Here is a 123,731-nt window from a genome sequence, read left to right as displayed (position 1 = left end):
CACACAGGCTTTTGCACTCACAGAAACATAATGCTTTCATTAAGGAGGACAAACATTTTAATATTTTCCTGCCACCACGACTCATGTGTCTTTGGATCATATTGTGTTAAAATGTTTTCAGTCTCGGCTGGTGAGATGGCTCGGCAGTCAAGAGTACTGACTGCTCTTCCAGAGGTCATGAGTTCAATCCTAGCAACTACATGGTGGCTCACAGCCATCTGTAATGAGAAACAAATAAAAGAAAAAAAAAGCCTATGGGCCAGAGCAAGCAGGGCTCCGGAGCATAAGGGAGAAAGGGAAGAGGGGGAAAATGATTTAAAAAACAAAACAAAACAAAACAAAACATGTTTTCAGCCTGATGTGGTAATGGCACAGGAGTGGAACTCAATGTGTAGACCAGTCTGACTGTGTTGGGATAAAGGCATGGACACACAGTCAGCTAAAGTGAATTTCTTGACTATTCATAATCAGTAACTGAATTGTATACCTCTTTTATAGAGCTACATGTCTAGGGTCACAAAAATTTCCGAGGTAGAGAGAGGAGGCTCAAATAGGAAGCTAAGGAAGGCCTGGCTGAAGGTCTGATGGCCTTTGTCACCACGTCACACATGGCCTCTGTTCTTCAAGAGACAAAGTTAACATGAAAGGACAACAATGGGGACATCAGCAGCCACCGGGCTCCAAGGCCAGGCCGATCATACCCGTGTGTAACAGCCTCGTGTGAGGCCATCAGAGGTTGGCCATACATGCAATACATGCTTGGGGGTGGGGTGGAGGCAGGAAGAGTGGGAATTCAGGTCCTTCTCAGCTGCATAGTGTGTTTGGGGCCAACTGGGTTACCAGGTACCCTGCCTAATAAAACAAAGCCAAAGGCAGCAGGCTCAGGACCCCAAATGATCTCAAAGCTGAAGGCTTCAGTCTTGTTGGGAAGGCTTCCCAGATAAGGAACATGCCCTGCAGAGAGTGCCGGGTGGGAGTGGTACTGTTTGGGGTTTGGATTTATATTTCTTTTGTGTTTTTCAGAAGCACCTAGAAGCCGGAGGTGGGGAAATGAACCCAAAAGCCAACAAATGACATTTAGAATCCGACAAGGTGGCACAGTGTTTGTGGATCCCTTAAAGAGAGAAGGGGGCTGCCTGTGTCAGAGGGAGCATGTTATACATTAAGGATTAAGAAAATTCACCTGGACTGGAGAGATGGCTCAGAGGTTAAAAGCACTGAGTTCAATTCCCAGCAATCACATGGTGACTCACAACCATCTGTAATGGGATCCAATGCCCTCTTCTGGTGTATCTGGAGATGGCTACAATGTATACATAAAATAAATAAGGGCTGGAGAGATGGCTCAGTGGTTAGGAGTGCCGACTGGTCTTCCGAAGGTCCTGAGTTCAAATACCAGCAACCACATAGTGGCTCACAACCACCCATAACAAGATCTGATTCCCTCTTCTGGAGTGTCTGAAGACAGCTACAGCGTACTTACAGATAATAAATAAATAAATCTTAAAAATAAAACATAAAATAAATAAAATCTTTAAAAAAAGAAAAAGAAAGAAGGGTCATGGGGTAAAGTATACAACGGAAAGAACAAGCCACATGTGGTAAAAACATGTTACTCTATAGAGGCATATGGATAGCAACATTGGAGCAAACTCACTCCTTTCTGCTACATGGGGAGGAGCACAAAAGTACATTCCAAGAACAATTCTGCATTTTACAGAAACTGAGGTCACAGGAGTTCTTGTCCTGTTTTCTTGGAGTGTTCTCACAAACACTCAGAATTCTCACATGACTCCATTTTGGGACTGTGTTCTGACACTAACGAAGATCTGTCTTTGTTTTTGTTTTTAAGACAGTCTCTTGTATCCCAGCTCCACTGTACTAAGTATCTGAGGATGGCCTTGAACTCCTGATCCTCCAGCTTCCACTGCCCCAGTGCCACGCCCTATGCTGTTTTGGGTTTGTTTGTTTGCTTGCTTGCTTGCTTGCTTTGTTTTGCTTGAGGCAAAGATTTGACTGGCTGACCGGAACTCATAGAGATCCACCTGCCTCTACCTCCAAGTGCTGGAATTAAAGGCATGTTTAGTTCTTTAACTTAAGAATAAAATGTTTTTAACAATTCCAAATGAGTTGAAAGCACTTAGAGAATAATTATAATAATTTAAAATTCATCTTAGAGATGAATATAAACTTGAAGAGAAATGACAAGAAGAGGGGAAGGAGACAAGCACTTTGCTTGCTTTGTTTTTCCTGCGGTGTTGGTGATAGAACCCAGGGTCTCACCTGCAGCTGCTAGACATGTAAGCGAAGACAGAAACACACCTCTGCCTGCGCACACCAGCAGTACCCAGCATTCTCATGTCGATATATACTGCCTTTGACTCTCCATTTAAAAATGCCTCCCACAAATAAAAAAGAATCCCAGTGGGCAAACGGGCACGTTTACCCTTGATTTCAGTGGAGGCAGGAGAATCTCCAGCTTGAAACCAGACTAACGTATATGGCAAGAATCTGTCATTAAATTTTTTTTTCCAAGATCTGATGTGGTGATTTGAATATGCTTGGCCCAGGAAGTGGCACTATTAGGAGGTATGGCCTTGTTGGAGAAGGTGAGGCCTTGTTGGAGGAAGTGTGTCACTGTGGGAGGTGGGCTTTGAGGCCTTCTTCCTAGTTTCCTGGGAGACAGTCTTTTCCTAGCTGCCTTCAGATGAAGATTTAGAACTCTTGGCTCCTTCAGCAACATGTCTGCCTGGATGCTGCCATGCTTCCTGCCATGATGATAATGGACTGAACCTCTGAAACTGTAAGCCAGCCCCAATTAAATGTTGTCCTTTATAAGAGTGTCTTGGTCATAGTGTCTCTTCACAGCAATGGAAACCCTAAAACAGCTGGTGCAGATGTGGGCCCAATAGTTTTCCTCATTTTGCTGTGAAAAACAGCACAACCAAAGGTAACTGGGGGTGGAAGAGTTTACTTCAGCTCACAGTCCTCCATGAAGAGAAGTCAGGGCAGGAACCTGGAGGCAGGAACTGAAGCAGAGGTCATAGAGGAGCACTGCTAACTAACTTGCTCAGCCTGTTTTCTCATACCACCCAGGACCACCAGCCTCACAACAATCACTTATCAAGGAAATGTCCTGCATACGAGCCAAAGGACAGTCCAATGGAACCAAATTCCCTCTTCCCAGGTGACTCTAGTTTGACAAATCCAGCCAGTACACAGAGCCTATGCCCTGGCCAGAGCATGCAATGATTCAGCCAGCGGGATGGGAATTCGTTAGTGGAGGGTGTCTTAGTTCTGCTGTGTAGGCAGCATGACCAAGGCAACTCTTATAAGGACAACTGGCTGTAAGGGGCTGGCTTACAGCTTCACAGGTTCAGTACAATATCTTCAAGGTGGTAGCATGGCAATGTCCAAGCAGGCACGGTGTAGGAGGAGCTGAGGGTTCTACATCTTGTTCATAAGGCAAACAGGAAAAGACTAGTTTTCAGGCAGCTAGGATGAGGGTCTTAAAGCCTATGCCCACACTTTCTCCAAAAAGGCCACACCTCCTAATAGTGCCACTCCCTGGGTCAAGGGTATTCAAACCACCTCATCCAGGAAGAGATGCTCTCCTCCCCTGCCTCACCCCCATCACCTATGGCAGGTGGGAGAGCTGGTTCCAGATGTCAGGAGATCAGGAGACTTAGTGGGCTGACCCTGGATCTTACCAGCTGCAACATTCGGGAAATCGGGCCCTGCCCCTCACCCAGACAGCACAGTAAGCTGACTCTAAATTCAGGGGGACAGGGTTTGGGTAAGCCAGCCTCCTGCAGCACTCAGGAGATCTGGGCTCTGTACCTCACCTGGGCAGCACAATAGATCTGGCCTTGCCGTTGTGGGCATGGGTGAGCCTGATCCCAGTACATGAGAGCTACATGTGGGTCTGAGAAAGCTGGTGGGCTGACCAGCTCAGCTACCACCCAGGTACACACACACACACACACACACACACAGAGAGAGAGAGAGAGAGAGAGAGAGAGAGAGAGAGAGAGAGAGAGAGAGAGAATGAGAGAGAGAGAATGAGAGAGAGAGAATGAGAGAGAGAGAGACTCACTATAGCACAGATATATCTCGAGGACACTGTGTGTAATGACATGATCCAGCTACAGAAGATAAGCATTGTGTGACTCCACTTGTCTAAGCTCTCTGAAGTGGGCGAATGGTGGGCATGGAGGAGGGGGGAATGGGCACAGACTGAGCTTCACACCGGACAAAGGCCTAGAGGCTGATGAATCAATCACCAGTGAAATGAACAACAAAAGAACCAAAACAAAACAAAACAAATCAAAACCCCAAAACCAAACAAACAAACAAAAAAAGAAATGAACTGAAGATAAACCAGTTCTGTCAGAATGGTGCTGCCAGGCTTCTAGATCACGAGTTCAAGGCCAACCTGAGCGTCCTAGCAAGATTCAGTCTCTAAGCAAGCATGTGAGAACTGCTTTTCTCCCTTGTCTTCTAAACAGTTACTGTGATCCTCCACGGCCCATCCCACAGCCTAAGAACTTACTGCGCAGGCCACAGAGAAAATGTCTGCAAACAGACCCTCGGAAGTGGGAGCTTCAAACTTACAGAGGCAGAAAAACTGCTCACAGGGAAACACAACCAAGCTTCCTGCCTGTCCCTGCGTGGACCATCTAGTTGTGCAGACCCCTTTCACTGCCTCTGGGGCCAGACTCACCCCAGATTCTTACTCTGTCCCCTTGTCCTGGCAGCTGTAACCACCCTCTCATCCATAGAGTGATTCAAATCTCCAAGCCTCAAAAAGGGTCCTTCAGCCATGGCCCTACCCACCCATGGCCCCACCCACCCATGGCTCCACCAAGTCATGGCCAAACTCAGCCATGGTCCCACTTAGCTATGGCCCTATCCAGTCATGGCCCCACCCAGCCATGCCCCCCCCCCCCCACCTAGCTATGGTCCTGCTCAGCCACGGCCTCAGTCAACCCTCTGTCCACACATGGTCAAATCCAACAGCTCTGTGCCTGTCTCCATCTATGTGTTATGTAACCTGTGACCCTGCATCTCATCAATAAGCAATGGCTGCCCACAACAGATGCTGTGTCTGACTTTTGCCTTTGATCAACCTGGAGCAGGTGAGTCTCTAAGGTCTTTGGCTCCAGAGAGCCAGCCAGGCCACCCCCCTGTTCCCACCTGAAACTACATCCCTGTATAACCTTTCTAAGTGCTTTATACATCTCACAGGACAGGAAGTGCAAGGTCAAATAGGAAGAAGTTCCTGGCTCAGTCACTTACCCTCATTTGGTTTCCCTCCTTATAACAACATGGCTGCTGCAGTTCCAAGCACAATATCCAGTCCCATGTACCCCAAGAAGAGGCTAATTTATCCCTTAGCTATCTGCTTGGATGCCTTTCCAGCATACACAGCTTAGAGTTAGGGCAAAGGCCAACAGGAAGCTCTCTGGTCAGAGAACAGGTGTCATGAAACCTGCCAATTCACAAGTGAAAGCAGACACCCACAGGGCCATGAGTGCATATGTACCAAGGCACTGGAGCATCCTCACAGAGCAGATCCTGGCATCTACAGACCGTGTCAGCCCACAGTGCCTCCTGTGTGTTCTGGAAGAGCTATAATGCTGTTTGGGTTTTTTTCTTCACAAAGCCCCCTTAGTTCCAGTGAAAGTGCCAAAGCTTCAAGGTCCTTGGCACTTTCTCCTCAACACAGGACACACAACCCTGGCTCCCAGGCCTGCCAGACCCTTCCTGTTTATGCTCTGGGGGATGAAGTTGCAGCAGGGCAGGTGAGTGGGGCTCCAGCACAGCCTTTGTTCTTGACAGCTTGAAGTGAAGAGACCTAAGCTCACAGGAACAAATGCCGCACAGGAGGAACACACATGGCTGAGAGTCCCTTGAACTTGGCTTAGAAGGGAGAGTGTGGGGCATTCAGCTAGCCAAAACTCAGTAAACCTACCAAGCAATATGCAGGGCAAGAGAGAGTATAGCATCTCCTGTGTCCAGTGGCCTCTTCATCCTGGGATGCTCACCCCTGGATGAGGTGCTTGGAGCTGCAACCTCAGCTGGGGGTCAATATTTATTTGTTTGTTTGTTTATGATGTGTGCACAGCAGACAGAGAGAGAGAGAGAGACAGAGAGAGAGAGAGAGAGAGAGAGAGAGAGAGAAGCAGGCGGTGTACACATATGTGGGAGGCAGAGGACAACCTCATTTGCTCTCTACTTACTGAGATAAGGTGAGATAAGGTCTCTCACTGAACCTGGAGCTTGACCAATCAGCTGGGTGGATTGGTCAATAAGTTCCAGGGACCTATCCTATTTCCTTCCCCAGCTCTGGGGCTAGGTACAGGTACAGGTACAGGTACAGGTACAGGTACAGGTACAGGTACAGGTACAGGTACAGGTACAGGTACAGGTACAGGTACAGGTACAGGTACAGGTAGACACAGGCCCTGGTGCTTGCATAGCAAGCACTTCATCCAGTGAGCCATTTCCCAGCCCTTCAGTTACTTTTTAAGATGGTGTTCCTGAAGTCTGACTTGCATAACCTAAAATGTGTGCAATCCACTAGGACATGCACTCAGGCCATCCCAGAGCATCCCAGCACTCCAGCAAGGGGTGGGTGCCCTGCTCCTTGCAGTCTTCAGGTACAGGTTCCCTCTACTTTGCCCTCCAGCCATACACATAACTTAATAATATTTAGAGAAAATAACATGGCTGTGCACTGCTGGAAAGTACTTTAGGTAAAGGAAGCAGAGGTGAGGCAGAGAGCATGTTACTGAGTACACGAGTCCCACACAGCAGTGTCTCCCATCATGCACAGAGCACAGGAGTCCCACACAGCAGTGTCTCCCACCATGCACAGAGCACACGAGTCCCACCCAATCTCTCCCATCATCTCTAGTGTCAACTCGACACACACTTGACACTCTTATCGGGGTTGACCCGAACCCAACCAACCACATGCTGGAAAATGTTTAATTTTTTTCAAATAACACTTATAGGCAGATTTGCAGTTTCCATCCAGCAGGTGCGTCATAGAGATCCAGCCATGACATTTACTTATAATCACAGAAATTGGAAGTCTGAAACAGGAGGATGGCAAGCAAGCATATCTATGAAGGGTGCCAGGGAACGGGAGTTGTATACATTTGTGAGCTGCGATGTGGGTGCTGAGAATTGAACCAGAGTCCTCTGACAGCAGACAGTGCTCTTAACCACTGAGCCACCTCTCCAACTCCCAATTTTTAATTCTTAGAGCAAAAATAAATAAGTACATTTATTTCATTAGCATGCAAATTTGGGGATTTTTAAAAAGTAAATAAATGGTAAATTACAGGTACACCAAAGACATTTTAAAACAAAATTCTTTATGGTTTGTTATGGTTGTTTATCACATAAAAATTTGATTTTGTAGGGGCTGGAGAGATGGCTCAGCGGTTAAGAGCACTGATTGCTCTTCCAGAGGTCCTGAGTTCAAATCCCACAACCACATGGTGGCTCACAGCCATCTGTAATGGGATCTGACTCCCTCTTCTGGAGTGTCTGAAGACAGCTACAGTGTACTTATATACATAATAAATAAATAAATCTTTTTAAAATTTTTTATTTTGTCGATCTATTTCATATGCCTATGTACCCAAGGCTGTACAAAAAATCCACAGGGAGAAGGGATCAGTAAGGGGAAGTTTCAGGAATGTTGGTTTTGAGAGTCAGGGAACACTGGGTCAGTCTCTGAATTACCTGGTTGATTGTGCCTGGGATATGGGCAGCTTCAGAACTTAGGGTCTATGGATGCTATGTAAGCAATCTCTCCAAGGTACTCATCATGCGCGCGCGCGTGCGCGCGCGCGCGCGCGTGTGTGTGTGTGTGTGTGTGTGTGTGTGTGTGTGTGTGTGTGTGTGTGTCTGTCTGTCTTTGTACATGTATCTGTCAGTGTTTATAGGAGTGTTCATGTGTTTCTGTGAATGTCTGTCTGCATGTGTCTCTGTACTGTACATGTCTGTCTCTGTGTATGTGTCTGTGAGTGTGTCTGCGTGTATGTTTATGTGTGTCTGTGTGTGTCTCTCTGAGTGAGTCCTCTGTCTGTGTGTGGTGTGTTTCCATTGACCCTGTTGGGTGGAAGCACCGCAGGTTTTTCTCCAGCTTCCTCCCTCCCTTCTCTACATGCTCACCTTTGCTGAAGCAGAGCCTTGCCCTTAGGGAGTCAGAGCCGTGAGATATCTCCTCTCTTGGCGACTAAGACCAACGTCAACTAAAACCACACCAGAAAAAGCAGCTTCTGTCCAGCACGTGCCCTACAGAGATCCAACCATGACATTTACTGCCCATCTGCCTGATAGCTGGGATCTGAGGCCCCCTGTCGGTGGAAACTGGCCAAATCACTCAGATTGCCCTGCCATGATTTGAGTCACCTTCTGCCTTGGGCTCCGAAGATCTGGGCTGAGTGAGCACTCTGGAATGAAGGCGGGCCTGAGCTTAGATATAAACACCGTTTCTCCCTGTGTGTCTCCTTCTCTCTGGGTCTCTCTCTGTGTGTTTTTCACCCTTCTTCCCACCCCTCCTTCTTTCCCTCTCTCTGTTCTTCCCCGTTCTTCCACTCTTCTCAGTTTTATTGAGACATTCTCCAAGCCCAGAACGCAGGGTTCTGATTTGTCAGAGGTGAGTGCAGGCCAGCTCTGGGAAGAGTAGGATTCTCATGTTCCAGGAGAGGCTGACCAGCGCTGCAGACTGAACTGGGGCCCAGCCGTCTGCTGACCTCTCAGCTCAGCTCAGCGCAGCGCAGGGCAGGCCCTCCCTCCTGCCCTTCTGCAAACCGCACCGCCCTGGAGACTGGAGTGTTTGTGGCAGCCTGGTCCCGCCCTCCCCCTCTCCTGGCGCCTCCCGGGTCCCACGCTCCGCCCAGGCTGAAGCAATGACTTATTTGTGTATTGAGGTCACGGCAGCCCCTGGGGACAGAGTTGTCAGCCTGTGCCGCGGCCACAGGGTAGGCACTCACCAAGTCAATAATCGGTCTGAGGACTAGCGACTAGCCTTTTATTCCTTAGGTCTTTGAATTTTAAATTTTTTTATAAGAAAGGCATTTTATGCTAAAATTATAATAAATGTTTCTTTTCTGTCCTATTCACATTAAAATTTTTTTAGCTATATAGTTTATTTCTAGGTTCTCTTCATTTTCTCTCACTCACTTTACATCTCTATCTCAGTACCCCTCTCCTCCCTTTCCATAACACGCCCCTCTTTCCAACCTGAAAAGGGGAATCCCCCCCCCCCCCACCAGTGTTTCTTTGAAATGAGAATGTGCCTGCGGGTTCAGGAGGTGAGATCTGGAGGATCCTGAATTACAGGCCAGCTTGAGCCGCATAGGGAGACCAAGTCAGAGAAAGAGCCGGGTGGGAGGGAGAGGTGGAGAGATGGGGAGAGGAAAAACAGGCTTGGCTGAAGGCTTGTGCTTGTTATACTAGTGTTTAGGAAGAGGAGGCAGGATAATCAGAAGTTCAGCCTCAGCTACATAGTCCATTTGAGGCCAGCCTGAGAAACATGAGAACCTGTCCCCAAAACTAGTGAGCCCCCTCCCACCGAATAAGTAAAATAAGCACATGCAAGTTTCAGAGAGACCGAGCTGGGAAGCTCAAGGCATCACTAGGCCACCCAGCAGAGAGAAGTCACCACCTCCTTTGCCTGGGGGTGGGGGTGGGGAGTGTGGATGTGTGGATGAACAAGCAGTCCCTGATTGTCCTTGTGCTCTGACAGGTCACCTTGCTGCCCTTTCAAGCACAGGACCCTGGCCTGGGGGTCACACAGATGCCTCCTTCTCACTATGCAGAAGCCTGCTGCTTTGTAAGCTCCTTTGGAGGCAGGGCAGTTTGCAGCTTGCTGAGAAGAGCATGGGTAGCAAGGCCTCCACACACAGGCAGCTCTGCTGCAGCCTCAGTGATGAGAGGCAGTGAAGCCTCTGAGCATGGTGGGCACAGTCTGAGGGTCCAAGATGCTGCCAGGGTCCTTCCTTCTACCCTGTAGAAGCTGTACATCTGCCCAGTTGACAACAATGGGGTTCTCCACTATGAAGGATGGACTACGGGGCACCCTTGAGTACGTGAGAGTTTCTGTGTAAGCACCACACCTAAGAGAAAAAATGATCTGCATTTCTCTTAGGTTGACTTATTTCACTTAACACAGTGCTCTCCGATTGCAATCATTTTTCTGCAAATGACGTCATTTCATTCTTTTTGGATGAATAAAAATCCATTGACTATATACACCATAACTTTTTTACCCTTCTATCTGGTGATAGGTACCAAAACTGATTCAATGCCCTGGCTGTTGTGAATAGTGCTACAAAATTGGGGGGAGGGGCTATTTTAAATATGCACATCTATATGACATGAAGATGAAAGAGCAATAGAGAGCAAGAGAGGGAGAGACTCAAGAGGTGCACATGACCACATTAAATAAGCACAGGGATGCACACGAGCACAGTGATGCACATGGACACAGGGATGCACATGGACACAGTGATGCACATGGACACAGTGATGCACATGGGCACAGGGATGCACATGATCACAGTGATGCACATGGACACAGGGAGTGTACCTGGTCACAATTAAAATGCATGATTCTAAAAATGATATCTAGCCCCACAATGTCCACATTTCCTGTCCCTCCCATTCCCCTTTGTGTTGATTAGCCAATTGCATAAGATGAGATGCAAGTGCAACAGCGTGAGATGCAGCCAACACCTGTGTTCAGCCACGCCTGCTTCCTGCTCACTAACCCAGTTTGCATTAGACACTTTCCTTTGCAATAAAACACTTTCCATTTATTCATGGTTATTTTTCAATGCCATTAGACTTGTTATTTTTTTACCCTATCAAAAGAATTAATTTGATTTTTTGTTTTTGTTTTTTTTTGTTTGTTTGTTTGTTTTATTTTATGTATATGTGTACACTGTAGCTGTCTTCAGACACACCAGAAAAGGGCATTGGATCCCATTACAGATGGTTGTGAGCCACCAGGTGGTTGCTGGGAATTGAACTCAGGATCTTTGTAAAGAGCAGTCATTGCTCTTAAACTTTGAGCCATCTCTCAAACCCTAATTTCTTTTTAATTTATACATTTTATTTTATGTTTTGTCTGCATATATTCATGTGCACTACATGTGTGCTTGGTGCCTGAGAGGTCAGAAGAAGACATTAGATTCTCTACAACTGGAGTTACAGAATGTTATGAACTGCCATGTGGGTGCTGGGAACTGAATTCAGGTGCTCTGCAAGAATTCCTAACCATAAAGCCATCTCTCCAGCTCTAATTACTTTATTTGTTTGTTTGTTTGTTTCTTTTGTTTTTTCAAGACAGGGTTTCTCTGTGTAGCTCTGGCTGTCCTGGAACTCACTCTATAGACCAGGCTGGCCTCAAACTCAGAAATCCACCTGCCTCTTAATTACTTTATTTTTAAAGGTGTTTTATTTCATTTTGTTTTTGGTTTGGTTTGTTTTTTTCTAGACAGGGTTTCTCTGTGTAGCCCTGGCTGTCCTGGAACTCACTCTGTAGACCAGGCTGGCCTCGAACACAGAAATCCACCTGCCTCTGCTTCCCAAGTGCTGGGATTAAAGGTGTGTTCCACCATGCCTGGCTTAAAGGTGTTTTATTTCATGTTTCCCCATTAGCATTTTTTTTTTTTTTGGAGACAGGATCTTGCTCTGTAGCCCAGGCTAGCCTGGGAGTGGGGAAACTTGATCTGTTCTCCCTGCCTCCGGCTACTCTTCCCAAAGCTGGAATTACAGACCTGCCTGGTTACACAGGGCCATTTTAGTAAACCTTTACTAGACAACTTAGTGTTAACTAAAACACAAGGAAGAGGCTTACCCGGCTGACCATGCCCTGGCCTGCAGGACCATAGGATTCCCTGACTGAGGCTGAGAGCACCTGGCCTCTCTCCAGATAAATTGGGCCTTCTCTGGGTACAAGACCAAAAGGCACACCCCTCATATTGATGGCCGTTCCTGCCCCAGCCAGGGTCCATCTAGGAAGAGAAGCATCCATATGAACTGGAGTTCAGGGACTGTTGGGCTGTAGCAACTCTGGAGGTGGTGAGTATGGAACCACCAAGCCTGAGGCAGTCAAGCCTGGCACAGCTCCGCCCACTTTCCACAAAAGGAGAGAGGAGCCGGCCAGCTGCCCAGTGCACTGAGCAGCCTGACAGAGGGCACTGGCCCCAGCTGGGGCCACTGATGCTCCCCCTCACTGGGACTCTCTCTCTGGTGGCCATACATTGTTTGACGGGAGTTTGTTTTTCTTGGCTCTAGGTAGCAAGATTAGTTACACACTTTGTAATTTTTGGTATTGACGGTATTTTTAACCAGTACACACAGCATCGTGGGAACATCCTGGAGTTCCCGGCATGTCTGTAGTCTAAAATCAGCCCTGTTCCCACCCCAGCCTTCCTCTTTCCCCCACAGAATGGCGCAGTAGGATGTCTAACTTGTTCATTTAGCATTTTAGCCTAAACCTGGGTAGATGTGGGGAACTCAGAATTCCCACATTGTAATGGTTCATCTTCACTGTCAGCCAGATTTACAATTACAATGGACACATCCTCTGGGTGTGTCTATGACTCTGTTTTCCGAAAGGTAAAGACTAACCTTGAACACAGGCACCGCCATTGTTATGATATGATATGATATGATATGATATGATATGTTATGATATGATATGATTCAGTGTGTGTGTATGTGTGGTGGGGGTACATGGTAAGCCCAGGCCAAGGCATCCCCTGAGAAATCACGTTATGCTACAGATCTGGTATAAAGGAGGTTTAGTTGGAGTGAGGTCCTGGAGAAGGGGTAGAGGCAGGCAGACAGGAACAGAGGCATGAGGGCAGAGAAGGAAGACAGAGAAGGACAGAAAGAAGAACTGAAAGGGAAAAGAAGAGACCAGCTGAGAAGAAAGGAAGAGGGGAAGGAAAGGAAAGGAAAGGAAAGGAAAGGAAAGGAAAGGAAAGGAAAGGAAAGGAAGAAAGGAGATACTGGGAGGCTGGCCTCTCCTCTCTCTTTGCTTCTGGACCATGAAGTGAATGGCTTCCTTCATTATACATCCTGCTGTGACACTCTTGCTTTGATGCAGGCACAGAGCAACAGGGTCAAATGAACATGGACTGGGACCTCAGAAGCTACAAGTCAAAAGGAAAGGAAGAAAGAAAGAAAGAAAGAAAGAAAGGAAGGAAGGAAGGAAGGAAGGAAGGAAGGAAGGAAGAAAGAAAGAAAGAAAGAAAGAAAGAAAGAAAGAAAGAAAGAAAGAAAGAAAGAAAGAAAGAAAGGAAGGAAGGTTGCCACCATTTCCTGTCAGGTGCTCACTACCTGACAGGTAACGGTAGCAGGGCAATTAAGCCCTTGCTAGGTCCCTGGGAGGAGCCTAGTGGAATCACTGTAAACTAACAACCAGCACCCATCGCTCTCGGCCTCCTCACAGTGAGTAAGATGTGACCGGCTGCCTCACATTCCTGCGGTCATACTTCCCTGTCAAGATGGACTGAGCCCTTGCACCACACGGTGGGAATATAGACCTTCCTCGCCGAGGTTGTGTCTGTTGGGTATTTTGTCATAGCAACAGAAAAACTAACTGATACGGCTCTCACCTACGATTGAGTCTCCATTCTCCAGCCTCTAATATGTGATGACAGAAGGGAACATTAAAAGGACCATGTGGGCTTCTTCTTCTTCGGGAAAACACCAAATGGCGGATGACGCAGGTGCAGCGGGAGGGCCCGGAGGACCCGTAGGCCCAGGATTAGGAGGCCGCGGCGGCTTCCGCGGAGGATTCGGCAGCGGTCTAGGGGCCGCGGTCGTGGCCCGAGGCCGTGGCCGTGGTCGAGGCCGCGGGGCTCGTGGAGGTAAAGCTGAAGACAAGGAGTGGATCCCCGTTACCAAGCTGGGCCGCCTTGTTAAGGACATGAAGATCAAGTCCTTGGAGGAGATCTACCTGTTCTCCCTGCCTATTAAGGAGTCTGAGATCATTGACTTCTTCCTGGGTGCGTCCCTAAAGGATGAGGTTCTGAAAATCATGCCAGTGCAGAAGCAGACTAGGACTGGCCAGCGGACCAGGTTCAAGGCTTTCGTCGCTATTGGGGACTACAATGGTCACATTGGTCTTGGTGTTAAGTGCTCCAAGGAGGTTGCCACTGCCATCCGAGGGGCCATCATCTTGGCCAAGCTTTCCATCGTCCCTGTGCGGAGAGGCTACTGGGGGAACAAGATTGGCAAGCCCCCACACTGTTCCATGCAAGGTGACAGGCCGCTGTGGCTCTGTGCTGGTGCGTCTCATCCCTGTCCCCAGAGGCACTGGCATTGTCTCTGCTCCTGTGCCCAAGAAGCTCCTGATGATGGCTGGTATAGATGACTGCTACACTTCAGCCAGAGGCTGCACTGCCACCCTGGGCAACTTTGCTAAGGCCACGTTTGATGCCATCTCCAAGACTTACAGCTACCTGACCCCCGACCTCTGGAAAGAGACTATGTTCACCAAGTCTCCTTATCAGGAATTCACTGATCATCTTGTGAAAACCCACACCAGAGTCTCTGTTCAGAGGACCCAGGCTCCAGCTGTGGCTACCACATAAGGGTTTTTATACAAGAAAAATAAAAGAATTAAGTCTGCTTTAAAAAAAAAAAAAAAGGACCATGTGGCAGTGAGTAGTTAGTTCACTCTGGTCTCCCGGTGGGTCACACGTGCTCTGCACCTGCCCAAAAGCTATAGATTCACGAATGAAACACACACATACACACACACACACACCCTTTATATTTTGATATGCCTTGACTAGCTCAATGGCAGGGCACTTCCAAACCTCCCTGCAGCTCACACACATTCCCCTCCAGTATTCTTGAAAGTAATACTTGTTAAATCTATACTTTATCTCTGCTGCTCCAGACTTAATCAGGGGAGTGGCCCCTGGGACACTGAAAATGTTTTTTGTTTTTTGTTCTTGTTGTTGTTTTTGTTTGTTTGTTTGTTTGTTTTGTTTTTTGTTTTTTGAGTAACACAATTAGCATTAGAACACAAGCCATTACAGGACCAAGTTACACAGCATGTTCCAGGTTGAACAGCATGTTCCAGAATTCATAGCATGTTCAGGCAGGAAGAACCAGGGACCAGAAACCTTCCCCTCCCAATGAGAGGGAGAGACCCTGTGTGTTGAGCTCATTCTCCAGTGGAGGCCAAGAAAAGCAAAAGTGAAAGATACTTGTGATCTTAGGAAGTGTATTGGTTTTCCACTGCTGTGTAACAAACAGAACAACGTACTGCAGCATGAATGTAAAATGTCCCTTCAGGATCTGTTGCTGAGGAATTGGGAGATGGTGGAACCTTTTGGAGGTGGGGCCTAGTTGGAGGACCTTAGGGCTTTGGGGCATGCCTTTTGAGGAGATACTGGGAGGCTGGCCTCTCCTCTCTCTTTGCTTCTGGACCATGAAGTGAATGGCTTCCTTCATTATACATCCTGCTGTGACACTCTGCTTTGATGCAGGCACAGAGCAACAGGGTCAAATGAACATGGACTGGGACCTCAGAAGCTACAAGTCAAAACAAACCTTTAAACTGGTCCTCTTAAGTATTTTGTCACAGAACACACACACACACAGAGACAGACAGACACACCCCACAATGATCTCATTGTTTCAGGAGATCAAGAGTTCATGAGTGAATAACTTCTGCTTTCTTATACAGCACAGAAGGGAAACTATGGTTGACAGCAGCAAGTCATTTGAATGGTATAGTAGAAAGGGTTCTTGAATGTTCCCAACACAAGAAGATGATAATCGTTTGAGGAGTTGAAGGTGCTGGCTACCCTCATCTGATGGGGGTAATTGTGTGTGGAAGCATCACGTTGCATCACAAATACATAAAATTATTGAGTAAAAATTCACATGGGGTTGGAGAGGTGACTCCACGGGTTTCATGGTGCTTGCTGTGAAAGCAAGAGGACATGAGTTCAAATCCCCGGCACCCAAATAAACCAGGGCAGGACCCCATGAGATTTTCTTGGATCGTGGAAGCTTGATGATCAGTCAACCTAGTCAAAACAGCAAGCTTCAGGCTAAGTGAGAGACATACCAACCAACCAACCAACCAACCAATCAAACAAACAAACAAACAAAACAAACAAAGTGGAAAGTGTCAGAGAAAGACACACAGCATCTTTTTCCAGTCTCTGTGTGCAGGTGCAGGCACATGCGTACCATCTCCCAAACACAATAATTCTGAGCCAGGCATGGTAGCACACACCTGTAATCCCAACACTTGGAAGGCCAAGGAGGGAGGATTGCCATGAACTTAAGGTATACTTGGGCTACATGATGATATCTGTCTAAAAATAAAGCAGTTTAAAAAAATTTTAATTGGATGATAATTGAGTTGAATCCTATAGGTAAGTGCTCTACTACCGAGCTATAGCTCCAGCCATCCGTCCCTGTGTCCCAAAAGCCTACAAACCTGTGACCAAGCCTGTGATCTCATCAGCAGGCTCATCTGGCTGAAAATACACCCCCATGTTCTCTGTGCAACACCTGGCAGGGTGTACTTCTTTGGGAAGTTCACGACTTTTGTAACTGCATTCTGGGGATCTGACGCCCTCTTTTGGCCTCTGCAGGCACTGCATCTATGGTGTACATAAGTACATATATCCCAAAACACTCAGGCAAAACACTCATACACGTGACATGAAAATATCTATTTATCTGCTTATCTACCTACCTACCTATCTATCTATCTCTCCTTTTGATTTTTGAGACAGGGTCTCACTCTGTAACTTTGGCTGTCCTGGAAATCACTACATAGACCAAGCTGGCTTTTCCTATAAGATCTCTCTGAGGAGAACATACAGGGGACCTTCACTCAGTCTTAGAGTTTGTCTGTCTGGGTGATAGTGTCTTGAGCAGATTAGTTTTATCCACTGAATAAAGAAGTAAAAGTCAGGAAGAAAATATCAACACTGTGACCCTTCTATCAGGTCAGGTGGGTAAGGACTATTCCAGAAGTTTGTTGTTGTCGTTATCTGTCTCGTCTGTCAGCCAGTCATGGATCTTTCTTGATCTGAGCCCCTCAATAGGATTCCAGATGCTGAGAACCCTGTCTTCCTTTCCTTCGTTTGTGTTGTTTGTTTGTTTGTTTGTTTGTTTGGATAAAGTCCTATGTAGCCCAGGCAGCTGGGACTTAGAGCCTCACACCACTTCCCAACGAAGTACATCTTGCCAGGTGTGGGTCTGGGAACTGAACTCTGGTCCTTCGAGTGCAGCACGTGCTCTTACCCACTGAGCTCCAGCCCACAACATGATATAATTTTTGAAAATTTATGCATCGTTAGTTACAGGAATTTTTGAGCTATGGGTGTCTGAAACTGAAGGTCGCTAGACTCTTGCACTCCAGTCTTCTCTGAAAGCGGCCTTGGGGCGTGCCCAAGCCTGCTTGGCAACTAGGCTCTGCCACCAGGGGGCACTGCTTGCTACCGATCATAGACAAAAATAGCCAAGAAACATTTGTCAAACCAAAGGGCCAGGAGGGAGAGACTTTAACATCACAAAAGACCTCTAATTCAGGTAACACCACAGACCCCTCCATCTGTCCAACTAATGGTCCCGGGAACACCCAGGTGCCTACCCTTCGGAAGCTTTAAGAGGTAACCCAAACCCTCTACTGTGAGCACCAGGAGGCTGTCAACTCTACAAACAGGGCAGTATGCTGTCCTAGAAAGCTGTGGGGAGACCAGACTCATTCGCTGCTGTGGTTTGGGTGTGGTCTGTCCTCTAAAAAGTTACATGTTGACAACTTGATTCCCAATGTGGAGATGTGGAACAAAAAATTCAACCACTAAATAGAAACTATTAACCCCCTGAATCAATACAGTTCTCGAGTGAGCCCAGTCAGCCCAGTGATTTCACCTTCCACATGCTGCTCCGGGATGTAATGTGGCAGGGAGGCTCTCACCAGGCCCAGAATCGTGCTGTGTAGACGTTCAGCCTCCTAGTGGTGAGCTACATTAGCCTCTTTTGACGTCGGTCCAGGCATGGTGGAGCGAGCACTCCTTAAATCCAGAACTGGTCAAGGCAGAGGCAGCAGATCTCTGTGAGTTTGAGGCCAGCTTGGCCTACAAAGTGAATCCAGAATAGCCAAGGTTCTGTTACACAGAAAAACCCTGACTCAAAAAACAAAACCAAAAGAATTTATTTATTATTGTTGTGTTTATATGAGTATGGACACATGTGTGCGATGCCAAAGTACCTTGTATGGCATAGAAGCCAACTTTCTTTTTTTTTTAATTTTTATTAGGTATTTTCTTCATTTACATTTCCAGTGCTATCCCAAAAGTCCCCCATAACCCCCCCCCCCACTCCCCTACCCACCCACTCCCACTTCTTGACCCTGGCGTTCCCCTGTACTGAAGGAGCCAACTTTCAAGATCTGGTTTTCTCTTTACACTGTGGGTTACAGAGCTCAAACTTGAGTCTCCATGCTTGCACAGAAAACATTTGTATCCATTGAGTCTGCTAAATATGTATATATGTAATTTTTTTCTGTGAGTGCTTCATTATGGTACCAAGACCCAGACTAGAAGCTGGGAAAGTAGAGTAGTACAGAAGGTGCTTACCTTATGAGCATGCAGACTTGAGTTTGAATGACTCCAAACCAAAGTAAAAAGCCAGGCGTGGGGACACACATCTATAAAGGAGCGTTAGGGCAGGGACAGGAGCAGAATCCCTGAACTTACTGGCAAGATACTCTGTCTCAAAAGCAGTAGATCTCCTGAGGACAGTACCAAAGGTTGATCTCTGTCCTCCACTTGCACCCACACATACACTTGCATGTGCATTCCCACACGTTCATACACATGTGCACACACATACATGTATTTTTAAGACTGACATTACAACTTGATATGCCCTGTTTCTGGGGTGAGAAATGTCAGAGAGGTCAGAGTGAGTCTTGTGGCAAGAAGCCACTCCAGCGAGGAAGTAGTCATCAGAAGCCACGGTTGAGTTACCTTACCCCAATAAATGTGGGGGCTCTCCTATGGGGTATAAATGGAGACTCTGGGAATCTGGACTTTACTTTGAAGTTGCAGTACCAGAAACACACATACACACACAAATACACATACACACACACATACACATATATACAGACACTCATACACACATACACATACATACACTCACACATATGCACACACATGCACACATACATGCATACATACACACTTACAATTTTTTAATGGAGCAGAAAGAAGTATTTGAAGTGATAACTGGTTTTTTTAATATTTATTTATTATTATACATAAGTACACTGTAGCTATATTCAGATGTGTCAGAAGAGGGCGTCAGATCTCATTACGGATGGTTGTGAGCCACCATGTGGTTGCTAGGATTTGAACTCAGGACCTTCAGAAGAGCAGGCAGTGCTTTTACCCACTGAGCCATCTCACCAGCCCCAATAACTGTGTTTTGACCTTGACTATGGTAGTGGCTCATGGGCACACACAGTCAGTCCTTGCTATCCTCTGGGGACTGGAGTGAGAAATGATTTTTTTTCTATCAAAGCTGGTTAGCCCAACAGGGGCCCCTATTTCCTGAACCTATGTTCCTTTCCTTTTGTGCCAAGTATCCAATCTTATTAGCTTATGGAATCAACCTCCCATGAGTGAGATGAGATATGTCAGGGATAAAAGACAGAGGTCATTTTGGCAGGTATATTCGCTAACCTGGTTTGGATAATGGGGCATCCTTTCTGGAAAAAAGTAATTTGCTTTGCCAAATTATTTTTGCTTGGTTTGTGTATTCCTTTGTGTGATATCAAGATTTTTCTCAACAGTTGAGTCAGGACTCCTTGAAAATACCCAACCCCACAGATGTTGCACTTTCTTTGAAATGACAGTGTTTGCAGAGAAACCTCCACATCTACCCTCTGGTGTCTTTGGACCCTTTTTTTCCCACTTAGAACAACTGACACTGTGTGTCTACAGTGGCTGGATTGTTAATGGAACAGCAGGAAAATGTCTGCAAGGTTCAGTATAGAAACAGTCCTATAAATCTCAATGCAGAACTGTGTATATGAGGGCCAACTATATGCACACATGTTGAAACTATGCAAGTCTGACAATGTGAGTTCAAACCCCACATCTGCAAAGGAAGACGAGAACTAGCTTCTGAAAGTTGTCCTCTGGCCTCTCTACGTGCACATAAAGTACACACCTCGGTGTCTGTCTCTGCATCTGTCTCTCTCAATAATAAATAAACAAAAGGAAGTTCATATAAGAACTAGAGTTTTAGATCATTAAATTTTCTTGGGTCTTGCCCAGTGAAATAGCACATGTCTGTCAACCCAGAGTTTAGGTGGCAAAGCCATTGGTCAGTGAACCTCTGGGAGTTCTAGGCCAATTAGGACTTCATGGTGAGACCATGTCTCAAAAGTCAATAAGAATAATTCCCGGGTCTGAAATTGAAGTTTCTGTGGGGAACAGGCCTGACACCTAAGCCGGCAGTGAGGCAGCAGAAGTGGTGGAATGCTCCCTCACATTAAAACAGACGTCGTGCCGGGTGTGGTGGCGCACGCCTTTAATCCCAGCACTCGGGAGGCAGAGGCAGGCAGATTTCTGGGTTAGAGGACAGCCTGGTCTACAGAGTGAGTTCCAGGACAGCCAAGGCTATATAGAGAAACCCTGTCTCGAAAAACCAAAAAAAAAAAAAAAAAAAAAAAAAAAAAAAAGACGTCATTAAAATGCTGCAAGAGATAAAAAGGCAACATCACAAAGAGAACATGCAACAGCAAAGAGACATAATGGAAGGCTTTCCGAAATCAAGAGATGAAACGGAAACTCATAGGTGGACTCAAACAGAAGGGAGAGGAGAGGAGATAGGAATCCATGAACATGGGAGCAAGAGGAATTAGCCAGGGAGGCAAGATGAGGAAGAGAGGAAGTAGAAGAGGAAGGGATCGAGGAGGAGGAAGAACAGGGAGAGGCTCGGGGATGCTTGTATCCTTGGCAACTTGGAAGAAAAGACAGCAGACCCAGCTTAGAAAGTCAAAACAGAGATGATGGTTTCAAAACTCTCCAATATGGCAACAGTCATAAACCTACAGAGGAAATTCACAGAATCTGAAACAAAATAAAGAGAAATCTGCACTAATGCACAGCACACTTAAACTTCTAAAAACTAAAGACAGGGTCTGGAGAGATGACCCAGTGGTTAAGAGCACTTGATGCTCCTGCAGAGGACCACACTTCCACTCCCAGCCCACACAGAGGCTCACAACCATGCATAATTCTAGTTCCAGGGGATCCAACGGCCTCTTCTGGTCTCCATAGACACCAGGCACACACATGATGCACAGACAGGCAAAATACTAACACCCCTAAAATAAAATAAACAAAAAAAAAAATAAAATAACTAAAGACAAAGAGGAAAAGAATCCTTTAAACACCCAGAGTAGACAGTCAATTTGCATCACGGCAGCTTCCTGAGAAACAAAGATCACAATAGCTTTCAAGGAAAAAAAAATCAAAACCTATGGACTCAGGTGACTACTCAAGGGCAATGTCCTTCAGGAATAAGGGAACCAGAGCATTCTCAAAGGAAGGAATATGTTACCAGACGACCATTTCAGGTAGGAAAGGCTGAAGGAAGGAAACAATAAGATAAGGAAAGCAAGAAGACACCATACCCTCCTGTGGTGAATTGGATAGGTATGGCCCAAAAGACTCATGTATTTGATGCTTAGCCATAGGGGGTGGCAGGCACTATTAGGAGGTGTGTCTTGCTGGAGGAAGTGGGGCCAGCTTTGAGGTCTGCTATGTTCAAGCTGCACCCAGTGTGACACACAGTCTCCTTCTGTTGCCCTTGGATCAAGATGATCTCAGCTTCTCCAGCACTACATCTGCCTGCTTGCTGCCATGCTTCTCGCCGTAACAATAATGGGGTGACCTTCTGAAACTGTAAGGCAGCCCCAATTACGTGTTTTCCTTCCTAAGACTTGCCTTGGTCATGGTGTCTCTTCACAGTAAGAAACCCAAACTAAAACACCTTCTCCTGCCGCAGTGTCCAGTGACATCATACCCTCCTAGTGCTGCAGTGTCTAGTGACATTACACCGTTCCTAAGGCTGAAGGAAAGTCACTCTACTGTAATTTGGGTCTTTGTCCTCCTAAGGTGCATTACTAAAGGACAGCCCTGGCCTATGGCACTACTGGAAGCTGGCAGAAACTTTAAGAAGTAAGACTCACTTGGAGGTATTTAGTCCACTCGTGGTGTGCCCTTGAAGGGGAAATTGAGGCCTTTCCCCCCTCCTGACTCTTTTCACTTCCCAGATACCAGTCATAAGGTGAGTGGTCTTGCAATAGCATATACTTTGACCGTGATTCAGGACAACCAAGTATAGACTGAGAACTCTGAATCCATGAGCTAAATAAGCCTTTGTTTCTTAGAAGTTAGTTATCTCATATGTTGTCATAGTAACAGTAACAGAAATCTGTCTAATACAATTTATACAACTATAAATATTTGTGTAACTGGTTACTGTGTGTCAGTTGTGATGCTGGTGAAACAGGTCATACTGTCAACAAACTTACAGCCCAGAAATCACATACGAAACACAAAACTGATGTGAGAAGAATGACTGTTACTGCTTTGGGGAGTTACTATGTTACATGTTTTGCCACTTGAGAAAACATTTCTCTCACTTGTTAAAAATGGAAAACTTGCTGCATCAGGGCAAGCTGGCACACGCCCTTAATCTCAGCACCCAGAGGCAGAGGCAAGTGGTTCTCTGTAAGTTCCAGGATAGGCGTGTTCCATACCAACCAGGGCTACTTAGTGATCCCCTTTCTCAAAAAGCAAAATAAAACATAAAAGTACTGTAAACTGGTCTGTCCTTCCACAGGAGCAGCAGACACACCTCATATTTCACAAGTCTCTTGGCACAAGTGACACAGGCATATAATCTCACACTGGGAGACATAGGCATGTAGTCACATTTTTAAGAATTCTGGAATTTTGGAAAAACCGCAGAAGTAGTATAAAAATGTGCCTTCACCGGACAGTGGTGGCACATGCCTTTAATCCTAGCATTTGGGAGGCAGAGGCAGGTGGATTTCTGAGTTCGAGGCCAACCTGGTCTACAGAGTGAGTTCCAGGACAGCCAGGGCTACACAGAGAAACCCTGTCTCGAAAAACCAAATATATATATGTATGTATGTGTGTGTATATATATATGCCTTCATTTTAATCCCAGGTGTAGGGATGTGGGGCTGCTTCGGACTGTCTGCAGCAGCTGACTATGATGTGCCTTGTGCTCTAACAGAAGTGTGATTTTTTTGTCAGTAGCGGATAGTTTCTGCAGTTGTGTGACATTTGGAATTCTGGGACTGTTTCAGAGGGTATATAAATGCTAGAGCCCTGAGAGGTTAGGTGGGTGGCAGTTGGTCATTTAGGGAAGCTGCCTTTGGTTTGTTAGCAGCCATGGTCAAAGAAAAAACAAAAGGGAAAAAATTAGATACAGGAATTTCTCTCTGTCTCTGTCTCTGTCTCTCTCTGTGTCTAATGTTAGGGGGTGAAACCCAATAAATGGTGAGAAAAAGAAGAGCCCACAAAACAGCAAAAAACAGCCACAGAGGCAAGATGCAGGTGACACATGCCTGTAACTCCCACATGAGGAAGCAGAGGCAGACGGAAAGCGAGATGAAAACCAGCCCAGGCTATATAGAGAGACCCTGCTTTAAGAAAAAAAAAAGCAGCCACGTCAAAGAGTTTCGTCTGGACTATCTAGGTTTGTGTAAGGATAGTCTATAATGTTAACACAAAAAGCAAATCACTCAGCAAAACGTTTCTCAGAATTGATCATGTTGCTGAGTAATCCACAACTGCATAGCTGTATCATAGGAAAAGTGATGGAATGTACAAGAAGCAACATTTCACACATCACTCAAACTGGTAAAACAGCAACACTAACCACTTGTGATAAGTTACATTTAAAAGAGTGTATAAGTACTTTAAAAGTAGCATCAGTAAATCAAAGGGGAATACTTTAAAAAAAAACAGTTTAGGACAGGGAAAAGAATGCATAATGGAAAAAGAGAACAAAGAGAACACCAAACAATAAAGTTGCAGAGTTATATCATATCATATCGATTCTCACAATAGATTCATTAATTTAAAAACGGAGATGGTCAGAATGGATTTTAAAGATGACTTAACCATACAGCGTCTATAAGAAACTTACATAAGATGATGTATGCAAATATTACTTAGAAGGAGGCAGGGGCATCTGTAGCGTCAAGTAGAGCGAGAAGGTCAATCTATCAGGGCTACATAAGCATCCTAAACAGCATACACAAAACAACCACGCTACACAATACAGAGAGCAAAAAAGGGGGTGGAGCCTCACACACCTGGAATAGAAGCACTTAAGGGTCTGAGGCAGTAGGACCAGGAGCTCAGCCTGAGCTACACACTGAGGCTCTGTCTCAAACAGAAACATCTGGGGCTGTATCTCACCAGTAGAACATCTGCTTCAGATGCAAATGGACATGCATTTGATCTCTAGCACTGCCAAAAAAGGAAGGGGCTGGGAAACAGAATCTAATTCGAATTTCTGGAACCCTTCTCCCCAGTAACAGCCAAGCACATATTCTTATCAAGAGCCTACAGCATAGGTCTACAGTATAGACACATTCTGGGCCCTAAAACAAACGTCAACAATTTTTTAAAATTGAGATCATAGTTTTCCCTCTAACCACAATGGATTCAAAAGTTCAAATCAGCAACACAGATAGTTGCTAATACTAATGAACACCCTTACTTGTGTGCGCAGGCAGCTTCCTGGGGAACCTTTTAAAGGTGCTGAGCAGAATGAAAACAGCAAAGCTCAGGACAGAAAGAGCAGTGCTAGTAGAAAGCTACAACAGCTTTAAACAATACATCATAAAAGAGAAAAGGCGTTTTAAAAGGTGTGTGTTGTGGTGTGTGACTGTAATCCCAGCACTCGGGAGGCAGAAACAGAAGGATCAGGAATTCAAGGCCATCCTGGACTACATGAGACCCTCTCACCAAAGAAAGGAAGAAAGGAAGAGATGAAGTAAGAAAGGGAAAAAGGAGAGAGGGAGGAGGGAGAGAGGGAGGAGGGAGGAACACATCTAAAATCTGTAAACTGGAGCCTCAAGATTCTTGAAAAATATATGACAAACTTGATGCAATGAAAGGAAGAATAAATTTTAAAAAGATGAACTATCAAAGGAATTGAGGAAAAAAATCAATAAAAAGTAAAAGCTGGCTCTTTTAAAGGATAAACTGTATGGACAACCTTCAACATTGATGAGAGGAAGAAGAGGAGAAAAGGAGATAATTTACTGTTATCAGGAATGAACTGGGACATCCCTATGACACGTGCGTGTGTGCGTGCGTGCATGCGTGTGTGTGTGCATGCGTGTGTGTGTGCGTGCGTGTGTGTGTGTGTGTGTGTGTGTGTGCGTGTGTGTGTGTGTTCTTCTGGGTGTGGATGCGTGCTCACACACATACTCCATCAGATGTATGCTAATGCATGTGAAAGCCAGATGTTAATTTTGTACGTCTTCCTTTATTGCTCTCTACTTAAGTATAACTTTCTTTTTCTTCTATGTTGCTGAGAAGGTGTTTTTTCTTCTGTTCTTGCAAACCTAGCTCCTTCACAGGCTTTGGTGAATGTCTCGGGTGTGGGAAAAGAACATTCTAGGTGCTGCACAAAGAAACACATGGACAAAGTGAAAGTAACGTGGAAAGGGATTTATTGTATACCATGACCCAAACCCAGCTAGCAAGCACACTCCAGACCAGGCCAGTTAGTCCTTATTCTAGTGCAGGTGACCGTGTTCACCCCGTGGGCTGGAACTAAGCCTTATAATCTTTAACGCTATTGGCTAATTCATAATCTGAGTGACAGCTCGGGTGTGACAGAATCAGGTCTCAGGAATTTCCAAGTATTGGGCAAACAGGCAAATACAGATGAGTTTCAAGTTGGGAGACGTTTATGAAATGTTAACTATATTGGTGAGCTAGCCATTTTTAATAGAAAAATAAAATGTTTCTCACAATTCCTGCCTCATTATTATACCTTAAGCTTCAAACCCAGAACAAGACCCAGAGGCCACCTCTCTGCCTCTCTTTTGCTCCTTTTGTACCTTTCGGCCTCCTGGCTGCCGGGCTTGGTTCCCCGCTCCCTTTCCTTTGTTCTGCTTCTTCTCCCACACAGTTCAGGGTCCTGGCCTCTCCCAGATGTGTCTGCCTCTGGCTATGTATCTATAATCAACTTTCTCCTCCACCATACCTAGTCATGCCCTTTCCTTTTGTTTTTTGTTTGTTTGTTTGTTTGTTTTGTTTTGTTTTTCATTCAATAACTTCTTCTTCTTCTTCTTCTTCTTCTTCTTCTTCTTCTTCTTCTTCTTCTTCTTCTTCTCCTCCTCCTCCTCCTCCTCCTCCTCCTCCTCCTCCTCCTCCTCCTCCTCCTCCTCCTTCTCTTCCTCCTCCTTCTCCTTCTTCTTCTCCCTCCTCTTCTTCTTCTTCTTCTTCTTTTTTTTTTTTTTTTTTTTGTTTTTTCGAGACAGGGTTTCTCTGTATAGTCCTGGCTGTCCTGGAACTCACTTTGTAGACCAGGCTGGCCTCGAACTCAGAAATCCGCCTGCCTCTGCCTCCTGAGTGCCACCCGGCTCTTCTTCTTTTTCCTCTTCTTTTTGTTCTTCAAATTCATCCAGTGTGTGCTGACTTCTGTCTCCAGCAACACTACATTGTTGCTATGATAAGTGGCTGGGATTGTTTAAGGAGAGCAGAGGAGTGGGTTTTCTATCGCTCTCTGTAGCATGGCTCACTGTGGCCTCGCTTTCTAGGGTGGTACGATGGCAAGGAGACTGACCTGGCCCAGCAGTAGGTCTTCATCCAGTCAGAGAGCTTATTCTCTGACAGAAGGCACCTTCTCTTATCAGACCTTTACAGTTCTCTAATACCCCGGAAGTGGAAACTTTAGTTCTTTGGAAAGTTAGTTATGTCAAATGATGTTTTTCTGGGGCACACAGGTGAAAGGATGTCTTGCTAAAGCAAACACATGAAAGACTGCTTTCCTGACACAGATATGGGGGAAAGGATGTTTTGATATGGCAAACATGTGAAAGGGCATTTGATGAAGGAGTATAAATATGAGCCCACAGACAGTGGAAGACAAGCACTGAGCATTGGTTTGGTTTGTTCCACCTCGCTATTCTTCACTAAAAACACATGTACTGGTTTGCCTTACATAGCAATGTTGACCTCAACTTGTGATAACACTGCCATTGAGAGAAACTCACCCAAAACCTGCTTGTGAGGTTTCTAAGGCAGTTTGCTGCTTCTAGAGGACTGGTCTCCAGCTGCTACGTCATATCTGGTGTTTGCTACGGGACTGGACTGTTACCCAAGAAGATCAAGCTCACCCCCAAAGAGCTATTGCTGAACAGGTCTACTTCCTTCACATCCTAATGACTTTTCTCTTCCATTACCCTTGGTGGGCTAGAAGAGAGGTTGAACCCTTATTAAAAGTAGGTTACAAAAAATCTATACCTACATACTCCCCCTTTACAGAAGTAACCCTCCACAAGGGTCAGATCGGATATGTAAACCCCCAAAACACTTTTGGCATCTCTGGCCTCTGGCAAGTGAGGCTACTAAGAGGCCCAAGTTACATTTCTTAGCCAAGAAGTAAGCTGTCTGCTTTTCTTTTGGGTCTTTTTACCCTTGACTGCCTTGGCAGTTTTACTTTCTATTCTCGTCTTCTTCCCTCAAAGAGGTATCACTAAGCGCTATTACAGAATTAGAACAATGACCAATTATAGAAGTTTAGCCTGGCCTTTCCTCCTAGCCCAGTCTTATATCTTCTGGATATAAGACTTAGACTCAAAATATATTTACAAATACCTTGGCCAGATAGCTAGGCTCTTCTCTGACTAGAATCATAATTCAAGATAACACATTTATTTTAGTCTACATTCTGCCATGTGGCTGGTTGCCTGTGCTCAGGTACCATGCGTCCTCACATCTTCCAGGGCTTCTCCTTTGCTTGGCTCTATCCCAGAATTCTTTCTGCCTCCTGGATGTTTCCTGACTTCTATTTCCTGACTAAGCCATAGCCATAAGCTCTTTAATTGACAGGTGATGCATTTATACCGTACACAAAATATTCTCCTCTACAACCAATGGCTCCTTACAGATAAATGGGGCTGATGGAGGATTCCTCGAGTGGGCCTATCTAAAATGCATCAGTAATTCCATTTATACAACATTCAGGTGCAAGTTGGGAAGGAAGGCCTGGAAGTAAAAACAACAGTCATTAGTATTACAAGTCCTGGGCAAAGAACCAAAGGAAGTCAATGTTTTAAATGTTCAAGTCAAAGCCCAGATCTTCTGATGACCTCACAAGAGCAGCCACTTATGGCTCATCTTCCTTTTCCTTTGATTTCTCTTAGTTAGGGTTACCATTGCTGTGATAAAACACCATGACCAAAGGCAACCTGGGGAGGAAAGGGTTTCTTTGGCTTCCATATCCTGAACCACGGTCCACTGAGAGAAGCCAAGACAGGAACTCAAATAGTGCAGAGACCTGGAAGCAGACGCTGATGCAGAGACCATGGATGGGTGTTGCTTAATGGCTTATTACCCATGGCTCGCTCAGCCTGCTTTCTTATACATCCCAGAACCACCAGTTCAGGGGTATCCCCCACAATAGGACTCTCTCTCTCTCTCTCTCTCTCTCTCTCTCTCTCTCTCTGGACAGGATCTCACTGTTGTAGTCCTTGCTGTCTTAGAACATTTTGTGGTTGCCCTCAAACTCATGGAGATCTGTCTGCCTCTGTGCCCCAAGTGCTGGCATTAAAAGTGTAAGCCACCTCAATCCCCTGCTCTTGGATAACTCTAGCCTTGTCAGAGTGATCTAAATGTATCCAGCATCGTCCACTGGACTGGATTCCAGAGTGATGAACCCAGAATCTGCTTTCAGGCCCTTAGATAAATGTTAGAGTGGCTAGAATTTGTACAGGGTCCCTTCCAGATAAATGGCTTCTAGAGAGGGAGAGAAAAGAAATTGAGTCATTATCGAATTTTTATGTTAAACAAAAGTGGGACTGTCCCTTGGCTATATGCAGACACTGCAATGAACTTAAGTCTAAAGTCTTATATCTAAGCATTTCCTTATCAAGAATAAAATCCATAGTAAGAAATAGGTACTTTAAATGAGGAGGACCCCCATAGGAACATATATTTGGATTTTCATTTCCCAGTTTTGAGCTGTTTAGGAGATGTGGCCTTGTTACAGAAGTGTATCCGTGGGGGTAGCCCTGAGGTTTCAAAACCCCACATCAAGCCCAATCTCTCTCTCTCTCTCTCTCTCTCTCTCTCTCTCTCTCTCTCTCTCTCTCTCTCTCTTNGAATGCTGCCTGCCACTCAGGGATATAAATTCTGAGCTGTTTCTCCAGCACCATGCCTGCATAGCTAGGAACTGGGAGAGAGGAGAGAGAGAAGAATCCCCATGTCTTGGAGGGAGACAGATCAGATTTACAGCTGAAGAAGAAAATTCATCCCAAATGTAGTGGGGAAGGGAAAGCAGCCCTATGGGAGGAGCTGTCCAGAAGGTAACAGGGCAGCAAAGATAAAACATAGATTTAGAAGGTGTAGGCAAGATGGCTTAGTGGCTAAGAGCACTGACTGCTCTTCCAAAAGTCCCGAGTTCAAATCCCAGCAACCACATGGTGGCTCACAACCACCTGTAATGAGATCTGATCCCCTTTTCTGGTGCATCTGAAGCCAGCTACAGTGTACTTATGTATAATAATAAATAAATCTTTGGGCTGGAGCCCACTACACAAAGAAGTTTTTCTGAGCACACAAAGGTTATGAGCACACTAATCAATTATAGGAACATAAATGGGCAGCATATGCCCATTTAGCAAGTCATTCATAATGAGGTTTCCCCTCTGGCCTGTGACATCCCTAGCCACCAGCTTTTGACAAAATTTATAGAACCAGACTTGATGTCCCTTGTATGAAGCAGGATTCAGACCAAACACAGTGGTTAGTTATCTCCATGAGCCATCTCCAGGCGTGATGAGTTATCTTCATAGTGCACTCCAGTGTGCATGCCTTGCTTAGCAAGTCCATGTTGTTATAGGTAAGGTCCATCACTAGGCAAACTCATTATTATTTTTCTCCTTCAGCAGCCTACATTACACTTTCTGGAATTATAAAAGCAGAGAGCTACATGACAAAATTTTAAAATTGCATTTATTTATTATGTATTGGCTGACAAGCTGGTTGCACCCATTCCATATCACACAAGTAGAAGTTAAAGGATTGCTTCTGGAAATCAGCACGGAGGTCTTTGTGCTTATAAATAAGCACAAGGGGAACCAAGAATGTCAAACACATAGTTGTTCCTTCAAAGGAAGGCATGCATAACCTGTTTTCTGCCCAGAAGGATGGGAGTGGACATGGTTAATAATCTGGTGACCTTTACACTATCTGTGTGGCTGAGGCCACACTGGATCCCCTCCAGACCCTTACTGTAAGTTTGTTAATCTATAGAACGTACCTTTATGAGAGATGTCACATGGTCTTTGCAAAGAGTTTTGTTGTAGTCATGTATTAAGCTTTATTGTGCACACGAGATTGAGTTAATTATCAAATTTTCAGAAATTTTTCATCAGATTGCACTGTGCTTAAATAAACCTAAATTAAACTACCCGGGGCCAGACTCCCAAAGTTTGAACCAACACCGGCTACTGAGTTGTGTTGAGCCAGACTACCTTCTTGGCTCCCACAGATGATTACCCCGCTGGCCGTGGTGGTTGCAGAGACCCCCACACTCTTCTACCGTGTAAGGCTTAAGAGATTGAACTCAAGCTTGGTAGCAAGTACTTTTAACTTCTGAACCATCTTACTAGCCCAAATAATTCCTTAATGGCCTTGTCCCAAGACTGGAATCAGGCACAGTTCATGTAATAAATTGGCTATGTGTGGTTGTAGCCTTTGGGATAACTGTTGAGTGCTGTTCTTTTTGTGGGTTTGGTTTGTTGAGGATATGTGTGCATGCATGACTGTACATGTGTGCTTAAGAGCATACTTGTGGGCAAGCATGCATGTGTGAGTGTGTGTATGTGTGTGTGTGATCTTAAATGTCAGAACCTGAAAAGGGCTCCACCTTATTTCTTTATTTATTTTATTAAATGAGTGCAGATGTATTCATACTGTAGCCCACACAGGAAGGTCAGGGGACAACTCTTGGGTTTCTCCTGCTACTTTGTGGGATTGTGAGAAAAAGGAAAGTTAAATCAAACTCAACAAGGACACAACTTTGCTCGACCTTCCTTTTCCCCTTTGTGCCTATTCACCAATCACATCAAAATGTGAGACTCAGCTCCCACCAGTGAGATGAGACACAGTTATCACCTATCAGCGATAAAAGCAGTAAAAGATAGACGTCAGCTTGGCCTTCCATGTTTGCCAACCCAGGCTGGGTCTTGGTGCACCTTTTATCACAGAAAGAGTTGTCTTGTTCAGCTGCTCTCACCTTGTTCACATTTGTGTGATGCTGAGTTTATTCTTCATTTCTAATAAACTATTAATCCTACTGGGATTTGTGCCCCAGCGAGGCATGGACTCATTTTATCATGGAGCCGAGTTCACCATAAGCAAAATATGATTACGTTGTTTCATCACCATCTTGGCTAGTGACCTCATCAAGATGACAACAATAATGTGTCCTCACCACCATCTTGGTTGATGCAACCTGTGGCAGGAGAAGGAGGCTATCAGCCACACTGGTGTAGCTTGAGCAGATGAGATCTCAAAACCTGCCCCACAGTGACACACTTCCTTCACCAAGGCCATACCTCCTAATAGTGCCACTTCTTATGGACCAAGCTGTAGGACCATGAAAGCCAGCCTGGTTTCTGGTTGAGCTAAGGCTTGAAACCTTGGTGACCCTGCAGGGCATAACCTTGCAAGGAATGGTAGATGTTTTGTCACACTCCTGGACACCAGGCTCCTGACATGAAGCCAAAGTTCTCCATAGGTCTGTGGCCACCAGTCATGTAATGGCAACCCCCCAAGCCCCTCCATAGGTAGAGGGTGTGACCACAGGTCATGTAGCCTCAAGACAGATCTCCATTTTAATGAGGTACCTAAAGGCCTGGAGGCTTAGCTAATAAACTCCCCTTCCCAGACACTCCTCCCTGCAAAAGGTGTTTAACCTCAGGCCCACCCTGAGAACAGGGTAAGGTTTTACTCATCGTTGCTCTCCGCCATAACAATAAACACCTTAAAACCATAGACTGTCTCTTTTCATCGGGATCCACCATGGGGAGCCATGGAACAGGCCTTCACCTAAAGAGCCACCTCTAATCTCCTGCAGAAGGCCTCTCGGTGCTCCCAGCCTCGGCCTCCACCAAGCTAAGCAGCTGAACAAGCCAAGGACTCTCCTCCCTGCAGGACCCAGTTGGAGCTCTCGCTCTCCCCCTCTCCCCTCAGCCGCGAGCTAGATTCAGTCCCCACTCCATTCTCCGCTCTTCTGTGGATCCCAGCAGCACCTGTGTGCCCAAGAGCTTGAGAACCAGACGGCCCCGGCCTCCTTGCAGATCCAGGGACCCCCAAACCAGCTCCAGCAGTCCTGGGGACCTCAGACTGTGCTCCCCCATCTCCGGCAGTGTTTAGCTGCCAGACACTGGTGTGGGGGGTAAGCACAGTCAAAACTTCCCATGTCTTGCCTTCCAAGTGGCCCTAGCCTGGAGCATATGCGGGAACCCCCCATTTAACCCAACAACCATTCAAACACATGAGTCTATGTGGGCCGTACCTTTTCTAACCACCACAGAGGCTATACTGATATGGTCAGAGAGCCCAAAGGGAGAATTTTTCCTTTGCCCACCAAGGTCATCTAGGGGACTGTTGGGCATCTCTCTATGTGTCCTATAATTGGGGGAAGTCGCCTGATCTCCTGTTCAGGGAGGATATGGAGACCTCATCTGGTGAACTCTAACTCCAGCATCACAAGCCATGTGGCTTGGGCTCTGGAAACCTGACTGGGGTGGTGAAAGAATGCAGAAAGGACAAGCACAGACATGTGTGCAGAAACGCTGGCATTAGGTGAGCTGCATGTGTTCTGATGGAGTTATACCAACTACCCAACAACCAGGAGCTCTGCTCATTTATTAAGTGCAGCCCAGAAAGAGACACTGGCTAGTCTGAGAAGGAATCTCCGCGGGTGAGCAGTTTCAGGCTGTAAACTTTGCAGGAGGAGGGAGCTGAGGTTGCTAGTTTTCACTCACGCCGGTCAACCATTCATAAACACTCGTATTTTATATTGTCAGCATTTGTAGCCAGACCAAAGGAAGTCTTTGCTACCCTTCTGAGTCTCTCTTGTCTTGTCCACGTGAAGAACCAGAATTGACTTACTGAGTTCCTCTTGCTTTGTGTGTTTGTGTGGCTCTACCCACTGAGCCACCTCCCCAGACCTCCACCTTGTATTTTGAGACAGGATCTCTCACTGAGTCTGCTGACTGACAAGACTGGCTGGCCAATGAGCTCCAGGAATCTGCCTGTTTGTACCTCCCAAGCACAAGAGTACCCACAAGCCTCTGCGCCTAATCTTCTACCTGGGTGCTGGGGATCTGACCTCAGTTCCCCCAGATTGGGCAGCAAGCCCTTTATCAACCAATCCATCTCCCCAGTCCCATACTCTTTTCAAAAACTCAGAAATGAAATAATTCCCTGGAAAATACAAAATTTCACAGTGTAACTGGCCTGATGGCAGAAATACAGTCTAGCAATTTACAGTGTTCCCCTCTGGCTATGAGACTGTTGGAAGAATTTCCCCAAGCAATTATTAGTTTTTCTCCAGGAATCTTCTCTTGAGAGAGGAAGTGGCTAAAGCCCCCCATGGGGCAACTAGCCAGGAACTTGTCTACTAGAGAAAGATTTACAACTTGTAAGAGGACCTTGTAGGAGAGACACTTGACTGGAAAGGCTTGGTGCTGAGACAACTGGAGGCACAGACCACACCATGCACATATATCTTGCTTTGTACTTGAACCCTACCCTCAAATCAGAAACAAAGATCCAAAGATGGGCTTGTATGAGTCATTAGATGTGTTTGTTCTCTTTCCAATTTAGTCGCGTTGGATGAATCCCACCCCCTGGTTTGTATTTTCTTGTTGTTGTTTTGGTTTGGTTTTTTTTGTTTTTCAAGACAGGGTTTCTCTGTGTAGCCCTGGCTGTCCTGGAACTCACTCTGTAGACCAGGTTGGCCTCGAACTCAGAAATGTGCCTGCCTCTGCCTCCCAGTTGCTGGGATTAAAGGTGTGCGCCACCACTGCCTGGCAACTGCTCTGGTTTGGTTTTGTTTTTTGTTTTTTGTGTGTGGGTTTTTTTGTTTGTTTTGGGGGGGCTGTTGGGGGGGTTGGGTTTTTTGTTTTTGTTTTTGTTTTTTGTTTTGCTTTTCACTATTAATTTGGTTCCTTTAATTCACATATTGAAGACATGTGTCCAAACATGGCTTGTTGGGGTTACAAGCTGTGACCTCTAAGTCTAGTAACAACTTCTCTTAACATTAAACATCTGAAGAGCTTCATTGGGTAAATCTAATTCTTCACCTTAAAACTCCCAGAAATCTCCAAGCTCCTAAGGTTTAAATGAAAAACTATCAATTTTTAAATAATTAATCACTTCTCTTTTAGAAATAGAGGAGATATGTTGGTTGAGGTAATTAAAATGACCCTAGTATAAAACCCAGAAATAGACAGTAAAAAATAAAATAAAATATCCAATCTCTTTCATTAATAGACATAGAAAAGTCTTTAGCAAGCAGTATTCAACAGCCCATGAAAACAATTCTTCATCTGGTCAGGTAGTGCTCATGTCCAGAATGAAAGGCTTGTGAGACATTCTGAAGGCCATCAGTGTGACCACTACATTGTTATAAATATGTCATGAGTCAGAAAGTTAGAGACTTGCACACTAACTGAAGTGTCTAGACAAAGCAAGTCCTTACCCTTCAAAAGGGCATGCTTGGAGGAGTGACCACACAGGGACAGGAAGTGTCCTTAGCTTTTATTCTAACTAAAGTAGTAACCTGTGTCTTTTCCACATCTGCTGCAGGCCAACCTCACAGTCTGATTTGATTGGGTAGTCTTAAAAGAACTGGTGTACAGGAAAGCACAAGGAGGGGCCAGCCACAGGCAAAAGTCTTACAAGTGGAGAAGATAAAAAGATGTGAATTCAGCAAGGTGGTGATGGCACACTCCTTTAATCCCAGCACTGGAGAGGCAGAGGCAGGAGGATTGCTCTGATTTCCAGACCGGCCTGGTTTACACATCGAGTTCCAGGACAACTAGAGCTACATAGTGAGACCCTGTCCCCCCAAAACAAAACAAACAAAACTATGTAAATTTCTTATTGTAAACGCAAGTTTTAGTTATTTGGTAGGAAAGACTCGAATTTAATGTTCCTTACAACATTAAAAAGTGGAATAATGTGAAAGAAGAAAATTTGCATCACTGAAAGATCCTGACAGAATGTAAAAGTTCACAGAAGCCCTGAAATTGGCAAAATAGATTTCATTGTTAGTAGAACTAGCTTCACTGATTTAGAAAAATAGAGGTGCACAATGCTCTGGCCGCTCCTCGAACCTGTGTGTCTGCCAATGTTCTGACCAGGTGTGTGCCCATTGCTGCACCTCACTGCCAGGTGTTTGTGATATTGGTCGCTGGGAAAGAGTCAAGAAATCTCCCCAGCAACCATAGTTGGGGCCAATCCGGAGTGCTGCACCTTCATTAGACTCTTTCCTTGTTTCCCTCCCATACCCATTTCTTGAGGAATCAATCATTTTAGAATAGATATTGTTTAGATCTGGAAATCCCCTACTCTCCCCCTTCTCCTTTCTCCCCTGAGGGTCTATAAAAACTGGGACCTCTTTCCCCTCGAGGTCGACTCCTCTACCCCTGCATGGGATATGAGTCGTCCCCAGAGCTCTGGCTTTCCCCGAATAAAGCCTCATGTGGTTTGCAACAAGCTCGGTCTATCGTGAGTTCTTGGGTGTCCGCTATTGTCCTGAGGCCTGAGCAAGGGGCTCCTTTTGGAGTCTTTCATCACCAACTGAAATGAAATTTTTTCCCATAAAATTCAACACCCACTTGTGATAAAAAAAAAAAGATTTACCAACTTAATAAAAAAGCATTTAAAAAGCACCCTTATCCAAAACACCTCAGCAAAAAAGGTGTTTCTTTTTTGATGAGATTCTCTCCATCTCCCAGATAAGGTGAAGGACCTGTGTTTACCATTCTTAGTCAACATAATCTAGACATCTTTGCCTATGTAATAAGACAAGAAAAGGAAATAAAAGGCAGATAGACAGAAAAGGGAAAGAAGTGAGCCGCTGTAAGTAAAACCCAATAAGAACTATTTAGACTTAGTGTCTCCACTGTACACTCACGACACAGGCACTCTGAACTCCCAAGGCTTTCTTCCCACCAGCAAACACATCACCAGCTCAGCAGCAGACACTGGCTGAGTGTCCTCTAATCCAGCTCAGGTCTGATGCTATCTGCCTGAAGATAGCATCAGCTCCCACAGACTGAAGGCTCCGAACCCAAAGGTGCCTTCCCACACACACATACTCCAGATGCCAGTTACAAGCCTGGGGTTGGTTTATCTCTACCTGTGCTCATTGGCTGTGAGTGGGCTTTTGATAATCTGCACTTTGGGGTCAGTTTGTTTGCTTGAACAACTACAGACTTCAGGGATTTGTGTGATTTTACCTACTGTTATTGTTGTCCTTTTTTTGCAGTTGTTACTTTGGTTTGGTTTGGAGAGGTTTAACACAGGATTTCAAGTAAGCAGACCAGTCTCAAATCCCCCACTGAGGAGGCCTCCTACACTCGTCTCCTGTGTGCTGGAATCACAGGTGTGTGACTCCATATCAGGCTCACTTGTTGGTTCATTATAAAGAATATTACAAAGAGCACAAAGGAAGACGTGTTGTGGGAGAGAGGACAAGCCTGCATACTCTTTCTACACACCACCTTCCTGGTCCCACCAGAGTTAGCTATCTGGAAGCTCTCTGAACCTTGCCCTTTTAGAACTTTCCAGAACCGTAGCACTAATAGACTGGGTGTGGAAACCCAGCAAGGCCTGTCCGTCCAGATTCTTCTTGCCTTCTTTGTGCAACATTTCTTCCTCCCAAGCAAAGACCAGGGCTCCAGAGGTGGAGGTCTTACATATATCAGTTCTCTGTGTCTATGGAGGAAGCATCTCAGAGATGTAGGTTTCCAGAGCCTGATTTGATCCCTAAATCACCTCAGCACCATTCCAGTCACTTAGGAAATAAGAAGAGCTGTGTGAACCTTGAGCCGGATGGGTGGATGAAACCAAACTACCCATCACAGCACCACACCCTGCTTGTCACTGACACGATCGTCTGCACATGAACACCTGAGCATCTACCAAAAAAACAAAGCAAAACAAAACAAAACAAAACAACCTCCAAGGACTACTTGAATTTGGCAAGGTTATAGAATGTAAGGCCAACACTTATTAGACAGTTGTAAGCCAGATCTAGTCTTGTAACCCCAGTCACACAAAAGGGAGAGTTGAGATAAAAGAATTTTGAGTTCAGCCGGGCAGTGGTGGTGCACACCTTTAATTCCAGCACTTGGGAGGCAGAGGTAGGCGGATTTCTGAGTTCCAGGCCAGCCTGGTCTACAGAGTAAGTTCCAGGACAGCCAGGGCTACATAGAGAAATCTTACTTCGGGGGTGGGGGTGGGGAGGGGGAATTGTAAGTTCAAGGTTGGTCTACACAATCTAATGAGACCCTAGAATTTTGCCCCCAAATGTAATCACAAAAAAAACCCCAAAACCCTGAAAATATAGTCATTGATAGAGGGCGTGCCTAGCTTGCCTGAGAACATGGGTTTCATCTCCAGCACTGGAAAAAAAATTGGATTTCTGCCAGGCACAATCGGGCACACCTTAAATCCCAGCAGGTGGCTCTGTGTGAGTTGAAGGCCAGCCAGGGCTACACAGAGATACACCTGTCTCAAAAAGTAAAGAAAATGTATTTCCATGTGCTAGCAATATACCCGAGGACACTGTGCATTTTTCTAAAGGTTATTTATTTTTACTTTATGTGTATGAGTGTTCTGCTGTTCCGCCTGCATGTGTATATGGTGCCCTGGAGACTAGCAGAGACCATTGGGTCCCTGGAACTGTAGTTGCAGGCAGTCATGAGGCACCAGTGGGTGCTGAGAACAGAGCCCAGGTCCTCTGCAAGAACAGCAAATCCAACAAGTAGTCTTAGCCCTGAGCCAGCTCTCCATCCCCAGCACACTGACATTTAAAATAGAATACCATTTAAGATTACTCGAAAAATGAAATATTTAGGCATTTTCAAGGATGTGTGTGTGTGTACTCACGGGTGCACATGTGTACATGTGTGCACCTGTGACAGAAGAGGGTGCCAGATGTCCTCCTCTGTCACTGTCCACTTGTTCCTTTGAGACAGGGCCTTTCCCTAAACCCGGAGCTTGTAGTTTCTTGGCTAGGCTGGAAGTCAGGAAGTCTCAGTGACCCTCTTGTCTCTCCTTGCCTTGGAGTCAACATTATAGGCAGGAGCAGGATCTGAACTCAAGGCCTCACAATTGTGCAGCAAGCCAGCAATTACTAGGCCCAATTTCCCAGCCTCTCAAGCATAACAAAGCATGTAGACTCCCTTTCCTCTCTCTCTCTCTCTCTCTCTCTCTCTCTCTCTCTCTCTCTCTGTGTGTGTGTGTGTGTGTGTGTGTGTGTGTGTGTGTGTGTGTGTGTGTGTGTGATTGTTTGGTTTTGAGACAAGGGTCCCATGTGCACCAGGTCAGACTTGAACCCTTTTTTCCCCTAACTATATGTGTGCTTTTGTGTGTGAATGTGTATGCTTATTGTGTGTACTTAAGTGTGTGAGAGTGTATATGCTTGTATGTATGTGCGTATGTGTGTCTGCATGTGTGTGCTTGTGTGTGTTTGAGGTGAGTACATCAGTGAAGCTCAGAGGAAAACTTTCAGGCGTTTGTTCTCTCCTTCCACCTGTGTCCAGAGGTTAGAACACAAATCATCAGGCTTGGTGGCAATCCCCACTGAGCCATCTCTTCAGCCCTACATCTCTCTATGTAGCCAAGGACAACCATGAACTCCTGATTCTTCTACTTCCTCTTCCTGGCTGCTGGAATAACCAGTGTGTGCTGCAGTTTACATACATACAAATGTTAAGTGTTGAAATGTATACAGAGCTGACAGCAACAAGACCAAATGATTGTTTTGGTGATATATCAACCTGGATGGATATCCAGAAAGTCAGACTGCATGAAAAGCCCAAGGATGCCACATGGCTTCCACGTCTACTCATAGCATTGTAGAAATGACAAAATTACAGGCATGGACATTAGTTGCTGGAGGCAACGAGGCAGGAGGGTGTGGATGTGACCATCAAAGTGTAACAGAAGGGGCTTGTGGTATGAAGCCGTCCGGGGCCTTCATGGCACGGAGGTCAGTGTGAGGAAGGGCAGTTTTTCAGGACTTCAGCCTTGGAAGGAACTGGGTACAGGATACAAGGGGCCTCTCTGTTACTGCCCACAACTGCATGTGAATCTACCATTATCCCAAAGTAAAAAAGTTCAATTAAAAATCCCTCAAGTGCACAACAGGCAGTGATGTGTAATTTGGTCCTGCAGAACAAATCTGAATCATGCCTCCTGTGCCTTCGCTGGGAGTCTGTCTAGCAATAAATCAACATCTGTATTTTTTTTTTTTAATTACAAAGTGCAGGGCCACCCTCAGAGAGGAAGCCATTCAGGAGCAGAACACAGTGCTGTGTTTTTCAAAGCTTTTACGCTTGGGAACCAATCTGAGGAACAAGTTTTGGGTTGTAGTCCTTTGTGCTCAGTCTTGCTCACCTTCCTCACCTCGAGCTCCAGCTCACAGCCACCACAGCTTCCTCTGGGCTCTTCACAAGCCCCCTGCAGCCCCAACTCCACAGTCTGACTAAGCTCAGTTCCTTTTCCCATCCCCCTCCTGGGATCTGCCTTCGATTCTGCTTGTGTCTGATGAACTCCCCCACCCACAAAGGCTCCTTGTCCTTCACAAGGGGCTACTAAGCAGGGCCACCTGCTATCATGCAAGGGTGGTGGGCTCCTCATGACAACTGCATCCTACAGGAGGAAGTCATTTATTCTTTGCCCTCTGTCCTCACCACACTCTGGTTGTGTTGCCAAAGAATTACTTGCAATAGACTTCTGAGTGTTGCCACACCTGGGGTGGGGGTTGGCCCTCAGCCCACAGGAACCTGTTGGGGAAGCTTGGTGTCCTGCATATAAGGCTGAATGCAGAGGGGAGTCATCACCTGTCTCCTGCATGGAGTCAGCATTGGCATCTCCACCTAGAGCTGGTGGATGGTATGGGATGTGCATGTAGGGGCCCCACAGCAGGGCAGGGGCGGTTTGCCATTGGAGCCTACGATTTGCTCTTCCATTTGTGGTCACAACCAGTGAGTGTGGAAACAGCAGTTTAAATGGAGCCAGAGGCTGGAGTTGCTTCACGGCTCACTCTTCTGCTCTGCGCTTGATGAGTATTCTTGTCTTTCCTGCTTGCTTTTCTTCCTCCCTCTCTTCCTTCCTTCTTTTAGAGTTCACTGGCATGTCAAATATATCTTTGGCCAGTCCCTAAGATATAGACAATACATCTTCTGCCTCTTGGGTCACAGATGTCATCCCCCTGCCTTCCTGGAGCTCTGGTGTCCTCCCTAAATCACAGAGTCCATCACGGCTCCTCAAAACTGCCTGGGGCCTCTCTCCGAAAATGTGCACACATGGACCAGAATGGTGGCAAAGGCCTATAATCCCAGAACTTAGGGTGATAAGAGGATTGTTAAAGGATAGAGTCTAGGTTACATAGTGAGATCCTGTCTCAAAGCCAACAAAAGAGCTGGAGAGATGACTCAGCAGTTAAGAGCAAGCACTGCTCTTGCAGAGGACCTGAATTCCATTCTTTAGCACCAACTACCTACCTATAACTATAGTTTCAGGGGCTCTAACACCATCTTCTGGCCTGTGAGAGCATCCACACAAACATGGTGCACACACAGACAAGTAGGCAGACACATATGCACACAAATGAAAATAAAATTAAAAATTACAGGATCTGTTAACTCCCGTTGCTTACAACATGGTGTAGGGAAAGTGCCCTGGGAGGCTGAGCTAAGTCCTGGGGAATCCTGCATACTCTGTTTTCAGGTGTTGAGGTGAAGTCTAGGACTTCATACAGGCTAGGCACATACCCTACCACTGAGCGGCAACCCAACCCTCCTTCCGTGTCTTTTTCTGACCATGTCTGTACGCAGAGGGCTGAGTGTCTGAAGGTTTAGGTGTGTCTTGTCTGCTTGCCACAGAGTCCAGAGTCTCCCTTCCGGGAAGCCATGGACCCACAAAGAAGACACCTGGCACATCCCCCAAGTTTGCTCTTTAAACCTTTTCTCCATTTCTTTCCTCAGTTGCTCTGTGCACAGTGCTGTACTGAGATCCTTGATAGGCAGGAGCATGCAACAGCAGCCTTGACTCCATCAGGGCTCCTAAAACAGCACTGGCTACTCAAATATGAAATTCAGGATGCAGCCGGGCGTGGTGGCGCACGCCTTTAATCCCAGCACATGCTAGGCAAAGGCAGGTGGATTTCTGAGTTCAAGGCCAGCCTGGTCTACAAAGTGAGTTCCAGGACAGCCAGGGCGATACAGAAAAACCCTGTCTCGAAAAAAAAAAAAAAAAAAGCAAAAAGAAATTCAGGATGCTTGCTGCTGACAGAATATTGTTTTGTTGATTTACTTATGTGTATGTGCTGGGTGGGTGGGACAGAGGCCAGAAGAGGGAGTTGATCTTCTGAAGCTGGAGCTCCAAGTGGTTGTGAGCCCCCTGGTGTGAGTGCTGAGAACTGAACTGAGTCCTCTGGAAGAGCAGCAAGAACTCTGAACTGTTAAGCCATAGCTTCAGCCCCTTATCAAACTCAAAGTCCAGACAATACTGCCTACTCCCCTCTAGGGAGTTCCAAGACACACCCCATCAGATGCTGAAACCTCCATCTCTCCACACACACTGTGCTTTTTCTATATAGACATTCCTGCAAAAAATGAATTTATGTTAGGCACAACCAGAGAGTAACAATAATAACCAAGGGTGTGAACGCCACAGCCAGTCCCACAACACCCAGAGGAAGATCCATTCCCAGGTGCTCTAACACACCCAGGATCATAGGATCAGAGATGAGGAGGATACAACATCTGCCCCAACACTGGAAGTAACTGGGATCAGTGGAACCCAGGCACCCCGGAACTCCACCCAGCCAGTGACACGGGTTCCTTCCAGTCTGGGCCATTGCCCTGAGCAGACCTTTGGAACGAACTCTGCAGCTAGCCCCACAACACCCAGAGGAAGCTCCACTCCCAGGTGCTCTAACATGCCCAGGTCCACAAGATCACAGGATCTCAGGAGCTTGGTCACACCAGGATCTCAGGGTCCCAGAGGCAGCTTGACTCCCAGGAGCTCTGACACACCCAGGATCTCAGGATCACAGGATCACAGAGACAGCAGAACTCTGACACAACCAGGATCACAAGAAGGACACGCTCCAGTCAAATATAGTGAGGGCAGGTAGCACTAGAGATAATCAGATGGCAGGAGGCAAGCATAAGAACAGAAGCAACAGAAACCAAGGTTACTTGGCATCATCAGAACCCAATTCTCCCACCATAGCAGTGTTCTCCTGGATACACCATCACACTGGAAAAGCAAGATTTGGATCTAAAAATCACTTCTCATGATGGTGATAGAGGATTTTAAGAAGGACATAAATAACTCCCTTAATGAAATACAGGAGAACACAGGTAAACAGGTAGAAGCCCTTAAAGAGGAAACACAAAAATTCCTTAAAGAATTACAGGAAAACACAATCAAACAGGCAAAGGAAATGAACAAAACCATCCAAGATCTAAAAACAGAAATAGAAACAATGAAGAAATCACAAAGGGAGGCAACTCTGGAGTTAGAAAACCAAGGAAAGAAATCAGGAGTAATAGATGCAAGCATCACCAACAGAATTCAAGAGATTGAAGAGAGAATCTCAGGTGCAGAAGATACCATAGAAAACATTGACACAACAGTCAAAGAAAATGCAAAGGCAAAAAGCAAAAAGCTCCTAACCCAAAACATCTAGGAAATTCAGAACACAGTGAGAAGACCAAACCTAAGGATAATAGCTATAGAACAGAGTGAAGATTCCAAACTTAAAGCTCCAATAAATTTCCTCAACAAAATTATAGAAGAAAACTTTCCTAACCTAAGTAAAGAGATGTCCATGAAAATATAAGAAGCCTACAGAACCCAAAATAGACTGCACCAGAAAAGAAATTCCTCCCATTATATAATAATCGAAACACCAAATGCACTAAACAAAGAAAGAATATTAAAAGCAGTAAGGGGAAAAGGTCAAGTAACATATAAAGGCAGTCCTATCAGAATTACACCAGACTTCTCAATAGAGACTATGAAAGCTAGAAGATCCTGGGCAGATGCCATACAGACCCTAAGAGAACAAAAATACCAGTCCAGATTACTATACCCAGCAAAACTCTCAATTACCATAGATGGAGAAACCAAGATATTCCATGATAAAACCAAATTTACACACTATCTTTCTATAAATCTAGCCCTACAAAGGATAATAAAGGGAAAACACCAACACAAGGAGGCAAACTACACCCTAGAAAAAAGCAAGAAAGTAATCTTTCAACAAACCCAAAAGAAGATAGCCACACAAACATAATTCCACCTCTAACAACAAAAATAACAGGATGTAACAATAACCTTTCCTTAACATCTCTTAACATAAATGAACTCAATTCACCCCCAAAAGACAAAGACTAACAGCCTGGATATGTAAGCAAGACCCAGAATTTTGCTGCATACAGGAAACACACCTCAGTGACAAAGACAGACACTACCTCAGAGTAAAAGGTTGGAAAACAATTTTCCAAGCAAATAGTCTCAAGAAACAAGCTGGAGTAGCCATTCTAATATCGAATAAAATTAACTTCCAACCAAAAGTTATCAAAAAGGATAAGGAAGGACACTTCATACTGGTCAAAGGAAAAATCTACCAAGATGAACTCTCAATTCTGAACATCTATGCTCCAAATGCATGGGCACCCATATTCATAAAAGCAATTTTATTAAAGCTCAAAGCACACATCACACCCCATACAATAATAGTGGGAGACTTCAACACCCCACTCTCAGCAATGGACACATCATGAAAACAGAAACTAAACAGAGACACAGTGAAACTAACAGAAGTTATGAATCAAATGGATTAACAGATATTTATAGAACATTTCATCCTAAAGCAAAAGAATATACCTTCTTCTCAGCACCTCACAGTACCTTCTCCAAAATTGACCATATAATTGATCACAAAACAGGCCTCAACAGATACAAGAAGATTGAAATAATTCCATGCACCCTATCAGATCACCACAGGCTAAGGCTGGTCTTAAATAACAACAAAAATAACGGAAAGCATACATACACATAGAAGCTGAACAATGCTCTACTCAATGATAACTTGGTCAAGGAAGAAATAAAGAAATTAAAGGCTTTTTAGAATTTAATGAAAATGAAGACACATCATATCAAAACTTATGAGACACAATGAAAGTAGTGGTAAGAGGGAAACTCATAGCTCTAAATGCCTCCAAAAAGAACCTGGAGAAAGCTTACACTAGCAGCTTGACAGCACACCTGAAAGCTCTAGAACAAAAAAAAGCAAATACACCCAAGAGGAGTAGAGGGGAGGAAATAATCAAACTCAGGGCTGAAATCAACCAAGTAGAAAGAACATACAAAGAATCAACAAAACCAGGAGCTGGTCCTTTGAAAAAAAGTCAACAAGATAGATAAACCCTTAGCCAGACTAACCAGAGGGCACAGAGGCAGTATCCAAATTAATAAAATCAGAAATGAAAAGGAGATATAACAACAAAATATATCTTAAAATAATTATTCTGTTTGTTGAACATTAACATACCTTTGACCAGTATGAAGTGTCCTTCCTTATCCTTTTTGATAACTTTTGGTTGGAAGTTAATTTTATTCGATATTAGAATGGCTACTCCAGCTTGTTTCTTGAGACTATTTGCTTGGAAAATTGTTTTTATTTCAACTATTAACATAGTTGAAAATATTAAAATCATGTTCTACAAACAAAATAAAAATAAAAATGATACATTTATGAAATTCCTAGGCAAATGGATGGAATTAGAAAATATCATCCTGAGTGAGGTAACCCAATAACAAAAGAACACACATGGTATGCATTCACTGATAAGTGGATATTAGCCCAAAAGCTCGGAATACCCAAGATACAATTCACAGACCACATGAAGCTCAAGAAGAAGGAAGACCAACATGTGGGTGTTTTGGTCCTTCTTAGAAAGGGGAACACCCTCATACAAGTGGGGGCGGGAGATGGAATAGAGGGATTCCAGGAGAGGGGGAGAAACTGGGAAAGGGGAATAACATTTGAAATGAAAATAAAGAAAATGTCCAATAAAAAATGTAAAAAAAAAAAAGACCAAAAATTGGAAGTATAAAGGTATTTATTAAAATATATAAATGATTTAACTCTGAAATTTTCTATTTAGTATTGTCAGACAATAGTTGACTACCAGTATCAAGAAGCCTTAGAAACCCAGAGTGGGCTGGAGAAATGGCTCAGCAGTTAAGAGCACTGACTGCTCTTCCAGAGGTCCTGAGTTCAAATCCCAGAAACCACATGGTGGCTCACAACCACCTGTAATGGAATCAGGTGCCCTCGTCTGGTGTGTCTGAAGATAGCTATAGTGTACTCATATACATAAAATAAACAAATCTTTAAAAAAGAAAAAAGAAAGAAAGAAGGGAAGGAAGGAAGGAAGGAAGGAAGGAAGGAAGGAAGGAAGGAAGGAAGGAAGGAAGGAAAGAAGAGAGGGAGGGAGGGAGGGAGGAAGGAAGGAAGGAAGGAAGGAAGGAAGGAAGGAAGGAAGGAAGGAAGGAAGGAAACCAGAGGATTTGGGCTGGAGAGATGGTTCAGTGGTTAGGAGCATGGGCTGTCCTTCTAGAGGACCTGGGTTCAAGTCCCAGTGCCCACATGGTAGCTTACAGCTGTCTATAACTCCAGTTCTATGGAATCAGATACCCTTACTCAGATACACAAGGACTGTTCTTCTCCCTGTGCAAATGTCACCAACTGTGCCAGAATATGTGCTTCCCCAGCTGAGGACCATGGTCGCATGCTGTCCCCATGTGTCTGGACACTGCCTGGAGCTCTTCCTGTCTCTTCTGATTCTGGCACCTGGACACAGAGGCCATCTGTTCTTCACACCTCCCCCACCTTACACACCTGGCCATTTATCCCCATGTGACACAACATGACTGTATATTAGGACGGATACTAAGTCCCTCTCAGGGCTCACAACATTCCTGGGATCAAACAGTACCTGCCAGGTGTCCCCACCTGAGGCTGAGTCAACTCATGGCCACGCCTGTCACCCAGAGACTTCCTGGTACTTGATTCTTGCTGGATGGGTTAGGACTACGGAGTTACAGGCAAAGGTTTCCCAGCTCCCTCCTCCCATAGTCCAACACTGGCAGTCTCCTTGTCCTGCCTCTTTATTAAAGCTTGGGCTCATAGGTTTAGCTTGGAGCCACAGTCTGTCGGTATCACGGCTTCTCATGCCGCTCGTGTGTCCTTTTGGATGAGCCCTTGCTGGGCTTCATCATTTCCTTACTTCCTGGTTCTACAGGATTGCTCTAGGCTCAGCCTGTGGCTCTGAACTAGAGAAAAATACTTTTATTGTATTCTCTCTATATATTACTTTACAATGCTACATACAAATAAAATGTATTTACTAATACATAATTATATATTAAATATCTAGTAGTAATAGCATGTTAATATAATATATAAATTAAATAGAACCATATAATTATTAATTATATTTCAATCCTATGGAACTGCTACATCATTAATGACATCACTGTTACAGCTTCTAGTCCCTCCTTACCAAGCTTGTCCACACTCACACCTGCTTCCTCCACAGTCTGGATTTTTTTTTTTTTTGGCCAGAGTATCCTGAGCTGGCTTCAGGCTCACTATCCTTTTACCTCAGCCTCCCAAGTGAAGGGGTTAGAGATATGCACCACTGCACCGCCCATTTAGAGAGCTCTAGATGCTCTCCTGAAGTCATTTACTTTTACACAGCCCTTTCTCACCAGTGGTCTGAGCTAAGATCTTTGCTGTATACCAAGCCTCCAGATAAAATTGGACCCATTTCCAAATTATCTATGCTTCCATGAGAGAATGCCCTCAGATGACCCTCAGTGGCTCTGCAAGAACACAGAAGGGATGGAGAGAGAGCTCTGTGGCTATGAGCACTCACTGCTCTTGTAAGGACCTGGGTTGGATTCCCAGCACCCACATGGTAGGTCGCTCACAGCTCAGATCTAATGCTCTCTCCTGGCCTGGGAACATTGTGTGAATGTGATGCACATATATACAGGCAAAATGCCCACGCACATTAACAAATAATCTTAAAAAAAAAAAAAAACGAAGAAAAGAAATAATGGGGGGGTGGCACATGTTTTCAGGAAACAGAGGCAGGCAGGTCTCTGAGAGTTCAAGGTCAGCCTGATCTACATACCTAGGTTACATAGTGAAGAAGGAGGAGGAGAAGGGGGAGGAGGAGGAGAAGGAAAGGAAGGAAGGAAGGAAGGAAGGAAGGAAGGAAGGAAGGAAGGAAGGAAGGAAGGAAGACTTGCAGTACCATGATGCTCTGCTTCACCACCAAATATGCTCTGCCATGGTAGCACGCAGAAGAGTCCCTTGTCTGGGCCAGCAATGCATTCTTGGAATCTGAGTTTTTCTGAGGAAACATCTAGTCACAGATGACACAGATGATAGGCCAAGAAATGATTCTACCCCAGTCTAGCTTTGTGGACCAGTGATTTTCTTGGGGTTACTGACAGGGGCATGGATGGGGGTGACTTACATGAACATGGGTAACTCAGAGGCAGCCAAGGCAAAGAAAAAAAAACCCATCCCCAGCATGTGGACCACACAAAACCTCATGCCTGCGGTTCCCTGTGTGACTTCATTCAGGGAGCTCAGAGAAGAGTCTCTTCTCCCCCACCCTCCACCTCCACAACGCCCACCACAATGTACTCTGCTCATTGGAGCATGGAGAGGGGCTGTGAAGATCTTGAATTTGAGCTCTCTAAGTCTCCCAAGGATCCTGCATCTTGTATTCCTTAGTTTCCTAGGTCTCGTGAGTCTGCATCTTTTCCTCTAGGAGAGAAAGCTTCAGTTCAGAGCAAATGGCCACATGGCTTCCCAGACACCAGAGCCATAAGGTAAATAAACCTCTCAAAAGATGGACTGAGACACCCATGCCACTCTATAGAAGCAGAACATGGCCTAAAGGGATTTTTTCTTAAAAATATTTGAAGAACACATCGCATTTGCTTTCCATGGTACGAATTAGTTTTAAAAATCAACTTCTAAAGAGAAAAGGTTCATGTCCTCAGTCCATATAAAAATTCAGTTGTGTTTGTCTGGAAAGATAAGGCAAGGGAGAGACCACCCCAAGAGGCTTAGGTCCCACACCCTGGCTGATTTTGAGAGCATAAATGCTGACGATGCTGTAGAGAATTCCTATTGTTTTCTCACTATAAACCATTATCCTGTAAATCCCTTTGTATCTTCAATCTCCAAGGATAGAGATCTGAGACAAAGAAGTCTTTCCTCCTTGGGGCTAGCCTTGAATTTATCTAAGAGAGAGGAGGGAGGGTGAGGGGAGGGGGGAGGGGCAGGGAGGAGGATGATTATTTTGGCTCATAGTTCTAAGGATTCCACAGACCGTGGATGTGAGCCTGAAGCAAAGTCATACCATGAAGAAGGCCGAGTGAGGTCAAAACTGCCCACTTCATGGCAAAGGAGAAAAAAATAACTTGCTGTGTGGCTCCGTTAGTAAGTAAAGTGTTTGCCAAGCATGCATGAAAACAGGGTTCATCCCAGCACCTCAGAGCTGATCATGGTGGCACACTCCTGTAACCCTAATACCTGGAAGGCAGAAGCAGGAAGATGAGAAATTCAAAGTCTCCTTGGCTACACAGTGAGTCCAACCTTGTCTCGGAAAGAGTTCTGTGGGGTGGAGTGGAGAGAAGGAAGGGTCAGAGCCTCCACCATCCCTTTGAAGGATACCACTCTTGACTTAAGATCCTCTCAGAAGGCCCCACATCCTAAAAGTTTTCCTATCTCTCAACAGCACCTCACAGGGAGGGACCAAGCCTTTAACACCTCATCCTTTGGGGATGTTCAAGATCCAAACCATAGTGCACATGAAAGAAGACGTAAATAACTCTCATACTTAATAATCAAACTTAACGTATCAACAATATGATCACCTAAGCATGCAACCAGGGCACACACATGATCAGCAAAGCAGGACACATACTTATTCCAAGATGAACATGTGTCGTACACATGGGATGGTGACTTCCCAGGCACCTGGCAGCCTTATGTGGTTTGCAGGCACCATGTTGGATCTAGGCTGACTCTTCCATCATTTTGGACCAGTGTTTGGGCTCCCTCATCTTGATGTCTGTAGAGTGGCTATACATCGATAGAGACCTTGTGCTTCCTGTTGAAAGCCAGGACCTCCCTCTCTAGAGAAGTGTTCCACAGAAGAAAGCCATCATGGTGAGGCACTAGCAGAAGCTGGCACCGTAGCAAGAAAGCACAAGAAGTTTCCATGGCTGTGGCAATTTGATCTAGGAAAATTGGTCTCTCCCATTTGGCTGACAGAAATCTGTTTATTCTTCAGACAGTAAAATGCCTTTTTCTTTTCAGTAGAGAACTTTCCTCTGCTTCTCAAACCTCTAACTTAGAAATGTTCCAAGAGGACACACATTGCATTTAATAAGGGCAACGGAAGCTTGTGGGGCCTGGATGCCAATCAAAGGCCCCGTTGTCTTAGAGTTCTCCCATAGGTTAGCATCCCAGGCTCAAGCTGACTTTAACTGCATGGACATGGACTCCGCCTCCCTGTCCTCATCCCCTTTCCCCTTTTGTACAGAGGGGAGTTCTTAGCTTCCTGGTTGGGTGGAGTGTGTCCACCCAAGATGCCCACTGCTCCTGAGCAGCCCACCTGACCCACCAGCAGGCTCTGGAGTCCTGAGCACAGCTGCGATGGCACAGGCAGAGAGTGACACACTCAAGGCTGCCGGCTGACCCAGTGCAGTCATGCTCACAGAACAGGCGCTTCGAGTTTTCAGGGCGAGGCTCCTGCATCTACTGGCTGCTTGGGTTGCAGGGCTGGCTTCTCCTGCTGAGCCCCTGCCCCAGGGCAAGGTGGCCTCTTCCCCTGATCTTTGGCTCCTTTTCCTGGCTTGGCTTACTGTGGTGGTTTATTTTTATTTTTATTTTTAAACTTTCCCCACTATGTAACAGAATCCCTGTTTTCAAAGTTCCAGCAGCACTGTTTGTACATGGAGACTCCTCCCCGGCCCACTTGCCCACCTATGTGCACAGGGTCACCCTGTCAAGTGCCCTTGGGAGCTTCATACGGTGCAGGCATGTTTGTATGCATGCACAGGAACTGAGCATTTTTTACCTACTTAACACATCTGCCAGCATTCATCAGCTTACAACCTTCTCATGGGTTTTCAATGCCTTTAAAATTGTATTCAGACACACATCCACAGTCTTGACCACTATTTAGCATCCCAGTCATACTGTGGTGAAATAGTCACCACCATCCACCTCCCAGTCTCTTTCTGATTATCCCTAAATAGAAATTCAGCCCTATTCTGTCCCCAGCCAAGGGCACTTGCGCACCATTCCCCTTTCTGTCCCCTAGTGTCTGATGACTCTCCACAGCTCTGTCAATAGAGTGGGAGGACTTTCCTTGTGTGTGGGTTCTGCACGTGGGGTGCCTGTGAAGTTTCGGACAGAAAGACAATTGTGAATGCTGAGGAAGCCCTCTCCCTGGACTGTCTATCCTCACACTTCTCGAGACAGTGTGTCCTGTAGCTCAGGCTGGCCTTCCTTCTAGGGTGCTAAGATATTGTCACGCCCAGAGTGTACCACCACACCCAGCTGTAACTGCCTGGTTTCACCTACTGTAATAACTGCAAGGCTTAATTCACATTACTGCACATGTCATAAATCTATGGCATGTGAGTTAAATTTCAATTTTAAATATTCTGGAGTTAGTGCTGTGAATGTACTAAAAACTTCAGAGTGCCCTGTGAATATTCATAATCAATAACAGCTATGGAAAAAAAAAGGGTGGGGAGGGCTAGCTGGGAATGTTGGTGCATGCCTGCAATCCCAGCACTTGGGAGGTGGAGGCAGGAGGATTAAGAGTTTGATGTCATCCTCAGCTACAATAGGCAGTTCCAGGCCAGGCTGAGTTACATAAGAGCCTATCTCAAAAAACAAACAAACAAACAAACAAACAAACAACGCTGGTCTTGGTGGTGCCTGCCTATAACCCCAGCCAGAGCCGGGGTGCTCTGAAGAAGTTGAAGGCCAACCCGGTTTGAGGGGATCTGGGCCAGGCATCACACTTGCCTAATGTGTACAAAACTCTGGGCTTCATCCTTAGCATGAAAAACAAAACCAACCGCCAACCAGTAAACGCCTGTGCTGTAAGAGGAAAGAGCTGGCGATTGAAGGCATGTACATTTGAGGGAAGATGGCATGACCTGAGCCCAGCAATGAATGGAGAAGCTTAGGAGGGTGGCAGACACTGGTCCTCCTCACTTGAGCCTTACACATAATGCCATGCTTAAAACACCACAGGCCAGACAGCTCAGCCCCAACCAGACAGGGTCATCGAATAGGTAAGCTAAAATGAGGTCACCTGTCCGGAGTGACCTGGGTCCTTGTGAGAAGAGGATGTCTGGAGCAAGTCCAGAGGGAAGCGCCTGTGGTAACAGAGGAGAACACCAGCTCGCAGGCAGGCATTGCCTGTGGCCCTCGGTCACGGCAGTCCCAGGACACTCGAGCAGAGGGTGATTCCTAGGACTGACATGAGGAAATGGTGGTGACATTTGAAGGCTGAAATCGACAGACCTCACCATTGTGTCAACATAAGGGTGAAGCAAGTGAGCAGGCAGTAGACCCCAGGACATGCTATAAGCCATTGGTGAGTAAGCTTCCCCTGAGGGACAGGAAGGCCTGAGGCAGGCCTGTCCCGTGGGGGGCTGGGCTTTCTGGATGGTCACAAGCAGCTGTCATCAGACGGGCAGCTTACAGAGGTGACTGCCGTTCAAGGAGGGCTGAGTGAGGATCCAGCAGTCAGGACCTGCAGCTGCCTTTGCAGGCTTTTCTGGGAGTGTGGATGCCTGTTGGATTCTGCTGTGCTAGGGATAGAACCCAGGGCTGGGAGCCTCTAAGCAAGTGTTCTCCCACTGAGCCATGCCCCAAGCCCGACAGCAGACACCTCAGTCCACGGCACTTCACAGATCAGTCTTGACATAGCCCTATACTCGAGTAAATGAAGAACAAAGATCAGGAGATGATCTTGCATCCATTCCTGTGTGGGAGAGGCTGCATCACTGTACCGTGCCTGGTACACACATAGGAAGCAGAGTGAGACAGACATCCGAGGGCCCTGCTCTCTAGGGTGCGAGTCACTCCAGGGCAAGATGGGCACATAGGTGGGAATATGAGATGTATAGAAGGGTCACAGTCAGGATGGCAGAGTGCCAGCCAAGTTGAGTCAGCTGCAGGAAGATCCAGCATCTACAACTCAAGAATGGGCTTAAACAAATACCATGGGGACAAAGCTTGGTCCTTCTAGACCAGGTTATGCAAAGGCTTAAGGAAGGGGGTGGTCTCAGGAAGAGTCCCCCATGGCTGAGAGTTCAGCCTGTTCCTTTCAGGATGATCTTCCGTCTCCTAGGCTGGACCCAGGCTATCGTGCCATCAGTCAAAGTCAAAGCAGCACTGAGGCTGGGGCTCCAGCAGTTTGTCACCAACCCCAGTGAAGTTTTAGGGACTTTGTTAGATACGGTGTTGTGGAGAGGAGGGCCAATCTGCACAGGAAATATGCCAATGTTATTAAAAACTCAGGGTGGAGAGGGGGGCTTCTGCAGTACTGATGCCTTGAAGACAACTGGCCAAACATAACACAGGAGTCTCATTTCCGGGCTGGGCAGGGAGGCAGGACCAGACTCCACTGCCACCACGGGAGGCACCCTCTTATTCAGTGCCATTTCTGAAGCCTGAGAAGGCTCCATCCAGCTTGGAGTCGTGTCTTGGAGCCTCAGCCAACCCAAACACCCTCGTTTGTGTGGGTGGGCCTTTCTCTGCAGGCAGATCTGCAGCAAAGCAGTAGGGATTCAATGGCCCCTTAACAGCAAACCCACACAGCCGAGTTTCCCTCCTTTGTCGCTCCAGCTGTCCTGCAGATAACTATACTATGGGCCGCAGACACCTAAATAGTATCTCCCAGCCCTCCTCACCCACCAGGTGTCCTATCACCTTCGCCAAATCAAACACCACACACCTTTGATGGTTACCACTCTGACCCTGGCCTGGATCAGGGCATCCAAATGAAAACCCACTACAGTCTATGACATACTGCCACCAAAGAGACTGACCAAGATCAGCAGCTGGTCTGCATAATAGATGTTAAAGGTTAGCCCTCCTTTTCCTATGGCTTGTATTTTTCAAAGACAACGATGGCACCCTCTTTCAGAACATGGTCCTTCCTCTGGAAGAACTTCTGGGCTGTAGTAATAGATTCCTCGATAAATAACACACTGGACAATCAATACTACAGCTGAGCTCCAGAGGCCAGGCTGGACTGAGTCAGTCTAAAAGCCATCAGGTATTCAGGAGACCAGGCTAGCACACCTCCAGATGGAGGTGAGGAAGCCCCGAGACCCTGGAGAGATGGCTAGCAGTGGGACTTCCACAGAGTCCCCTGAGTCAAGCCCAGTTGGGTTTCTGACCCACACAAAGGATGATATTTTGATAAGTGGGGTACCTGGAAAGAAAGTTTATCATTTCAAAGCAAATGCTGCCCTTGCCCCAGAGGGTCAAAATCTTGTTCCCAGTATTCATGTCTGGTGACTCATAGCCTCCCAGATCTCCAGCCCCAAGGATTCTTCTGACCTCCAAGGATACTTGAACACACATATACATATACACACAGAAAGAGACATACTTACACATAAACTAACAACTAAGAATGAGTATTTCTAAATACATAATGTAAAATGCAATATGATTTTTTGTTTGCATGTTCTTTGTTTTAGAACACAGCCATTGAAGATGCTAGAAGAGAAGGCCAAGCTCTCCCCATAGTGCTAGATAAACTGAAGCAGGAAGCTGATCCTGGCATCTGCCTAGCATCACAGACAGTTGTCCATAGCTGGGCACATGAACGCATGACACACATGTTAACCCAGAACTGCAGTCAGATAGGAGAACTGGAGCTTGAGGCCACCCTGGGCTGCATGGCCAGATCACATAATTCATGCGAGCTGTGATCAAGTACATATCTAGAATGTGAGGGACCACAAGTTCTGTGCACAGTTCCATGCAGACAAACAGAACTACTACTAAAAACAACACCAAAACTATAAAGCTACTCAAAGACATGGAGAATATATTCATGATCTTGGTACAAATACTCAAAGGACACAAAGAACACAAAAGATAAAAGTTAGGAATTGAGAATTTAGAGTTTATTTAAACTGGGGGTGGTTGCACACACATCTTTAATTTCAGCACTCAGGAGACAGAGGTAAGCAGATCTCTGAGTTTGAGGCCAGCCTGGTCTACAGAGTGAGTTCCAGAACATCCAGGGCTGCACAGAGAGACCTTGCCTAAAAGCAAAATCAAGAACAAAAAACAAATAAACAAAACAAAACAAAACAAATAAAAAACAAACTAAAAATAGTTTATCAAAATTATAAATATCTCTTTCTCAAAAGACACTTTTAAATTCCAGTACATTAGAAATAAATCTGACCCTGAACTTCTTTTATTTTTATTTTTTTAAAGCTACTTAATTGTGTTTATGTGCATGTGGTGCCTGCATTTGTTTGTAAACCATGTGATACCTGGCACACACAGAGGTCTCTTCGTCCTATCCTCTGGAACTGGAACTGCAAATGGTTGTGAGCCCCAAAGCAAGTCCTAGGAATGGAACTCAAGTCCTCTGCAAGAGCAGCCAGCTCTCTTAAACACGGAATCATCTCTCTTTAATCTTTAATCTTTTATATTTACTTCGTTATTGTGTGAGTATGCACATGCACATGTGTGCCTGGTACATGTACATCAACAGCTTTCAAGAATGAGTTTCCTCCTTCCATTGTGTGACTCCCAGGGGTCAAACTAAAGTCATTTAGCTTGGTATCCAGCAGCTTTACCCAATGAGCTATCTCATCGTCCCTGAATGGGCAGAAGATTTGAATGGGCATTTCACGAAAGGAGATTCACAAATGAGAAAGTGTCCTTCAAAAGGAGTAAAGAGGGATTCAGAATCTTGGTAGTCAGGCAAACACAAACAAAAACTGTGAAAATCTATATCTGCATGCTCATTAGAGTGGCTAAAATAAAAAGGCTGATGCTAGCAAGTGTCGGTGAAAACACAGAACTAGTGGGACTCTCATAACTGCAGGTGTGAATGCCACACAGTAAAACCACTTTGGAAGCAATTTTACAGTTTCTTATAAAGTTATGTATCTATACCACTGTGATAGCTCCGCCATTTTACTCCCACATGTATGCCAGAGAAAAAGAACTATAGGTACAAATAGAGATTCATTTATACTCACATACCCATGGCAATTGTATTTGTTATAGTTAAACCAGGAAATGATTTATCAGTTAGGCCCTAGCTGCTAGGGCAATTGGATATCCATATCATGATCTTTGTTGAAAGTGTTCAGGTGAGACACAGAAATCGAAACATAAGAGATAAGTGGAGTTTACTGCAGAGCAGACCAGTATACACTCCCAAGGGCTAAGGGTTGGCAATAGCCATAAACAGAATTCAAGCCCTCTAACAGTTCTGGAACAAGCAGGTTTCCTGAGAGCTTTATTTTCCTATCAAGGTGACTGATAGCCTGTGGGATATGACCCTTATTGGAGGAAACAAGGTGTGTCTTTGTTCTTTATCAGAAAGCTTCCTCTGGACAGTAATATTTTATGAGGCTCAGGGATCCTGGAACCAGGTGTAGATAGTCATCCATTAATGACCTTCTAAGCAGTTCAGGATGTCACATCTCCTCCCAGAGCCAGAGATATGACTCAGATCCCTCCCTTTGAGAAGTAATTAGAGTCCTGCAGTCTTGGTTTCCCAAGCTGTTGATTTTAAGAGAGGGGTCCAGCCCCAGTGTCCTGTAATCTCACTAATAGCTAGCTAGCCACCTAACACGTAGGCAAAGAAAACCTCAGCTTCAATCTTGTTCCTTCTACAAAAATCAAAGTAGAATTGTGGGTAGAATAGTGTGTGTGTGTGTGTGTGTGTGTGAGAGAGAGAGAGAGAGAGAGAGAGAGAGAGAGAGAGAGAGAGAAAGAGAGAGTGTGTGTGTGCTTTCACAGAAGCATAATAAAAATGCAATTGTGAGTATAGTTCGCATGAGTATATATGTGTGTTCACACAGATGCTCTTTGGGAGGGGGCTCTTTTGGCTTGTGTTTTGTTTGTTTTGTTTTGTTTTGTTTGTTTTGTTTTGTTTTTGAGACAGGGCATTTCTATGTAGCCTTAGCTGTTCTGGAACTCTCTATGTGGAACAGAGATCTGACTGGCTTCCCAACGAATCATACAGCCATGCAGGAGACAGAGGAGACCAGAAGTTAGAACACAGAAGGCAGGATGTCTGAGTACTATGGAGTGGTAAAATAATACGGGATGCTAAAATGATTAGCCACCAAATGGCTTGCCCCTGAGAGTGCCCCAGCTCCTCCTGCGATCAGTCTGTAGCACAGCCTTGCACAGATGACTGTAGACAGACAATAGGAACATCAACAGGCTCAAACCCCAGTGATGGCTTACACTAGCTGTGCTCTTCCCGTGTGGCACCAGGCTAGCAGCTATTATCCCTTTCTGGCTTCACTGCCTGCAGAGAGGTAGGTCAGCTGCTGTCTGGCATCACAGCCTGCATTCAGGGTCTGTGATGCAAGAAGCCTGGACCATTTCCTCACACCTCCATGAGCCTCAGCAGATGGAGTGATCCAGACACCATCAGACCTGGTGGCTATGGCCTGAGGTGGTGGGAGGATGGTAAAGGGTAAATTCAAGAGGTCCTGTGTCTGGTACACAGCCTGCATTCCTTCTCTGCTTTGAGCCTCATGGGAATACAACCACCTCCAGCACAGACTAACGCTTTCCTTTGCTGCTAAGCATTTCTGAAAGCTTCTTAGGGTGTGAGTTAACGAACTGCAAAGTAGTTTAGTTGTTTGTTTGTTTGTATGTTTTGGGGGGTTCGAGACAGGGTTTCTCTGTTTCCCTGGCTGTCCTGGAACTCACTTTGTAGAGCAGGCTGGCCTGGAACTCAGAAATCTGCCTGCCTCTGCCTCCCAAGTGCTGGGATTAAAGGTGTGCGCCACCACTGCCCTGCTGTTTGTTTTTTAATGTATATGAATACTTTACCTATGCATATAACTGTGCATCACCTTCATATCTAGAGCCTGAAAAGGGCAGAAGAAGGGAAGAGGGTGCCAGATCTCCTGGAACCAGTAGTGAGCCACCATGGAAGCACTGGAAATTGAACCCAGGTCCTCTGGAAGAGCAAGCAGCCCACTGGCTGCTCTTAACCACTGAGCCATCTCTCTAGTTTTTTAGAGCATTTGAACCATGTGGGCTTTCAAAATGTCATAGCAATGAAGTTCCAATGGAAGCTGTTTCAGGGAGAGGAACATGGCAGGGGACATGTGCCAAGTAGGCAATGTAAGGTGGCCCTTCTCATTGCACAGGGCTGCTAGATCCAGGTCTGGTACTGGCCTTTAGCCTCCTCACTGAGCACAGTTGTCTGGCTTGTATCTTTAGATCTGGAGAGCACGTGAGAGGCCACCAAATCCTCCTGGAGTCAGGAACTTCCATGTATCTGTAAAGAACTTAGACTCTTGCCCACACCAAGGATGCTGATGTGATTGCCACCAAGGAATAGGTAGATAATTAATTGCTTCCCTCTAAATCGTGAAGAGTGAGCTTCTGCCCTGTTTCTGCTGTGATAATCAAGGTGTGTCCTGCTCCAGAGAGCACTCTGGTCTGAATGTCTCTCAGAATGTTCATGTTGGGAGGCAAGCACTGTGCTATACTCCTTTAATCCCAGCAGGTGACAGGCATGGTCAAGTGGATCTCAGTGAGTTCAAGGTCAACATAGAGTTTCAGGCCAGCCAGGACTACACAGTGAGACACTATCTCAAAAAATAAATGGAAGAAAAAAGAAAAGGAAAGAGAGAGAGAGAGAGAGAGAGAGAGAGAGAGAGAGAGAGAGAGCAAGCATGCATATTTGGGGATCTTGCTCTTAAGGTGACAGTGTGTGGGGTGGTCACTGACTTGCTGTCTGTGTCTTGGTTTTCCTCCACAGTTCTCGCTCCTCTCTCCCTCCCCATTGCTGGCCGTAGAACCCATAATTTCCTCCCTCAGGGAGTTCTTACCAACTCTCCTCGCCCCAGAGGGTCCTGCCTCACACCTTCAGGAAGGAGTTACTACAGAATGCCCAGTAGACAGGCCCTGCTGAGTCTCCCCACCCCAGGCTATTTTAGCATTAGACATGCAATGAACTCCCTACAAAACAACAAAAGGAGTGTCCAAATCACTGCACACTGGGGCACCTGAGGGCAGGGCCAGGATGGAACTGACCAGCACTCCCTCCTCCCACACCTCCCCAGAGCCCATCATCTGTAACCTTTGTCATGGACTTTAAAATATAAGTGTTTCCTGGGTTCTGTGTTCCCTCAAACAAATTCAATTCTCCCTCAAGCAGATGAACCAATCCTAAGGAGGGGGCTACAGAACCCTCAGTTCTGGCTAGCAGGTCGGAAGTCTGCTGAGCACTTGGATCCTGCGGAATCTGAGACTCTTTCCCAAGTTGAAACTGAACTCAGCCATGGGTTACTGCAGAGCTGACTGCCTGCTTGTTGATGGAGTCGGCACGAATTAGGGCCACCGGTGTGGACTGTGATGTGGAGCAGAGGGAAGGCAGGCACTTGTTTTCTCAGCACAGTGTCTGTCAGTGAGCTTGCATTTCTATAACAAAGCACCTGGGGCAGGCTACTGATGAAACAAAGTGGCTGGGCTGGCAAGATGGTGTTGGGGAAATGCATCTGTCACACAAGCCTGATGACCTAAGTTCAATTCCCAGGACCCACCCAAGTGTGGAAGGAGAGAAATGACTCCACAAAGCTGTGCTCTGACCACTACACATGTCCCCTCCACTAATAATAATAATAGATTTTAAAAAATAATGTGTTTTGTTTTTGGAGACGGGGTTTCTCTGTGTAGCCCTGGCTATACTGGAATTCACTCTGTAAACCAGGCTGGCCTCGAACTCAGAAATCCACCTGCATCTGCCTCCCAAGTGCTGGGATTAAAGGCATGTGCCACCATTGCCCAGCTTAAAAATAAATTTTAAGAGAGGTTTGTTTAGTTTACAGGTTCCAGGACTTAAGGGCATGTTGTCCACAACCTTGCAGACCTGTTGACAGCTCTGTTATGGCATGTCACATGACAAAAGTGTGCACACAAACATGTGTGTGTGTGTATGTGTGTTTCTGTGTGTGTGTGTGCGTGCAGAATTGAGTGACCACATCTTGCATAGGAAGGACAAAAAGAGACTTTAGTGTAGTCAGACTCTGGTTCCATAAAAGCCCTCAGCTGAGAAATACGGGGCCCATGAGGATAACAGTCATCTCTTCTGAAAACAGTGCATGCAGTGAGCCGCCAGGCTTGACCTCGTAAAGGGCCAAGGGCATACCACCACCTTCCATACTACCACTCTAGGAACTAAGTTTCCTTTCTTTCTCCCTTCCTTCCTCTCTTCCTTCTTCCCTTCCTTCCTTCCTTCCTTCCTTCCTTCCTTCCTTCCTTCCTCCCTCCCTCCCTCCCTCCCTTTCTAGCCTCCCTAACTCACAGATCTGCCTGTTTCTGCCTCTGCCTCCTCCCAGGTGCTGGGATTAAAAGCATGCACCACTCCACCAAGTTTACATGGAGACCTCTAAAAGACAGCTTTTGGAATAAGGAAGGTGACAGGTAGCAACTTCCATCTAGGGCATGGGCTGGGTGGCAGGCACACATGAGGGCTGGCTCTGGTTAGCCACCAACTTTACGTCCACCTCACCATTTTCTACCAGTCAAGCGGTGTCCTGCCACACAGTGTATCTCTCCCACTCAATGGTACATGGCTCTGCCCTGTCAGACACACAACAAATACTCAACAGAAATAAATAGGTACTGAGCAGAGATCACGTTGTACCCTTAAAGCATGAACAGGGGGTCTCCATACAGGCCAGCTGCACAGCTGGTGGCATCTGCTCAGCGTCCCTTTGTCTGCCTAAGACTGACTCCCATGATCCAAGGTGTCCCTGAGCAGTGTCAGCCTAAAGCAAGACACAGACAATGGTTGATTGAGCTGAGACCTCCCAGGTAATATCCTTACCAGGACATGGCCAGTCATCTGAAACTTTAAGACTCAAACAGTGGATACCTGCCGTGGAGGCCCTGGTGGGTGCTTTCCTGTGCTGTTCTACAGGCTCTGTCCCCACTGCCACACAGGCCCTGAGCAGTGCCAGACCCTCAGCCAGTGCCTGGGTGGAGTGTTGGGTTAGAACTTGTGCCTACTGCAGAAGGTAGCAGCTGGTCCTTGTGACTCATGTGTGGCGGCCACACACAGCCCTGCTTTTTGCCCTGTTTATTCCAGAAAGATTTTCAGGTCTGCTGGTGGCCTAACACCTGCAGGTTAAGTCTAGAAGGTGGGATGCAGTGAGGATCTGGAGAGCACCAGGAGGTTCCATGCCAAGAGGAGAGGCAGCGGCAGAGAGTAGACCCTTATCTGCGCACACTGGGTGGCTCAGGGCCAATGTCGCTGCTGCTCTGGCCTCTGTACCACCTCACCTTTCCAAACCACATATTCTTGTGACGTTTACTTGGAAAGACTTATGTTTACTTTGATGTGTGTGTGTGTGTGTGTGTGTGTGCGTGTGTGTGTGTGGTGTGTGTCTTGCGCGCGCCGGACTCGACCAGCAAGAACGACGCTGCAACAGGATCCTTCTGCACACGTTTATTGGGAGAGCTTGATAGCAGAGGCGAAAAGACCCCGAGCTCAGAACTGGTGCTGCTTATATAGGCCTAGGAGAGGTGTGTCTCACACCTGGATTGGTTATACACTACGCCTCATTTGCATGTTCCTCATCTGATTGGCTACTCTCGCTCTCTGTACCTCACAGAGCCTCATTATCATACCTCATTTGCATGTCTCACATATGATTGGTTATACTCTCAAAGCCTCATTATCATGCCCGAGCCAGGCGGTGTCTTTGCAAAAAACTTTACTGCATATGTACACATTGGTTGTTTGTCCAAACTTGTGCGTGGTGGCCAGCAGTAGTCAGTGCCACTCTGCAACGGCACATGTGGCTTCCCACATGTGTGTGTGTGTGCCTAGATGCATAGATGTATACCATGTTCCTGAAGGTGCCTGCAGTGGGCAGCAGAGGGGATTGAATCACTGAAACTGGAGTTATAGGCAGTTGTAAGCTGCCCAGAGTGGTGCTGGAAACTTGGATTCTCTGAAGCGCTGAGCCATCTTTACAGTCAATACGAGATTTTTTAAATGCCTCTGTGCTTCTGGGAGCTGCTTGACGCTGGCACCATCTCCTAACTCACTCATCTTTTTCTTTTATCTCTGGCTTTCCATAAAGCTCTAGAAGTTCAATGAGGTCAGACAACCTCAGAAGTGTGGGGTACTGCCGCAGGGTGGTACCCAGCCCTGTGCATGCACCTGGTACAGGGTCAGTCTCCTGGAGAGCTCGGTCACAAGCAGCCATGCCTGCGACAATTCTCACTCTCAAAGGTCCCAAGACACCACCCCAGAGGATCACAGGGGACTCTCCAGCTTGCCAAATGTCTTGGAGGCTCCCTCCACCTTCTCAAAGACCCAGGCTGCTCTGGGTCCCAGGCTGGCTCCCTCTCTCAAGGCATAGGCACCCTTTGTAGCACTCCTCCAGCTGCTCAGTGTGGACCAGGACTCAGCCTCCCTGGAGCCTTGCAGTGCACACAGAGAGCTTTAAGCAGAGTCAGCCACACCCTCTTGGCAGGGGCAGCTGCTGGAATTCTGTGCCCTTCTAACGTCTGTCTTTGGTGACTAGGTCTGCTGTGTGGTCCCCTTACATTCATCTAGCAAGAAAATCAAGGAAAGCATTCTCTAAGTACACTTTAATGTTCTCACATTTGCCCTGTGTTTTGAGACAACCAATGTCTTTAGGAGCAGGGAGGACACCCCTGAGCCTCAAATCCACATAGATCCCCCTTGCAAGATGATATGCCCACTGCAGAGGCGGGGAAGTCTGGACATCGGAGCCTGCAGTCTGCAGCCTCCTTTACTCTGACCCTCTTGGCTGGTTTTTCCCACCCCCACTCCACCTGCCATGATGCTGGGTCTAGCAGGAGACAAGGCTTTCCTGGGCGCTGGTCTGCACTGATCACTGTGAGCCTACTGTCTGATTCTGCAGAAGTGTGTATCACAGCTTCTGACCCGGCAGAAGGGGCTGGGGACAGAAGTGTGGCTCTGTGGAGACAGCACCACACTTAGGAGCAGTGCAGCTCCTACAGCACACTGGCAGGAAGCTGAAGGGAGCACTTCCTGGTACAAAGCTCCCAAGTGCAAGAAGATGGGTGTATGTTTTCTGGCTCAGTGAGGGCAGCAAGGGCAGTGTGAGAACCTCCCCACAGAAAGACAAAGGAAGGGTCAGGAAGGAGACTGAGCTCCACTGGAGGATGAAGGGAGAGGGGACAGAAGGAGCATGAGTTCAGGCTGTAGTGGGCTGTGTGAGTAGGCCAAGCCCCTAGCTGGGCTGGGGCCATGTCCTATCCGTCTCAGAAATGGGGCTGGACTCCATAGGCCTGGTTTTAATCTCATGCGGGTCCCCAGCTCATTCTAAGCTGCACTTGCTGTCCTGTGCTTAGGCACAAAACCTGGGCATTACAGCTTGAGCCAGGCCTGTTCTGAGGTAGTTATGGGGTGGGGGAGCTGTAGAAGGTTTTGCAAAGGGAGGTCTCACCTGCTGCACACAGTTTGACCTTAGCCCTCAACCTCCGAAGTGAACGGCAGTAACAGTAAACATTCTAGAATTTTCTTACCATTGGCCCCAGTTGCTCCCATCTCTCTGTCACCCAGAACAAACTTCCCCACCTCTAAACCTCAGCATCTTCATTAACTGCCTCACCGTGTCTAGTCACTATGGTTTGCACCAATGCTATCTCCCAAAGAGTGCTCTGCTTACCCAACTGGCATTACGGTGCCAGGGAAAAGTCAGCTCCCCCTGCCGTCTGTGCTGAGGGGAGACACAGCATGATTTAACAAAAAGAGAAGGGTTTGGGTTGGTTGTTTTTTTTTTTTTTTTTTTTTTCTGAAAAGTGAGCTATTTGTAGCCCCAGTTGCTTGAACAGATTTTTCTTGACATAGCTTATTTTTTTCACTCATTAACTTCTTTTCCTTATGAATTAAAAAAAAAAAGTAGCATTTCCCCCACGCAGAAGTCTTCTGTTTACTTCTCTTTGTACTACAGCCAGCTCTAGGACAGAAAAGCAAAGCAAGTGCCGCTGGAAGCCATAACGTCTTCAACAGGTAAACGCAGGTGTGCAAGTCCCCACCCTGCCACTCCTGCTGCCTCTCTGACCCTTGAGAGAGCCCATCAGAGACTGCTGTCTGTGCTTTCCCATGGGCAAAAGCCATACAGGAGTTTTGTTTAGACCTCAGCCCCTGGCTATTCCGGCCAGAGTCTATGACCTTTGTGACACTCACACTGTACACAAGGCAGACCTGGGGACGGGTCCTGCAAATCTGATAATGCCTTCATGGCCCATTTTCCTGACCTCAGCAATGTCCCCTGTGCATACAGTGTCTGTTGAGTCACAATTATTATTACTCCTCAGTACAGCATGGCAACCTCTTTCCTCTGTGAGCGACTTGAAGCCACCCCAGGACTCACAGTCATAGGTGACTAGAGTCCCAGGACAAGGGAGCAGATCCCAGCTCTCCCATAGGACTGAACAACTCAAGCTCCCCACAGATGTTTTCACATGTGGTACCAAGCCAGGTTGCCCCTAACTGCACCCTTCAAAGTCTATCTCTCAGGCCTCGGTGACACCCGCCCATTCACCTCCCACTGAGCATCTGACCAGCTGCACGTCTCCACAGCCGTTTTACCCAAGTCGAGGGCTCATCAGAATTGTTTTATAATTTATTCCTCTTCTATACACAAGCTTCTTTCCCCTCTCCTACACTTCCCTCCGGGCCAAGGCAGCCAAGCACAACCCCCTAACTAGAGGAGACCAGGAGTGTCCCTCCCATCAGTGCCCCAGGGAAGATACTTCCTTTTCCCCCCACTTTGTTTCTGCCGTTGGAGTGACAGTAACAGTCAGCTCAGGCTTAATGTCCTAGCTTTCCTTCGTGGGTTTCTCCAGACTCAGAACTGGCAAGCTCAGAAGTCCTGACATTGTGTTTCTGTCCCTGCCTCAGACTGCACATATTCCTCTAACAGAGTTCCAAATTCCCCCAAGAACGCCATGAAAAAAGTCACTGGTGAAGCCAAACCTAAGAGATGTGTAGACACTTTTACTTCTACATTGTTTTATACACAAAATGATTAGCACTTGATCACGTGTGAGTGCCCTCTCTAGATCCCAAAGATGCACCACAGTGTGTCATATGCCCCATCTGATCCTTAGGCTGTAGAAGAAAGATTTGGACAATGGAACATCCCTACCCTGGTCACAGACTCTCTGGTGAGGTTTAAGCCACCACCTGGGATGTGACAGTAACACAGAAGTTATTCACACCGTGGGTCACTTAGTCCTATCAACTTTTTGAAGATTCAGAGTCACAGCATCTTCATGCATAAATGTGGCTCTGAGCATGGACTTGTCTTTATGTGTCCCTCAGCCCCCTTCAACCCCTCTCCAGGGGGGTAGCTGGGGAGAGCACAGATCACAGAAAACCGGGACCAGAGCTGGAGCAAGGAGGGCTAAGGTGGCCTTCGGATTGTGTCCTTCTAGCCATACACCTCAAGTACTCCCATCTTACAACCACACCCTGCCTGCCGTGTGCTTTCCATCTTGCCCAGGCGTTTGTGTGTGTCCAGTGTAGAATGCCTAGCACCCAGCAGACTGCAGGAGAGCTCGGGTTCTGGACTTGTGCTCAATGTACCAAGGGTAGGGCTCCAGGTCTGCCCCTTCCAAATGCTTCTTGATGGGGTGAAAAAGGGGTCTTTATATCACCTGAACTCATTCATCGGCTGCATGAAGCACAGTCCTGGGACATGCTTTATAGAATGGCCACTCGATGGAAGGTCAGAGGCCCAGGAACCAACCGGCTTCCAGCGACAGCCAAGGGAGAACAGAGTCTAGGCCTGGGCTAGATGACAGGAAGGGGAGGGGGCGTTCCGGACGAAGCCGTGGGAATAGCCCGGCTGCACTCGCGCGGCCGGGAGAACCAAAGGCCTGGGGGGAACCACAGCGGGACGCCTCAGTCCCCGCCCCCACCGGCCTCTCCGGGTCGCGCGTGGGCGCGGCGGGCGCCGATTGGCTGGCGGGCGCGCGGGCGGGGCGGGTGGTGGCGGCGCGGAGGGGCGGGTCACCCCTCAGCCGGCCTCGGCCTCCACCGCTGGTCGCCGCGCCCCGCCCGCGCGCCCGCCGCCACACGTCCCCCGCCGGCGGCCACCATGAGCACAGGACTGCGGTACAAAAGCAAGCTGGCGACCCCAGGTGAGCCCAGAGCCTGTCCGCGTGCCCGCGCTCCTTTGTCCCCGCCGCCCGCCCGCCTCTCACCGTCTGTCTCCGTCTCTCCCCTGCCCGCCGGCCCGGACCCTCCCGGACCCGCCCGGACCCGGATCACGACCCGGACCATGCAGAGGACAAACAGGTACTGGCGTTGCGCCGCTCGGCCGGTGGTGAGATCGGACCGGCTGTCACCCATTGTGGCACCGATGCTGGTGGCGCCCAGGCGTGACCCCGCCCCCGCCGGCCGTCACCCAGTCCTTTGGCGTTAATCGATTGTCTGTAGGGGCAGCGCCGCTGCTCCTGGGGCTACGGAGGGGAAGTGTAGGCACTGCGCTTGGTTCCCTGACCTGTATAGCAGCGGCCTAGGCACCTCCCCAGAAAGGGAGGCTGGGATAAGGGCCTCTCTCCTCTAGTCCAGGGCCAGCATCCCCTTTTTAACCTGACCGGAAGGCCTCGTGCTGGGGGTCCTGGGTGAGGCTGTAGTTATGACAGGCCAGGAATGGGGGGGGGGGCCCACCAGTCTCCTGAGCAATACCATGGGGCCTCTGCTTCATGCCCATGCACCTTTGGGTGTCTCTCTTCTGTGCCTAAATTTATGCTCACTAGTCTTTGGCAGAGCATCTTCCAAGACCTGGAACTTGCAAGGCTCCCCATCTGAGTCATCCTAGCACTAGCCCTCCAAACCTTGAGTACAGCCAGGCTGTGGCCTTCCAGAGGGGGGCTAGCCTGATTTCCCCACCCCAGGGAAAGTACCAGCCTACCGGGTAACCTGTGAAAATCCAAAGGAGCTGAGGGTTGTGAAACCAGAGTGCTGTGGAAGTGGGTGACCAAAGGGATGTCCTCTGTGGCTTGAGCTAGGCCCTGTTTGAAGATGGGGTGGGGGAGGCCCAATTCTGACACCAGAAGGCTTCAGCAAGCCTTGCTGGGGATGGGTGTTCTCGCCTAGCATTGGACTCCAGAGTACTAGACCAGAGTACATCATCAGACAGAGCAAAAGCAGCTGGCAGATGGGGTGAGCCGGAGAGTCACAGTCTCCTGGCAGGGACATGCCCCGCCCAAGGCTGATGAGACTCACTGGGAGGGGCTCCCCCAGGAGAACTGCCTCCCCATCCCAGTAAGCCAGACAAAGCCCGATGGGGACACATGCTATTGTGTAAGGGAGAGGGGGGCCAGAGGCTAGGAAGGCAAGGACCTAGGCTTCTCCTGGGCCTCTGGAAGGTCTTCCAAGTCACCTGGCTGGGGTACTTGCTGCTTAGCACCATCCATGTTCTCCTGTCTGTTGCTGCTAGGATGGAGACCCCTCCCCCTTCCTGATGGAGTATGAGTCCTTCAGGCCTGCATCTGCCCATCCTCTGGTTAGCTAGGAGCCAGCCTTATGCCACTCCCTATCCCCAGGCCTGAAGGAAGAGAGCGCTGGGTGAAGGCAGATGGAGTGAGCCCCAGAACAGTGCTGGAGCTCTGGTGTCCGAGCTGGGACCTTGTGGGCCTGGGGGAACAGTGTGGAATACCTTGGTTCCCAATATGGCTGCACAGGGCCGGGCTTAACCAGGCCTCTTTCTGACTCTAACTGGGGGAGGGGGTAGAGCAGCAGTCTGGGTAGAAGGAGGTGTCTGTCTGCCCTTTGCACCCATATCTCTTCTCAGGCAGTGATGAGGACTTTGTTGGTTGTGCCTGCCGCTTCAGAGCCTAGTCATAATTCTAAGAATGGGAAGCCTCAACAGGCTCCTTCTCACGAAGAGGTGTGTTTTGCTGTGTATGGCTTCATATCCCTGAGGAATATTTGTTGAGCCTCTGGGACTAGAAAAAGGGGGTGCAAGGCTCCTCCCCTAGGGCTTCTCCAGGGAATACACAGGCTATGATGGCCTGCTTGGGTGATACTTAGACAGGCTGTTTGGCTGGGATGTCCCCTAAGCATGTACATTCCCAATGAACAAGTTGAAAGGCAGTCAGTCTAAGACCTACTAGGTCTGTTCAGCATCAGGGTATGGTTCAGCCAAGGGCATCTGTGTGCTCTTCCAGAGATGCCCGCCCTAGGTCGGAGATAGCAACCTGCCTAGGTGATGCTGGGCTGAGAGCTGTGTTTGCGGTGATTGGGGTGGAGTGGGGGGTGAGGGGGTGAGGGATAGGACTCAGTCTAAATGCTTCATGTAGGTCAGACAGGAACCAGTAGCCACTTTCTGGGAGCCAGAACTGGGAGGCTTCTTTTCAGCCCTGGGATGAATGGCTCTCCTGTTGCAGCTGTGGGCTCAGGCTCCTCCCCAGGTGCTAGTCACCCCGGGGGTGCCCATAGCAAGACCCAGGGTGGAGGCCCCTCCAGGAAGCTAAGACGGTGAGGCTTCATGGAGGAGGGGTGGTACCTGCATAGAGGAGGGAGGTCTCCTGGTCCTTTGCCCACTCTGGACAGTGGCTTGTCTAGTTTCTTGCAGCCTGGGGCTGGAGCTCTGATTCTGGTGGGGTTAGAAATGAGGACTGAGGAAAAGTTTGGTGGCTCACAGCCAATGGCTTCCCAATTCCTGGAACATCTGGTACCTAAAGTGTTGGCATGTTGTGGGCAGAAGTTTTGCCTAGCTGAGGGCTAGCTAAAGCTTCCAAGCTCTGAAGGAAGCCGGCCATCTGAACTCTGGCCACTGCATCCCAGGCACCCTTAATTTGTTTTTTTGAGATAGAGTCTATGTAGTCCTGACTGTCCTGGACTTCGCTATGTAGACCAGGCTGGCCCAAAACTCAGAGACATCCGCCTGCCTCTGCCTCTCAAGTGCTGAGATTAAAGACCTGTTCCCCTCACCCACAGCAGGGCTTAGTAGGGGAGATGCGCTCTGTCCTCAGTGCATATGAAGATGCCACGCGGGAAAGAATTTCCCCCAATCACCCGCATGTGCACAAACGCAGGGGGCGGGTAGGAAGGAGTGAGCCTCAAGGAGTGGGGAGGGGTGTGTCTGTGGGTAGTTTGGTTGCCGAGGCATGCATGGTTCAGGGTTTTCGGGTGAAGAGCAAGGAGAGGAAGGTGTTGGCTGGGGCCGCTTCCCCCGCGGTTGCATGTGAGTCCGGAGCGTTCCGCAGCGCCCTCTTGTGGGCGGCAGCGGCGCGACGTCCCAGAGGCAGAGTTCCACGACCGCAGACACCTCGCCGCCCGCCTACGGACGGTCCGGACGCGGCCTCGGGTGCCACGGCTGCGCTCCGGCTCCACGCGGCGCCCCCGCCCGAGCGCCTCGGTCGGGCCCTGCCCATCGCAGCCGTTTTCTCGAGGCTCCGCCTGCGGCCCAATTTCCAGGCGACCGTTTCCCGGCGACGGCGGGCGGGGCGGTCCCCTCCGCCGCTGCCGTGGGCCCGCGAAGCCCCGCCTCGTGCTCGCACTGGAGCCGCTGCTGAGCCTCGACGCGGCCACAGCCCGCGCCCCCCGCGCAGAGGCAAGGGAATGGCTCGCAGGACTTCTGAGGTCAGCGGCCTACCAGGTGGGCGACGCTCCCTCTCCGGGGCTCAGTTTTCGCGTCTTCAAAACCCGAGGCAGAAGAGGGCTTAAGAGCAGATTTACCCAGCGCAAATCGCTCGAGATCGCTGGCCCCGACAGGCCTGACCCTGGTGTAGGGTCTGAACGAGGCCGTCAGGGCCCGCGGGGTCACCACGATGGACTCACTGGCAGCACCCCAGGACCGCCTGGTGGAGCAGCTGCTGTCGCCGCGCACCCAGGCCCAGAGGCGACTGAAGGTGTGTGTGTGTGTGTCTGTGTGTGTAGAGAGAGGGTGGAATCTGGGTCATGTATTCAGTCTTGCTTGGCCAAGACCCTCCGGCTACCACAGAAGGTGGCGGGGGGCTCCCAGGGCAGATGTCCACTGGGGATAGGTGCAGGCAACACAGACCTTTGGCGGGGGAGGCTCGGTACCGCAGTCTATAAATAGCCCTCGCTCCGATGCTGCTTCAGGAACCACCACCCCCAAGCTTGGATCTGGGCCAGACAAGCCACCCACCTTTGGATACTCCGGGGATGAATTTGTGCTGAGGTCTGGCTATTTCCACCCATAGAGGTCCTTGGATGTGTCTGAGGGGTCTCAGTGGGTCCCACCACCCACCTCAGAGGATGCTCCTGTGGGGCTGACATTCCTCATTCCCCACCCCCCAGTCTTGGGGTTCTGCTGAAGCTGGAGTGGGGTGCCTTTTCCTGCTACCCCCTCACATACCTTCCTCCTTCCAGCCTCTGCTTACAGAGTCCTCACTCCATTTTTGTTGACAAAATGACCCTTGCTAGGGGCTGTGCTTTCTGCTCGTCTGAGCAACATAAGAGATAGGGCCTTGGGCTTCCACCGGGAGATAAGGATATGCCACTGACCTGCCCCCCAACCACCCCTGCCCTCAGGACATCGACAAGCAGTACGTTGGCTTCGCCACACTGCCCAACCAGGTGCACCGCAAGTCCGTCAAGAAAGGTTTCGACTTCACGCTCATGGTGGCCGGTGAGTGGCCAAACTTCTAGGTGGAGCCCCGTGGGCCAGACTGTCTCAGCCCCAGTCTAATCCAGCTCTTTGACTGTTCCTATGGCCAGGTGAGTCCGGCCTGGGGAAGTCCACCCTTGTCCATAGCCTCTTTCTGACCGACCTGTATAAGGACCGGAAACTGCTGAGTGCTGAGGGTGAGTAGCCTTCATGAAGTCACCGATCCACTGGCCCCTGCCTTGAGAAACCTCAGAGGGCACCCACACTCTGCCTGAGGCAAGGACCCCTGACTGGGGATGAGGAGGAGTGGCCCGGAGTATACATTCAGACAGAGACTGAAGCCAAGGCACCAGGGTGGGTAAGGACAGGGCGCCTTGCTGCCCAGAGAAAAGGTGGCGATAGCCTGCAAACACTCCCTCCCTTGCCTCTGCAGAACGCATCAACCAGACGGTAGAGATCCTGAAACACACCGTCGACATTGAGGAGAAGGGGGTCAAGTTAAAGCTCACCATTGTGGACACGCCCGGCTTTGGGGACGCGGTGAACAACTCTGAATGGTGAGGAACGGGACCCCCTGCCCCCAAGTGCCATGACCTAGCAGGCAGCTCTGGGCGCTAGCTAGCTTCCTTCTCCCTCCTGCGCCTCTAGTTGGAAGCCCATCACTGACTATGTGGACCAGCAGTTTGAGCAGTATTTCCGTGATGAGAGTGGCCTGAACCGCAAGAACATCCAGGACAACCGGGTACACTGCTGCCTGTACTTCATCTCCCCGTTCGGACACGGGTGTGTGGCCGTCCTGGTGCCTGGGCTCAGGGTGGATGTTCCTGTCACTGCATCACTGCCCCCTCCCCCCAGCAATGCCCACCCTACTCTCTCTCTCTCTCTCTCTCTCTCTCTCCAGACTGAGGCCAGTGGATGTAGGCTTCATGAAGGCACTGCATGAGAAGGTGAACATCGTCCCACTCATCGCCAAAGCTGACTGCCTGGTGCCCAGTGAGATCCGGAAGCTGAAGGACAGAGTGAGTCTTCTGTAGCTAGCCAAGGGGCCTGGCCAAAAACTCCAGGGGAGCTGGCCCATGCCAAGTCAAGTGCTCTCTCTCTCTCTCTCTCTCTCTCTCTCTCTCTCTCTCTCTCTCTCTCTCGCCTGCTGCAGATACGTGAGGAGATCGACAAGTTTGGGATCCACGTGTACCAGTTTCCAGAATGTGATTCGGATGAAGATGAAGACTTCAAGCAACAGGACCGGGAACTGAAGGTGAGCATGTAACCAGGAGGGGCGGGGCAAGGAGGTAGCTGGGGCAGAGTATTGGAGGCCACGCAAACCCCGGGGGTGGGGGCTGAGCACCCAGGAGGTGCAACATGATGAGAGCAGGGGTCATTTGCTCACCGAAAAGAGGGTCTGTGCTCAGTCTCAAGGGTTACAGGATAAGGAAATCCCTGGTACCCCTGTCTGGTCTGTGGCGGGTCATGTGACCCTCCCCTGGGTGTTTACTTGAGCACTTATGGGTACCATTCTCACCTGCTTTCCAAGAATCAGCCCAGTGGCCCAGAGATGTGGCAAGTTCTAGTATCCGAGATAGAGAGCTCCAGAGGGTGGTGGCTTTGAATACCCCAGAGGCCAGAGAGGTTGTGACAGAGAGCTAAGCCAGGAACTAGGGCCTTTGGGCCAGAAGCAGATGGCAGCGCCATCTACCAGTAAGCATGGTCTTGGCTTTGACTTGAACCGTGGAGGAAGCTCCTGGAAGCATCCAGTGCCAGAGAAGTGCCTGGCGTTGTGGCAGAAACCCCAAGGCCTTTAGCCCCACAGGCTTTGTGGCTTTTGTGGGTAGCAAAGACACCCACAGAGGGACCATGCCATGGGAGGGGGATGATGGCAGTGCTGGAATGGCCTCTGAGCCAGCTGCTCTTACAGACTAGGCTGGGCTGGGTCCTTGCTCCCCTTCCCCAGGAAAGTGCACCCTTCGCCGTTATTGGCAGCAACACTGTGGTGGAGGCCAAGGGGCAGCGGGTCCGGGGGCGACTGTACCCCTGGGGGATCGTCGAAGGTGAGATGAGGCAGGAGGCTGGGTGAGGGGTGGGTGGCTCCCCTAGACTGACACCGACTCATCGTCGATCCTGCCCACAGTGGAGAATCAGGCGCACTGCGACTTTGTGAAGCTCCGCAACATGCTCATCCGCACTCACATGCACGACCTCAAAGATGTGACGTGCGACGTGCACTATGAGAACTACCGTGCCCACTGCATCCAGCAGATGACCAGGTGGGCCACCCGCACCAGTAGCAGGCCAGGCGGCTCCCACCCTCCTAACCCGAACCTCCCAACAAGCACAGCCCTCTCATTCCACAGCAAACTCACCCAGGACAGCCGCATGGAGAGCCCCATTCCTATCCTCCCACTACCCACACCGGATGCGGAGACCGAGAAGCTCATCAGGATGAAGGATGAAGAGGTGGGTGGATATCAGGAGTAGGGCCGAGATTGTGAACAGGGTAGGGAGGAGAAGCAGAGGGCAGAGCTACAGCTCTCCTGCCTTTTCTCACTCTGACTTGGGTCGCCCCCACCACCAGCTAAGGCGCATGCAGGAGATGTTGCAGAAGATGAAGCAGCAAATGCAAGACCAGTGACACCCGCCCCAGCCCCACGTCGTCGACAAGGATAGACGGCCGGTTTCCGGGCTGGCCCCTCCTACCCCTGGATCCCAGACTGTCCTGGATTCCACCCTGGGTTCATCTGGATCTCAGAAGGCCTGGACCTCACCCTAATCCAAAGTGGCTTTGACCAGACTGTTCAGACCTGGAGCCACAGAGCCACAGCCCCCAGATGACCCTAATTTATTCTCGGCGTCCACCCTTCCCGGTCATTTGTATCTGCTTCCGAGTGCTCTGAATCACAGCCCCTCCCCAACCTCCTGCCCCCGCCCCACCCCGCACCTCCCCGCCTATCATAAGGGAACAAGATGTGCACAACCTCCAAGATCTCCCTTCCTAGAAGATCACTGCCCCCCAGCGGGCCAATAAACCAGGGTAGAGGAGGGACGTGGATGCAGGATCTTGGGCCTATTACCCAAGCTAGTGCTGCAGAGTGGAGTTGGGAGGCCCCCCTCTGCCGATTCCAGTGGGCTACGAAGCATTTGCTAATGGCCTACTGAGCGCGGAAGTAGGCCGGTTCCTCCCTTACTCCCTAATCATGCTCTGTTCAGGATCGGAGGCGGCGGGGTTTGGAGGCTAAGGCCTTTAGGAAGACCCCAGATCTAGAGGCTTCTGGGAGGAAGGCGGGGCCGCGATGCTCTAGACCGCTCGCGCCCCTTCCTGAGTCTACCTGAAGGACTCCAAGGGCGGTAGAGACGGGGTGTCCCTATGCCTAGACTACTTTCGTCCACCCATAGGTCAAGGTCTTTTCTTCCCAGCAACTCTGTTGCACAAGGATTCCAGCCCTTGGCCTCCTCCATATCTCCACCCGCATGATTCCTCCCCACACACCCCATGCTCCGTTTTGTTCAGTTGTGAATGCCGCGTCCTGTCCTGGTGACAGGAGAACAAAGTTGGTGAACGTCGCACCGAGTGTCCGAGTGTTCCATGAGCCCCTGGGAGCGGGCGGGGGGACGGAAGCCCGGGCTGCCTGCGGCCCCAGGCGATAGTACCCTATCTGCCTTCGCAACGCCCTTGCGCGCCGGCTCGGAGTTATTTCTGGCCAGGCGGCAGAATTGTGGTCTGTTGCTGTAGACTCAGGCAGGCTCTCGGGCCAACGCCTCTCCAGAACGAAGTAGGCCACCATCCTCTCGCCATGGGCTCCCGTGAGTTCTGGGGTCGGGTCTGCAGCTTTCTAGGAAGAGCCACGGTCAGGAGGTGTTCTAGTTTGGGCATCAATAGGCAAAGTCTTGGATCAGAGGTGGATGGAAACTCGAGCCAGCGCCCAGAGTGGCCGGGGTGGAGGGACCTGCGGACTCGTGGGATGCTGGTCCTAGGAGCTGGCGGGAGCAGCGCCGACGGTCCCAAGGATGCTCCCGCCTCATCCTAGTGCTTCTCTTTCAGGGCCCCGTGGGGCGCTGAGCCTGCTGCTTCTGTTGCTAGCGCTGCTCAGCCGCCCAGCCTCTGGCTGCCCCGCGCCATGCAGCTGCGCAGGGACGCTCGTGGACTGTGGGCGCCGCGGGCTGACCTGGGCGTCGCTGCCGGCTGCCTTCCCTCCCGACACCACCGAATTGGTGCTGACCGGCAACAACCTGACGGCGCTGCCGCCCGGGCTTCTGGACGCGTTGCCTGCTCTGCGCGCAGCACACCTGGGCGCCAACCCCTGGCGCTGCGACTGCCGCCTATTGCCGCTGCGCGCCTGGCTGGCCGGCCGCCCGGAGCGCGCGCCCTACCGCGACCTGCGCTGTGTCGCGCCCCCAGCGCTGCGCGGCCGCTTGCTGCCCTACGTGGCGGAGGATGAGCTGCGGGCCGCGTGCGCACCCGGTCTACTCTGCTGGGGAGCACTGGTGGCCCAGCTAGCACTGCTGGTCCTCGGGCTGCTACACGCGCTGCTATTGGCACTTCTACTAGGTCGCCTGCGGAGGCTGCGCGCGCGTGCGCGCGCACGCTCCATCCAAGAGTTCTCTCTCACAGCCCCGCTGGTGGCCGAGTCGGCCAGAGGTGGTGCATCCTAAGAAAGGACAGGCACTGAGCAACAAGGACCTGCAAACTTTACAGGTCCCTGCAGGAGGACCCTCACCTTCACCTGGATCCGCCTTGGCCTCTACCCTTGCCCAACCTCCCAGACCCGAGCTCTGCAAGCCTGAATCAACATGGTGCCAAACTGATTCCAGTACTACCAGAGTGAAGCAACCTTGAGTCTTCAGAGCCTAGAGTGATGGAACAGCCCAGTCTCCTGCCAGACTCCTCACTGAATAAACCGTTCTCCTCATTTGGCGGTTTCTGTACCACCCGACTTTGCCAAATTCTAGAAAGGGCCTGAGGGAATGTTGTTAAAAGGGACATAATCACTTCTTCACACGCTGCCAAACTGGCCTAGGGCAAGCAGGAGTCGATGGATAAAACTCCCTGTACCCAGCTGTCTCCGAGTTCATTCTTAGTGAGAATGCTGTGAATAGAGAGATCCCTCTGGCACTGAGGAAGCTTGAAACAGCACAGGCAGGCAGCTTGGTCCTCAAAGGGTTGGCTTGTGTGGACAACCAGGGTCATGAGAACCTCTCAAGGACAACTTAGGAGTTGAGGTGACCCTGCTGTGTGGACAGCTGTTAGAGCGCCCAGAGACAGATGGGAGTTGGGATGACTCAAAACCAGGTGACTGTAGCCTGTGGCCCAGTGGGGACTCCATGGGCGATGAACTCTGAAGGGTAGGGAAGGCCAAGTGACAGAGACATGACCTAAGGGGCTGCAGGTATGAGTTTAACCAGAGTCTCTGAAATGTGCTGTGGAGTGAATCAGGCCTCCTCCCACAACCCTGGCCCCTCCAAGTGTTCTCAGATCTTCCTATCCCATCTCACCAACTGACAGCCCCAGCAGTCTCAGCCCTCCTGACAGTCCCCCTGACTAACAGAACAGTCACCACACTACCCCACACCTGCCCAGGTCATTATATATGCTATTTCTAGTCTGGTTCAAGGTTCTCCAGCAAGTCCCCTACCTCACAGCTCAGGACAGAGAACACTTCCGAGCTACTCTGGAGCTGGAAAACTAGGTACAGTTTCCTCCCTGGGAACCCAAAGGAGCAGAATGGCACATCCCCCAGTACTGGAACCAGCCTGGGTGCCAGGCTTGATGTGAGTCCCACCTGATTGCCTCTACACATACTGGATGCTTTTGTTCCTGACAATCCTGATCCTGATGAAGAACCATGGGTCTGGGCACAGGAAAGCACTAGGCCTCCTCTGACCACCACTGACCAGGTCGGGAGGCTGTAGCTGACACGGCCTTTGTCTTGGCCTTTGTGGGACAAGACAGATGACCCTCCAGTAGGCTGATGCTATCTAGAGGCTGCCAGTCAGACTTGAGGCATAAGCCACCCCCCTCCTTTGTGGGCAGGGGCAGGGCATCCGGCCCATTGTGGGCTGCAGGGAACTGTGAACTTGTCCATCCGGCCTTATCAATGCATCAGGGACAGGGACAGTGGTCCTCTTTGTTCACCCTCCCCAGGGGTGGCCTGTCACCCCAGAAGCCCTGGTTGAGGTACACAGATAACACCTTAAAGTCAGTTGAACACAGTATGGGGAGGGGCATCCCCTCTGCTTTTCAGAGGAGCAAAGCAGGTGTCAAGAAACTCTTCAAGCTCCCACCCCTTTCTGTGGCTATAATGGAGCAGAGCTGAGACAGGCTCCCTGGGTCCCCACGCTGCTCCTCCTTTAGGGGACAGTGCCAGGGCCTAGCAGGAGCTGTAGGAAAGAGCTCAGGCTCAGTTCACACTGCTCACAGGGCCTGAAGGCTCCAGGACCAGTGTCTTGCTGAGGGTCTGGGTTTGGGATTCCTGAAGGACCAGGGGCCACTGTCTTTCCGTCCCTGTCCTAAAGAGGAACGGCTCTGCTACCAAAGAAACACATCTGGCATCACTGTATTCAGACAGAAGGGTGGACTTCTCGCTTGCTGGTTTGTCCAGGAGACCCCTCTTGCCAGACTGGCTAGTGCCAAGACTCCAGCCTGGCCTCAGTGGCTGGCTCTGCTAGTGGTTTGGGAATTTCTCCAATTCTAACTCCTGACCCTAAGCTGACCCTCCACGTGCTTAGCCTGGGGTCTCAGCCTCCAACAAATGTGGGGAAGTGGATGGTCCCAGCTCAGTGCTCCTGAATGCACACTCCTCCTCCTCAACCCAGCCTCCACCATTGTCATCTACTTCAGAGACAACACAGCTGCCCTGGAGTCTCCTCCCCAGCCACCAACTCATCCCCTCTGTGGTCTGGGCCTCCCTCCAGATGAGCGTAAGTCACAGGGCCCCTCTCAGAGGCATATTTAATATAGCTACAAAGACATGGCCTGGGCTGGTTGATTCTGAGTCCTTCTGATAGAGCTCAGAAGTCAGAGGTGACTACACCACACTGCCCACCCATCCCCTGGGCCCCAAGACTTCAGCTTTAAAGGGAAGCCCCAGGACTTAGCTTTTGTGTACCTGCCCTACTCTCTACACCCATCACACCCATGCCCACCACAGCGGGTCTGCCCTTGCTCCTGCGGCTTTCATCCTTATTCAAGACCTCATTCAAACTAAGAGATTTCCTGCCTCAGCTAGGCTAGTACAGGGCACAGAGGTACATTTAGAGAGGTCAAGCCACCTGTGCAGCCTGTACTGCCATCCAGCTAAAGATGGCCAAGGAGTTGAATAGATGGAGTTCCAGTGAGGCTACACAAGATCACCAGGCTTGGCATAGACAGAGTAGTGACCTCACGCAGAGAGCTTCTATCTCATTGTGAAATAGATACGTGCTGCTGCGGGAAATGGGGACTTTGGCCCTCTTGTTTTAAACTGCCGGTTGTTTAGCCCTGCTTTCCCCTCAATCACCATGACCTCCGACTGGCACCAGAGGGCGCTAGCGATCCGTAAAAGACTCAGAGCTCGGCGTGCAGTAGGCAACGAGGGACGCCCCAGCAGTCCCTAGAGAAAGAGAGCAGGGACCATTCAGACTGCCCAGACTGCAGAGAGAGGTTGGCAGGTCATTCCCTCCGGGGATGGAGAGGAGGGCACTGCGAGGTCGCTGACAGACGCGAAGAAGATGAGTGCAGTCCCTCTTCTTCCTATCCTTTTGGCACACTGACAACCGGTCAACCGCAAAGATAAGGACCTCTTCCGCCTGGCGGGAAAGACGTGGGCCAATCCAGGTGCGCTCCCCACCCCATGTTTGCTCCGTAAACATTCACTGACCCCCGCTGTGTGCATTGTGAGGGGGTGGGGCTAACGACAACCAGCGCTGGACTCTCACCATTTCTGTGAGGGGAAAGCCCAAAGACTCAGAAAAGGAGGCTCCAGCATCTCTAGGCTTCCCTGGTGACCAGGGAAGCAATGGGGTTCTCCATGAGTCTTCTCTAGCCTGGAGAAGCCTTGAAACTGGGCTGACCTGCTTGAGGCCATCACAAAGAGGACGCCCAGGGAAAGGTGGGGAGTCGGGGGGGGGGCAGACTAGCCACTTAGGAGGGGGAGGCCCGCACCCGCTACCCAGACAGAGCAACAACATTGGGGTGGGTGGCCCATAGCTCACTGCAGCGTCTGCGCCAACCCCCAGCGTTTCCGATGGAAGACAGGCGGCAAGTGATAAATCACCAGCTCCCACTCCCACCCACCCAGGGCTAACTGGTGGGCAAGAAGGGCAGCGAGGGCTGTGTGTCACAGAGACAAGGCCTGTGACAGAGACAGGAGACAGGCTAGAGCCAGAGGCTTTCTGACACCAGCCAGTTCCTTGCTGGGGTGTCTGAGTTCCCCTGGTACCCTTTCCATAAAGCCCATCTGGAAACCAGCTGAGAACCATCCACACTGACCCCAACTTGAGGTGTGTGCAGTGCCTCCTGCAGCAAACTTCAGCTCCTCTGAGAGGGCCATAAATCAGCAGGGGGCACTTGGAGTAGTGTCCCCAGTAGAGTGAGGGTCTTTGGGGGTCACTGATCCTAGTGACTAGGCCTGGCCTTGGCTGTGTCTCTCCCTTCTTAAACAGCTCTTGTGGGACCTCCCAGCCCCCAACCCTTTCTGGACAGTATTGTCTGGCCTGGAGCCCTCCATACCGTGTACTCTCTATAATGGCTGCACATGCTTTCTGACTTCTTTTCTCAAAGACAAGAAAAAGTTACAAGGCCTAATGTGCTCTCCTTAGGAGAACCCCTGGGGGCCGGTCTGCCCCTGGTCCCACAAGAACTGTGAGGATCATCAGGTACTCCCCAGTGAAGCTGTCTCTAGGGTTCTGCTGGGTCCAAGAAAATGCTGTCCGTGCCTCCTTCCATTCTGTCTTCCTGTCAACCTACTCTACCCAGAGTGCCTAAGGCTGGCTGGAGAAAGAGTGCTGAGAGATGAGCCAAGGTGCCCCCAGGTGTGAGACACTCAAGCGCGCGTGCACGCACACGCACACGCACACGCACACGACAGGGGTGAAGTCAGTTGCAGTAGGAGAAGCCTGATGAGAGTCGAAGGCCAGGCTATGAGCCCTCCCTGCAGGGCATATTCCTAGTTCCACTGCCCATTTCCCCAACCCACACAGAGCTCTCCTCAGGACCCAAGTGTGGGGTTAAGGTCACTTGTGCACTAAAAACAAAACAGATTTCTCCTGTAACTGGTCTGTGAAATGGGGCTGGGGGTACCCAAGGGGCTCCTCCTGAAAATATCCTAGGAACCCTTAAGACTGTGCCTGAGCCGGGCGGTGGTGGCGCACGCCTTTAATCCCAGCACTTGGGAGGCAGAGACAGGCGGATTTCTGAGTTTGAGGCCAGCCTGGTCTACAAAGTGAGTCCCAGGACAGCCAAGACTATACAGAGAAACCCTGTCTCGAAAAACCAAAAAAAAAAAAAAAAGACTGTGCCTGAGAGACACTGTATGGCCTGGGGCTTGACCCTCAAAGCAAACCCTCAGGTCCATCACTAGACACATCTCGGAAGAGGGGCAGTGGAGGTTGAGGTTTGAAGTTAGAGCTGGGGCTTGGGTTTTTGTTGTTGTTGGCTTTTTTTTTTTTTTTTTTTGGCCTTAAACTCAGTGAAGATCCGTGCTCCATCCCTCATCCCAGCTCCTGCTTTTGACTTTTGCTGGGGTAGCTCTCAGCGCAGTCATCCCGGGGGCTCACCTAGCTGTGTGTGTCTAAGCATACCAAATGCATCATGAGCTCTGGACCCGGCTGACCCATGTATGGCAGAAGGGTGCAAAGGATTCTTCCACAGATGCCAACCTGTCCCCTCTCCACTCAGGGTGTGGCTTTGTCTCCTCCTGTATCACACAGACCCGGGGCTCCCTGAGGTTACTGAGGCCCCCACGTGGGTAACAGAACGCTTGAAGGGCTAAAAGCTGAGCATGCTAGCTTGCCCAGAGGACTCCCAGGATCAGAGAAATAACTCCCCACAGCAGCTGATTTGTATGGGTAAACCTCAGAAGCCATTCCCTGAAGGAAAACCACGTGGGAGCTGAGGAAATTTGGTGAGATAGAGGCAGGACCCCCAAGCAGCTCTGGCCAGTAGAGCTGTCCAAGGCACCGGTGTCCCAGTGAAGGGCTTGGAGCTTCTATTTTGAGAAGGTGCCTGCAGGCAGGCCAAAGGCAAACTCTGCCTGGTGTTGGAATCTACTGTGATGCGTTGGGGTTTGATGGCTGGAGTTTGCTTTGCTCTGTGCTTTGTTTATTTAAAGATGCTCTAGAAGAATTCCTGCCAGTCTTCACAGAAGACTGTGAAGAGGCTTCTGTCTGAGCAGGACTGGGGCGGAGCACTGACGGCACCTGTCTCAGCTCGCCTGCTGTTGACTGTATTGAGCCTTACACTCACTGAGGGTTCCTGCACATGTAGACTGTCACCTTCCTTCAGGGGTACAGGTTGGGGGTCTGGGGGAGGAAAGCCCAGGCCAGCTCCCTGTGGTGGGCTGGGAGAACACAGGAAACCATGGATTTCACCTGTGGAAGATGTGAGGCAAGACCTTTGAGATAGCCTTGAGTTCTCTGATTAAGGGTCCCTATTTTGTGGGCCTCTGCTCTGTGGAGCCCTGGTTAGGGACCCCTAGTTTCTGTGTCTAGTCTCAGAAATTCCTACTGAGCAAACCAATCTTCAGCAGGTACCTGTTTCAGAGTTTCCAGTCTGGGAGTCAAAAGCCCTTGTCTCCTTATTTGCGGGGGGGGGGGGGTGCCAGGATTATTCTGTACCTACTCCTGGACATTAGCCAACACTTCCACCAGAATGACTCCAAAAGATCCCACTCCCAAGCCTCTTGGGGCAAAATCAGGAAAACTGGCCAAAGTATGAGAAACATGAGCCCCTGGTTCCTACGGGAGTGCAGACCAATGCTTATGAAGAGAAAGAGCCTTGGGCTACTCATCCACGTCTCAGGATCACTCCCTGAATCCATCCCCAGTCCTCCCGGGGTCCTCCCAGAGGGTCCTTGAAGTCCTCCTCAAGTCCTCAGAACTGGGCATCTGTACTTGGCTCAGTACAGCAGATGACAAGGACAGAGACATCCGTTGGTGACAGCAAAACTACAAGCCAGGAGTATTCCATGACTTGGCATGAAGTGATCCTGGAAGCTACCCACAAAGAGGCCAAGCCGAATGACAGCTCTGATCTCTTGTTATTGTCTACTCAGTGACCAACTGACAAGGCTGGCTTGCCTGCCTCCCTCACCTCCAGTGCTAGTCAGGCCCCAAGGAAGATCCCCAAACAGCAGGTCTGAGGTATCACCTACCCTTGTCTTGCCTGTCATGGTCTTGACACCCGTGTTCTTTTATCTCTGCTTTGTCTCCCGTGCAGTATCTCCTCTCATCTCCTACCACCCTCCTTGAGGCCTGTCTTGGTTGGTAGGGATCCTAAACACACACATGTGCACACACAGGCTTTAGAGAATCGCCTTCCCTGTTTTAGCTTTTCTGGGAAAGTTCACATCTCCGAGGGTGGGTCAAAGCCATGCAGTTAGCCAAACATGTTCTGGATGACGAGCCTCTATGTCCCCAAACATGCTTGGCTGAGCTACTATTTTAAAATGTGTAAGCACAACACTCACTACGTGTCAGGATGTGGGTGAATGCATTCGGACCCCCACACCATGGTGAGTGTGTGTCCCTGCACACACACCCATCTCCACTACATCCAGCAGGCCCTACCTTGCCACAGTGCCCTCCTCAGGCAGCAGCTTGCCCCCATCCAGCACACCATGTGTATGTATACTCTTGTTTTCTCTGCCTTGTGGGCCAGGGGTGTGATCGTAAATCCTACAGTTGATGACACATTTATCCCTTCAGCGGCTGGTGGTGTGAATTTATGGCTGAACCTCCAGGCTGGGACACCTCCAGGGCAGACACACCTCCAGGCCATACTATTGGGCTTTCTTGGGTGTTATTAAGAGTGGGCCTAGAGGCCCTGGAACTCACACAAGGTCAGGTCTAGCTCAGAAACAGAAATCTTGGGGTGTTCAAAGTCAATGAGAGGCCAGGTCAGCTCTGCCTGGGGATAGCTAAAGGCTGAAGCAGCCCACCACGTAGGAGCCTTGTCTGCTGCAGATACACTCTTCCCATCTCTCCTCAGTCTTTCACGAAGGAAATAGGGAGCAGTGTCAGCACATGTGACAGACTGTGTTCCCTGGGCTTTGAGTCTGCCCACTGCCCACTGCAGGGCCTGCTGGAAACAGGGACATTTGGGTGAGAACTGGGGATAGGGTCAGGGTCAGTGACAGCAGCTGAGATTGCACAGAGAGGAGAGGTGCTGGTATAGATAGCACAGAGAGGGCCTTTTGCATGTCTGCTCTGCCGTGGCAATATGGATAGACTGAGGCCTAGCAGCAGCAGGTTCAAGGTGGCGCAGACATGGGGTGTAGCGCCTGCAGACTGGGATTCCTGCTCTTCAGAACTTAACGTGAAGTTCGTGAGTTTGGACACCCTCTTTGTCTTGCCAGATCTGGGGTAGGGTGGCTGCTTGGTTTAAGGAGGAGACAGGGAGATGATGGAACTAGCCAGGCCCTGAGGGGCCACAGCTGGGGGGCAGGAGCCTGGCTGCTTCCCCTCTGACTGTCTGTCTGCCTGTGTGTCCATCCATCTGTGAGTAGGGTTGGGTCTCTAAGGGATCCTTTGTCAGCTCTCAGGCTCCCCATCTCTGGTCCTAGCTCAACCCTCCCACCCCCCCTGCACCGCCTGCTGTCAGGATGAGCGATGGCCAGGGCCCCTCCCCAGGCCCTCGGCCCCAGGCCTGGTTCCCGCTCATTAGCTGCTGACACTGTTTGCTTTCCTGGGGACGCCCACCCCGTCACAGGCCATTTCTCCTGGTACCCCTTGCCCCAGGGGCCTGCCCAGGGATTTAGGGTGCTGAACTGCACAGGATGTCAGCACAGGGCAGGACTGGCCCTCTGAGGTGACAGACAGATGGAAAGAGAGCATTATCATTGCCTATGGGCATGAGAAGAGGTGTTAAGGGCGGCCCACTGCCACATAACCAGGCCCAGCAGAGAGGTAGCTCAGGGTCCTGTTGGTGTGGTGGGACACACAGCGTGTCTGTGGGAGGGCCACAGGGGGACAAGAGAGGGGTGTCTAGAGACAGGTGATAGTTTCCATCTCCACTGCCTCTAATTCTGTCTCTGGGTCTCTCCCCCATGAGATGATCACTGGGCCACCAGCCTCCTGAGGAGGCACCCCCACCTCCCACCTAGGGTCCCTCTGTCCTTCCCTCTAAGTACAGAGCACAGCTTGGGGATGCAGGTCCCAGGACTGGGCACTCCTCCCTTGGGCTCCCGGCCCAGAGTGGCCACAGCTGGGCGGCATCAGGGCCCGAAGGCCAGTGGCAGCCGGTCCTTCACTAAAAAATGTGTTTGTGATTTTGGCGGCGGGGCAGATAACGGTGACGAATGGCCCGCCTGCCCCACGGGGCCCCTGGCCCATCTGGTTTGACTTTGGTCTGTCGGCGAGTACCCTTGGGCCCCCACTCATCCCCTCAAGCAGTGCCCATGAGCGAGGCTGGGGACTGGTGTGGGCATACGCAGATAGCCCCAATATCCTTCATGCCCTCTCTGTCCTCCCATCATGTCTGTCCCCTCATTATGGGCCCCCCTCAGAAGTGCCCACCTACTGACACTAGGCATTGGCTCAGATTTACAGAATGATGAGATGGCACAGGCCTAGCAGAGGCCAAGGGCTTGTCTGCTGTGCTAAGTGCTCACCCAGACCAAGGGAAGCTGGGTAGGACAGAGGATCAAATAGACCTGAACAGAGGGAGGTAAGCAGCCAGACTGGATCTGGCCCCACACAACTCTCATGTGCTCATTGTCAGCGGGAATTTCTGACAGGGCTCCAGACCTCCCTTAGTCCATGGCCTCCAGGTCATTTATTTCCAGGCTTCAGGAAAAGCTTCCTGGTCAGGCCTGTGCTCAGCCAGGGTCAATGGGGTTGACTGAGAAGCACACTCCCTTTATATATAACTTCTCCCTTCCTCTACTCTTTGGGGTCTTCATGGTGACTAGACAAGTCTGGGGAGGCCATCTCTGTATCACCATGCCTCACAGACCCTGAAGCCTGACCAGAATGCTTCCTCCCAGGCTAGTCACTGCATCCCAAGGAGTAGGAAGACACAAGGGTAGCCCCTGTGGGTGTGGCCAGGGGTCTTCCAGGGTTGAACTGGCGCATTCAGTCCTCAGAAGGCCCTCTTGAGTGCTGCTTGCCCAGGACACAGAGGAGAGCTTGACCAGCCTTTGTCAGGGCTCTATGGGTCGTCTCAACTGCTCCTCCTCTGGCTGGAGGCAGCTGTGGGGGGAGGAGCAGGGAGAGGCGGTGTCCTGTTGGACTCCCGTCCCCCTCAGCAGGTTAATCCCCCTGCCTCTGTGTCACATTGTTGAGAATTAACTTTGTTGAAATAAAAATTGGTCTTGGTATTAACTCGGCCTCCAGGATTTTCTCTGGGATCCAGCAGGCTGTAGAGAGTCAGAAGCCCATTCCCAGAGCTGGCGGCAGCTCAAGTTGCAGGGGCACCAATGACCTCCTAATCCTCTGCAAGGCTCTGACCCGCCCCAAGATACTGAGCCTGGTTCCTTGGGACTGAGAAAGCTGCTTCAGCCTCTGCTTCCTCAGGCCCTAGCCAAGAAAGTCCAGTATGGCTGTAGTATAGTTCTCCAGGGCCAGTCTCTGGTCCCTACCCTATCCTCACCCCTTCGCCATGCCTCTGAGTCACTGGGCAGCCACAATGGGCAGGCACGGGATACCTATCGCCTCTATCCCTCCAGGTTTGGCCATCTCTACAACCTCTCTGCCTCAGTTTCCCTACCTGTGAAACTTGTCTGAACTAGGGAGGTATCGAGAAAGCCTGAGTAGATAGAGCTCCTAGCCCGGTCCTAGGCAGCAGTTAAAGATGTCCAGCCAATGACACAGAGATGATAGCTGAGAGAAAACCCCCCCAGACCTGAGGAAGGCAGCCAGCCCAGCATGCTGCCGCCGCTGGGATCTTCTGAGGGATGGAACACCCTTGGTGTCTTCATGCAATCTGCTGCCTATGAAGGTTAAGATCCCCAGTTGTCAGACAGTCGGGTTAGGACAGGATCATGCCATCTAAAGCTCCCAGAGTAGCTCCTAGTGAGACCTGTCCGTGCTTCTGAGCTATCAAATTCAGACACAGATGTCCCTCAGAATCCAGCATCCATGTCATTTTGGATCCCAGCTACCCCATGATGCCTAGCCACAAGGATGCTCATCCCTGGCTCGTCTCTGCATACCTGAAACCAGGTCCTGCTCACTTCTAACAGTTGACAGTGTCATTTCTCTATAGAGAGTTGTTTGTGGGATAATGAGAACAGACAAACCCCTGTGTTTAGCACAGGTAATAGTTTACTATCTCCTTTTGGGGTGCTGGGGCTCGAACCTGTGGCTCAGTGTTTGTCCTCTATCACTAATTATACCCCCAGCATTTGTTTTTCTACACAGAGCCTCAGTACATGTCCAGGCAGGCCAATGCTGATGCTGGGATTACAGTCCTGTAACATCATGTTTTACCTTTTAAAATATTTTTATTCTGTGGTTGGTGGAACCCACCAGTTGGAACCAGGACTGGCTGTTTGAATACATGCATGAATCTATAGGTAGCTGCTTCCAGAATGAACTGTTGGAGGTCTTGTATACCTTGAATGATATATTCTCTCTCCCTTCCCCTCTCCCTCCCGCTCCTTTTCCCTCAGTCCCTCCCTCTTGCTATTTCTGGGGGAGCTGTTGAGTCCCCTAGGGGACCTCTGTTCTTTATAGCTTACCCTGGTGACAACAAGCCTAAGAAACCCTGCCAACCTAAGACTCTGCATCCTGGGAGCCAGAGGAAGGCAACACCCTGACTGGTGGTCTTCTGGAAGCCTGGTCGGACCACATCCCAAGCAGTGTGTTTGGGGACAGATACAGCCTGGGAATGGCTTGGGCTGGGGGCCTGGGAATGAAAGTGGTAGGCCTGGGGGGGTGGGCAGGAGTGGACCCAGCTGTTGCAGCCTGGCTCCAATTCCCGCTCTGCATGGAAGAGAGTCCCTAGGGCCAAGGCTGGTGGTCTGTCTGAGAGGGAGTGGGGATGTGTGGGGGCTGTGCCTTCCTCCTGGCAGTGGTCCCTGGGGCATCAGGAGTAGGAGGAAGTTGCTTTCATGCTAAGGGACAGAACAAGCTGTTGGGGAGACTCTCTTACCCGCCCCCCAGATTGTGTGCAGAAGGTCTCCCTGCTTTTAATACCTGAATCTCTAATAGCTCTCAATTGCATCCTCAGGTGGCACCCGTGCCAAGCTCCTATATGTTCTAAGAAGTGGATCGAACATCCCTCTGTCCCTGTCTGTACCCACAGAGTCTCCCTTCTAGTCCAAGAACCAGGTACCAGCTTGTACCACCCAGATCTTTGAGCCAATGAGCCTCCCCACCTGAGCCATCTGGAAACTCCTACTCACCCTTCAAGACCCTGTGCAATTATACCTATTGCTTGAAAGCCACTGGGAGTACTAAGCTCCATATTAACCTGGTGTCATTTCTTCCTAGTTTCTCTGGTCTGAAAGAAGGCTGCACACAGGCTTAGGGTACACAGCACTTCATCTAAATCGTCTTTAGCTGAAGATGTTATTGGGTCCTGTAGAATCAAGCTTTGGCTATGAAGCTTGGTACGGAAGCTGTCAGGGCCCGGCCTCCACCAGGGCACACATTGTGAAGAGGACAGAGGGGCATCCGAGAAGCTGAGATGGACGAGTGAGTAGGAGGCTCCCTCCAGCAGGAGAATGGGAGCCCAGTCGGAGCCCTGTTGGCTTACCCACAACATTTGCCTGGCTTCAGTGGAGGCCAATGGGGCGGAGCCAATGGGGCGGAGCCAGAGGGAATCTTACTCTCAAAATCCCTCCTGCCTGCTGCCAGCCCCCAGGGAAGTCCCGCCATTCGGGAACCTGATATTTTAAGACTTAAAGCAAATGTTTCTGGGGCCCCCGGAGCTGCACCAAGGCGCCCATTCAGCCTCATGGGGGCAGGGCCAGCACAGAAGAGCAGACCCCCACCTGCTGCTCTGTTCCCTGGGTGGTAGTTTCTGACAGCAGGGAGTTACGGACACTCCCTGCAAGACACTCCTTGAGCACAGGGGAAGGAGACCTGTGGGGCTTGCAACCTGACGGTCCCTCTCCCAGGTCTCCACGCTCAGGTAAGACCATCAGAAGTCTTGAATCCATTCCAGACCAGGACCAAATAAACAAGCAGCTGCCCTACCTAGGCACCATCTGGGTGAGCACGTCCATGTCCAGGGTCTGGTTTTGAGCCGAGGAACTTAAGCCGAGCCTTTCCATCCAGTAAAGAAAGAGATCTGAGATCCACTGGTGATGTCTATTGGGGTTACAGACATGAAAGTGGTGATCTGTGTGCTGCTTCCTGATCCATAGTGACAGAAACACGGGGCAGGATTCTTCCTGTCATGGCCTGGGTAAGAGAGGGCCATGAAGCTTTGTCTTGGCTCCAAACTTCTGTCCCCTCCCTCCCCTGACCCCAGTTCACCTTCCCTCCAGTCAGCCTTGAAAGGTTAGAACATAACATACTGGAGGAGGGCAGTGCATGGCAAGGCAGCTGGAGTTGTGCTGGGGCAGTCAAAACCTAAGAGTCTAACTTTGTTTGTTTGTTTGTTTGTTTGTTTGTTTGTTTGTTTGTTTGTTTGAGAAAGGGTCTCACTATGTAGGCCAGGCTGACCTGGAACTCACAGATCTCCTCCTGCTTCTGCCTCTGGAACTCTGGGATTAAAAAGCGTGCGCCACCATGGCCAGAAAGGACCTAATCTTAAAGTATGTTCCAGGACTGGTCCAGCCATGAATGCAAGGGCACACCAAGAGAGGAAGGCTACTCTGGGGGTTCTTTTAGGGTGGACTGTACTAGCAGGTTCAGCTATCCCAGACCACAGTCCTCAGATCTAGTTTTCTTTTCTTTTCTTTTTTTTTTTTTTTTAGACAGGGTTTCTCTGTGTAGCCCTGGCTGTCCTGGAACTCGGCTGTCCTGGAATTCACTTTGTAGACCAGGCTGGCCTTGAACTCAGAAATCCACCTGACTCTGCCTCCCGAGTGCTGGGATTAAAGACGTATGCCACCACGCCCGGCAGATCTGGTTTTCTTGATCGGCAGAGCTTGCTCACAATCTTACCCTTAAGTCATGAGCCTGTCACAGCTCTTCTTGGGCAATTTTCACTATCTTATAGATGGAGAAACTAAGGCCCAGAAAGAAAGGGCAGTCTTTCTGGGACCACAAGCCAATCTAGCTGTATTCTCACCTTAACTCTCTGCTCTGACCCATTACCTGCAGACAGGACAGGGCTCTGGATGGCTGAGGTAGAGCAGAGCACACCCTGGAGAGAATCCTAGCATTGGTACCTGCCTGTGGGGCTCCTGGTCAGTCTGAAAACTTCCTCACAAGCCTGGCAGAAATCACCACTGACCTGGGGCTATCACTTGCCAGCTCTACTGCCCTCCTTTTACCATTTTCACAACCTGCCAAGCTTGACCATGGCTACACTGTCATCCTATGTCAAGGGGATTCCCTCACCTCTGTGTTCCTTAGACAGGACAGGCCTGCCACCATCATTGCCTTGCTGTGAGGTTGCATACTGTGCAGGGCCTCTGGGCCTCGGGGTTCCCAGTTCTGAAATTGGTGGAAGGGTCACTGGCAGGAAGGTGGGAGCAGCACTCACATCAGCCTCTGCTGCCCTGTTCCCTTCCCTGGGGACAGATGCTGTTCATAGTCTCTGGTCCAGCCAATTACACAGGGCCTTGAATTTTTCACAGGCCAGAACTTCGTGGTGGTGTCTGCAGTCATACCTCTGACAATCTGGAGCCAGGAAAATGCCCACAGGAGCTTACTCCTCCAGAGCCCCAGGTGTCTCATAGCCAGAGTGTCTCCAGCAGCCAGAGCTGCCCCTGACACCTCCTTCCTCCACATCTTTCATTCTTTGGGCCTTGGTTTCTCCACATATATTTAGTAAAGGGCAGGATGCTGTTGGAAGTAAGAGAGGTACTTAGGAAGTTGTAGTTGGGGTGGGAAGAAAACACAGAGTATAGGACTTGGGGGTCCAGGAGGAGAAAGTGGGACCCTCTTGGTCCCCTTCAGAGGAACACAGAGGCCAAGAACTCCACAGACACCAAGCAGAGGAGACTGAATTAATTAGGACTCCTAAGGTCAGAGGGTTCCCAGACCCGGGGCCCTTCCAGAGACCCTGCATCCAGGGCACCACTGGGAAACAGATAGCTCAGAGTGGTAGGTGAGGGTAGCAGGCAAGCGCAGCACCTGGCCCCGCCCTTCCCCATCCACACCCTGTCAGAGCCCCTTCCCTTGTGTCTAGGCCCCTGGCCCCACTTGTACACCCAGACTCCAAACTGGAAAGACGGGCCGAAGAACAAACAAGCTCATACCACAGCCCCTACCCAGGCCTGTATGGGCAGGGCCAGGAGCTGGGGTTCCTCCTTTTGGGGTCCCAGGAGCCTAGTGAGAGGGACTGACTACCTGTCAGTCCCTGTCTAGCTGTGCCAAGCCCCCTGCTCACTCTTCTTCAGGATAGCTCCCTGGAAAGCAGGCACGGCTGGGCTATCGCTCCCCAGTTCATCTCTTAGGAGGGATCTGCTCATCACAGGGCTGTTCAAGAGATGTCAGAAGGTTGCTGAAGCTAGACAAACAGGACCAACTCTTCAAGATTCTTCTCAGACCACAGTCCCTGTGGCTCCTTCCTAAGGCTCAATTTTGGCATTCAGTCACGTGGTGAGTATAGGGCTAGGTACATTATAGAGACTGGACAAACACCCGTTACTAAATAAAGAAACCCTTCAGAGCAGTCTAGGGCACACTGAGTGACTCTTGCCTCAGCCTGCTCTTGCCATCTGCATCTGCTCCTGAAGAGGCAGTTGAGACCTCTAGACCCTGCTGTGCTTCAGGCTGCCTCCGTCTCTGCCCCTGTGGCTGTCATCACTGAGCCAGGGTCTTGGCACACTTAGAAATCAGGAAGGTTCTGTTTTTTTTTCCAGATCCGAGGGGTGATTTTCAGTGTATTTGATGGTCTGAGCTACAGACAAGAGGAGAGAAGGCCCGTGCTGGGGAGACGTGGAGCTGAAGACATGGATGGGCATGTGCTGGACTTGGGAGGCAAGCCCTGACAAGACCCAGAGTCCAGGATGCTGTCTGAGAGTGGACATGGGTGGGCCGAGCTGCATGCACTGCTTTAGAGCCCTGCTCCTACTCCAGTGACCCAGAGCTCAGAAGACCTTACCTCCAGGCTGGAGGCTGTAACACAAGTCCACTTACACTGGCCAAGCAGTGGAGGTGGCCAAGGGACTCAAGGTGTCTAGGAGATCCAGGGGCTGTGGGGGGTTGCCATGGAAGAGAATAAGGATAAAATCACTGGGTAGCAGGGGTCTTGAGGGTACAGGGGTCAGAAAGCTCCAGAGTCAAGGACAGAGGAACAATGGGAAGTACCAGAGATAGGACTTCAAATATGCTCAGTGGTGGCACTTGACTGGTTGGCCAGGTCTGTCCCCATGAGACCAGAATGTGGCCAGCCACAGTGGCCAGGTCAGGCCAGATTGGTGTGCTGGGTGTCCATCCTTCCTGAGAACCTGTCAGCAGCCTAGACATGGGGCATGGGTGAGCAGGCGAGACGGGCACCAGGCAGTCCTGTGAGGACACAAGGCTCCACCCTCAGTCTTGCCACCGGACACTCACATGACCTGTGACTGGCTGCCTGCCCGCCCACCCACCCTGCTGCCAATCACAATGACTATCCTCCCACCACACCTGCTCATGGCTGACAGAGGTCTCTATTCCCGGCCAGCCGCCTGCTCGGGTTATATTTAGGCCACAGGGGTGGTGCTGAGCTCCTGACCCCCTCTTGGGGCCCAGAGCAGGGGCAGCTGGACTGGGCTGCCTGCCCAAGCCTGGCCTTGTGGCTCAGGAAGAGGGCTGAGGCCTGGTTACTGCCTGCACGGCTGGTCCCCAGTGCCTCATACTCTGTTCCTTAGCTGGTGGACAGAGAGAGGCCTGGGCTCTGGCTGTAGGACATGTGAGAAAGTTCGGCTGGAGCAGGGACTAAGCTCTAATTCACTCATGGAGCCTGGGCATGAGGGCTGTGGAAAATTCAGGGGGCCCAGCAAGGCTGGGGAGCTTGGAGGGCCAGGCCAGGGTATGAGAGGACACCCAGGGGCTGGGCAGACAGCAAAACTGTTCTCTCCTGGAGCTCCCTGCACCTTTTCAGGGGGACCCTGAACTCCAGGCCCTTCTCCAGGCTGTCTCATAGGATGCTGCTAGGCAGGAAGTGATCCTGGAAAGCCACATCGCTTCTGCTGGTGCGCACGGACAGTCCTTGATATTTGGTCCTTAGATCTGACTCTATTCTGCCAGCCTGAGCCAGACCCCAGGTTTCCTGCCCCCATGCCAGCATGGAGGAGCAGTGCATCTTATCACCACATAGGCCTCTGAAGACTCACACAGAGGGCTTCTGTGAGACCTCTTCATCTTGCTATACAGCCCAGGCAGATGGGATATGATTGGGTTCCTGTGCTGGGTTCCTAGCTATCTGCTGTACTCCTGCACACATGCCCAGCTCTGGAATCATCTCTCACTGCTCTGTAGAGGAGCAGAACTGATCAAATGAATATATGTTTATGCATCTATAGTTTAATAAATCAATTTACGTTTATTAAATCAGATTACTTCAAAATAGTAACAACAGCTGTTCCACACCTGAGAGGCTAGGTGCCCCAGCAGAGGGAGCAGTGGCTGTCACACACTGGAGAGGGTGACAACCTGGTAGTCCACCCTTGGTTCAGGAGACCAGGCACCTCAGCAGCCCTAGTCTGAGGTTGCTAACCTGGAAACTTCCAGAAGAGCTGCTGGTCCTTAGTCCCAGAAACACCAGTTCTACCATCAGGAGAGGAAACCCCAGCAGCAGCAGCAACAGGGCAAATCTACTCTGTGGAGATTGAGACACTGAGTAGAAGGTGGGGAAGCTTCACAATCAGAAAGCACCACCCACACTGGGGAGGCCGGTCTTCACACATCAATCAAAGCCATCGGAACAGTTAGTTCTTCAGGTGGGGCTTCCTACTCAAATGATTTTTTTTTTTTTTTTTTTTGGGACAGGGTTTCTCTGTGTAGACCTAGCTGGCCTGTAACTCCCAGAGATCTGCCTGCCTCTGCCTCTGCCTCTGCCTCTGCCTCTGCCTCTGCCTCTGCCTCTGCCTCTGCCTCTGCCTCTGCCTCTGCCTCTGCCTCTGCCTCTGCCTCTGCCTCTGCCTCTGCCATACTTGGATTAAAGGCCTGAGTGACCACACCCTGCTCAAATAATTCTAATCTGTGTCAAGTTGTCATTAAAGCCATCTGTCTCCTAGGGAGCCCTGGTGCGCTCTGCTCTCCTGAGTCTGGCCACCTACGAGGGCACCAGCTATACAGACTATTCTCTCTGCGCTTTGAACTCACAGGTCTGGTCGGGGACCACCATCCTGCTCTACTGTCCGTTCTAGCTTAGGGGGTAGCTGCTCAAAGCTCAGTCCTCCCCCTCTCCCCAGCTTCCTGCCCTGTTGACCCAGGATCTGAATGAATGTCTGGGTCCCAGCCTTAACTCTCCACAGGAAACACATCACTGGGGGACTGTGGGACCACAGACCATGCAGGAGGCATTGAGGGCAGGGCCAAGGGCTCTTGCCGGAAGTGGCCGCCCTACCCTCTGAGGTTCAGGAAGTAGGGGTCTCAGAAGCTTCCTCTGGGCCAGACTGCCTCGGTGGAGCTGGGCAGTGGGGGGTCAGAGGCCTGGTTGCAGCTGCCCCTTCCTCTCTAGCCAGTCACCAGCTGGGTGGCCTGGATGTATGGGCTGGGAAGTGGGGATGGGGGTGGGTCCCTTGGGCTCCTACAGGTGACCAGCCGTCAGAAGACTCTGAGCCCAGCATGATCAGAAGATGGGGGAAGGGCTGCCTGAGACAGGGGCTCTGGAGCACGTGTGCCCACCTCAGCCCGGGCCTGTGTGCTTCCTGCCAGATTGTCAGTCTCAGTTCACCCAGCTTTACAGCAAGGTCTCCATTGCTGCGCCGAGGGCAGAGGGGCTGATGTGGAACTAGAAACTTTGTAGGCAGCTAGGTCAGGAGACATGTCAGCCCAGGCCCTGCTCTTGTTGTGCCCACAACCCCTCCCCAGGGTTCCCTCCCCAGGGCTGAGCTCCACTTTTCCCTCCCTGGTGCCAAGCTCACCCCATAATCCCAGCACTAAGAAGCCTGCTTGGGTTCTATTAGGGCTGAACAGTGTGTGTGCTCACACGTGTAGCTGTGAGTGCAGGCAAAGGCTTGTGGGCCAAGAGTGCCCTGGGGCAGCAGTGGGAGCTAGGCCTTGAAGGACCATACTCTAACTTGTCCCTCACTTGCAGAAGGGGCCTTGAATAGAACTCTTAGATCCCACTGGAGATGGAGACTCCAGGGAGCCCCCTGGTTATCCACCCTGGAAGAGTCTCAGAATGGGCGGAGCCGGTACCTCAGCTCACGCTTGCTCCTGTGTGTCTGAGCTGGCCTGGCCTGGCCCACACATGACGAGTGGCTGTCCATCAGCACAGCCAGCCGCTTTGGCCATCCATCAGCAGCCAGCAGTCACAGGAGGAGCAGCCTGTTTGTTTTGCCAGATCTGTGCCTCTCCCTGGGGCGGGGCCAAAGGAAATGCCATTTTCTGCCTGGGTTGCAGGGTGGACAGCAGGAGGGGGGCAGGCAGATAGCAAGAGGAGTGGGAGCGCCCAGGCAAGGCCAGGCTGGGACATGGAAGGGCCCCTGACTAATCCAAGGTCCATGTAGATGCCCACAGTCTCACCCTGTTCTGTCCCTTCTAGAAGTAGAATGAGTGACAGTGAGGTCTCCTGTTTCCCATGGTGGCTGTCTTCGACCAGGTCACTCACCCCTGTTCCTGGCCACTGGGTAGGGCAGACTCAGGTGTCAGCTGCCACCAGTTGGGGGGGGGGGGTTGTCTCTATATCTGAAATCCAAGATGCTTGATCCTAGCTGTCTACACTGGCATGGGAGCTACTCTCGGGATGGGGACTGAGACAAAGACTAAATGTTTTGGAGAGGTGGGGCCTACCAGGAGATTTAGAAGAGCCTGGGCACTAACTTGGACGCATCCAGCCTTAAAGTCTGAGCGAAGGATACGTGAGGCCACATTAAAAGAGGTAACATAGGCAGTGAAGGAGATGGTATCTGGTACCCAGGAACAATGAAGGAGGTGGTATCTGGTACCCTGGAACAATGTCTGCAGCATCCACACTTGCTAATTCATCCAGCGTATGAGGTGTATGGAGCAAGTGTTATTTAGTGTGCTGAGGTTCAATGATTATTTCAGTTTCTTTTAAAGAGTTGTTTAATTTTCTTTTATGTGTATGACTCTTTGCCTGTGTGTGTGTGTGTGTGTGTGTGTGTGCGCGCGCGCGCGCGAGCGTGTGTGTGTGTGTGTGTGTGTGTGTAGTGGTGCCATTTGGTGCTGGAAACCCAATTCTGATCCTTGCAAGAACAGCAAGTTCTCTTAACTGCAGAGCAGCTCTCTAGCCCTGTTTGTTCTTGAAATGGTTGTTGAACCATAGGCTGGGGGGTGGTGTGTGTGTGTGTGCGTGCGCGTGTACAACATACACTGACATCTGTGGGGAGTTGAGGGTGGTTTGTTGTTGTTGTTGTTGTTGTTTAAGATGGGATCTTACTGGGTCACCTGGTCTGATGTTGAGCTTCTGGGCTCAAGTAACTTTCAGCCCAGGCCCCTGGGAAGCCTGGGCTACAGCCTCCCATTTGTGTCCAACCTGGGATGTTCTATCATCCTTCCTTCCTTCCTTCCTTCCTTCCTTCCTTCCTTCCTTCCTTCCTTCCTTTCTTTTTTTCCATTGCAATGTTGAAAATCGCCTTTAGTTCCCTCCATGTGATCATACTACACACTGTCAGTCCTGGGCTACCAAGGACAGTCTATGTTCAGTAAAGATGAGACCCAGAGTCTACAGCATCTTGGCAGGCATTGATGAGTCTCTGCTCCTGGGGCAGATGCTGAAACCGGAACCAGAGTTGGACCAGTGTCCTCTAGCTGGTTCTGTTGCTAGGATGCAAATCCAGGAAGGGCTGGAGTCAGGATGATGCCTGTTCCCTTAGCCCCTATGACTCTGTGTCCTACTGCCCACAGGGAAGGAGGGCTTTCAGGGAGCATACCTCTTCATTGCAAATCTTTCAGAACACTCTTCTCCTGGACATGGACTGCTTTGATTGACATGAAAGGAGCCTTATGATAGCTCTGCAGGTGTCTACCCTGTTTCATCTTGCCAAACTAAGAACTATTGTCAAAAGTATAGGCAGCAAATGTAGACAGGGGGGATGTCACCAAACTAAAGGCTTCTGTTCACATAAGGAGCCCAGAGCAGAACACAGGGTACCTGCACTTCTCCATGGAGGGGGCAGAGCCCAAAGGGCTCAACAGCAAAACCAAACTGCCACCCAAACCCTCCACTAGCCCTTTAAAATCCCCTTGGAAGGCTAAAGAGAGGGGTGGGAATGTGGCTCAGTGTGTAGCGCATCTCCCTAGCATGCATGAAGCCCCAGGTACCATTTCAAGGACTGCAGTGGAACCAGGCTCAGCTGGCACAGCTAAAGGCCACCACATGGGAGATGGGAACAAGGGGAATCAGAAGATCCAGGTCATCATCCTTAGCTACATAGCAAGTTCTACACCAGCCTGATACACAAGAGGTCCTGTGTCAAACAAGCAAACATGCTGACTAGATACTTCTCAAGTAAGACAAACATGTGGCCAGTATCTCTAGCACTCAAAAAAAAAAAAAAAAAAGGATATGGAGAAAGGAGTCCCTTATATATTCCTGACCAGAGTGAAAAGTAGTCTAGTTGGCGTTAATGGTATATACTTTTAGTCCCAACTCTCAGGAGGCAGAGTCAGGCAGATCACTGAGTTCAAGGCCAGCCTGGTCTGCAGAATGAGTTCCAGAACAGCCAGGGCTACACAGAAAAACACTGTCTGGGGGTGAAAAAAAAAAGTCTATCCATTAGGGGAAACAGTCTGAAGTTTCCTTAAAAATAAAGAATTAAATTAAATTAATTTAATTCAGCAGTCTACAACTAAGGAAATGAAAGAGGTGCTGTCTGCATGCTCATATTTATGACAGCGCTGTCCATGATGGACCAAATATGGCAACAACCTGAGTATCCACAAACGATGAATGTAAAAAGAAAATGCAGTCCGGCGGGTGTGGTGGCGCACGCCTTTAATCCCAGCACTTGGGAGGCAGAGGCAGGCGGATTTCTGAGTTTGAGGCCGGCCTGGTCTACAGAGTGAGTTCCAGGACAGCCAGGCTATACAGAAAAATCCTGTCTCAAAAAACAAAACAAAACAAAAGAAAAGGAAAAAAAAAGAAAGAAAAGAAAATGCAGTGGTATACAACTCAACCATTAAAAACATTGAGATCTGGGGTGCCCTTGGTGGTGTTGGCCAACACTTCGGATATGGAGACAAAATAGTCATAGCTCGTGGTCATTGCCAGCTACACGGGCAGCTCAAGGACAGCATGCAGTACTTGAGACCCTGCCTCATAACACACTGGGCTGGCTGGACAGATAGCTTAATCTGTTAAGTCTTGTCTGTGCAAACAAGAAGAGCTGAGTCCATTCGCAACACTCAAAATTTTAAAAAGTGGGTGCTGGAGAAATGGAGACAGCAGAATTTTTGGAGCTCAGTGACCAGCCAACCTATCCTAACTGGCAAGCACCAGCTCCTTTGAGAGGCCCTATGTCAAACAATGAGGTGGATGGCCCTTGAGGGACATGCCTGAGGCTGACCTCTGGCACTGACATTCACACACACACACACACACACACACACACACACACACACATGCACACATGGATATGCACCTGTGAACACATGCACACATAACACACACATACACACAAAACAAACAAGAGAGAAACACAATCTCCACTTGCCAGAGTAGAATGATAGGAAATGCCATATCATGGGACAAGCCAGCACAGGTTCTACATGTTCTCACTCACAGACAGTCTAAACCATTATCTTCTAGGGCAGAATGCAGGTTGTCAGGACTCGGGGGAGCTGACGGGGAGCTGGAGAGATGCTGATCAGGACATGTGGTTACAGTCAGACAGGAGAGGGTGAAGAACCCTGCACGGTAGCAAAGTGCTTTGGGGTAACTATAGCTCATAAATCATATTCTTGAAGATGCCAAAAGAGCAGATATTTAAGTGTCCTAGAAGCATCATATAGCTCTTCAAGGTCATGCCTTTGCTGTCTGCATCTGACAATTTCCACAGTGTGCACGTGCACACACACCTCAGTGAGCTGTATTGCATATGAAAAACTCGTGCAATCTTACCCTTGGATTTAAAAAACAGTAAATAAGTTTGAACACTCTAAAAGTAAAATAAATAAATAAGTAAGTAAAAAAATAATAATAAACTCCAGCTGCTCAGAGCAAATGTCCCAAAAGCACACAGTTGCAAAAGAGCCTGTGAGGTGAATGTGACAGTCATCCAAGTGGCCGCGCAGAGGTCCAGTGGGAGCAACACGAGCTACACTGAGACCTCTCTCCTGTACTGGGTGACTCCCCTGCATCGACAGGCCACATGGCCCCAGCTCTACTGCATAAGAATTACCTTAACTGGCCTCAGGGACCACTCACCAAGAAATCCAGTTCTTTTTGCACACTCCTCAGATGTGAGTCAGGTCCCTAGCCTTGGTATCTTAGCCACCTTGAGCTAGCCTGAACGGAAGAGTGAAACACTACTGGCAAATGCTGTGTGACCTGAGAGTCCCACGGAGCAGATCATGAGAACAGAGCCCTAGGCCCCTCAGCCGCAGGGGTACAATCCCAAGACCTGCTCATCTGACCTCGGTAACAGGTCAGAGAACCCAGAGGGGGCATAGTGCCAGGGGCTTAGTCCACATGGGACTCAGGACCAAAGCAAACACAGAAAGTCCACATGATGTCACCCAGGAGCTCCTGCCCAGCCTGCTCCCCACAGGCCTATCAAGGAGTGCTACCTCAGTTTCTCCAGGTACCCCTTGACCTCCGTGGCAAGTGGGCACCGTGGTTGCTCCCAAAAGCCTCGGGGCCCCACTTGTTTCCAGTGAAGCATGAGACAGCCTGGCGCCCGCCCGCCCACACACTGTGGGGTGGCTTCTGGTCACAGGGTCCTGGCAGTCACCATGGAGGGAGGGGCTGGACCGTCTTCAGGGCACCAGTAAAGGCTCCTGTCCATCTGTCTGTCTTCCTGGGACAGCTGGTATAAACTACACAGAGAAGGACAGGGCCTCCACGCTTCCTGTGACTTACCATCTAGCCAGCCCTATCCACCTCCTTTCAGCCTCAGTTTCCCATCTCTCAGAGGCTCCCCCTGGGAAAAAGACAATCGACTAAGTAGGACAGACCCTCCCCTCAATCCTAATCCCAGTGTTGAGCTGGCTGGGGGAGCTTGAGGGGTCCATGCATGGCCAGAGGCTCCTCTCCCTCTGTATGTCAACCTCACACCACCTCAGAGCTTCAACAGTTTAATGGGGACCCACGTGGGATAGTGGCTTCTACCAAAGCAGAATGGACCCGGTCCCTAGCCTACCTTGAAGACCCCTGTACACAGTTGCATGACAGGTCCTCCCAGCTGAGAAAATCATTTTAACAAAATGTGTGATGAAGAAGGCAGAACCAGCTTAGCCCGGGGATGATCCAGGGTACTAGTACTGGCGAGGGAGAAGGCAAGGGAGAAGGCGCTGCAGCAGGGCTCTGGCCTGGGGCCCCTGGGCTGTCAGGCCAGTTCCCTGTCCCACAGCTGTCTCAGCTCCCATCTCCCCCACCCGCCCCAGGACTCCTATTTCACTGAAGAGATTAAGACCACCTGGCAAGAGCCCCCTCCCGATAGCCTGCCCTGGCCCCAGCCCCCCAGATCTGTAGCCCCTCCCCCACCCCATCTTTCCCACCCCCACATTCCCACAGAGCCTCTATACCCTGTTCTGCTGAGGACCCAACACCACTGCCACCTGATGGCTGCCTTGAGTTACCTCCACATGAAGCCAGGCCATACAAGCTCCAGGCCACCCCTCACCATACAAGCCCCAGCCACCTACCAAGATACCTCAGCCCAGGCAGCCACTAGTGGCTGTCTGTCCCTGTCCTGGATCCTGTTCACTGACCGCCCAGACTCCTGCCATTCTCAGCTGATGATTAAGGGGCAGGACCGGGTGGTGTTGCCCTGACTTGAAGTTCTGAGCTTGGGTCTAGCCCAGCAGGCCTGGAACCTCAGCCAGCTCAGACTCAGGCCAACGCAGGAAGAACCTTTCTTAGCTCTGGGAACCACAGCTCTGGACTCCCCCATTTGTTTGTTTTTGAGAAATTCCAAGCTAGCTCAGCAAAGTCCCAGAGAAGGGATTTGTCAGGGCCTGGGTGGGACTGGGCTATGCTCTTGGACCTGGGAAATCTAGGCTGCATTGTGACTTAGGGACCAATGGAAATTGAGCAGAGGGTGCCTAACTAGACATTCCTGGGGTGAGCTCCTGGGGCTTTCTCTCTCTGATTCCAGGCTAGACTTCAGCAGTATGGCACAGGCAATGGTCATCTCAGAGTGCTCAGGGACCAGCTGGGATGTAGGAAGGCCCCAAGGGAGCTCAGTAGTGGTGACATCAGCAGAGGAGGTGAGAGGCATGAGCTTGGTCTGCCCATTTTCCAGGGTCTGTGGCACTCTTCACATTGTTTCCAGGTGACAAAACTGAGGCCAGGGGCCCACCACAGTATCTACCACGGAACGCATCTCACCATGTGGCTCCATCTCACTCTCATGGCTCCTCTGCTCTGAAAGGACAAGAAGATATGGCCACTGTGTCAGGGAGCCCTCCTTCCCTTTGGAACAGCATTCCATGCCTTTCCTGCATCTGTATGGGGTGGCACTAGCAAAGCTGGCAGAACCTGGCCAGGACACTTGTCCTCCACCAGGGCGTCTCCGTATCTCTCATGCTGTATCCAAGCCTCTGTCCCCATCAGTCCTGGATGGCTTGGGTTCCCCTCCGGCCTGTGACAAAGGGACTCCATACATCTTGTCCATCAGATTCCTCTGCTCTTTTATCCTCCCTGTTATGTGACAGCAGCATCTCTGTGCCTGTGACAGGCTGGGCAGCTTAATCTCCAAGCTAGTGGGAGTTTCTGAGAAAGTGGAGCCAGAGAAAGATTTGCCTTCATGGGCTCTGGGCACATGAGCTCAAAACATCAGACCAAATTTCTGGCCAATACCTATTCCAGTGGGGAAGTCAGAGCCCTAGAGGCAGGACACAGGGCAGAGAGGACAGAGAGGGGCAAAAGAAGTCCTTATGAGAAAAAGTTTCAGCACAAATTTAAGAATTTCTCTAAGCAGCTCAGCTCTGCTGTTGCAATGAGTACGAGGATATGAATTAACTGCCCAGTTCACACACACACACACACACACACACACACACACAAAAATCCAAGTTTCACTGGGCATGTGGAACACACCTACAATTCCAGCATTCAGGTGGTGGAGGCAAGTATGAGAGTTCAAGGTCACCATGGTTTCACAGTGAGGCCCTGCCTCAAACAAAGCCAAAGCATTCTCTTGTGGGGGCCAGGAAGATGCTCAGTGCTTAAGAAGATGTGCTGCTTTGGCAGAGGGCCTAAGTTCAAATCCTAGAAACCACATGGTGGCTCCCTGGAAGTACAGCTGCTGCAGGAGATCTGACCCACACTCTGACCTGCACAGGTACTGTGCGCATGGCTCACACAGACACACAAAGACACACATGCATGTACATAAATAAACTAAATCTATTGAAAAATAGTTTCCCTATGTTTATTTTAAGTATCTATAAGAAAAACAATATATGGAACGATCGCCAGGATCCTAGTCCTTCATAACTGGCTTATTTACCAACATGCCAGACTCAGGGCTAGCAGCTTGGCATGGACAATGCCTTCCATGTGGATTCATTGAAAAGGGTCATCTTTACTGATATGGTCCCCTGGGACACTCTTCTAGTACACAGTGTTCAGGACACCGACCTGGACAATAAGCCCTTCCTCCTCAGCACATCACCCGACTGTGTTACTTAATTCTTCCCTTACTGCACAGCAGAGGGTTCTACAAGGGCACTGTCAATCAAAAGTCCACTTAAATTTCTAAAATGTGTGTCAACACCAGTGAAGAGCAGTTACACAACCTATGTGGGTGGTAAGCCTGCATGTGTGACCAGATCTGTATGTGTGTACTCTGGGCAAGTGTCTGCAAGTACAACATGAATTGTGTGTAAGACCCTGTGCTCATGTGTCTTTGTTCCTGTCCAGTTTTGTGCATGAAGACAGTTATGCCAATGGTGGCATATGTTATGGCATGCTCACATGTGTGAGCATTCATGTTCAGATAAGTTCTCCCAAGTGTTCCTGTGTGTTGTGGCAGTATGTGTATTGTTGGGTGTTCTGCAGACAAGAGGAATCTTGAAGGGTTTTTGGCAATCTTCTGGTGCTCACCCTGAGTTAGCACACCTCCTTAGAGCTGGCTGGCTCCTGCTGTGGCCAAAGAGGGGAGGGGGAGAGGCTGTTTTCCTCAGCTGCCTGCTCCACAGGTCACCTCCTGCCACCACCTCCACCCCAGGATGAGCCTAGGCCCTCAGAGGCCCAGAACCACACCTCTGCCTGACAGTACCTGGGGTAAGGGACTCTTATGGCTAGAAGATGGACAGCAGACTCCCCATGTGGCTGGCTTCTTCCGCCAAGTGGGCAGCTAAATCAACAGGCTCAGACCCTAGCTGTCCATCAGTCCGTCTGTTTGTTTGTTTGTTCTAGAGTTGTGGGGACTTCTAGACCGCAGGGGGCCCTGGTGACCTGGGAGGATACCATTGCCCACCAGTCTGACCATCCTTTTCCCCAAATCCTTTCAGGACATCTTCCTGGACCCTTAGTCCAGAATACAGCAGCCATACTGTTTGTATGGGAGGCAGATGGGGGCAGGAGACCATTAGTGTGAGGCTGTCCTCTTAGCTGAAGTGAGGGTCCTGTCTTTACCTCCTCTTGACTGTATCTTCTGTCTCCGTTTGTCTATGTGCACCCTGAAGTTATCAGTACCCCAGGACCTAGACATTCCAGGGGCCACAATGGGTCAACATTTGCCTTGAGACAAGAGCCAGGTGACTCTGGGATGCAGGCAGAGTCTCAGGGGAGCAGGAAGAGTTTCAGGGGAAGATGGAGCCAGCAAGGTCAAGTAACTCAAATCACCAGGCCCCAGCAAACTACAGGCTGTACACAGGAAGCTGTTCCTCACTCTGGCCAAGTTCTCTGAATCTCCTGATCCTCCTCTGGGACACCCTGTAGGTCTAGGGTACTATCCCTGATTTCCAGAAACCCTGCTTACTGCAGTCTGCCATACTCCACAGAGCCCTAGTTCCTTCTAGTGTAGGAGAAGGTCTTATACTAGGGTAGGGCATATGGGGTGGGCTTGATGGGTTTCAGAGTAGGAAGGTACCAAGAAAGGAAAAGGTCATAGACCAACAGGGGGACTTGAGTTAAGAAAGGGGTCAGCTGGGCTGTACTGGTGCAGTCCTTTAATCCCAGCACTCTGGAAGCAGACGTAGGAGGATCTCTGCATTGGAAAGTTAGCCTGGTCTACAGATAGAGTTCCAGGACAGCCAGAGCTTGTTTTGTTTGAGGGGGGTGAGGGAAAGGGGAGGGGAGGGGAGGGGAGGGGAGGGGAGGGGAGGGGAGGGGAGGGGAGGGGAGGGGAGGGGAGGGGAGGGGAGGGGAGGGGAGGGGAGGGGAGGGGAGGGGAGGGGAGGGGAGGAGAGGAGAGGAGAGGAGAGGAGAGGAGAGGAGAGGAGAGGAGAGGAGAGGAGAGGAGAGGAGAGGAGAGGAGAGGAGAGGAGAGGAGAGGAGAGGAGAGGAGAGGAGAGGAGAGGAGAGGAGGAAGCCTCAGGGCGCACTGCCTCTGGGCAGTGTCCCTGCTGCAACCAGGAGCCACCCCAGCGCCTACTTCTGGATGGGTATATCATTTACACAGGCGGTGCTTGTCTTAGTGGTTGCGGGATGAACGACCCAGATTTTGATGGGACAGGGAGCCTCCAGCACACTCCCCAGTACAACTTACCCCACAAAATTTCCCAAAGTTTGGAGGCTGGAGACAGGGGGTGGGGGCGCGGGTCATTCAGCCCCAGCTACTGTGAGGCACAGTTCTTACCTGCGTGCCTCCAGAGCTGGTGGGTGGGTGTGTCTCCTGATCTGCCCTTGTCCCCCAGGGTCACCCAGAATGGCTCGGTTATAGCCTCGGGCCAGTCACGTGCGTGGACAAACTGACGACGGAGCGCGCCGGAGGGGCCTGGGTTCCTGCGGAGGCAGCCGCCAGGGGGCTGAGAGAGGGAAAGAGTGCAGAGTCTCCTGCAAGCCCACGGCTCCCGGCTCCGGCGAAGGTCGAACCCTGCGCCTCGGAGACTTCCGCGGGTCCTCGTCCCGGACGCCGAGGCAGAGCCGCCGACGTCAACCCTGTCGGGGAAGTTGTTCCTGGCCTAGCCGCCGGCTTCCTTTGAGTGCTTGGGGCCGCGTGCAGGCAGGAGGAGATGGAGGCAATTTCCAGCTATCAATCCTGAATCACTGGGTCACGTAAAGCCCAGCCTCTCTCCGAGCCTCCCTCATCACCTTTGGGAACATAGCCCGAGCCTGCCCTCCATGTTCTGATTTCTGGAGGAGGGGACCCCTGCGCCCCGATCTCTGAGCGGGTCCACCTGTATGCATTTTGCTCCAAGCAGCCAGGAATCAATGCTGGGAGCCCTCTGGGCCCGCGCACTTTGTTCGGGGAGCCAGTAAGGCCTAAGATCCGTGGGCTGTCAGGCTGCCAGAGACGAAGGTGCGCAGAAACATCTGCGGCTAGCAGCCAAGCTCTGAGAGGCCCGCGTCTTTACAATAGACAGGGAGTGAGGAGTGGGGCTGGTGGGTGTGAGGGGCTGGTCTGCCCGCTCCCCTGGGGCAGCCATGTGTACCCAAGGGAGGCGGAGCCGAGCCAGAGCGAGGTAGGCAGGAATCTCTAGGGGTCTGCCTCCCTTCGCATTGGGAACTTCAGGAATTCTACTGGTTTCGCGTCCGACCCTGCAGATGGCCGACCAAGGAGTGTGTGAGTTGCCACAGAATCCAGCGACGGTGCTGGGTGCAGCCAGGAGCCCATACCGCCAGCCACAAAGCCTAGGGTTCAAGGAAAAAAATAAATAAAAATAAAATAAAAAGCAAGATTTGCAGCTTATTAGCCCCATTCTGCTCCCCCAATTTCAAGCCTCTGAGCCCCACTCTTTTCCTACCAGCAGTCAGTCTCAACGTTAAAACTCAGTTTTAGGGCCTGTAAAATGGTCTAGTCAGGGATGTCAACCTCCTGCCTCAAGCCTTGGAGAATTGCAGGTCTTTTCACTCTGCGTAGCATGTGGAGGAGAAGAGGATACAACCCAGGCCTCGACCATGCACTGCGCCCTCAGGACTAAGAGGTGTAAGCTCAGGACCCCTGTGCGCAAACCACTGGCTCGCAGTCAAGCCCCTTACCGCTGTGACGGAAGCGCCGCCGGTAGGGGGAGCGAGGCGGAAGGGAGCGGCGGCCGGTGCAGGTGAGGGAGGAGCATTTCCCCGGGGTAAGGCTCTGTGTCCATTCTGAACCTTCGCGCTAGGGTGTAGGACTACAGAGTGGGTTCGTTCCTTAGCGCTCCGGGCAAGAACCGGCCGGCCGTGAGGCAGCGTCAGGAGAGGAGCGCAGGCCAGTTACTGGGCGACCAGGCATCGACCTCACAGTTTCGGTGCTGTGCTCAGGGAAAGGGCGGTCCTAAGAGTCGGGTCCTGTAGTGAGTAGAGGCGGTTGCTCTATAGCAGGCGGGAGGCTTGAGTGGACCGGCACTTGCAGGGTTTCGGGTTTCTTAAGCTAGTCTTTCTAGGGGTTCCAATTTTCTACAGTAATGGCTAGTTGGGGGGGGGGGGAGTTGGGAAGGAAGGATGAGGGTGACCGATGCGAGTGGAGCGAGCTAACCATCCACAGAACATGTTAAGCGGGGCCCTGACACATTCCCAGCCTCTGCTCAGGGGCATTGTTTGCTGTGAAGTGTTTACTGACCCAACTGTAGCTTGCAAGTGCAGCCACAGCAGGAAGACTTCTCCTGTCACTGCAGGTGACGCTAGGGGCGTCAGGACGGACCCCAGGGCTGACCCAGAGCAACCAGGAGTTCCCGAAGTTTTTCACTTTCACTTCTCAGTATTAGCCGCACTGAGGTCCAGGATGTGGCTGCAGCCCTGGCGGGTTGTGGGGAGGTACTGGGGAAGACCTCAGCTTCTCCACCCTGGGATGAGGTACATCCCTATAATGCAAAATCGCCTGCCAGAGCCCTGCCCCTACATCCTCACGTGGGACTCAACTTATAGAGGCGCGGTGGACTATCTTTGATACTGCTGTATCTCTCCATAACTACTGCGACCTTATGCACCTGCCCAAGACTGGGCTCTCCTATCCAGCAGGAGACAATAAGCTATCCCTGCTCAGGAAAGGGGGAAAGACCCTGTGGCCCACCTAATCTCCAAACTACCCTCCTTAGACCTGCCCTAGGCCAGTGGGACAGGTCACTGTCATTGTCAGTCCCTGGATGGCCAGCCACTTAGGGCCCAAGAAACGACCTCTTGACAGCCTCCCTTTCTTAGCTGTCTGTCCTTAAGCTTTCAAGGACAGGCTAGGGCACCAGTCCAGTTACACACACCATCCCCTCCCACACCCCAATCTATTATACAAGTCCCAGTTACCCACTTCTTGCAGTCATGGCCTTGATCCTTCCACTTAGTTGCTGCTACAGCCCGGGAGGGAGGCCTGAGACTGTCAAAACCCTTGGAGAGGCTGCAGGCATCCCACTACATTCTGAGTCTGTTCAGCAGAGAGCCTACTAAGTCCTTGACCGAAAGTCCTTGGAAACTGGGCCTTGTCTAGTAGAATCTAGGAGGTTCTAGGCTTCATATCCTGTGCACAAAGGGCATAGGCATACTGAACGGGTCAGAGAGGCCCCCGAGATAGTAGGCGAAGAGAAGGTACCAGAGAAGTGGGGCATTGATGTAATCATGTCTTGAGGCCCGAACGCTGAGGCCTGGTCCTGCACCTTAGCAGTTAGGCCTTTCGTGTGGGCAGGCTGGCTGCAGGGTGGAGAGGGGACAGCACCCCACCATGCGGTCTGAATTTCTCCGACGTGTCCTCAGCTCCCTCGGCCGGTCAGGCCCCGCCCCCGGTCCTCCCTGCGCCCCGCTGGTGCGCAGGGAGGTCGGAGGAGCGGGCACTGCCCACCCTCCGGATGTAAAAGCGTCCTGGCCAGAGGCGGGCGGTGCGCGCGGGGTGCGCGTGACGCTCGGGCTCCAGGTCTTGTGCGGCCTGGGCGGCGTCCCACGGCTCGCTTCCCCACCACGAAAGCAAGCTGACCCAAAGGGCCTGTAGGGGCAATTGCTGGTGAGGTCCAGCTCTGCGGCACGGAGGGACGAAGGACTCCGCAAGCCCTGGGGCTATCTGCCTGTGGCCTGTGCGAGAGCCGGAGCTCTCTTACCCAGGTGCAGGGGCCGCCGGGGAGGAGGTGGAGGCAGGTGGGGCCAAGCAAGGGCAGGGCTAGACTCAGGCAGCATCTCAGTGCCTCGCCAATGCCCTGCCATCTCACATTGGGACTGAGTGTTCGAGACATAGAAGCTTCTTCTTGGGGCTGTAGACTCTGGTGGTGGCTTCGCCGAATAGAGGGGACGCCCAACCTCCGCAAAAGCTGCAGGATGTTCAAGGGGCGTTGGTCACACAGGGCCCCGGGAGGAGAGACCAGGGACAGAGAGCTTACAAGGCAGGAGGGCCCTGAATTTCCAGGGTGCTCCAAATGTTCGGACTCCTGGGCTAATATTGGCTGAAAATGGGGGGGGTCTCATGACGCCATAATCCCTTGGGCCCTGGACCGGCGGCTGTGAGTGGCACCACAGGCCCCCGCCCCCGGGCCCCCTGCGCTGGGCTGGGCGCGGTGCGGCTGGGCGTACGCAGTCGGAGGCGGCGCCGGTCAGGCCCGGGCGCCTATGGACGCGCGGAGCCCGCTGTCTGCCCGGGCCAGCGCGTTCAGCATCGCCTCTCTTGTTGCAGCCGAGGCCTCGGAGGGCACCGCCCACCGGGGCCCCAGGCCCTCGGACCGGGCGAAACTTCGCCGGCTACCAGGATCCCCAGCCGGGATGCACTTCAGCACAGTCACCAGGGACATGGAAGGTGAGCCCTTCTGTCCGCGTCTATACTGTCAGGCCGCCCGCCAGTCCCCTGCTGTGAGGCCCTGCGGCCCAGCGGGTGGGAAGGAGCTCTAGGCCGGGTGGGCTCCAACCTTGAAGCTGGGACTCTGGGACAGGAAGAAAGGGCGGCATTCCCCAAAGTCAGTCCACCCACCATCCTAGGACTCCAACTTCTGGGATTGAGCAGTCTTCTGAAGTCTGAAGAAGGGGCGCCTTTGAGCTGGAAGAAGCAAAGATGGTTAGAGAAGAGTCAGGGAACGCAGTAAAAGGAGGGGGCGGGGGAACAAAAACAAACAAACAAACAACAACAACAACAACAAAAACCAAAAATACAAATCAATGAGAGCAGCCAAGAGGGGAAAAAAAAGGAGAAAACAGAAAATATGACAAAGGTGAGAAAGGCAGATACACGCAAAGGAAATAAAGATAACGAAAGAGAAAATGAAGGATAGGATAGCTTGAGACAGAAATGTAACTTCATTAAAGAACAAGAGAAAGGCTGAAGATTCATTTACGATTGAAAGGGCAAAGACGAATAGTAGAGAACACACAAAAATAAGAGGAAGAAGTTAGACGGAAGGGAAGACATGAAAATTTGAAATTGGAGAGAGTGACACCGAGAAAAGAGAGAGGCAGGGGGTTTAAGAAGAAGCTGGAGCGAGAGAAAGGAGACAGAATGTGAGAAGTTGAAACCAGGGACACAAAAGGTAGAGGAAGAAGAACTTGGGGAGCGTCTGGCACAGAAGAAAAGCCAGAGCGCGCTGGCGGCGGGGAGGGCCGCGCACCGGCCCGTCGTCCCCGGAGCCGGTCGGAGCGGTCGGGGGGCCCGGGCCCGCGGAGCCTCGGCGGGGGAGGGGCGGGGGGAGGGGCACGGGCTATTGTCTCGGCGGGGCGGGGCGGGGCGGGGCGGCTCCGCGGGGCCGGCCCGCGGGGTGGGGCGGTGCGGCCCGGGGCGCGTGCGGCGCAGCGCCCGCCACTCGGCCCGCCGCGCGGGACGGCGCTCTGATCAGCGGCGGGTGGCCTTCGGGTCATGATCTCCGCCGTGTCTAGTCCGTGGCTCACGCAGCTCTCGCACTTCTGCGACGTTGCAGCCTTCGCAGCCAGCAGTCTGAGCGGCCTGGGATCCCCGTCGCCTGGCGCCGACCCGTTCGGCCCTCGCGAGCCGCCGCCACCGCGCTACGATCCGTGCGCTGCAGTCCCCGGTGCCCCGGGCCCGCCGCCGCCGCGCGCCTATCCTTTCGCGCCCGCCCCCGGGGCGGCTGGCAGCTCGGCGGCGGAGTCCGAGGGTCCGGGGGCTAGCCGCGCGGCTGCGGTCAAGGCTCCGGTGAAGAAGAACCCGAAGGTGGCCAGCGTGAGCGTGCAGCTGGAGATGAAGGCGCTGTGGGACGAGTTCAATCAGCTGGGCACCGAGATGATCGTCACCAAGGCAGGCAGGTCAGGCGCCCCTTCCCCGCGCCCCTGTCCACGTGCGTTCTGTGCCTCTGACTGCGTGTCAGGGATGCGCAGGAGCCCGGCTGAAAAGCGGATGAAGGTGCAGCGGGGCCACCTGCGAGTCCTTCTGGCCTCTCTGCTGACCCGGCTCCAGCGACAACCCGCGGAGCGCCAACCGCGAGTCCTGGGACTCTTCGAATTCGAGGGAAATCTTTGGGCCGAATGTGCGCCCGACTGCGGCGGTTAGGCAGCTGCCACCTAGGAAACTCCCGCGTGGGTTTCGTTCAGTATGTAGGGCAATCCAAAGAGCAAACATCCCCTAGGTGTATGGATAATTTTAGGAAAGAGTTAAGACCCTTAAAAGCCATTGCGCTCATTTTCCGGGAACTCGAGACCTGGTTTTCCTGGGCCTCAATTTTGGCCGCTTGTGGGCCCGGTTCTTCACAAGCCTGGCAGGGTATCCGTGCCAGTGCCTGGTTATTTGTTTTCAGGGCCGAGAGGGAAAAAGGAACAATTGCAGATGCTCCCGATTTGACCAGTAGACAAAGGCGGGTGCTGGGTTGTGTCTAATGTACACACCAGCTCCGTGGCCAAGGAGGCTCAGGGCCTGTTTGCAAAGCCTTCTCGAGGTTTCTGTTTCCCTGCTGTGCAGCCCTCCCTGGGGAACTTAGGCCTGTCCTTAGCTGCTGCTCTGTGGATTTTCTCCAGGCTCTTTAGCTGTCCATACCACCCAACACAGCCTCCTGAAGACAACAGCGGCTTGGCCTTCTGGTCCGGGCAGGCAAACGAGGGCCGTGAATGTCACTGGAGGGATTTAGAGGAGAGGGAGGAAATAGGAAAACATACGCTGAGCCTTTTGCAAACAGGTTCTTGGGGAGGCTCTGGCCAGGTCTTGAGAGTTGAAGGCTGGAGTGCTGGGGTGTCCGTGTGACTTGGGGGGAGGATGTTTGGGATCACTACTGCACCGGTTTCACTTTGTTGGACCCGGGAATTCTTTCACTTTGTTGGACGAAGCCAGGGAGGCTCTGAGAAGGGGAGACAAGTCCCGGGGCCCATATCTTAGTTATCCTGCTGCTGGCTGAGGCAAGGTCCAGAAAGTTCCAGAATTCCTGGGGCAAGGCTGTTTGTGTAAGCAAAGAAGTCAGAACAGGCGTTGGAATTCTGCAGCTGGGCACCTGGTTAGCCATTTCTGTGTTTCAGAAAGGGACCTGAGGCCTGACCTATTGCTGCCTTGCCCAGGGTTGGATAAGGGCCTACTTGAGATTAGAGAGCCAAGAAAGCAGCTTAAAGAGAGACCTGAAGGAAGGGCTGAGCTAGGGGCTGCCTGGCCAGAGAAGTTAAAGTGGAGAGTGTTCCTGTACTCCCCTACCTGAGGGACCTGACCTCCCTACCCCATCCCCAGACGAATGTTCCCCACGTTCCAAGTGAAGCTTTTTGGAATGGATCCCATGGCCGACTACATGCTGCTCATGGACTTTGTGCCCGTAGATGACAAGCGCTACCGGTGAGCCAGTCTTTGGGACCACTGAGACTAACTGTGTGTCCAGGGGACTGGGACGGGGTGGGGGTGTCCTTCCTGCTGACAGAATTCAAATGCCACCCACCCAAGCCGAGTAACTCTCTCATGACTTGGTCCTCCTGTACTGGCTGCCCCACAGACTGTTCCTGCCCTGCTCGGCCCTGCCTAACTCAGATTCCACCCTATATATTCTGAGCTGCCTCCTGAGCTTCTGGCAACAGGCAGCTCAGATGCCTTGGCCTGTGCGGTCTGCCACTTTACCCATGACTTCTGGTGACAGTCGCGTCCCCTTGCCCCATTTCTAGAGAACCTTCAGTTCCAGAGCTGGGCCGGAAAGGTGGGGTGGCTGGTAAAGATTGTGCAGGGTGGGCCCGGGCTGCTCAGACAATTAACAGTAATTAATAAAAGGAACATGGGCCACCCTGTGCCTAAAGCCACTGGCTAGTGACGCCAAATCCAGTCTCCGACCTTCTGGGCCCTGGGGCAGGCAGTCCCGCTTGCAGCGAAATTTAAGGAGGGGAATGGTTTCCTCTCTTTCTGCACCTAGACTTCCCTCGCCTTTTGTGTGCTGGGCCTTGGGAAGTTTTCTAGTTTATCCACAGTCCCCTCTCTTGGGAATCTTGCTTTCACCAAGATCACAAACAACTCTAAAGCTCTCCCAGGATTCTTCTGCCTTCTGCTCATGGACGGGGTGGGGGTGGGGTGGGGAGGTCTTCTGGTTTACCCTATATTGTATGACCCCCCCTCCCACGATGTTGCCCTAGGTATGCTTTCCATAGCTCCTCCTGGCTGGTGGCCGGCAAGGCAGATCCTGCTACACCTGGCCGAGTACACTACCACCCGGACTCGCCGGCTAAGGGCGCACAGTGGATGAAACAGATTGTGTCTTTCGACAAGCTGAAACTGACCAATAACCTGCTGGATGACAATGGCCATGTAGGCGACCCTTCTCTGGCTTATGAGCTGTCTCCTGTTGTAGGCCTTCCAGAGTCCCCAGACTAGAGACAGGGGCATGGGGCAACACTGGGTGGCAGGCTTCTGACATGCTGGCCTTTGTATGAGGTCACCTTCCCTCCCTTCCCCCCTCTGAGCTCAGGTGGGGGGGTCTTTAATTAGAAAGGGGATCCCTTTGTGGGAAAAGGGCAGGAGTCTTTTGGAATCCCAGCCTGGGGAAGGGGGTTCCTGCTGGGTGGAACTCTGCCCCACTGCTGTCACCCTGTCCAGGCCAGGGGCAGTCCCTGGGGTCCTAGGTAAAGAAGATCTGCAATCCCATCATTTGCCAGTTGAAGAAGCAGCTTTTCCTGGAGACCCTAAATGGGTTGCAAGAATGAGGGGGTTTGCCCACTTAGCTAAGGAAATTCACTGTTCACGTAGACTTCATGATGCTGGACTGAATTCTCCTCCAGCCTCGTGGCTGGAGCTGATCCACCATCCTTATCTTCCAGATTATTCTCAACTCCATGCACAGATATCAGCCCCGATTCCATGTTGTCTATGTGGACCCTCGAAAAGACAGTGAGAAATATGCAGAGGAGAACTTCAAAACTTTTGTGTTTGAGGAGACACGCTTCACTGCAGTCACTGCCTACCAGAATCACCGGGTGAGGGTCTGCTGGGGGGTCCCGGAGACAGGCCCTCTCCCTCCACAGGCCTGACCAGCCTCCTATATCAGCTTGACCTCTGTATCTGCAACTGTCACTGCAGCCTGAAAGTTTGTTTTCCAAATCATTCCGGAAACTCCCCATCAGAGGCCTGATCTGACGTTTACCCAGATTCCTAGGGCGCCAGCTCAGTTGCCCTCTTTGTGCTGGGGGGCTAAGGAGGGCGGAGGTGATCACATTCCCGTCCCAGCCAGGGACGTGAGTCTTCTACCTTTATTTGGAGAGGCAGTGGTAGGTCTGATGAGAGAAGGTGCATCGTGCTGTGCAGGGGCAGTTGTGGGTCCCTTCTCTTCCAGATAGTGCAGAAGGCCTAGAAACCATCCCGCCCGCCGCTGCCGAGGTCGGTTGGCGAGCCGCGGTTAGCTTACACCAACTTCCCCGCAGATCACGCAGCTTAAGATTGCCAGCAACCCCTTCGCCAAAGGCTTCCGGGATTGCGACCCGGAGGACTGGTGAGTGCCCTCAGAAGAAAAGGCAAGGGCCAGGGCGCTTGGCCTGGATGCCATGGTGACGTGACCCACTCCCCTTCCTCAGGCCCCGGAACCACCGGCCCGGAGCGCTGCCGCTCGTGAGTGCCTTTGCTCGCTCTCGGAATCCCGTGGCTTCCCCCACGCAGCCCAATGGCTCAGACAAAGGTAGGACCTAAGGTTGTGGGATCGCGGCCGGCCGCAGCCCGTGCGCACTCGCTTCTCCCGGGTCTGCCGCCGCACCCGGCCTCGCCCACACCCCCGGGCGTCAGTGCTTCAGAGTTGCACAGGGAGGCGACGGGCGGGCAAGCGGGCACTCGCTCTCCCGCCCGCCGCTCCCCGGACGGCGCGGGCCGGGGTGGAGGTGGGGGCTGTGGCTCCGCAGGTGCGCCCCGACGGTCTCTGCCCTGCGCTCACCCCCGGCTCTCCCCGCAGACGCTGCAGAAGCCCGGCGCGAGTTCGACCGTGACTCCGGACCCGCAGCGCTCGGCGACGCTACGCACCCGCCGCAGCTGCTGGCGCGCGTGCTGAGCCCCGCACTGCCCGGGCCTGGCGGCCTCGTCCCGCTACCCGGCGGATCCGGAGGCCGCCACAGTCCCCCGCACGCCGATCTGCGCCTGGAGGCGCCGGGCGCGTCCGAGCCGCTGCACCACCATCCCTACAAGTACCCGGCCGCCGCCTACGACCACTACCTCGGGGCCAAGAGCCGGCCGGCGCCCTACCCGCTGCCAGGCCTGCGCGGCCACGGCTACCACCCGCACGCGCACCCGCACGCGCACCCGCACCATCACCACCACCCCGCGGTGAACCCGGCCGCCGCCGCCGCTGCTGCCGCAGCAGCCAACGTGTACTCGTCGGCGGCCGCGCCGCCCGGTGCCTACGACTACTGCCCCAGATAGTGCGCCCGCGCGCCGACCCCGAGGGCCATCCAAGGACGCGCTCCCCATCTGGGGAGCCATGCGGGTTTCCCGCCCGCCAGTGCCAAAGCTCCCGTCCAGGCGGAAGGAAGTGGTATTTATTGTTCTCCGCGAGACCTCGTCGCCTCCGGCCCGGCCGGCAATTGCAGTGTAGACGACCGAGAGAGCCCCGCCTGCGGGCGGTGTAGATACGTGTAGATATGTGTAGATACTGTAGATACTGCACCGGCGCCGATTTCATAAACGGTTTTGCCTCTTTTGGAAATTGCCGGTGTGGCTATTCTTTTGCATCTAATTCGAATGGGCCGGGCGGCTTTGGGACACAGAGACTTAGTCTTCCCAGCCCTGGTCACTGGTGTGGGTGTGGAGTGAGGGTCTCCCCAGCTCTAATCGCCCCTCCCTCCCCTTGGGGTCGCTGCCTCCCTCCCTCAGCTCCCTGGGTCCACTACAGGCTGAGCATTCGGTTTTCCGGGGCAGGCAGCGGCTTTCACTTCAGCTCACCACACCTGCAGCTGCGGGTGCAGGACTTGGGCCTGCACGCTGACCTGTTTACCGGACTAGGCCTATAAGTTTTTCCGTGAAAGCCAGGAATGATGTTCGGGACAGGACACTGTCCATCCGGCCTCGGATGGCATGCGGAAAGACAGAAACAAGCCGCGGGCTCGGCTCTTCCAGCGTTGCCCTGGCCTGGCACCAGCCCAGAATTTCGTTTCCCCTGTTTATTGACTTTATTCACTGAATGTCCCCACAGAGTTATTGGGGGTGGGGGCGCACAATGACAGTGGTCATGAGTCATCTTGAAACTCCCGTGTGAAGCAATTTTTCCCAGGCCAGGTGGCCGGGTGACCTGACTCCCCATTAACTCAACACCATCAAAGTGGCCAAAGGAACCCTTTGATCCCTCCCTTCCTGAGCCCCAGCAGGAAGGGCCAACTGAAGGCCAGCCAGAGTTAAGGCTGGCTTATGCCTCAAATAAATGGGAAATGTCAGGTTCTATCCCTGGCCTTCTGTTTCAGTGTGTTCATGGCACTTGCTGCCATCAGAGACATGCCTTCCTTGGGCACTTCCACATGTCAACCCCAAGTCAGTCCAACTTAGTCTCATGTCTGATCTGTCCCAGGTTGGGTGGTCACCCCATTCCTTCCAAGAGCATCTAGTCTATATGACCAGAGGGGACAAAGCTATAGGGACACCCCCTTGAGTACATCTATGGACATTCATTCTCAACTCCTCCCCTGACCTTCCTTCAAATGCAAGCTTCTTTCTATAGGTGACAGTGGACTCAAGGCCACCTGTTCCACACTGGCCTGGGAAACCAAAGACACTCTATGTCTCCTGGAGTAGCCTGGGGTTTGTCCTGCAGAGGGCAATGGTCAGCTTCAGGCTGCCCCTCTCCCTCATGGAATGCAGCCATTTCACATTCTTTTAACATGCCAGGGATGTGGGGCAGAGCTGTTTCATTAGAACCTCCATGTCTGTGTTATTTAAGCTGAAGTGAGCTGTCGCAGCACCCGGGTTTTTGTAAGCAGGGGTGGAACACACACAGAGAGCAGAGACCCTAAGTGCAATTCACTGACCTTGAAAATATCCCTGCTCCCAGAGCTGGCTCATTCATCAGGAGAGCTGGGCCACTGCTAGTACACTCACTGGTGTGATTCCTAGTGCTAGGTACTCAGGCACTGTGTTGACCAGAGGCAGCAAAGGAAGGGACTCTCAAAGTTCAGGGCTTCTCCTCTCTGTCCCAGGGATGAACCTTAGCACATCTTGTAAACAGGAGGCTGGGCAAGGGCACACTGCTGTCATGTCCTCCCTCTCCTTTACTGCTTGGCACTGCTGACCCCTCTATGGGCAGCTGCCGCCAAACAGCCCTTGGCTGCCATATAAGAAATGGCTTTCCAGAAATTTCTTCTTCTGTGATGGCCCATCTCATCTGTCCATCTGGCTTCTTTTGGTTTCTCTGCCTCATGAGGGCTAAGATTCAAGGAATGTGTCACCGTGCCCTGCCTTGTTTTCTGAATGTGTACATTCTCCAGTTCAGACTTCGCACACCTGAATACGATGGTATTGATGGTGTTTGGAGGTAGAGCCTTAATCAGGGGTGGCAATGATGTTGGGGGGTGGCAGGAGCAGGTGCCCAAGGATCCACTGAGAAGGATTAGTACCCAGATAAAAGACACAGGCTCCAAAGAGATGGTTCAGTGGTTAAGAACGCCCGCTGCTCTTCCAAAGGCCTGGAGTCCAGTTCTCAGCACAGCACAGTGTTTCACAACCACCTGTAACTCCAATTTTAGGAGCTACAGTAGATGCCTTCCTCTAGCCTTCATGGGCACTGCACACACATGGTGCAAAGGCAAAACACTCATAGATATAAAATAAAAATTAAAAAAAATTTCAGAGGGACCCCTCACTTTTCTGCTGTACGAAGACTCAAGAATGAGGCCATCCACTGCTCTTATGAGCACAGACCATTCCATCACCCTGATCTTGCACTTCCAGCCTCCAGAACTAAGAGAAACAAGCACACCTTTAATTCTAGCCCTCAGGAGGCAGGTGGTTCTTTGTGAGTTCTAGGTTAACCTGGTCTACATAGAGAGTTCCAGGACAGACAGAGTTACAAAGACCCTCCCTCACAAAAGGAGTTATGTCTCCTGCTGTAAACCAAAATCGCCTTTTGGTGGTAACAAGTTAGAGTTGACTTGAATGATTACAAGAGCCAGTCTTTTTTTTTTTTTTTTTCTTTTTTCCATTTTTTATTAGGTATTTAGCTCATTTACATTTCCAATGCTATACCAAAAGTCCCCCATACCCACCCACCCCCACTCCCCTGCCCACCCACTCCCCCTTTTTGGCCCTGGCGTTCCCCTGTACTGGGGCATATAAAGTTTGCAAGTCCAATGGGCCTCTCTTTCCAGTGATGGCCGACTAGGCCATCTTTTGATATATATGCAGCTAGAGTCAAGAGCTCTGGGGTACTGGTTAGTTCATAATGTTGTTCCACCTATAGGGTTGCAGATCCCTTTAGCTCCTTGGGTACTTTCTACAAGAGCCAGTCTTTTCCTTTCACTGTACCTTCCTCTGTAGCCATACTGCCTGCCATGCCCTGCTGCAGGCTGCTGTGCTGGCCTATGTGGGTACAGAGTGTCTTATTTTACCTACATCGTCTTAGTTACCCACACTCTGCTTGTTGGGCCCTCCCCTGTGCTGTTCCTAGGGATCCCCAGATAGTACAGATAGTCTAGGCTCCAGTCCAGGCCTCAGAATTCTTCAGAAACAGAACAAACACCCAACTAGAGAGCTAGACCACCTTGGGGAGAGGGGAAAATGGCCAGAGCCACAGGCCTTGCTAGGAGCTCCAGGAGCCTGCTCTGCAATGGTGGCCTTGCCTAAGGAGGAGTGGGAGCACCAGCTGCCTTAGGCCTTTCCCCAGGGAAACATTTGGCATGCAGAGGCCAGGGGTGGAGGGTGTGTGGGGGGGGTGCTGCTGAGGGGTGCCTAGAGTGGTGCTGACAGGCAGAGAACCCGGCTGGTCTGCAACTCCAGCCCCAGGCCCAGTGGGGAAGTCCAGATCTCTGTGATGAGTGTGGAGGATGGGACACCCCACCTCTAGGTGAACTACAGATCAAAGTGGGGGTGAGAGGGAGCAGGGCCAGCGTGGCCTTGGCAGGCACAAGGCATGAGGTCAGCAAAGGCAGGATAGGCTGCTTGGATTGGGCTGTGTGCCTCAGTTTCCCCTTTGTGCTGTGGTGACGCTGGATGTGAATGTAGGGTTCATGTGGACTCCGGGCACTGGGACACTCATGTTTTATGTTTTCTCTTCTCTGTGAGTTTCTTGAGGGTCCAGCTGTGTTTGGTCAAGGAGTTCACTGCACCCCACCCCTCCTCCTCCTCTATCTCTCCAAGCACCTCACATCCTTCTTCTGTGGGTCTAGCCCAGAGCAAGTAGAGACTGGGCCCCTGCAGGCTGATGGGACCTTCCTCCTCTGGCAGTGAGTCTCACGTTCTTTGCCTTTCCCTAACCACACATCAAGCCTTTGATTCGGTTCCCCTTCCTGCTTGTTGTATTACTTCAAACCAGATGGGCTCCTCAGATGAAGTCTGGAGACTCCATGTCTGTGTAAGGCTGCCAGGTCTGTGTGTGGGAAGCAGCAGAGGCAAAGGTATTGTGCTAACAGCAGCCCAGAGGGGGAGGGAGACGCTAAGCTCTCACAGCAGGAATTAAGCTGTCCTCTTAATTGTGAGGGCTGGCGTTGCCACATCCTTTATCAGTTCTCATTTGCCTCTCTAGTGGGTACTAATTCCACTCCCCTTCCACCACCCTGCTCCATCCCTGGACTTTGGGCCAGCCCAGCGCCTCCCCTGCAGACCCCATCAGGCTTCAGCCCCACAATGTTCCCACCTGCCTGAGACATGACACAGGCTTGTGTCTTCTATCAGTCTCTCCCTGCACATACCCCATATTCCCTATTCTTCCCACCTTTCTGGCTCTGGCTCTTGGCAGCACCCTGCCTTCCACACCTACCTTTAATAATAATAATAATAATAATAATAATAATAATAATAATAATATAAACTCTTAGGTCCCCTAAGACAGACAGTTCCTCTTATGTTATCATCACACAGCAAGGCTGTTGATGGCAACATCTGATGGCAGCATCCCTGGCTCCTGAGATGGCCGCATTAGACAGTCACCCTGAGACCCTGGCTCTGCTCCAAGGGAATGCAATAGAACCCTTTCCTGTACGGTTGAGGTTGGTGGGCTGTTCTAGTGGATAGAAACAGCCTGGTACACTGGGGGACATAGATCCTGACCCTGCTGCTCCTGTCCTGTCAGCTTCTGGTCTTCTTGGTCTCTTGTGGTGAAGGCCCCTCCCTCGGGGTGGGCTAGCTTTTCTAAAGTGGAGGAGTCAAGCCCACAGTCAGAAGCCACCTCACAGAGACTGGCTGTCTCTCTTCTGGCCCCAGAAGCTATCACAGGGCTTCTACCTGGAGGCCATGCACAGCACTACTCCCTTACTGCTGCTGCCCACAGCTTCAGAGGGTATGGCCTCCAGAGGACTGGGTTCTGCCTCCCGCCTGTGGCCTATGAACTGCTCAGTCTCAGGCTGTCCCCAAGAACTGTCCCCCGGTTCTTGGTGCCTGGGTCTCCCTCCAGCACTGGTTCAGCTGATTCCCAGTCTAGTAGTGTCTTGCCTCTATCCAGACTAATTGTCTGGAAGGCAGTCTCCTAATCACCAAAGGCTAGCATGCAGTAACAGAAAGCCTGGACTAAGCTAAAACGAGACGCTATCTCACACACAAAGTTGGCTATTCTTGTTTGTTTGTTTTGGTTTTTGAGACAGGATTTCTCTGGGTAGCCTTGGCTGTCCTGGAACTCACTCTGTAGACCAGGCTGGCCTTGAACTCAAGAGTGTCACTGCCTCCTGAGTGCTGGGGGTTAAAGGTGTGTGCCCACCATCCAGCTTAAGACTGATATTCTTTTTTTCTTTTTTTCCTTAAGATTTGTTTATTTGGACTGGAGAGATGGCTCAGGGGTTAAAAACACTGACTGCTCTTCCAAAGGTCCTGAGTTCAATTCCCAGCAACCACAAGCATCTCACAACTATCTGCACAGCTACAGTGTACTCATATACATAAAATAAATAAATACATCTTTAAATAAATCAGACACACCAGAAAAGGGCACTGGATCCCATTGCAGATGGTTATGAGCCACCATGAAGTTGCTGGGAATTGAACTCAGGACCTCTGGAGAAGCAGCCACTGCTCTTAACTGCTGAGCCATCCCTCCAGCCCCAAGACTGATATTCTTAAAAACAAACAAACAAAATAGCAACTGCAGCTGAGAGTGTAGATCAGTGGTAGGCCCATGCCTGATACCTGTGAGACAATACCCAGATGACTTCAATGCTCAGTTCTGCAAAAAACAAAAACAAAAACAAACCCAAAATGCCAGCTGTGGTGGCTCACACCTGTAATTCCAACTCACAAGGCTGAGGCAGAAGGATTGACACAGTGTGAGGTCAACTTGGGCTATATAGTGAAACTCTGTCAAAAACAAAAAACAAAACAAAAACAAAAACAAAAACCTAATAAGTAAAATAAAGAAGTAAGGAGAGATGAAGTAGCGCAGGGGTTGCAGCTCTCTTGTTCGTCAGGTGCAGGACTACAAAGAGCAGCTGTGGGACGGCATAGCTTCAGTATGAGTCTAACAAGTCCACTCCTTGGGACACCCTCAAAACAACTGAGAGAGGGGCTCCAACAAGTCTGTGGGCAGCCATGTTCATAGCAACAGCATTCACAAACACCAAGAGATGGAAGCAACTCCCATGACCTCCGGGAGGTGGATAAATAAGCTAAATGTGGTTCATCCACACAATGAAGTAGTACCCAGCCCCCAAAGGGAAGGGGACTCTGACATCTGTGACAGCACAGATGAATCGTGACAGTTTTTTTGAGCAAACAGGCCAATGATTAGACAAGTACTATGTGATGCCAGGAATCAGAGGCAACCCGAGGTCTGAAAAGATGGTTCAGTGGTTAGGAACACTGGGTACACTCCCAGGGGATCCCAACACCCACCTGGTGACTCACAACCATCTGTAATTCAATGCCAGGGGATCTGAGGTCCTCTTCTGACCTCTGTGAATACCAGATACACTAGTTGTGTATATACATACATGCAAGCAAAACTCTCATACATACCTCAGCTCCTGGCCACTTGAGGTCTGGTCATGTCTGGTTCTCAGCTCCCTCCTGCAGCATTGAGCATCATAGCTAATGTAGGACCCTAAATGGACCAGTGACACTCCAGTCTACCCTGGCAGGGAGATGCCAAAACTGGAGCATGGGGTCTTTCATACAATGACAGTGTCAGGAGTCACAGCTTCTGCTCTGAGGAGCCACGTGTGTCCATGAGGAGAGGTAATATTCAGTTATCTGGGCCATGGTGGGCTAGAAGGACAGAGGAATGGGGAGAGACAGTTGCTCCCACATCTGAGGTTCACATCAGACTAGGGGCAGCTGGCAAGTTGCACAGCAGGTGAGACTTGGAGCAATTATGTCTACAAAGAGGGAGGACAGGGGGCTGGTGAGATGGCTCAGTGGATAAGAGTACCCGACTGCTCTTCCGAAGGTCCGGAGTTCAAATCCCAGCAACCACATGGTGGCTCACAACCATCCGTAACGAGATCTGACGCCCCTTCTGGTGTGTCTGAAGACAGCTACAGTGTACTTACATATAATAAATAAATAAATCTTTAAAAAAAAAAAAAAGAGGGAGGACAGACAGACATACAGAAATATGTGCTCAATGGCCAGAGCAGCCCCTGTCCTACCCAAGGCAAAACCCAGGTGTCCATGGCAGCAGCACAGTGACTGTAAGGGAGAACAACTCAGCAAGCAAGTGCTGACGCTGATGGGTGCGACTCCAGGAGGCTACAGTCATGGTGCTGAGTCAAGGAGTCAGGCCCCGGGTGGCATCTGCTGCAGGACTCCACTTACATGTCACACAGTTAGGACAAAGCCACAGGGAGGATCAGCTTGTGCCAAGGGCTGCAGGCGAGGGAAGGCCAGCCAGGACAGGGCGGGAGAATTTGATTACGTAATGGAACTTTTGTTAAAACCTTGTCAAAACTGGGGCAATGGCTCAGTCAATAAAGTGCTTGCTGCACAGGTAGAATTTGAGCCCCAGAACCCAAGTAGAAAGCAGCAGCACATGCCTGGACCCCAGCACCAGTGACGTGGAGACAGGATGAGCCCTGGGACTCTGGCTGGCCAGCGTGGCTGACTGCATGAGCTCAGGGTTCAGGGAAAGATTCTGCTGCTCAAAACGTAAGATAGGAGGTGACCGAGGAAGAGACCAGATGTGGTTTCTGGACTTCTACCAACATGAGTCCATAACACACACACACACTCACACACACACACACACACACACACACACACACACACACACACACGTGTACGCACGCACGCGCCAAAACTCACAAACTGGATGGTAAGAGAGGATGAAATGCCGTTTCTCTCGTGCATAAAGAACTTGCTGGGCCTTTCCCTCTCATTTCAGCCTCTTTCTGATGCATCTCCTTTCCTCCTCTCCCTGCTATAAGATGAACATTGTTTGTCTCCCCAACCTGACAGGCATCCTGCTGTCATGGGAAAATTGGTTCTCTTTGAAGGAGTGGACAGCAGCGGGGACGGGAGACTATAGTGTGCTCTGCCTCTGGCATACTGCTGCACCCGTCTACCCTGTGCTGTGACTTGAAGTAATACAAGACACCTAGAAGTAGCTATACAATCTTGGATTTGTCAACCTCTTTTCTATATAACCTGTCTTTTTTAAAATAAATATATTTTATTTTATGTACATTGCTGTTTTGACTGTATATATGTCTGTATGAGGGTGTCAGATCCCTTGGAACAGGAGTTACAGGCAGTTGTGAGCTGCCATGTGGGTGCTAGGAAGTGAACCTGGGTCCTCTGGAACAGCAGCCAGTGTTCTTAACTGCCAAGCCACCTCTCCAGTCCCTAAATAACCTTGTCTCTACTATTTTGTTACAGCAACAGAAAACGAACCAAGCCATTCCTCATCTCCCCAGCCCCTTGACTTGATGTGTTTAGCATAGTCTTGAGATATTATCATTATTATATTATTATTATTATTTGTTGATGATGTTGTTGTTGTGAAAAGGATTAAACCCAGAGCCTGAGGAATGCTGGGCAAGGCCTCTCTCTACCACTTAACAAATTGTCAACCTTTCCATATCCCAGGGCCAGTAGAGCTAAAAGGACAAGCTACTGAAAGGGGACTTTGGGTAAGGCCTTTGTTTAACACCGAAGATAGGTTACATAGGTAAGGGAACCAAGTATTCAAATGTCTAAGGCTATGGGTGGCATCTCATTCATACCATGTCAGACAGCCACTCAATAAATGCTCTGGGTTAGGAGATTGTATGTTGTATGATTAGCAGCCCTCTATTCAACTATGGGCCGACACAGCGGAGTGTTCACGTCCAAGTGCTGTGGATTTAAGACAGTAAACTGCCCTGACATTGAAGCACACATACAGGATGTGGCTGGAGCTGAGTGCCCAGGTGTCTGCCATAATGAGGCTCCAAGTTTGATTCTGCGATATAGAAAAACCTACCAACCAAGCAGCAATCAGAAATAACCAAACAAAAGCTCTCAGTAGGCGCTACTACGCAGGCTGGTTAGATTCTCCTGCCTCAGCTTCATCCCCAGAAAACATTACTGGAAACAAACATGATTTATGCTTTTCTGGTTTTTTGTTTGCTTGCTTGTTTTGAAACAAGGTCTTTCTTTGTAAACCTGGTTGGTCTGGAAGGCAATATGTAGACTAGGCTATCCTCAAACTCACAGGAGCATGTATTTGAATGCCTGGTCACCAGGGAGTGGGACTGTTTGAAAGGTGTATAAGGAATAGGAAGTGTGGCCTTGTTGGGAAAAGTGTGTCATTAGGGGTGGGCTTTGAAGTTTCAAAAGCCCCTGCCAAGTCCAGTCTCTGTCTCTCCATCTTTGTCTATTTGTCTCTGCCTCTCAGGATGTAGTTCTCAGCTACTGCTCCACCACCATGCTTACTGCCATGATGATAATGTAAACAACTGTAAATAAGCCCCCAGTTAAATGCTTTCTTATGTGAGAGTTGCTTTGGTCGTGGTGTCTCTTCACAGAAATAGAACAGTGACTAAGACAGAAGTTGATACAGGGGAGCAGGGTATGG

General features: G+C 50.4%; 3 protein-coding genes, 2 long non-coding RNA genes and 1 pseudogene across 12 annotated transcripts, besides 8 other annotated features; 4 read left to right on the top strand and 2 right to left on the bottom strand.

The window, feature by feature from the left end:
• Positions 13,725 to 14,672, top strand: Rps2-ps7 (ribosomal protein S2, pseudogene 7; annotated as a pseudogene).
• Septin5 (septin 5) lies at positions 66,029 to 74,156 on the top strand. Its single transcript, NM_213614.2, has 12 exons — positions 66,029 to 66,159; positions 66,306 to 66,316; positions 70,526 to 70,622; positions 70,712 to 70,798; positions 71,035 to 71,158; positions 71,250 to 71,384; positions 71,503 to 71,620; positions 71,755 to 71,856; positions 72,550 to 72,646; positions 72,727 to 72,862; positions 72,950 to 73,052; positions 73,171 to 74,156. The coding sequence occupies exons 1-12, from the start codon at positions 66,117 to 66,119 to the stop codon at positions 73,225 to 73,227; spliced, it is 1,110 nt and encodes a 369-aa protein (NP_998779.2). The 5' UTR covers positions 66,029 to 66,116; the 3' UTR covers positions 73,228 to 74,156.
• On the top strand, positions 73,564 to 75,648 carry Gp1bb (glycoprotein Ib, beta polypeptide). 2 transcript variants are annotated; one of them, NM_010327.2, is made up of 2 exons: positions 73,564 to 74,396; positions 74,635 to 75,648. In NM_010327.2, exons 1-2 carry the CDS (start codon positions 74,387 to 74,389, stop codon positions 75,243 to 75,245), a joined length of 621 nt encoding a protein of 206 aa, NP_034457.1. In that variant the 5' UTR covers positions 73,564 to 74,386; the 3' UTR covers positions 75,246 to 75,648. The 2 variants fall into 2 exon arrangements, with proteins under 2 accessions (NP_034457.1, NP_001001999.1); NM_001001999.1 differs by having other exon boundaries at positions 73,564 to 75,648.
• Positions 75,649 to 86,221: 10,573 nt separating this feature from the next.
• Positions 86,222 to 89,305, bottom strand: 4930588K23Rik. Its single transcript, XR_384719.3, has 2 exons — positions 89,244 to 89,305; positions 86,222 to 88,136 (listed from the first exon to the last, which is right to left on the bottom strand). It is a non-coding gene; the product is annotated as an RIKEN cDNA 4930588K23 gene (long non-coding RNA).
• Positions 89,344 to 92,347: an enhancer, noted in NCBI's record as "TBEL6". NCBI's record gives its function as "enhancer in somite" and the evidence as "EXISTENCE:transgenic organism evidence [ECO:0001131][PMID:21107579]".
• Positions 89,344 to 94,901: a biological region, named in NCBI's record as "Tbx1 upstream enhancer region". NCBI's record gives its function as "regulatory_interactions: Tbx1".
• Positions 91,338 to 91,544: an enhancer, noted in NCBI's record as "5' 207 nt of fragment 1". NCBI's record gives its function as "enhancer in somite" and the evidence as "EXISTENCE:transgenic organism evidence [ECO:0001131][PMID:14975726]".
• Positions 91,338 to 94,901: an enhancer, noted in NCBI's record as "fragment 1". NCBI's record gives its function as "enhancer in mesenchyme, otic vesicle, endoderm" and the evidence as "EXISTENCE:transgenic organism evidence [ECO:0001131][PMID:14975726]".
• Positions 93,407 to 94,542: an enhancer, noted in NCBI's record as "TB11". NCBI's record gives its function as "enhancer in head mesenchyme, pharyngeal endoderm" and the evidence as "EXISTENCE:transgenic organism evidence [ECO:0001131][PMID:21107579]".
• Positions 94,217 to 94,417: an enhancer, noted in NCBI's record as "200 nt enhancer amplicon". NCBI's record gives its function as "enhancer in in head mesenchyme, pharyngeal endoderm" and the evidence as "EXISTENCE:reporter gene assay evidence [ECO:0000049][PMID:12533514]".
• Positions 94,318 to 94,352: an enhancer, noted in NCBI's record as "Fox site 1". NCBI's record gives its function as "enhancer when multimerized in head mesenchyme, cardiac outflow tract, pharyngeal endoderm" and the evidence as "EXISTENCE:transgenic organism evidence [ECO:0001131][PMID:16444712]".
• Positions 94,318 to 94,352: a protein binding site, noted in NCBI's record as "Fox site 1". NCBI's record gives its function as "positive regulation of enhancer activity" and the evidence as "EXISTENCE:protein binding evidence [ECO:0000024][PMID:12533514]".
• Gm35369 lies at positions 99,716 to 107,168 on the bottom strand. 2 transcript variants are annotated; one of them, XR_384718.3, is made up of 4 exons: positions 106,517 to 107,168; positions 105,277 to 105,564; positions 103,934 to 104,928; positions 99,716 to 100,551 (listed from the first exon to the last, which is right to left on the bottom strand). It is a non-coding gene; the product is annotated as a predicted gene, 35369 (long non-coding RNA). The 2 variants fall into 2 exon arrangements; XR_003951902.1 differs by having other exon boundaries at positions 105,277 to 107,168.
• On the top strand, positions 105,296 to 114,988 carry Tbx1 (T-box 1). 6 transcript variants are annotated; one of them, NM_001285472.1, is made up of 9 exons: positions 105,296 to 105,338; positions 107,861 to 107,980; positions 109,089 to 109,431; positions 110,831 to 110,932; positions 111,712 to 111,883; positions 112,393 to 112,548; positions 112,993 to 113,060; positions 113,143 to 113,243; positions 113,511 to 114,263. In NM_001285472.1, exons 2-9 carry the CDS (start codon positions 107,947 to 107,949, stop codon positions 113,972 to 113,974), a joined length of 1,440 nt encoding a protein of 479 aa, NP_001272401.1. In that variant the 5' UTR covers positions 105,296 to 105,338; positions 107,861 to 107,946; the 3' UTR covers positions 113,975 to 114,263. The 6 variants fall into 6 exon arrangements, with proteins under 6 accessions (NP_001272401.1, XP_006522042.1, NP_001360867.1 ...); XM_006521979.2 differs by lacking the exon at positions 105,296 to 105,338 and adding an exon at positions 107,058 to 107,200 and having other exon boundaries at positions 113,511 to 114,257; XM_006521978.2 differs by lacking the exon at positions 105,296 to 105,338 and adding an exon at positions 107,215 to 107,298 and having other exon boundaries at positions 113,511 to 114,257.
• Positions 114,989 to 123,731: the final 8,743 nt, after the last annotated feature.

Source organism: Mus musculus, chromosome 16 (assembly GCF_000001635.26).
Source record: "Mus musculus strain C57BL/6J chromosome 16, GRCm38.p6 C57BL/6J".
Classification (NCBI taxonomy): domain Eukaryota; kingdom Metazoa; phylum Chordata; class Mammalia; order Rodentia; family Muridae; genus Mus; species Mus musculus.
Note: the sequence above shows the minus strand (reverse complement) of the source record. Positions and strands in the feature narration are given on the sequence as shown.

Coding starts and splice junctions, on each gene's coding strand:
- Septin5 (NM_213614.2), top strand. CDS start 66,117: ATGAGCACAGGACTGCGGTACAAAAGCAAGCTGGCGACCCCAG. Junction 71,621..71,754: donor TCCGGAAGCTGAAGGACAGA/GTGAGTCTTCTG, acceptor CGCCTGCTGCAG/ATACGTGAGGAGATCGACAA. Junction 71,857..72,549: donor AACAGGACCGGGAACTGAAG/GTGAGCATGTAA, acceptor CCCCTTCCCCAG/GAAAGTGCACCCTTCGCCGT.
- Gp1bb (NM_001001999.1), top strand. CDS start 74,601: ATGCTCCCGCCTCATCCTAGTGCTTCTCTTTCAGGGCCCCGTGGGGCG.
- Tbx1 (NM_001373938.1), top strand. CDS start 107,797: ATGGACGCGCGGAGCCCGCTGTCTGCCCGGGCCAGCGCGTTCAGCATC. Junction 109,432..110,830: donor ATCGTCACCAAGGCAGGCAG/GTCAGGCGCCCC, acceptor CCCCATCCCCAG/ACGAATGTTCCCCACGTTCC. Junction 113,244..113,510: donor GCCCAATGGCTCAGACAAAG/GTAGGACCTAAG, acceptor CTCTCCCCGCAG/ACGCTGCAGAAGCCCGGCGC.